At 38.6% G+C, this 144,179-nt stretch overlaps 2 protein-coding genes and 1 long non-coding RNA gene across 5 annotated transcripts; 1 reads left to right on the top strand and 2 right to left on the bottom strand.

Annotated features, from left to right (window-relative positions):
• Positions 1–64,089: 64,089 nt before the first annotated feature.
• LOC131039562 (uncharacterized) lies at positions 64,090–68,724 on the bottom strand. The gene is made up of 2 exons (XR_009104672.2): positions 64,783–68,724; positions 64,090–64,565 (listed from the first exon to the last, which is right to left on the bottom strand). It is a non-coding gene; the product is annotated as an uncharacterized LOC131039562 (long non-coding RNA).
• Positions 68,725–99,416: 30,692 nt separating this feature from the next.
• LOC131857036 (uncharacterized) lies at positions 99,417–100,028 on the top strand. Its single transcript, XM_059209025.1, has one exon. It carries the CDS (start codon positions 99,417–99,419, stop codon positions 100,026–100,028), a length of 612 nt encoding a protein of 203 aa, XP_059065008.1.
• Positions 100,029–116,133: 16,105 nt separating this feature from the next.
• Positions 116,134–135,686, bottom strand: LOC131039563 (uncharacterized). Of its 3 annotated transcripts, none has more exons than XM_057972351.2 (6): positions 134,674–135,686; positions 132,826–133,707; positions 130,743–132,005; positions 120,706–121,320; positions 116,682–120,582; positions 116,134–116,581 (listed from the first exon to the last, which is right to left on the bottom strand). In XM_057972351.2, the coding sequence occupies exons 1-5, from the start codon at positions 134,888–134,890 to the stop codon at positions 116,882–116,884; spliced, it is 6,678 nt and encodes a 2,225-aa protein (XP_057828334.2). In that variant the 5' UTR covers positions 134,891–135,686; the 3' UTR covers positions 116,134–116,581; positions 116,682–116,881. The 3 variants fall into 3 exon arrangements, with proteins under 3 accessions (XP_057828334.2, XP_057828335.2, XP_057828336.2); XM_057972352.2 differs by having other exon boundaries at positions 116,688–120,582; XM_057972353.2 differs by lacking the exon at positions 134,674–135,686 and adding an exon at positions 134,241–134,660.
• Positions 135,687–144,179: the final 8,493 nt, after the last annotated feature.

Here is a 144,179-nt window from a genome sequence, read left to right as displayed (position 1 = left end):
GAAAGCTCTGGTTGAGAATGAGACAGGAAAAAAGTTGAAGTGTCTCAGATCGGATAATGGAGGTGAGTATTGCAGCAAAGCATTTGAAGATTACTGTTCCTTAAATGGGATTCGAAAGCAGAAGACAGTTCCAGGAACTCCACAGGAAAATGGTGTGTCAGAGAGAATGAATAGGACCATCATGGAACGTGCGAGGAGCATGAGATTGCATGCTGGATTGCCCTTACATTTTTGGGCAGATGCTGTACATACTGCTGTCTATTTGATAAATAGAGGACCTTCAACCCCTTTGGATGGTGGTATTCCAGAGGAGGCATGGACTGGTAAAAAGGTAAATTATTCTTTTCTAAAAACTTTTGGTTGCGAAGTTTTTGTCCATGTTGATAAAGAAAACAGAACCAAGCTTGATGCTAAATCTCAGAAATGTACCTTCATTGGATATGGGATAGATGAATATGGCTATCGGTTATGGGATTTTGAAAATAAGAAAATAATTAGAAGTAGAGATGTTATATTCAATGAGAAGGTTATGTATAAAGAACAGATGCAGGAAAAGAAGCATGAACAAGACAAACAAGAATATGTGGTGTTGGATGAGATTCCTGAAAATGAAATGCCACAAGTACCTGATGCTCAGCAACAACAGATTGTCCCACAAACTCCTGCAAGTGTTAGACGTTCTACGAGGACAAGTAGACCCCCTGAAAGATTTTCTCCTTCTTTGTATTCTATTTTATTAACAGATTCTGGTGAACCAGAAGAATATGAAGAAGCAATGCAGGTGGATGCCAAACAACAATGGCAACTAGGCATGAAAGAGGAGATGGACTCCTTGATGAAAAATAAGACTTGGGACTTAGTCCGTTTACCTGCAGAAAAAAGAGTCTTGCCTAACAAATGGGTTTATCGGCTGAAGGAGGAGGAAGGAGGTCAGAAAAAATATAAGGCCAGACTTGTGGTAAAAGGTTTTGCACAGAAAAAGGGTATAGATTATGATGAAATATTTTCTCCAGTTGTAAAAATGACTTCAATTAGAACTGTACTTAGTCTTGTGGCTGCAGATGATTTACATCTTGAACAATTAGATGTCAAAACAGCTTTTCTCCATGGAGATTTGGAGGAGGAAATTTACATGTTGCAACCACAGGGATATGAGGTCAAAGGTAAGGAGAACTTGGTGTGCAGGTTGAAGAAAAGTCTGTATGGCCTAAAGCAAGCACCCCGACAATGGTATTTAAAATTTGATAGTTTCATGGCTGAACACGGTTATCATAGATGTCATTCTGATCATTGTGTATATTTTAAGAGATTTGATAATGGCAGTTATATTATCCTGTTGCTTTATGTTGATGACATGCTTGTTGCTGGGTCTAACATGCAACATATAAATGATCTTAAACAAAAATTAGCCAGGTCATTTGCTATGAAGGATTTGGGTGCAGCTAAGCAAATTCTCGGTATGAGGATTACACAGGACAGGAAAAATAGAACCTTGAATTTGTCCCAAAGTGAGTATATAAAGAAGGTGTTGAAAAGATTTAACATGCAGGATGCAAAAGCAGTTAGTACACCTTTGGCTAGTCATTTCAAATTGACTAAGGAGATGTGTCCAAAGGCACAGGAAGAGGTTAATAAAATGTCTAACATCCCGTATTCATCAGCTGTTGGCAGTCTGATGTATGCAATGGTATGCACAAGGCCAGATATTGCACATGCAGTGGGAGTTGTGAGCAGGTTTATGAGTAATCCGGGTATGGAACATTGGAATGCTGTGAAATGGATTCTTCGATATTTGAAAGGAACTACTATGAAGGCATTATGTTTCAAAGGATCTAATGCTGCTCTAAGTGGATTTGTTGACTCTGATCTGGCAGGTGATATTGATTCACGGAGGAGTACTACAGGGTATGTTTTTACTATAGGGGGAACTGCAGTCAGTTGGATTTCTAGGCTGCAAAAGGTTGTTGCACTTTCAACCACTGAAGCTGAGTATGTTGCTGCTACAGAAGCCAGCAAAGAGATGATTTGGTTGCAATGTTTTCTGAAGGAATTGGGTCAGACACAAGAGGATAGCCCATTGTATACTGATAGCCAGAGTGCCATTCATCTTGCGAAGAACTCTGCTTTTCATTCAAGGACAAAGCACATTCAGCTCAGGTACCACTTCATCCGGACTATTTTGGAGGAGGGTCAGTTACGGCTTGAGAAGATTCACACAAGTGAGAATCCTGCCGATATGTTCACAAAGGCAGTTCCACAGGAGAAGCTGATTTCTTCATCAGTTTCTATTGGTCTTCTTGATTAATAATTGTGAAATTTATACCAGTCAAGTCCTAGTGTTTTATCCAGCGGATGTTGCATGTCCAGTGGTGTCGTGTAGTATCAGTCTCCAAGTGGGAGATTGTTCGGTGTGGAGCCTGATCAGTCTCCAAGTGGGAGATTGTTGAAATGTGGCGACTGATCAGCAAAGTACTGTACACTCAGCACGTATCCTCGCCGGGGTCCTCGCCTGCAAAAGAGGAATTTTAATATTTTGCCGTTTTTGTTGATGAAAACCGACATTGTAATAAAACCCTAAAAAGGCCGACTTTGTTTGTTGCCCTAAAAATGCATGTTATAAGTGGCTGGGATGCTTAAGGCATTGTAAGGTTGATGTACTATTTTTGCTGGATAATAAGAAAGATTGGACGGCTGTGTATGGTGGACGTAACCCATTCTGGGTGAACCACGTTAAATCTCTGTGTTATCTGTGTCCTGTTTTATTTCTTTATCTTTTGTATTTAAATCTGCATATAATTGTTAGTTCATATTTGCTTCGGATCTGCTTGAAAACCTAACAGTATATACATAAAGAATAAAAGAATATGGATCCTTGGTAATGGTTCATGCTCATATGGTCGAGGTATACGCTATAGTCAGCAAGCCGTAGTGATCTATGATTGCATTTGGCATAAGATCACATAGCCTAGTGAACTTCCCACGTAGACACCATTAGTACATGTCCCAGAACTTCATCGGAAGTAATGCGCAAATGATACAAAACAATGCTGCAAGATCCTGATACAGATAAACAAACGATTGTACTCACAAATCAACCAAGTATTTGATAGCTTAACATAATTTTCTTTGTCAAAGAAAATGTCACTTTTGTCTTTGTTTTGGTAAGGAATGATGCATCCTTGTTGAAGACAGTTTGATTGTTGATGTTGAGTGTGTGGTTGATTGGTAAATGGTCATTGTGTGAGTAGTTTGTCAATGTTTGTTTTGGTATCTGCATGGATGGGTATGTACAAGGTGTTGCCATGTTTTTGTGTGATTTTTCAATGGTTTTGTCGATGTTTTTGGATTTTGAATTGTTTTGAATGTTTTTGGTATTTTTGCGAGATATTTTTGAATGTTTTTGGATTTTTGATGATTGTTTGAATGAAGAACTTAATGAATCATAAGACAATGTAGAATCCACTTCCATCAATAGGTTAAAGGCATTGCCCCCAGTTTTAGACATGACTATGAAAAAGCGGGATGCAAGATGTATGGAGTACTATCATAATTGCAGAGGAATAACAAGCCATGGTTGATGGATGGATGGATGTATGTATGAAGTAGATGTGATCGCCACAAGTCTGAAAGATAATGGAGCCATAGCCTTTACGAGTGGCGCCTGTTTGCCAGGTTTTCACCATCGTTTTTACCCAAGGTGCCACCGGAGTGGTTGTTCACCGTTTGGATGCATGATTTTTCTTTACTTTTTTGAATGTTTTTATATTTTCTTCAGGACATTTTTCTGAATGTTTTTTGGTATTTTCTGATAGGCAGGGGAGCCTGATGCTCTGTACAGCTTATGTGTAAAACCGTTTGAGGTGCATGCTGTTGATTGGATTTGCGAGCGGTTCTCCTTCTGATGTAGCCAACTGATATGCCCCGGACCCGAATACAGTAGTGACAACATATGGGCCCAACCAGTTTGATTCAAACTTGCCTTGATGTTCTCTGTTTGGTTGGTTGCGAGGATTTTCTCGAAGAACAAGATCACCTACCTCAAATGTACGAGATCTAACTCGGTGATTGTAGCTTCTACTCATGCGTTGTTGATAGGCTTTGAGGTGATTGTATGCAGCTTGTCGCTTCTCATCAAGTAACTCTAAGTCCTGAAGACGGGATACTCTGTAGGCTTCATCATCGATGAGATTATGCAATGAAACTTGTAAGGATGGTATCTCGACCTCAATAGGTAAGATAGCTTCAGCACCATAGACCAATGAATAAGGAGTTGCACCTGTAGGGGTCCGAATGCTAGTTCGATATGCCCATAGCGCTGGATTCAATTGAACATGCCAATCACGGCCGGCATCATTGACTGTCTTCTTTAGGATCCTCAATATGTTTTTATTGGATGCTTCGGCCTGACCATTGCCTTGTGGGTAATAGGGAGTGGAAAAGCGGTGTTGGATATGAAATTTCTCACAAAGCTCACGGACATCTTGATTTTTGAAAGGAAGACCGTTATCTGTGACAATGGACATGGGCACACCATACCGGCAGATGATGTAATTGAGGATGAATGAGGCGATCTGCTTGCCGGTCACTTGGGTAAGTGGAACAGCTTTGATCCACTTGGTGAAATATTCAGTGGCGGTAATAATGAATTTATGGCCATTGGATGAAGATGGATGGATTTTACCCACAAGATCAAGACCCCATTGACAAAAAGGCCATGGTGTTGTGATTGGTTGCAGTTCTTGAGCTGGTGCATGTATTAGGTCGCCATGAACTTGACATTTTTTGCACTTCCTGACAAAGTAGTAGGAATCCTTTTCCATAGATGGCCAATAGTATCCAGCTCGCATGATCTTCTTGGCTAGTGATGGACCGCTTGAGTGAGTCCCGCAAATTCCTTCATGTACCTCTTCCAAAGCCTTTGTTATCTCACCTTGTTCCAGACATCGAAGGAGAGTACCATCAAGACCGCGTCGGTATAGGGTTTCGGCAATAATGGTATATCGAGCAGTTTGGCGAATGAAGGTTTTACGTTGGTTATTTGATTGGTTGGGAGGAAGGGTGTGATCACGGAGATAGGTGTAGAACTCACCGTACCATGGGGATTCAGAACCGACAAGGTGACATATCATGTCGGATTCGGGGATATCATAAGCGGGAATCCAAAGCTGTTCTACCAAGAACTCGTAGCGTGTTGAATTCTGTGGAAGATCTAAGAGAGATGCGATGGTAGCCATGGCGTCAGCAGCTCGATTCTGATCTCTTGGTATCTGCTCAAAAGTGATAGTAGTAAATGATGTCTTTAGAGTGTCCACCATTTTCTTATATGGCATGAGTTTATCATCCTTGGTCTGATACTCATCTGTTGCTTGTCGAATGACTAGTTGGGAATCGCCATATACTTGCAATTCTTTTAATTTCCATTGTATGGCTAATCTGAGTCCTGTGATCAAGGCCTCATACTCTGCTATGTTGTTTGTGCATGGAAATGTGAGCCTGTAAGACTTCGGGATGCTATCACCTTGAGGTGTGATAAACAGAATGCCTGCCCCCGAGCCGTGCCTAGTGTATGAACCATCAAAATATAGTTTCCATGGCTGTGCTTCTGTGATCATGAATATCTCTTCATCTGAAAAATTGGAAATGAGAGGATGATCGCCTATGAGTGGTGCATCGGCCAACTGATCTGCAATAACTTGCCCTTTGATAGCCTTACGGTCCACATACTCAATGTCGAATTCACTTAGAATCATTACCCATTTGGCCAAACGACCTGTCAATGCTGCTTTGCTGAGTAAATACTTGAGTGGATCAATTTTTGCGATGAGTTGTACCTTGTGTGTTAACAGATAGTGCCGCAATTTAGTGGCTGCTAAGATTACTGCTAGGCAAGCTCGCTCAATAGGTGTGTAATTGAGTTCATAGCCAACCAGTGTGCGAGAGATGTAGTATATAGCACATTCTTTGCCTTCTGCATTATGTTGTGCCAGTAGTACACCCAATGATGTACTTGTTGCCGAGATATAGAGTAACAATGGTCTACTTGGATCTGGTGGCATCAGCAATGGTGGATTCATGAGATAGTCTTTAAGTGTCTGAAATGCTTGCTGGCATCGAGCATCCCACTGAAAGCGGATGTTCTTGTGTAGCAAATGTGTAAATGGGTGACACTTATCAGCCAATTGTGCAATGAATCTTCGGATGGATTGAAGCCGTCCTTGTAGTGTCCTTAGCTGACTGATATTCCTTGGTGGTGGCATGTCCATGATAGCTTTTACCTTTGCTGGGTCAACCTCAATGCCTTTGCTTGAGACAATGTATCCTAGAAGCTTCCCGGAGGTCACTCCAAAGACACATTTCTTTGGGTTGAGTCGAACATGGTATTGTTCCAGTCTATCAAAGATTTTATCTAAGATGTGGAGATGCCCATCTCTAGTGAGTGATTTTGCTAGTAAGTCATCCACATAATCTTCCATCATAGTATGCATCATGTCATGGAAGATGGTAGTCATTGCTCTTTGATAATTCGCTCCTGCATTTTTTAGACCAAAAGGCATTACATTCCAGCAATATGTGCCCCATGGACATGTGAAGGCTGTCTTATGTTGGTCCTCTGGTGCGATCTTTATTTGATTGTATCCTGAAAAGCCATCCATGAGTGAAAGCATGGCATGTCCTGCTGTCAAATCCACTATGATGTCGATATTTGGTAGGGGGAAGTCATCTTTAGGACATGCCTTATTCAGATCTCTGAAGTCTATACAAATGCGGATGCCCCCTTTTGGTTTGCCGACTGGCACAATGTTGGAGATCCATTCTGCATAATCAATTGGTCTAATGAAACCAACATCTAGGAGTTTCTTGAGTTCTGTTTTGACTAGTACGGCAATCTGAGGATGCATCTTACGAAGTTTTTGCTTGACAGGTTTGGCTCCTTTTGCTACTGTGAGATGATGCATAACTAAATCCGGATCAAGCCCAGGCATGTCTGCATATGACCATGCAAAGTTGATCTGACGCTGCTGGAAGAACTCTATAAATGCAGGTTGTTCCTCTGGAGTGAGAAGAGATGCCAGATGTATAATATGAGGGTTTTCAGGAGTCCCCACATTGTATTCTTTGGTCTCCTCAATGAGGATCGTTGATCGTTCCTGTTGTGCATTAGCAGGGAGAATGTCAAACCCTTCATCCTCAGGCGCCTCAGAGAGGTTTTCACCGTTGGATACGCTCTTTCTTTTTACTTTTATTGGATCAAACAGTGCCACAGTGTGGTTTTCACTAGAAGATCCATGTTTTAATGTTATATTTTTGCAGCTGAAGGGTTTGGCATCCGCCCCGAAGTATGCTGCGCTATTAAGTTCAATGGCGAATCCAGCTTTGTGATCCCCGCTTGGTAGATTATCCCTTAATTCCAAAAAGTCAATGATAGCCTCATCGTTTTGGAAGAGGTCAAGACATGGGGGATTTGATTGGTTCCATTCGATGAGTTCAGGGTGGATAATGGGCATTACTTCATCGATTAGGTTAAGTTCGTTAGAAGTATCAGTGAGGGTTAAGACAGTGTGGTGAAGGTCATTGATGGTACTCTCCCTGTCAGAATCAGGCGTAGGATGAGACGTAGGGTCTGTGGAAGATGTTTCCAGCTCAGGTACCCAAGTGGTCTTTACCTGTGCTTCTCCGTAAACAGGGATGTCTTTGCCTGGTGGAGGTGGTGACGTGTCTTCCTCATCTGAAGTGTTAAGTTGCACAGAATCAAATTCCCACTCATGTGAGTCGGTCTCTGAATCACTTTCCAGCATCCGATTGCTATACCATACTGGGATGTCGCTGGAGTTGAATACTGCAGGCGTAACTGGTTTATGTACCTTTGAGGTGATCGGTGCTGCAGGAACCGTGATGGGGATAAAAGAATTTGTCACTGGAAGTATTGGTAGTGTTGATTTAGTGGCTTCTATTGGAACGGCTGGTGCCATAGATGCTACTGCAGGTTCCAATATAGTTGCTGCTATGAATGGTTTTATTGATGTGATGACTGCTGTGGATGGGATTACTGGTTCGATTGGTGGGATGTTTGGTATTGTAGATGGTTGCGGTGGAGTTGTGAGCCTTGATGGGGCAGTGGCAATATTGCTTGATGGTGCTTTGATTATGAAAGGTGTCCTTTTTGCAGTAGGTGGGCAAAATGGTTTGCTGGGTTTACCTTTGAATCTGAGTTTAGGAAGGACTTCTTTTTCAAAGCCTAGGCCTGTATTACCTTTGGGTTTGAACTCTGGCAGCAGTGGTTCTTGTCGTCCTTGTTTGCAGGATCCCAAAGCACTCTGACCATCATACCCCATTCTTTGCATAATGAGGAGGCCTTTACCATACTGTTCCGTGGGAAGCATAACTTGTGGTTGAGCAGTGGTGATGGGATCTTTATAGATCCAGTCCGCTAGGTCCTCATCTTGTGTTTCTTCCTCTTGACTCTTTCCAAGGATGAAAGGCGTTAAGGCACATGCTGGCGTGATTAGTGGTTGCTGGAGCAACTGCTGTGGTTTACCATGTGTTCTAGGAGAAGTGGGCATTTGTCCCACACAAAAGAGCTGACTCAAGTTATATTCTCCAGGACCTTCCTCTGCTACTTTCATCTTTAGCTTTTCTTGCTTGGGCATAGGGGTGTTTGAACTGGCAAGAGAGGCGGGATTTATATATGATGTGGAGGAAATGGCTTCTCTATTATTAGGAACGGTAATCTCTGGTTGATGGCTGATATTATGGCAAAATGCAAAGGGATTTGCATCGCCCAGGATTGTGATCTCGACCCCGTTATGTGGGAACTTGATACATTGATGGTAGGTAGATGGAACAGCTTGCATGGCATGTATCCAAGGTCTCCCTAATAATAGATTATATGGTAGAGGAAGGTCCAGAACCTGACAAATTATGTGTTTTACCACAGGGCCCACTCGGATGGGTAGTACCACAGCTCCTTTGGATGAACGCTCTGCATCATCATAGGCCTTGATGGTGATCTTCTTGCGAGGATCCACTGATTCTAGTGCATATCCCAATGCTGTGACCAACTGTAGTGTACAAATATTTAGGCCTGCTCCATTATCTATCAAGACTCGCTTGATCCTGTGTTGGTTGACAAATCCTTCAATGTGTAGCGAAGCGTTATGAGGTTGTTGGAAGGAAGAGTTGTCACTTTCGGAAAAAGTGAGACAAGGTGATGACTTTAGAGTTCCAACCATGGCTTGAAATTGGTCCGTGTTTAGGTTTGCAGGGACTGACGCCTCTTGGAGTGCGTGATCCAAGATTGTTTTATGAGAGGGTGACAGACGCAAAAGCTCCAAAATGGATATAAGTGCAGGGGTTTTGTCTAATTGTTCCACAAGATTGTATTGCTTCGGGACAGAGGTGGTGCCCTGTGGACCTGCCTTTATGGTAACTTTGCCACGACGTGTAACAACATTGCAATTTGAGGTGGGATTTTTGAAGGTTATAGTTGCAATTTGTTCATTGGCATCATATAGGTGATTTACAGTGTAGTTATACGCAGCCTGCGTATAGTCAGTGGTATCGGTGCCTCGCCTGGAAGTGGAAGGACCCCTTTGATCTTGTGATGGAAGTGGATTCTTGAACATCAGGTGATCATTATTTGTCATTTTTGGATCATGTCCTTCAATCTCAATTTCTCCTCGATCAATAAGATCTTGAATGAGATCTTTCAATCGGTGACAATTACTTGTCTTGTGTCCTCTTCCTTGATGGAACTCACAGTGTTCAGTATCTTTCCACCATGCTGGTTTGACTTGAGGCTCATAGTTTGATAGCTTAGGTAGAGTGACCAAATTTTGAGAGAGGAGTTGTCGCAACACTGTTTCAATGGGTTCCCCTAAGGGAGTGTAAGTGCGTTTTTGTTTTTGTGGACGAGGTCTTGGTTCATCTTGAGATGTGATGCGACCTTGATTAGGAGGACCATGTGTATTATTTTGAGGTGGAGGATTTTGTCCTGCAAACCGAACCATAGGTTGTGCATTTTGGACAGTCCTGGCATCCACAACTCCATCATTGACAATATTCTTATTCTTGTTCCAGAAGTTCGGTTTATCGCTATTGAAACGCGGGCGAGGACCATCTTTTGGTTCATTAAAGATTTTGATGAGTCCTTTCTTGATGAGTGCCCTTTCACATTTTATACCCTTGGTGATCATATCGTTAAAGGAGTCTGTGTCTTTGACATCCAGGTGAAATTCCATTTCTTCATTTAAGTTGGAAATGAAAATTTCCACTAGTTCTTGTTCAGGTAACTGAAGAGAACGTCTGCTAGACATTTGGCGCCATCGTTGCAGGAATACTGAGAATAATTCACCTGGTTTTTGTTTGGTGTTGCATAGATCAACCATGGTGATGTCGCGTTCAATGTTATGAGAGTAATGAGATAGGAACTTCTGGATGAGTTCCTCAAATGTTCTAATGCCACCTGGTAGTCGGGAAAACCATGATGTGGTGGTTCCTCCCAAGCTTTGGGGAAAAAGGCGCATTAGGTATGTGTCCTCATAAGCCACTTCAAGACAAGCGAAATGAAATTCTCGGACATGATCACGGGGATCCCCCTTTCCTCTATATTTTTCAAATTTGGGTGTTTCAAACCTGCATGGAAAGGGTGGCATATAAAGATTCCTATCAAACGGATAGGGACAGATGTCGTTAAGTGAGAATTGATTGGTCTTAACACCACTATGAAGTTGTTGGGCGAGATTCTCGACTTGTTGCCGCAACATCTCCATTTCATTTGGAGGAGGAGGTGGTGGGTTACCTCGAGGAATGTTATATCTGATGTGATTTCTACCTCTTTCTTCCTCATGGTGACTTTGTCTTTCTGATGCTTGTCTTAATTGGGCAAGATCAAAGTCCGAGGGGAGTTTGGCTCCTTCTTGAGCGAGTTTTAAGAAGTGAGCATCCGCATTGCTCCTTAATATTTCATCAAATAATCTGTTGAAGTGAGGGTTATGCTGAGCCCTTTCGATTGTTGAAGGAGTGGGAGTACTTGGGTTTTCATCAGTTACAGTTCCTCCAAGTGCTTCTTGAAATTCATTGAGGTTGTCTTCTTCTTCCTCAATTTCTATTTCTCATTGCCTTGATCGCGATCGGGTTTGAGCCATTTTGTTTGTAAGTTTGTGTTGAAGTTGATTGAAGATGATGATGAGTTATTGATGAAAGATGGATGATTTAGTGTTTTGTGTTTGTATGGGGATCTCTAGCACTTTAAGGTAGATGTAACCGAAATTCCTTCTTTGAATTGCTTGTTTGTTTGAGGAGTTTGGATGTGATAAGGTGTAGAGAAATCTGAGATGTGTTACAGATTTTGACTACCTAGCAATGAGAGGATTCACTCATGAACTAGTTTTAACCTGCGTAGATGTGTCTCTTAGGATGAGCTTATCCTAGATGTAGAAACAATCTAAAAAAAGTGATGTGATGTGTTTGATTTCAAGCAATATCTAAAAGAGAACTTGGGACAAGAACCTCTTAATGTTTTGAGAGTTGGGACGGATTGATGATGAAGTGATGATGTATGAGTGAGATGATGGATGAAAAATGTTTTCAACTTCAATAAAAACTTTGTGTTACAAATGGGACAAACTCTATCTCTTCCCTTTCAGGCATTGGTGGCACTTCTCGAGCTGTGTTGTAGGTGATACAGATGTTTGGGAAGAAGTTGGGATTAATCTTTCCTCCTTGATTTTTGTGATAACTCAGAGCTCTATATTGCATAAAAGCTCTGCGGTTCAATGATTCGGAATCAAACTCGTTTGTTTTACCTTGAAGATAGAGACGCATGCGATGTAGAAAGACTCTATGTGAGACAAAGATTTGTCTATTGAGATAGAAGAATTTCCTCCTTTTGATCAAAGCCTTTGAGCTTAATGGTCTCCTTCTTAAGTTGATATTCTGATGACACTTCTTCTTTCGCAAGATGTGAAGAATGGTCATAAAATTTGACTCTTTGTTGTTTGTACTTTGTTCTTGGTATTTTTGTTTGTTTTTGAGAAATGTTGGATGAATACTTTGTTTTTGGGATTGATTTTTTGATTTTTCCTTGACAAGAAAACAAAGCAAGCACACAAACACAAGAATGTTGCCTCAAAGGCACAAATGAGTATGGGTCTAGATCAACCCAATTCTTTGGACTTGTATATGACCCTTCCTTTAGATTTATTTTAAAGTGTATTTCCAAAGCCTGAAGTCGGCTCAATTTGCACTAGGTCTGTAAAACGAACACACTTCAAACACTTTTTATCCCTAAGGTCAAATGGCCAGTTGTGATAAATTTAGCCCACATCTTGATATTTCTTCGACTTTGGTACTACATACCTTATGAATCCCGCCGTGGCAGGTAAGGATGTGATATACTAAGTCTTGCACGAGCATAACAAATAGATGATCCCTATGATGGGGGAGTCACCACTTTTATCAAGCCACAAGTGACTTTTCAAAAAGCTATGTTTCTACTCAAGGAAATATGTATGGTGAGTATCTTGGGAGCAAAACCATCTATGCTCTTGCACTAAATTATATCGCAAATATCCTCAATCAATAGAACGGGTGGGCTACTACTTAAAGGTGTTTAGTCATGTTCGATGTTTTTGGACATAAGTTCATTCTGCAGTGACTCACTTAAGAGCCTTGTAACTGGTGGTGGGGCCCATTTGTCCTTTCGGCCAGTTACACTGTAGGAACAGCTATACCCAAGGCTACAGCTTTCGCTCTCACCTGATTTCTATAGCGGCTCGAAGGATTTACCGCTCGAGGTCGTTCCCAAGAGTATCGATCCCTTGGCAGGCCTCTCTTAAAAAGATAAAATTTGAGCGTTACTAACACTTTTCTCTTGCACCTAGGACCACGAGAGCCAAGGGAGAGGATAGTGTGTGTTAGAGGTAGGACCACTCGATCAACTCTTTTGCACAAGTGTGCCAAACACAAAATTCACTTGTTCCTTTTAATTTGTCATCGCAATGATTTTCTATCTATTTGGAGATGTTGCTCCAACAATCATGGTGTTCTTTTTAATTTTCAAAGGCAATTGTTGGAGTAAACTAGAATTTGAAAATCCTGGTCAACTTAATGAAAAACACGTTTGCATGAAGTAAAATTGCTTTAAAAATGAGACAAGTTGATTGTGAATTTTATTTGCACCAAAAATGGAAGTGTGGATTGTGAGTTTTATCTTGATGCAAGAAATAAAATTTGCCTTGTTTATTTTAAGCACCAAAACGAAGTTTGTTTCCTAACTTGCAAAAAAAAATAAAGTTGTTTTTGTATAAGTTTGTGGTTATTTTTACCTTGGAACAATGAAATTCTTTTTAAGAGCCCCAAACAAATGTGTGATTCTTTTTTTTAAAAGCCCAAAGTTGAAATGTGAAGTTAATTTTAAACCAAAATAAAAAGTGAATTCATTTTTAAAACCAACTTCAAAAAACAAGTTAGTAAAAAAATACAAATCTACTTTTTAATCTAATTTAAATCTGCACAAAAGAGAAAAATAGTTAGTAAAATCGGCCTATTTGGTGGGCTTCTACAAGCCTAATTTTTTTTTTTTTGGTTTTTTTTTTTTTTTTTTTGTTACAAGGTGATTTGTACAACGTTTTGTTACAATAGCGCTAGTCTGCGTTTGAACAGAGGCACTATTTAACACAAACGCACTAAAAGAAAGGGAAAGACAGAGAAGGAAAAAGCACTGAAACAGGGTGAATAGCGCCAAAATAATGTCAAACGCACCAAAACAGTGTCAAAAGCGCAACCTGTGTGACATTTTCAACATTCAAACATGTTATTGGTTAAAAAAAAAAAAGTTGATCTTTTTGGTGTTTGGATTCACGTCGGGTTCACCAAATGATGTCATGGAAATGGGGACAAGGCAACAACAAAGTTCAATGTTAATAAGTTAGTTTCAACCATAAAAACAAAACAAAGAACTAAAAACCATTCCAAACATATCAAGAGAGATTTCAAAAAGCATGAAAGAAGTTTAACAAAATAAAAGAAAGGAGAAGAGCCTCCCTAAGATGCTTCCATGATGCCTTTTGATGCTTCTCCCTTGTTTCTCTCCTCTCCAAGTCCCAAATGAGTGTAGCTCTCAGCTTTTAGCACTAGCCATGGATGTCATATGGAGATTCAAGATGGTTGAATATGATAAGCAAATACTATGCAAGAGTAGATAGTGATGCTATGAAAAAGCTCTATGATAATGCCAGTATAACAACAATACTCTAAAATGCTTCCTTTTGCTTGAGGAGAAGGGTTCTATTTATAGAAGAAATGGGGAAATGAAGGGTTAAGATTGAGCAATCTTAACAAGGGTTAGGATTGAAAGTTGGGGATCCATGTGCACAATTGGCACCAATAAAATGGTGACAAGTTTCAACATAGGATTGGGTTGAGAGAAGAGGTTGGAGGCATTAAAGGCCTGAGAAGACCTCATGGTTATCTAGAAGGTAAGGGTCAAGTCTAAATTAAGATTACCCATTGGATTAAGAGTTAATCCAAGGATAAACCTTTGTGCAAATGTTTAAGAGATAATCATGGTCAAAGCATTAAAGGCTTGATGAGACCTTTGGGTTGGGTAGAGGTTGAGTCAAAACAAATGTTTTAACCATGTGGGAGGGTTTGAGGTAACCATTAATGGTTATTGGAGACTTTGGGGATTAAGTGGTTGAAGGTTGAAAGCCTTCAATGGTTATCAAAGACTTTGAGCCATTTAGTGGTTGAAGGTTGGAAGCTTTCAAAGGTTATCCAAGACTTTGAGGGTTAATTTGTTGAACACACAAAGCATTAATTGCTTTTCAAAGACTTTGGAGTCTTTGAGAAGTGACTCCAATTTGCTTAGGAATGTGACAATATTTAGGGGATGGATTAGGCTAATTAGGAAGGGTTTAGAAGAATCTAGAAGGGGTTTAGGCATACAAGTGGATTTTGTAGGAAAATGCAAGTGGGAGAAATTTTGGTATTTTCAATTAAAATAAAATCATTTATTTCAATTAAATGGTGTAATTTGCATTTGGATAAATATTCAAATAAATATTAATTTATTTAAATGAGAAAAATGAAGATAAAGCATTAAAATGCTTGAAGACTTTAAGGGAAACCATTAAAGGCTTGAAGACTTTAAGGAAAACCATTAAAGTCTTAAGAAGACTATAGAAGGAAGCCATCAAGTTTGAAGACTTTAAAGCCATCAAGTTTGACTACTTTAAGGGAAACCATTAAAGGTTTCAAGTGGGTGAGGATAAATAGGATTTTAAATAAATAATTTATTTAAAATAGTTGTGCAACTTGCTTTTGTAGGAAAATACAAGTGGGTGGAGGATAAAGGTGATTTAAATAAATGATTTATTTAAAATAATTGTGCAACTTGCATTTGTAGGAAAATGCAAGTGGGTGGAGGATAAAGGTGATTTAAATAAATGATTTATTTATTTAAATGTGAGAGGTGGGATTTTGGGGGTTTTAAATAAATATTAATTTATTTAAATGTGAGAGAAGATTTAATTAAATAAATATGATTTATTTATTTAATTAATGGTCTGAATTTGGTTAAGTGAATTAAATCAAATAAATTGAATAATTTATTTAATTAATAGGAGAAGAGGGTTAAGATGAATTAATTAAATATTAATTTAATTAATTATTAATTGATGGTTAAATAATCAAATAAATACTAAGTATTCATTTAATTAAGTGGACAGATTTATGTGACTACAGATGGATTCTCTGGTTATAATCAAATTAAGTAGTTTGATTAGTTATGATTGAACTTCTAGATAGGAGTGTCACGTAAGTTCCAAATAGTCGATGACCAACTACTGTGATTTACTAACTAATTCTGGATGCACTTATGATGACTAATAGATTTGAACCAAGAACAAGTAGTGAAAAGCAACGTTATAAGTGGAATTGTAGATCAAATAATGAGTAATAGGATACAAAGATGGAGATTTTTTGCATTGCTTTGTTTATTGCAGTTTTTTTCTTAATATATTGCTCCTTCAAGCAAATTAAAGAAAGTTGCTTCCGTACATACACATTTTTGTTGGAAATATTGAGTTGTATTGATCTATAACATAATTACAATGTACAGTTGCATGAATGGTTGGTTTGCTTCTGGTGTGTAACATGAGAAGATGCATAAAGTGAACCATTGCTGGAGACAAGTTTTATGAACTGGCAGAGATTTACACTTAATTGCATCAATTCACTTTTGATCCACTCTTCAAATTCAACAACTATCCATTTATATTCCCTATAATATGCACCTACAAGTGGTATTGCAAAATTAAATTTTTAATGACAAATAAAACCACATCAACTTCAATAACCAGTTTGTATGGGAAAAGGTTGAAGGATGAGCAAGTCGATCATTATTTGTAGCTCGCACTGCCGATCCTCAATATATAGTGGCCAGATCAAAATATCGCGTCTGAGGATCAACACAAAACATCATTCACTTGTCCTTGGGGAACTTTCTGTTGGAATGTCATGCCCTTTGGACTAAAAAATGCAGGCGCTACATATCAAAGAGTCATGACTACTATCTTTCATGATCTAATGCACGTAACTGTGGAAGATTATGTCGACGACCTCTTGGGCAAATCAATAGACAGAGATACACATTTGGACATACTTTCAGTCGTCTTTGATCGGTTGGAAAAATACAAAGTAAGATTAAACCCCAAGAAATGTGTCTTTGGAGTAACCTCCGGGAAGCTCCTAGAATTCATTGTATCAAAAAGAGGAATCGAAGACGATCCAACAAAAGTCAAGGCCATCCTAGAGATGCAACTACCAAGAAATATCAGTCAACTTCAGTCTTTACAAGGGAGACTTCAGTCCATACGAAGATTCATAGCACAACTTGCAGATAAGTGTAATCCTTTTCAGCACTTGCTACATAAAAACATCAAATTCAAATGGGATGATAATTGTGAATAGGCTTTCCAGATACTCAAAGATTATCTTCTGAATCTGCCAGTTTTGATGCCACCAGTTCCAGATCAGCCTCTATTACTATACATATCAGCTACCTCAACAGCACTGGGGGCACTCTTAGCACAACAAGTTGCTGAGGGCAAAGAAAAGGCAATGTACTATATCAGTCGCACATTGGTAGGATATGAGTTAAACTACACACCAATTGAGCGTGCATGTCTCGATGTGGTCTTTGCTTCGCAGAAATTACGACATTACATGCTAACTCATAAGACTAAGTTGGTTGCAAGGATCGATCATTTGAAATACCTTCTCAATAAAGCAACGCTTACTGGGCGACTAGCCAAATGGGTAATGATCCTGAGTGAATTCGACATCGAGTATGTGGACAGAAAAGCAATAAAAGAACAAGCCATCACAAATCAATTAGCAGATGCTCCCATGATAGATGATGTTCCTCTAATTTTAGAATTTCTAGATGAATCCATTTTAACAATGTCACATGCAAAACCATGGCAATTATACTTTGACGGCTCATACACACAGCATGGGGCAGGAGCTAGCATCCTCTTTATAACTCCTCAAGGGGATTCTATACCAAAATCATATCAATTATCATTTCCTTGCACTAATAACATAGCGGAATATGAGGCATTAACAACTAGATTACGGATTGCAGTTCAGTGGAAGATCCAGGAACTTCGTGTTTTTGGGGACTCTCAACTTGTAATCCGTCAAGCAACTGATGATTACCAAACAAAGGATGAGAAATTAATGCCTTATAAAAGAATGGTGGATGACCTGAAACAACATTTCACAAAGATAGACTTTGAGCAGATAGCAAGAGAGCAGAATCGAGCCGTAGATGCCATGGCTACAATTGCTTCACTGATCGATCTACCTCCGAATGAGACCCGCTATGAGTTCTTGGTGGATAACCTTTTGGTTCCTTCATATGAAATCACTCCTACTGAAATAATATGTGTCGTCGGTCTTGAGTCCCAGTTATATGGTTCCATTTTCACATACCTTCGTGATAATACCCTACCTCCTGATCTATCCAATAACCAACGTCACACTTTCAATCGCCAATCTTCTCGATACGTCATTTTAGCCGATGTCCTATATCGTCGAGGTCTAGATGGCACTCTTCTTAGATGTTTAGAAAGCGATGAAGCTCAGATTGCGTTATGTGAAGTACATGAAGGAATATGTGGTCCACATTCTAGTTATCCTACCTTAGCCAAGAAACTCATAAGGACTGGATATTACTAGCCCAATATGGAAAAAGACTCATATCAGTTTGTCAAAAAATGTAAGCAATGTCAACTTCATGGAGACCTCATCCATGCGCCAGCACAAGAACTTCAACCAATTGTGACTCCTTGGCCCTTTTGTCAATGGGGACTCGATCTCATAGGCAAGATTCACCCTCTATCCTCCAACGGTCATAAATTCATTATCACTACCATAGAGTATTTCACAAAATGGATTGAAGTCATGCCTCTCATGTAAGTCACTGGAAAACAGATTGCTACGTTCATTCTCAACTATATCATTTGTCGATACAGTATTCTTGTTTCCATTATCACCGATAACGGGCGTCCCTTCAAAAATCAGGATGTTCGTGAACTCTGTGACCACTTCCATATTTCCCATCGTTTCTCCACACCATATTACCCCCAAGGTAACGGTCAAGCTGAGGCGTCTAATAAAACAATCCTTAAAATCTTAAAAAAGGCAGTCGACGACGCTGGCCGTAATTGGCATATCCAACTTAATCCTGCACTTTGGGCCTACCGCACAAGTGTCCGCACACCTACAGGAGCGACACGCTATTCACTTGTCTATGGCGCTGAAGCCATCTTGCCTATTGAGGTCGAGCTACCTTCTTTACGAGTCTCTTTGCAAAACATTATCAATGATGAAGACTATAGGGTCTCTCGCTTACAAGAACTTGAACTATTGGATGAATGAAGACAAACTTCTTTTAATCATCTCAAGACTTATCAACAACGAATGAGTCGCAGCTACAATCACAAAGTCAAGCCTTGCACATTTGAGGTAGGTGATTTGGTTCTCAGAGTAAACCCCAAAAATCAGCAAGACAGAGAGAAGAAGGGCAAGTTCGAACCAAATTGGCTTGGTCCTTACATCATTACAACAGCTTATGGATCTGGGGCATATCAGCTTTCAACTACAGAAGGTGAACCTTTGGAGGATCCTATCAACAGCATGCACCTTCGCAAGTTTTACACATAGCTCTTCAGAGTATCCTAATTAAACAAAATACAAAAAAATCAAAAAATTCAAAAATACAAAAAAAAAAAATTCCAAAAAAAATCAAAAAAATAAAGAGAAATAATTTCGTCCAACGGTGAAAACCACTTCGGTGGCGCCCTGGGCAAGTACTATGGTGAAAACCGAGTCACCGGCGCCATGCGTAGAGACATTGCTCCTCCCTCCTTCAAGATTCACTTTCATCCTTTCACTTTGCACACACTCACATCCTATCAACCCATTCCCATCATGGCTTGTTATTGATCTACCCAAGATTGGTTAGCCATTCATAATAAACCTCCCTTTTCACCCCTTTCCATTCATAATAAATCAGCTCCTATCTATGGCTAAGGCAAATACTATGTCTAGTGATAGGTGTGGAAGTGAGAACATCACATGTTTCGAGGAGTACAGTTTCTTCCACTTTTCTTCAGTCTATTCGCGCACAATCCATAATAAAACAGCACTTGCATCGCCAATCCGCAATAAAGTTCCGTCTTCTCCACAATAACGTATCGGTTTCCTGGATTCAGTCAGTTTCAGGTGATACACAGCAGCAACAATGTGCTTCAACAAATCAAATCTTTTAACAGACTCAAACAACATATGGTTCAGTGCTATCTATCATTTTTGTGAAAGTAAACATTGTGACCACAATCAAATAAGACTTATACAAGTGACAAGAGACACTAAACTTGAGGACTACAGTGGATGTTGGTGTCGAGTCTTGGTTTTCTTTTGATTTTATCTTTTTGGTGACATGTCTTTTAGCTTTTCCAGGATGTCTCTGACTAGAGATTCTATCTCCAGGATGTCTTTGACTAGAAAGGTGAGGATGGGGTATCGTCACCTATTTTTATTTTGTTGTCTGTGGATTGTCTCTTATTAATGCTATGACTTGTCCAAGGATATGAGGACACTAAGAGTCTAGTATGAACTGGGGCATTCCTTGTTTGAGACTATCTTATCTCCATGCAAACAGGTACAATGACTTTCTGGGTCAAACATATGCCTCGATTGTCATAACCTACTTGCCATAATAAAGCTCAATGATGATAGCGCACAAGAAGCTCTTTCACTTTCATATCTTCTATCTTTCATCCCCCTTTCTTGATTGACTTCCATCATCCTTCTCGAGTCCGTGCAGCCTGCTATCACATGACTGAGTATAATGACATGCCAAAAACATTTGCATTTCATGTAGTTGCACCTGCATTACCACATATTAATCATTTCGTACATACATATAGATATCACAATTGCATCACATCCTGCACACAACACATATTAGCACATTTTATATTCTCATCATGTAAATAATCATTTGCATTATCATATTCATTTGCATTTCATACATTCACATTCACATTTGCATAACATATTAAAAACATAAAAGAACAAAAATATTGCATTTCATCATGTACATATTTGCATCCATATCATAACCATCACATAAAACATACATCATTAAACATCTCATCACATAGGTACACATGCATATAGCTACCGCAAAGATGAATCATCTCATATATATATATATATATATATATATATATATATATATATATATATATATATATATATATATATATATATATATATATATATATATATATATATATATAAAGTGTCATGATACAATGATGTCAAAATCATATGGCTACAATCACCCGCAGGTGTCTACATCATCATACAAAAATGGTGCAATACTGATACATAGGGAGCCCTCTACGGCTATGATGAACTCCCTCCCTCGGAGCCGCCTGCCCTCGACGGAATCTGAGCCCTAGAAGGACCTGCCCTAGGATCATCCCTCATGTCCCCTCTATCTGGTGGTGGCGGAGGGCCCATAACCCCACCGCTGGATGCCTGTCTCCTCTGGCTCCCTCCCATAGCTGTCGCTGTCCGCGATGGTCTACGGAAGCTCCTCGCCCGCTGCTCTGGTGGCACTGCCCCGTAGTATAGGTCACACCAGTAGCCTATCTCCTCCCCTGCCCATAGAACATAGGCATATCCAGCCCCTGTATCCTTTGTTGCCTACCTCCCAGCCCTCAGTGTTGTCTCAGCCTCAGTATAGCGCTGGATAGCCTGATCCCGCTCATGCTCTGTCTCTCTCAGTCACCTCTTGAGCCTAGCGATCTCCCTCTCTAGGTCCTGGATCGCATCTGCCTGTCCCTGACAGATCTCCCTCAACTCAACCAGCTCATCCTCCTCCACCTCGGCCCCTTGTGCCTCTACCTGCGGCTCCCCCTGTACTGGTGCATGTGCTTGTACCTGTACCTGCCTCTGTCCCTGTCCCTACACCTGTCTAGGACCCTGTGCTGCTGGCACCTGTAGTGGCAATCCACCCCGACCCCTCACCACCCGAGTCTGTCTCTCCTCCCCACCCTCTCTCCGTGGAATCACCCTCCTCTCTCCAATGGCACCCCGCCTCCTCCGTCGGCCTCTCCCCCCACCATCTCCATCATCATCCTCATCCCCACCACCATCTCCCTCTACTAGCTCCCCTAAGTCTGTCAGTCGTGGAATGGGATGCTCAGCCCAATACGCCGTGTACTCGACATCCATGCTTACATCCTCAATATCTGACCACATATCCCATGGCATCGGCACCATCTCTGCTAGCTACATCCTGGCCTGATCATATGACAACAGTGGCCCAAAGTGTACCTGATCCCGGACTGTCCGAGCATACATCCCAGAACCCTGGGGCATCCGCTGAATCCGGCCAAACTGCCTGCATACTCTGTCAAACAGATGTTTCTCCAAAACATAGGGCGTCCACCCAATCAGATATCTGCTTCGGAAGGTGTACGGGAGATCCACTGCGTCCTCCTCCCAATGCTCGCACCCAAGGTACGACCTCCATATAACAGTGTTGATCTCATCTAGGACCCGACGTCAATGCTCCAACCTGCCAATCTATGGCTGCAATGTAATCATGTCGTACAAAGTTGCGTCCATGCCCTCTGCCCCTGAAGTGTATAGGTCGTGTCACTGGCAGATGCTCATATGCCCACACCTGTAGCAATGTAACCCAGCAGCCCAATCCTACGGATCCATGCTAAACAAACTGATGTAGCTCGTAATACAAGTGTGTTAGCACACATGGTCCCTAGGCATATCTGGTGTGTTGTGTAATCAGCGGCTCCAAGGTGCTCTCTCAGCCCACAGCCAAACCTCGTGTCGCCCTATCGGGACACAAGAACCCACTGATCACTCCCCCTAGCACTGTTGGCAGCGCTAATCCTGTAGCTATCATGGTGTCCCAAGCCACATGTCTTGCCCTCATCTCCAGTCTTGCGTCCCGGAACACTCGTCTCAAGACATCCATATCTCTGTCTCGATCATAAGAAATCAACTCCCCATCGATCGATATCCGTAGAATCCTGTACACATCCTCCAAGGTGACTGTCAGCACACACGGTCCCTAGGCATATCTGGTGTGTTGTGTAACCAGCGTCTCCAAGGTGCTCTCCCAGCCCACAGCCAAACCTCGTGTCGCCCTATCGGGACACAGGAACCCACTGGTCACTCCCCCTAGCACTGTTGGCAGCGCTAATCCTGTAGCTGTCATGGTGTCCCAAGCCACATGTCTTGCCCTCATCTCCAGTCTTGCGTCTCGGAACACTCGTCTCAAGACATCCATATCTCTGTCTCGATCATAAGAAATCAACTCCCCATCGATCGGCATCCGTAGAATCCTGTACACATCCTCCAAGGTGACTGTCATCTCACCCATCGGCAAATGGAACGTGCACGTCTCAGAGTGCCACCTCTCAACTAGTGCAGTCAGCAAACCCATGTTCGCCCAAAACTCAGGCACATACATAATGTATCTCAGATCCATGCCCTCAATGGCAGCCCTGTCCTCGAATGTCAACTCTGGTCGCAACCTCTGAGTCGACAGGAATCTCTCTCGTGACTCCAACATAGGCAAATACTCTTGCAGTCAAGCAAATCAATCATATCAGTCCTAGTGGCATTCACTGTTCATCACAAAATGCTACTTTTTTCTAAGTGCATATGGTACTCTATCCTAGTGACACTCACTGTTCATCACAAAGTGTTGCTTCTATCCTAGTGACACTCACTGTTCATCACAAAGTGTTACTTCTATCCTACTGGTACTCCCTGTTCATCACAAAATACTACGTGTTTTGCACTCCTTGTTCATCACAAAATGTTGCTCACATTTGCACTCCCCGTTCATCACAAAGTGCTACTCCTATTAGTACTCCCTGTTCATCACAAAGTATTATGTCTTGGTACTCACTGTTCATCACAAAGTGTCTTGATTTATCCTATCCTAGGGCCTCTGCTTGAGTGAATCCTCTTGAGTAGTTTCCTAATTGGCAACGTATATTCTATCACAGAATTGTCAATCCTAGCCCTATCTGCTATCCTAGTCTTTCCTAGAGGACCTGCTTGAGTGTATCCTCTCAACAGCTTATCCAATCGACAGCGTATGTTCATCACAGAACTGTCGATTTGACCTAGAAGACACAAATGCACATTTTTGACACAAACGCGCTTTCATGACATAAACACGCTTAGAGACTACATAAACGCGTCTGCCTAGCACGGACACGCCTGAAACACACAGACGTGCCTATGCTCTGCATAGACGCGCCTAAAAGACACAAACGTGTCTGCCTAGCACAAACGTGCCTGCACAACGCAGACGCGATCACATCCTACACAGACGCCTTTTCCGGCATAGACGCGCCTGGCACAAATACAGATGCGCCTAGCCAGCATAGACGCGCCTGGCACCAGCACAGACGCGCCTACACGTTTTGGACATTTTTTGACATTTTGCTAAAAGCGCATTTATTGCACTACCTAAGATGCATTAATGACAACATTTATTGCAACAAAGTACAAGGAGGTTTTGTGGTACTCACCGACTCTCCTGCATCTGTTGGCCTCTGATATCGGCGAACGCGATCGAATCTGTGAACCAATGCCATCGCTGTTGACTGTTGCTGCTTTATCTCGCTCTGCACTCTGATCTCGTGGATGTGTGGGTGACAATGAGGATGTTTTCCCCTCGTGGTCTATTTTATAGACTGCCCTAGCCCTAGCCCTAGCCCTCATTTCCCAAGTCAGTCTTCTTTATCCCGTGACTGTCACTTTATCCGGTCAATCCTTTCTAGCCATTCTTTCTTATCGAGAAATTGTCTGCGATCTTTTCAGACATTTTCATCCAATCTCTCAAGGGGGCATATCATTCCCATCTTGGGGCAACTTTGTATCAGTTCATATTATCTTCTTTGAAACAACGCGACAAGCTACATTGTCTCAAAGAGGGGCAAAATGTAGACACCTAAAATTGTCATGTCTAATTAAATAAATATTTTATTTATTTAATTACTTTAGCCTAATTCTTCTATTAATTAAATAAATCTTTATTTATTTAATTAATTCATTTATCCTCTGCTAGTCTTATTTCTCATTTAAATAAATACATTTATTTATTTAAATTCTCATTTTTCCTAAATTAAATAAATATCTTATTTATTTAATTGATCCCACTTCTTCTATTAATTAAATAAATCTTTATTTATTTAATTAAGTCATTAGCCTTTTCTACCCATGACACATGTCATTCATCTCTTAATTCCTACACTACCTACCCTTTCATTATTTTATTATTTTCTTTACCTACCCTCTAATCATAGCCGACCTCCTTTTACACCTCTCAATCTTATCCCTCTATTTCATATAGTGTCTTCTATATAAGGAGATGCTTCCTTCATTATCAACCCTACCTGGCTAATCAATTGACGCACTCGACTACACTACGCTTTTTCATATGTGATCCTACTTGCAACCACATTCTGTTCTTTGTTGAGCTCGTGTGTACACATAAAATCTGAGAGCAAATATATCAAGCAAGATCAATGGAGATAGGAAGAATGGAGATTCAAACCCTATTGGACATGTGATGGTATAATCTTTGTGATTTCATTTGATTTGCATTGTCTTAGGTAATCTTCATATGTTATGGTAGATCTTTGTTGTTGTTAGGCTAGGGTTTTGTGGTTGAATTCATTTAGTGTTTCAATATTGTTGTTATCCATTTTCACCATAAACAGAAATGTTGTGAGGTATAGAAGCCCAGTTGGAAATCGTGGAGACAGCCCAAAGAAGAGGCTGACACATTGAAGATGTAAGTTAAGACGAAGGAAAAGAAGCCCCAACAAAACAAGTAATCCCACCAGCGGTTGATCCGGATGAGGAAGGGTTTTTGAGGGTTTTGAGTAGGGCGAATACTAAACCTGATTTCACCCCACCGGAATATGATGGGAAGTTAGATTCGGATGAATTGATGGATTGGATCTTAGAGATGGAGAAGTATTTTGATTTTGAAAACACTGCAGAAGAAAGGAAGGTGAAATATGTTTGTACCCGGTTGAAAGTTCATGCATCTCTTTGGTGGGAGCATTTGCAAGTTGATAGACAGAGAAGAGGTAAAGAGAAGATTAAGACATGGGATCAGATGATTGCTAAGTTGAAATCAAAATTTATGTCAGTTGATTATCAAGTGAATTTGTTCCAGAAGTTGTAAAATTTGAGACAGGAGGAATTTGGTGAGAAGGAATACACCGAAGCATTTTACAAGTTCAATATCAGATCCAAACATGTTGATGATGAAGTTGAACAAGTTGAAAGATACTTGAATGGATTGCAGATGTCTATACAAGATGAACTTAGTTTGATCAAATTGGAGAGTGTTGAAGAGGCTTACCAATATGCCCTAAAGGCATAAGAGAAGCTAAACAAAAGACATGAGCAGAAGCAGAGAGGCAAAGGTGAAAGATTTATCAGAGGAAGATTTCAAGGAGGAAGAGGATATACCAAAGGTATAGGAACTTATAAAGATCAGAACAAGGATAAGGAAGTGAACAAAGAAGGTAATTCAAATAGGAAAGGTGATAAAAATTTCTGCTTGAGGAGAGAATCGGATGGTTACCGAAATGAGAATTTTGAAAGACAAGACAAAAGAACATTTAGAGGAACTTTCTATAAGTGTGGAGGAGAAGGACATCATGCTTTTGAGTGTAAGAAGATAGAGAATACCGGAAGAGAAGCAGTAATGGAAGAAAACCCCATCGGATCAGACAATAAACCGGAAGATGGAGAACTATTGATGATTAGGAGAGTTTTGTGTCATACCAAAGGAGATGAAGAGCCCTTGCAGAGGAAGAATTTGTTCAAGACCAGATTTAACGTATCTGATAAATGTTGTAAAGTTGTTATTAATAGTGGTAGTTCAAATAATCTTGTTTTAGAAGAGATGGTGAATAAGTTGAATTTGAAGAGATTGAAACACCCTAAACCTTATCAGATAGCATGGATTCGGGATGAACATAAGTTGTTAGTAAGTGAGCAATGTTTGGTGAAATTGAAAATTGGGAATTATCATGATGAAGTCTTGTGCGATGTTATGCTTATGCATATTTGTCATCTTTTGTTGTGTAGACCTTAAAAGTTTGATAGACAGGCAGTACATGATGGGAGGAAGAATACATACACTATTGTGGCCAATGGGATGAAGCAAACCTTGTTGCCTGTGGAGGAACCTTTGAAGAATGAAGTCTGTACAAATGCTAAAATTTGTTTGGTAGATGGAAGGAAATTCTTGGATGGATTGAGGCATGAGAATGTGTGTTTTGCCTTAATTCCTAAGAAGACTGAGAATCTCGAGCATGAAGAGGAAAAACCATAAGAAATAAAAGATTTTCTGACAGAATATGAAGACATCATTTTAGATAATGTACCTGATGGATTGCCACCTGTGAGAAGTATTAGTCATTGCATGGACTTGGTCCCCAGAACTAGTTTACCTAACAAAGCTGCACACCGGATGACATCGACAGAGAATGAAGAACTGAATAGACAAGTGCAGGAGCTGTTGAAGAAAGGTTTGATCAGGAAGTGTACTTTCATGATGGATGAGCTAGTCTATTTGGGATTTGTGATATCTGAGGATGGTTTGAAGATGGACCCTGAGAAAGTGAAAGCAATTGTTGAGTGGCCTACACCAGAAAACATTGGAGAAGTAAGATCATTTCATGGATTGGCTAGTTTCTACTGGAAGTTCATCAGAAATTTCAATGCAATTTGTAACCCTATGACTAAGACCATGAGAGGAGATCGAAAGGAATTCAAATGGACCACCCGAGCAAACAAAAGTTTTGAACTATTAAAGCAGAAAATGACTGAGCAACCCGTGTTAGCTTTACCAGATTTCAATAAAGTATTTCAAGTGGATTGTGATGCAAGTGGAATAGAATTAGGAGCAGTCTTGAGTCAGGAAGGGAGAGCAATAGCTTATTTCAATGAGAAATTGAATGATGCTCGGAGGAGATATTCAATGTATGATCACGAGTTTTATGTCATAGTTCAAGCCTTGAAAAAGTGGAGACATTACCTGTTGCCTAAGGAGTTTGTGTTGTATACAGATCATCAATCTTGGCAGTATTTGAACAGTCAAAGTAAGTTGAATCAGAGACATGTGATATGGGTAGAATTCTTGGAGAGTTACACCTTTGTGTTGAAGCATAGAAGTGGGAAATCTAACAAAGTTGTTGATGCATTGAGTAGGAGAAGGAATTTGCTAACAGAGATGAGAGTGACAGTATTAGGATTCGAAGAATTGAAGACCTTGTATGATGATGACCCTGATTTTGCTTAACCTTGGAAAGCATGTAGAGAACCGGTTATGGTAGATAGAAACAAGTGGTTGGATTACTTCATTCAGGATGGGATGTTATTCAGAGGAGTTTAGTTGTTCATACCTAAGAGTTCTATGAGGGAGAATCTAATAAAGGAGAAACACAGTGGAGGATTAGCTGGACATTTCGGTATTGACAAAATAGTAGCATTGGTGAGTGAGCCGTAATTTTGGCCCCTGATTCATAAGGATGTTAATAAATATGTGCAAAGTTGTAGAGTTTGTCAAATTGCAAAGGGTAGTAGTCAGAATGTGGGATTGTATAAACCCTTGACAGTACCATTAAGACCTTGGGAGGATATAAGCATGGATTTTGTACTTGGATTGCCCAAAACACCAAGAGGGAATGAATCTATATTTGTGGTAGTGGATAGATTCCCGAAGATGGTTCATTTCATACCTTGTAGGAAGACATTAGATGCATTACATGTAGCAGACCTATTTTTCAAGTAAGTAGTGAAATTGGATGGATTACCTAAGAGCATAGTTTCATACAAAGACAGTAAGTTTGTTGGTTATTTTTGGGGAACACTTTGGAAGAAGATGAAGACAGATTTGAAGTTCAGTTCTAATTTTCATCAACGGACTGATGGACAAACATAAGTATTTAACCGGACCTTGGGAAATTTGTTGACATGTTTAGTTGGAGATAAAACCAGAAGTTGGGATTTGTTCCTTGCACAAGCAGAGTTTGCCTACAACAATTCAGTAAATAGGAGTATCGAAACAACACCTTTTGACATTTTTACCAGAGTGCATCCTAGAGGTATATCGGAATTAAGAGGCATATCAGAATTAAGAGATACTAGTAGTGAAGACCGGAGAAGTTCAAAAGTAGAAGACTTTGCAGATCATATAGCAACCTTGCATATTCAGGTTAAGCGGCATTTGGAGGACATGAACATCAAGTATAAATAGAAGGCAAATGAAAAGACGAGACATAAGGAATTTGAAGTTGGCGATGAAGTGATGGTATATCTAAGAAAAGAGAGATTCTCGGTTGGAACTTATAACAAGTTGCAGATGAAAAAATTTGGACCTTGCAAGATTTTGAGGAAGTTCAGTTCTGGAAATGCATATGAAGTGGAGTTACTGGATAGTCTGAGTATTTCACATGTGTTTAACATTACAGATCTTCATGAGTACCAAGAACCAGAATTCAGTGAGGACAGTATTGCAGACTTGGAGAAACAATTGCCCTGGAAGGAACCAGATCATATTGAAGAAATTTTTGACAGTAGGATTGGGCGTAGTACCTGTAGCAGTCAGTATAAGGAGTATCTTGTGAAGTGGAAGGACAGACCAGTTGAAGATTCATCTTGGATTTCTCAAGCAAAGGTAAACCGCCTTGGTTTTCCTCTGACCCCAGCAAAGTGAGAGGCTCACTTTTTCAATAACCCCTGATGTTTAATGCTGGAGCATCCCCGATTCACAACAATCTTGTATCAACCAAAAACATTTTCTTTTATGTTTTGCTTTATGTTTGCAGTTTCAGCATTTCTTTCTGTGTGTCCCGATTTTGGATCACCAGATCCTGTGGAGTTGGATTCTACTTGAAGAATCGATCATCTTTCTTATTTCCAGACCACATCGCATTTGGATCATTTTCCGCCAAGTTATCACTATCGGTTACCTTGATAGTTTCATGTTATCGGTTGACGGTTTCTTGTTACCGGTTGCCTGGACCTATTCTGGTGATCTACCAGAACCCTTTCTGAAGCTTGCGGACCCTGGGCGTTGATTCCAATGTTCCTTGGCCTGTGTCCGACCTTTTTCCGTGATCTACACTTCATCCTTTGGATTTTCCGAAGGCATCTCTTGGTAGAGACCAACCTTGTTGATTTTACATATTAGGTCTTGTTCTTCGGGGTTTTGATCCCTTTTGGGCCGACCGGATCCTTTGGATCGTATATATAATTGTAATTGTGCATTAGAATGTATCAATCGAATAATGAAGTAGCCAGACTAAGCCTAGAAGATAGATCTTAAGATTGAAAGTCCCAGTTGTGACCTATTCTGTATTTGGAGCATGTTTTAGCAGGCCTATGAGTCGAATTCTGTAACCCGGTTGTTACCAGTTGGTTGTAATTAATTTTCATGTTATAATACAATCTGTTATGCATTGCCTCCATCATATCTTTGTGTTTTCGTTGTGCTACTCTTGTTGACCGATCCGGATTGATCTCTTTGAGGTCCCTCCTCACTGGTGACTACTTCAACGCGTCCTTAGGGTTGCTCGATATTCGTCATATGCGGGCCTTTGCAAACCATTCACGAATAGAGTCTCCTTCGTGATGACATCGACTTTGCATGATGGGTCAACCATCACACTTTTGACAGTTTGATTGTTCAATTTAGCAAAGATGTATAGAGGAGCAAGCTCTCCATAATACGGGGCATCCAGAGGGGTGAATAGAAATGAGACGTCAGACACCTTCCCCTTCTAGCTAGGAGGCGAACAAATAGGAGTGATGGTGACCATGTTCACAAATGGACCATCATCCGAAGGAGGATCTGATGTAGAAATAAAATTTGTCGAATGTGAGGGGAACATATCGGTATAGATCTGCAAGTCATTGTCGGTCTTATCAACAGACTTGTTTGACTTATGCTTTTGTGAATCAAATTTAATCGCACCAGTGTTGATGTGGTCTTGGACAATATTCCAAAGACGATAACATCGCTCAGTGTCATGACCAAGTAGACAATGGTAATGATAAAATTTTGACCCATCGTACCAACACGGATAGGATTTGTTATCGGATAGCAATATAACCTTGGGAAGGGTAATCAGATTATCTTTTAGCAATCGTTGCATTATGCTTTAAGTATGAGTCATTCAATTTAGTGACTTGACTATTTTGTTGTGATCCCTGTGTAGCAGTCGTCGGAGGAACAACTACAACATTAGCTACAGATTTGTTCTTTCTAGACGCTTTCGTGGATGTGCCTACGAAAGACCCACCGCAAGAGTTCGAAGTAGAATCTCTAAACTGCGTCATGGTGTGCTAGTAGTCCATGAGTGCAGAACACATATTGGCAAAATTTTGATAACGATTAAGAGACATCTTCTCCCTCAATGTCAGATGCATCTTGCCAATGAACATCCTCTACAAATCGCTATTTGGTATGGCAAAAGGGATCATGGTAGAGATTGATTGATATCTCGAGATAAATTCTGTGTCTTTTTCGTTAGGTTTTTGCTTACAATGAACAAGGTCAGCAATGGTGATCCTATTGCCAATGTTAGTTTGAAATCATTTAAGTAACAGATCTATAAGTTGATCGAAAGTACAAATGGAATGATCTGGCAAGGATTTATACCACTCTAATACAATTCCCTTAAGGGACTCTGAGAATAGTTTAAGCAATATAATTTCTAGGTTGCGGTAATCGCTACACATGGTCATAAAAGAGTCAATGTGCACATTAGGGTCCCCATCACCGTTGAACCTGTCAAACTTCAATGTTTCAGTCGCAGGAGGAAGGATGGTGTTCAAGATAGTGATGTCATGGGGACTCTTCCTATAGTATGCAGGCACAGACAATTGACCAAAAGCAAAGGCCAGGTTTGTAAGTTGTAACTGTAACTACCCCATATTCAGTAAGATTGTGTTCAAGACAGGATTAGAGGGTGGAGGAGGCGGAGGTGTGCCATGTATGCCACCACCTCCACTGGTACCTCCAAGAGAACTAGTGCCACTAGAAGATGTACTACTAGTGTTGACCGTAGAGATATGAGCTACAAAAAAGGTACAGGCCGATCTACTAGACATATATGTGTAACCCAAGGGAGTGGATAAGGCATTGATGCCAGGAATAGTAGAATCCACCATATGCACATTCAACCCTTATATGTCAACATTGATCTAAGAACTAGAGGCATCAAACTAGTTATCTTGAGGGGGTGCATCTGCCAAGGGTACATGGTTTTTAACAATTATGGACAATGCCCTTAGCATCTCTAAACCTTTCTTATTTGAGATAAGCATGTCTCTTAGCGAGTTAACCACATTCCCAGCCTGAGGGAGGACATTCTCCCAATTAAGGAACCCTTTGAAATCTCTCAATTTCTCCTCTAGAGTCTGAATCCGGTCAAAGTCAATAATGACAACGGAATCCTAGTCAATGACAGGAGGAGAAGGTGGTGGAGAGTTCGTCGCGGAGTTAGTCTGATAGATAGTAGTTGACGAGCCTCCCATGAAGGGAATCTGGAGAGGACAAGAGGTGAAAAGCTCGCCTTGGTTAGACAAAGGATCTTTGGTCATTGTGTCAGTTAAAGGAGGATTGTAACAATCGAGAGGGAAACTTTGCCTAGATGTCCTCCTAACTACAAATCCTATGGAATTATGGGTCATAAAGCTCATACACAAGCCTCACGACGCTAAGACAATACTACAGGGACATGAAGGGTTTGGTCTTCCAATAAAGCTTGCTAAACAGAAAGATAAAGAAAAATGAATGCAAATGCTAAAATGGAGATGCAAACTATAATTTCTTTTTCATTTCTTTTTTAATTTTAGATTTCAGATTTTAAATGTATGGAATGAACTAAAAGATAGATACACAATACAAAAAGGAAACTGACTTCATATCAGGTTCACCAAAATGTAGTGAAAGAAATATGTTACCTCAAGGATGATGGATACTAGAGAACAAATTGACCATCCAGTACCTCTTCTATACTAGCGCTAAGGGTGATTCAGGGGATACTAACCAACAAAGTTGGGCTAATGCAAGACAAACAGGCCCCCCAAACAGCTCTGACAAGTCTTTGTGGACAGGACGAGCGCGTGTATTTGAGACTATAGTGCAGCGCGTTGTTGTCCTGTACGGAAAAAAATAGAGAGCCATACAGAAGGGACACTAAACGTCTGTACGAATGCACAAAAATAAAAATAATTGAGAACTATAAAAATAAAAATGCAAGTATCAGAAATAAAATGAAAGGACGGAGGATAAGGTAAGAAATAAATGCACAAGACGTCCAAGCTATGAAGCTTCTTGCTAAATGAGCTCCTCACGGACACGAACCTACACACATACAAAGGAGGAAAATGTTGTGGGTTGTGTTTTGGAGTCTTCCTCAATTAGACCCCTGTTTCGATGTTTCCACCTCTACGAACAAACTAGTAGATACAATGAGAAAAAGGAAGATAAAGAAGAAATAAGAGATGAATGAAATATAGATTCAAAGAGTGCATAAAATGATATGAGAAAAAGAGAACAAAAGAAATAACTCTCCTATGGAACTCCAAAGAGGACGTTTCAATATGTTGTGTGTTCTCCAAGATTGCAACAATGGTGGACCTATGAATAATGGTCAAGAAGATTGCCAAGAGCTTCATCCTGCAAGAAAATGATCCAAAATCCTCAAAAATACCTTCAAACGGGATAGATATAGGCTCTAGAAGGAAAAATCACGTCAGTGGGTGCATACAAAGGCGTTACGATTCCTTCTACGCAGAGGCATAGCGCTCAAATGGCCACCTGAGGATTATCATATTCGTGGGATGCTAGCGCATCACGTAGATGTCTTCCTTTCACGCTAGTGTCTTGAGGATGACAAGTTGACAAAGTTGGTAAGATTCTAGTCTAGAGCTAACAAAGCCATCTAGGTGAGCAAAAAGACAAAAGTTGTTGTACACGACCTTCAATGACATGGAGGAAGGGGCCATTTGTTGCGCTGAATTGTACAAGGTGTGATTTTTGATATTACAAATGTAATAAATTGCTCATTCTTTTGCTTCAAAATCATGTTGGGCTAATAGAGCTCCTAGTGATACTTCAGTAGCTAAGATGTATAACAAGAGTAGTTTTCCTTCTATTGTCGGCATCAGGATCGGTGGATTCATTACATATTCTTTTAATAACTTGGAGGGTTCTTCACATTTCTCATCCCATTTGAAAGGTACATTCTTGTGTAATAGATGAGCAAAAGGAAGACAACCATTTGTCAGTTCTGAGATGAACCTACGGATTGATTGCAACTTTCCTTGAAGTGATCTCAATTGTCTAATGTTCTTAGGTGGTAGCATTTCCATGATTGTCTTGACCTTTGTAGGATCCACTTTAATTCCATTCACTGAGACTATATATCCTAAAAGTTTGTCGAATGTGACTCCAAACACACAAATCTTCAGATTTAAATGGACATTGAACGTTTCCAGCCTTTAAAAAGATCTTATCCAGTATGTTTAAATGCTCTTCTCGTGTGAATGACTTCCCCAAAAGACAATCTACATAATCTTCTATAATTGTATGCATCATACCATGGAAGATAGTAGTCATTGCTCTTTGGTAAGTTGCTCCTGCATTCTTCAGACCAGGCGACATAACATTCTATTAGTATGTAGCCCATGGACAAGTGAAGTTTGTTTTATCTTGATCCTCTGGAGCTATCCTGATCTAGTTGTAACCAAAAAATCCCTCCATTAAAGATAGCATAGCATGTCTCGTCGTCAAATCCACAATGATATATATGTTAAGTAAAGGAAGGTCATCCTTTGGGCATGCTTTATTAAAATCTCAAAAATTTGTACACACTTTGATACTCTTGTCAGGTTTAGAAACAGAGACAATGTTGGATATTCATTCAACATAGTCAATGGATCTAATAAATCCTACATCCAACAGGTTCTTTAATTCTTCTTTGACCAAAAGGGCTATATGTGGATGCATCTTTCTCAAAAAAAAATTCATAGTTTAACTCCAAGAGCTATTGATAGATGATGCACAATGAGATCTAGATCCAAGCATAGCATATCCGCATAGGACCAAACAAAATTAATTTTTCTATCCTTAAAAGAACTTGATAAAGTTTTCCTTTTCTTGCTTTAACAAAGAAGCTGCTAGATGAATGATCTAAGCATTATCTTTGATTCCAATATTTACAATTTTTGTCGGTTCAATGACCATTGAAGATGTCTCCTAATATGATGGTTGGGGAAGAATGACAAGCCTTACATCCTTTCGCGCCTCAGAGAGTTTCTCACCATTGCATGTGTCCTTTATTTTGTCTTTTTCCTGATCTAAAATTGTCGCATTGCAGTTTTCACCATTAGATCCGTAGACACATAAATCTATCCACTTAATTAAATGAATATTTAATATTTATTTGGTTATTTAACCATCAATCAATAATTAACTAAATTAATATTTAATTAATTCATCTTAACCCTCTTCTCCTATTAATTAAATAAATTATTCAATTTATTGATTTAATTCACTTAACCAAATTTAGACCATTAATTAAATAAATAATTCATATTTGTTTAATTAAATCTTCTCTCACATTTAAATAAATTGATATTTATTTATTTAAATCCCCCAAAACCTCATCTCTCACATTTAAATAAATTAACATTTATTTAAATCACCTTTATCTTCCACCCACAAATGCAAGTTGCACAACTATTTTAAATAAATAAATTATTTATTTAAAATCTTATTTATCCTCACCCACTTGAAACCTTTAATGGCTCCCCTTAAAGTCTTCAAACTTAATGGCTTCTTTCTAGAGTCTTCTCAAGCATTTGATGGATTCTCTTAAAGTCTTCAAACTCAATCACTTCCTTCTAGAGTCTTCTTAAGCCTTTAATTGTTTCCCTTAAAGTCTTCAAACTTAATGACTTCTTTCTAGAGTCTTCTTAAGCCTTTAATGGTTTCCCTCAAAGTCTTCAAGCATTTAATGTTTTATCTTCCTTTTTCTCAGGTAAATAAATTAAGATTTATTTAAATAAAATTCAAAATTCACATTCACATTTAAATAAATTAATATTTATTTAAATATCTATCCAAATGCAAATTACACCATTTAATTGAAATAATTGATTTTATTTTAATTGAAAATCCCAAAATTCCTCCCACTTGCATTCTCCTACAAAATTCACTTGCATGCCTAAATCCCTTCTAGATTCTTCTAACTCCTTCTAATTAGCCTAATCATATCCTAATCATTGTCACATTCCTAAATAAAAAGAAGTCACTTCTCAAAAACCTCCAAAGTCTTCAATGACCATTAAAGGCTTTATCTCTTCAAATGGTTAACCTCTAAAGTCTTCCAAACCACTAAAGGCTCTTACATAACCATTTATGGTTAACTCACCTTTTACCTTTGGTTAGAGACTTTCCTCTAACTTAACCATCCTTTTGACTCATGGGTCTCTTCAAAGCATTTATTTATTTGACTGAGGTTACCATTTAACCCTTGCACATTCATTTATCCCTTGGATAAAAGGAATATCCATTAACCTAACCCTAACTCAACCCCTTAGGGTAACCATCATGTCCCCTCAAGCATTTAATGCTCCTTATCTCCTCTCTCAAGCCTCCTCATGGTGACACTTGTTAACATGGGATTGGGTTGAAAGTCTCACATGAATTGACTATCTTTCAATCCTAACCCTTGTTAAGATTGCTCAATCTTAACCCTTCAATTCCCCATTTCTTCTATAAATAGAACCCTTCTCCTCAAGCAAAGACGAAGCATTAGAGTATTGTTGCTATACTGGTATTAGCATAGAGCTTTTTCATAGCATCACTATCTACACTTCCATAGCATTTGTTTATCACATCCAGCCATCTTGAATCTCCATATGGCATCCATGGCTAGTGCTAAAGCTGAGAGCTACACTCATTTGGGACTTCGAGAGAGGAGAAACAAGGGAGAAGCATCAAAAGGCATCATGGAAGCATCTTAGGGAGGCTCCTCTCCTGTCTTTTATTTTGTTAAACTTATTTCATGCTTTTTAAAATCTCTTTTGATATGTTTGGAATGGTTTTTAGTTCTTTGTTTTGGTTTTATGGTTGAAATGAACTTATTAACATTGAACTTTGTTGTTGCCTTGTCCCCATTTCCATGACATCAAGATCTATCTTGTATTATCATAATTTTGCGACTGAAAGGCTTGGAATTTTCCCCAAAAGAAGCCGCATTATTCATTTCAAAAGTGAAGCTTGTCTCATGATCTCCTACAAATGAATGATCCTTGGGGTTCATATAATCAATGATAGCATTGTAGCTCCTGCATTCTTCAGACCAAACGACATAACATTCTAGTACTATGTAGCCCATCAACAAGTGAAGGTTGTTTTATCTTGATCCTCTAGAGCTATACTGATCTAGTTGCAACCAAAAAATCCATTCATTAAAGATAGCATAGCATGTCCCACCGTCAAATCCACAATGATATATATATTAGCTAAAGGAAGGTCATCCTTTGGGCATGCTTTTTTCGAATCTCAAAAATTTGTACACACTTTGATACTCTTGTCAGGGTTAGAAACAAAGACAATGTTGGATATCCATTCAACATAGTCAATTGATCTAATAAATCCTACATCCAATAGGTTCTTTAATTCTGCTTTGACCAAAAGGGCTATACGTGCATGCATCTTTCTCAAAAAAAAATCCTAGTTTAACTCCAGGAGCTATTGATAGATGATGCACGATGAGATCTAGATCCAAGCCTAGCATATTTGCATAGGACCAAGCAAAATTAATTTGTCTATCCTTAAAGAACTTGATAAAGTTTTCCTTTTCTTTCTTTGACAAAGAAGTTGCTAGATGAATGGCCTTAGGATTATTTTTTATTACAATATTTACAAGTTTTGTCGGTTCAATGACCATTGAAGATCTCTCTATTGGACACAATGCACCACTGAGAGGGGGGTGAATCAGTGGTTCTCAAACTTTTCCCTTTTTCTATCCTTATGAAAGTATACCGATTAACATATCTAGTTGAATGCAGACTTATCGGTTAGTATGGAGACTAGACATGCATTCATACAAAGGGACATCACATAACACCAATATGTACGAGAAAAACCCAAGATGGGAAAAACCTCGGTGAGCAATGTTGCTGGAGTCTACTGCTCCAATCCAGCCTCACAATGAATCTCTATTACAATGTTTAGGACACCAACCCAAGGAGAACCAACTCCTAATTTAGGGCACCAACCCCTGATTTAGGGCATCAACCCAAGGAGCACCAACCCCTAACTTGTATATGGGCTACAAACCCTGCACCGAGCTACAACTCAGTGATCACAGTAAACATTTTAAATACAAAAGTAATATCTTGATTACAAAAATGTATTGCAACCTCTACACATAATTTCCTTATGTCGGTGAGACTCCTTCTCTACTACATCGGTTCACTCTTTTGTTGCTCTCATTTGCTACTGCATTGTCGGTAACCTCTATCAGTTCACTTCTACTCTTCTTCTGCTCTATTGGATCTCCTCCTCACTGCTACGCTCTTCAGTACTCTCAACTATCTTCCTGCCACTATAAGAACCTACCGGTTATCTCCTCAGATGCACTCTAGCTGTTATAACGGTTGCACAAAACATACTGGTTAACCCTTTGTTAAATCCTATCACCGGTTTAACCTTCACCCACTCAATCACTATTCTCTTTTGGTATTTTTCCTCTAACTGATCTAACTCTCTCATGCAGCACTCAATCACTTCAGAGCAGCTCTATCTTATTTTCTTCAACAACAACCTTCAATGACTTTGACTTCCTTATTTATAACCTGGTTTTCCTGCCAAAAGCCAATTCAAAAACATGGACAGTTAGGATTTTCTCATCAACCTTGAGGCAAACCAAATCCAATCAGATCTTATCCGATCGGATCGCCCAGACAATTGTTTGCTCATCACTGCCATTGTCGTTCCTTCTTGATCACGCCTTCTATCTTTGGCAATCTACTTTTTACCCTGTCAGCTGATTCCTTGGTCAATCACCAAGATTGGTCTTGCGGTTTCCTTCATCTGCCTCGATCTCCTCAATCACTTTAAGTTGGCTCTCTTTTTTCCTCCAGACGTTGAGCTGCAAACCTCTGCAACGACTTTGCAACACATCCCATGATTTACAGGATCTTCCATTAATGTCGACCAACTCGGTGCACACTCCATCTACTACTGCATACAAGTATGCCACCTTGACTCCACGTGGCATCCATGTTGACCAAATAATAGCTTGGATTGGTGTGTCGGTTCATATAGGATCACTGACCAGACACTCAATCGGTTCTTTTTTCTATCGGTTTACTAATCCTACCGTTATCTTACACTTTACTGGTTAACCTTCATGTCTGCACATTGTTGAACTTCTGGTGGAATACCTTAATCGATCGCCAGACATGTCTATCCATAACATGCTCATTCTCATCAGGTGGAGTCACATCTCTTAGCCTCTATGCTTCCTTACTGGTTCTCATGTTTACAAGTAGCCATCCTGATGACATCATGTCATCAAATTTCAGTGGTTTCCATCTGAGGCATCTGCATGTCAGTTTCATTCTCTATTTTCAACTGCTCCACTTTGCCTTCTTCATCATCAGACTAAATATCATCTCAGCTGGTTTGTCAGGTTGACAAACTCATCACTCTTCATCTGCACCGGCATCCCAACAAGCCTTCTCTATCAGTTCAGTGCATAAGCATAATTTCACGCACTTGAGGCATTCCTTTGATTCACCGGTAGATCCGCTGTGAGCCTTAAGACACTTGCCTTAAACTCTTCTTCCTTATCTCTCAAAATTATAATGCACACTATGCATAATAGGAGATAAGCTCCACTTACCGATGGAGTGATACCTTGTCATCTGCATCCAGCAATGCACTCATGTGACTTCCATGTTTGTTCAACATATATTCAACCAAGCACGTGTGATCCGGTGTGGTCACATTCACTGTCAGTCATCTCTTCACATGGTAACTGCATCTTCATCTGGTGGGAGTCTTGTTGTTCTGCAACCTCATAGCATATCGGTGACCTGTTCGTTCTTCTCCTCCGGTGTTGATGTGATTTAGGTAACATTTTGCCTCTTCATCACAAACAACAGCTCAAGCACCTTGCCCATCCTGCTTGTACATTGGTCATGAGCTTGCCAGTTGGCAACTACACACTCTCAACAGAACACTTATCAGTTGACATCCTTTCCTTACCGATGATACACTGTACCGGTAACCTTGCCCTTTCATCCACACAAGTCAGGCACTAACTTGTGTACCGGTGACTCCAGTGATCGTTCCTCTGAATGACATTCTATTCCTTACTTTACCGGTGTTCTGCAACACCAGGTGATATCAAAGATATCTCATTTTGTACTCCTTCATGATAGTGGTCCACATACATCTCACATATCGGTAGTCATCCCATACCGGTTGACATCAATGACAACACAATGCCAACACTCTCCTAATATGATGGTTGGGGAAGAATGTCAAGCCTTCTTGCATCCTTTCGCGCCTCAGAGAGTTTCTCTCCATTGGATGTGTCCTTTATTTCGTCTTTTTCTTGATCTAAAATTGTCGCATTGCAGTTTTCACCATTAGATCTATCTTGTATTATCATAATTTTGTGACTGAAAGGATTGGAATTTTCCCAAGAAGTCGTCGCATTATCAATTTCAAAAGTGAAGCTTGTCTCATAATCTCCTACAAATGAATGAACATTGGGGTTCAAATAATCAATGATAGCATTGTAGCTCCTGCATTCTTCAAACCAAACGACATAACATTCTAGTTGTATGTAGCCCATGAACAAGTGAAGGTTGTTTTATCTTGATCCTCTGGAGCTATCCTGATCTAGTTGTAACCAAAAATATCCATCCATTAAAGATAGCATAGCATGTCCCGTCATCAAATCCACAATGGTATATATGTTAGGTAAAGGAAGGTCATCCTTTGGGCATGCTTTATTCAAATCTCAAAAAATTGTACACACTTTGATACTCTAGTCAGGTTTAGAAACAGAGACAATGTTGGATATCCACTCAACATAGTCAATTGATCTGATAAATCCTACATCCAACAGGTTCTTTAATTCCTCTTTGACCAAAAAGGCTATATGCGGATGCATCTTTCTCAAAAAAAAATTCCTAGTTTAACTCCAGGAGCTATTGATAGATGATGCATGATGAGATCTAGATCCAAGGTTGGCATATTTGCATAGGACCAAGTGAAATTAATTTGTCTATCCTTAAAGAACTTGATAAAGTTTTCCTTTTCTTACTTTGACAAAGAAGCTGCTAGATGAATGATCTTAGGATTATCTTTGATTCCAATATTTACAAGTTTTCTCGATTCAATGACCACTGAAGATCTCTCCTAATATGATGGTTGGGGAAGAATGTCAAGCCTTCCATCCTTTCGCGCCTCAGAGAGTTTCTCACCATTGAATGTGTCATTTATATTGTCTTTTTCCTAGATCTAAAATTGTCGCATTGCAGTTTTCACCATTAGATCTATCTTGTATTATCATAGTTTTGCGATTGAAAGGCTTGGAATTTTCCCCAAAAGAAGTCGCATTATTGATTTCAAAAGTGGAGCTTGTCTCATTGTAATATCCCTTGGTCAAATAGGAGTAGAAAATGATGTATTCCAACCCAAGGAATATTGTCGAACACTTCATATGCAATCTTCCAACTTGTTGGTCTTACAATTTCAGACTGTTACATCTTATTAAAGAGACTGTTTGATGGCTTCAATGCTTAGGAATGAACACTTTCATGCATTAATTGACACTTGGACCTTTAACCAATGCATAAGGATGACTTTACCATATAATATGTGCACTTACAGCTGACTGAAATTGTATCAAACAGCTGGCATTAGACTGATTAAAAACTTCAGACTTCAATGGACACCGAAAAATTCTTGTTTTCATAGTGAGATGACATGTAAGACATAATATGAATGATAAGGGATGACCAAACAATACTACTTTCCCAATGTAAGACCATATGGCATTTAAAGTGTTCACGAATTAATGGAACAATAGTCTTACATAATTACAAACAGTTGGCAAACATCTCCAGACCATGACACCAAGTGAGGCAACCTTCTAATTGTTTATTTATGAGACCAATGGGCCTTACAACTTAAGATGACTTACATCAATGCATTCATTATTGAGGCACAGACACTTTCAGATTTGTCTTAATACATATGACTGATATGAATCATTACAATCACTGAAAATTAACAATGTAAATTGGGTAATGAGAACCTGATGTATAACAGTGATGTCGGTAGCTATAACAGCAGTCAATGGACCTTGCAAATGTTGAAACGTGCCTCAAAGGATGTCGCCATGTCTGTTGTACGTGAATGTCTCATAACTGACATTATAGCTACATCAAATGTCTCTAGATCTGCTTCTAACTTGATCGGATCTCACACCACATATCGCGCCTAACTCCTTTGATGTCTTTGGGGCAATAACCAATGTCTTAAGGTGAAATCGATGGGGTTTGAGGGTGGTGGACCTGCCAAGGTTTGGGCCCTCCAAATAAATGATATGGGCTCCTAAGCCCCCAATAGTTAGCCTCAAAACTATCGCCTTGGTCTCCTATTCAATCTGCAATTATTAGCCAACAAGTTCGATGCACAAATGGAGAGATATGAGTCAAAATGTGGGTCTGCTGCTGTTCACAACTGTGTAGTGATGGCACTATTCATGACCGTTGTTCATGTCATCTTCAATCTGAAAATCCTACTAATCTGAAGCATCACCACCTGAAATCTTGCCAATAAGGTATTGCCAAAGTAGTCTTGCCCAAAATAGATGCATCAACAAGGTGATCTCCAAGTCTGAAAATCTGAAACACAATCACCCAAATCTAATATAAAACTTCAATGAGCTCAAGTGAGATGACTGAAATGTCACCTCCTCTATGCAACCCCTCGAGAGATCTTTCACCCTCCTAATTATGTGATCAATTGGGAGTTTTCGTTCCCAAAGACCCTTAGTCTACAGACACCAACTTGGTTCTACAAAACCAATTCAATCAACAATTCATAATCCAAGTATGCTTTCCTTCTCTTAACCTCTTCTATTTAACCTTTTCCATAACCCATCATGAGACACCTTCTAGAAGGGGGTAGGTACACTTTATTTATTTTTATTAAGTGACTATTAATTATTATTTTATTTTTATACTTTAGTCACTTTTAATTAAATTAATTAAATATAAAGTCACTTTTTAATAAATAATTTATTTTAATGACTTCATAAGAAATTAATTTAATTAATTTCTCCTTATAACGCCTATTAGCCTAAAGGTTAAAATTTGGTACATTACACTCATAATCTCCTGCAAATGAATGATCCTTGGGGTTTGTATAACCAATGATAGCACTGTCATTGTAAAATGTATCAAGCTCTAGTGTGGTTTGTTGCCCCATATCTATGAGTTCAAGATGTACAAGTGGAAGGGGGTCATCTGGTTGATTGGGTTCAAGAGATATAATGGTTAACATGCATAAGTTTTCAAGGTTTATGATAATATCTTCAAGGTCAAAATCAATACTCACCTCAAGATTATCTATCGCGTCAGATATCGAACCCTCCTTGTAGGAGTCACTCTCGATATTCTATGAATCTTGCTCTAGTAGTCTAGACCTTGAACTTTGTCCCTCATGATATGTTTTGGTAGAATGATAAGATTGAACCACATCAACATGTTTATCTTCGTAAGACACCTCAAAAAGTCCTTCCCATTCTTGAGAATTTGTCCATCTTCTTGCAGTTTATGAATCTGTTCCATTAAATTAGTAGTGGTTTTATCTATGATATCTCCTTTGTAACCTAATCCTTTTGTGTCTCTTACAAATGAAGAAGTAGGTTGTACTAGTTCAATGAGACCTTCCTTTCTTAATAATACAAGACTATGGCCATCATATCCCATCCTTTACATTATGGTAAAACTCTTGCCATATTGTTCAACAGGTAGTTCTATTTCTGATTTTGGGGTTTTCAAATCATTCTCTTCATCTTCATATAACCACGCTTGAATGTCTTTCTCTTCGCTTTCATCTGACAAAGTTCCCCATTTCATAAAAGGACCTTCAAGCTGATTCATAGGAACCAAGGATTGTTGTTTTCTATGGTTTGCCATAAGAGTTAGGTGAAGGTGGTAACTAAGAAATGAGGTTTGTTCAATAGAGTATTCTCCCACACCCTTGTCTTTGAGCTTGATTTTTGGTTCTGCAAATTTTAATGTAGAGGGTAATGCAATTGTGTCAATATGGAAAGTGGAGGATAAAGCTACATAGTTACTAGGTACACTGACTTCAAGTTTTGGCTTAGTGGTATTGCAATACTGAAAAAAATTAGGATCTCCTTGGATGGTTATTTCTTGACCATTATGGGGAAATTTCAAACATTGGTGATATGTAGATGGCACAACTTGCATTGTGTGAATCCAAGGACATCAAAGGAGTATATTGCATGCTAACTCAATATCAAGCACCTGGCAAACATCTTTTTCCACTAGTCCAACTCTTATGGGTAAAAGAATTGATCCTTTGGAAGCTCTTTCTTCTTCATCATAAGCCTTTATAGTGATTTTCTTCTTTAGATCTACGACATTTTCAAAAAACTTAAATGCAAGGACTAATTTGAAAGTGCAAATATTTAAACCAGCTCCTCCATTTATAAGGACTCGTTTGATTCTATGGCTATGGATAAGTACTTCAATATAGAGGGGTGCATTGTGAGGTTGATTAATGGCCATATCATTGTGTTCGGTGAAGGACGAGAAATGAGGTGTGGTGATATGCCCCACCATGGCTTGAAATTGTGGTTGATGGATGTCTAGGGATACGGTAGTTTCTCGTAGAGCCCTCTCTAGGATAGCATTATGAGATGGTGATAAATGTAAGAGATCTAAAATACATATATGTATTGGTGTCTTTTTAAGTTGATCTAGGGAATTATATTGATTGGATACAGAAGATGACTTAGGTGGCACTCCTTGAAGGGTAACCTTTCCTCAACGAGTGGTAAGATTACAATCAAGTTTGTTTTTAATTGTAATCACATTCAAATATGAGTCACATTCAAATATGTCATTAATGACGTAATCATATGATGCATTTGTGTAATTAACATTATTTTTGCCTGACTTTGAGGGGGTTCCCTTTTCATAGTTTGGAAGTTGATCCTTGAATGCCATATGTTTTCCATTAGATTTATGTCCATCGATTAATATATCTCCCCTATCTATCAAGTCTTGAATGGTATTTTTCAGCCTTTGACAGTTATTTGTTTTATTTCCTTTGCTCCTATGAAACTCTCAATAGTCAGAATCATTCCACCATGCTGGTTTAACTTTAGGTTCATAAACTCTTAGTTCAAGCAATATTATAAGATTATTTGAAATAAGCTTTGATAAAGTGGATTCAAGTAGTTCCCCTAATGATGCGAATCTTATGCGAGGAGCATTAGGAGCGTTTTGTTTAGATGTGTTGTTTTCATTGTTTATATTGCTTTGCAAACCTAATAGATTGAAGATGGGTTGTTTTGGTTTGGCATGTTGAGCATCTACAACACCATCATTCACAACATTCTTATTTTTAGCCCCAAACCTTGATTTATCATTGTTGTTGTTATTGTTTGAACTAGTGGCATCCTTATAGATTTTTATTTGTCCCTTAGCTGCTATCAATGCTTTATTTATAAGTCGTCCCTTCTCAATAACCTTGATAAAAGGAGGACATTGAAGTTGTAGTTGATAACACAATTCGGTGTTTAAATTATGGACAAACGTTTGTATCTTTTGTTGTTCTAGTATGTCATACTTGCAAGTTGTCTCCATCTTTGCAAGAATCTAGAGAAAGACTCTTCGCTCTTTTGTTTATTATTGCAAAGATCTAGCATTGAAACCTCATGTTCAATATTGAACGAGAAATGAGTCATAAACTTGTCCACTAGTTCACTGAATGTTCTAATTTCAAGTTGCAAATGGTAAAACCATTCTATAGCTTGGCCTCCCAAGCTCGTTGGAAAAAATTGCATTAGATATGTCTCACTGTGAGCGACTTCCAAGCAAGCGATGCAAAACTCTCTAATGTGGTCATGTGGATCACTTTTCCCCTTGTACTTATCAAATTTAGAATTTTGAAATTTGGAGGAAAAGGCAACATAACCAAACTTCTATCCAAAGGGTATGGAGATATATCCTCTAGTGAATTGTTTTAGTGAAGATCTTGTTTGTAGCTTTGCAAGTGGTTGTTGCAAATCTTGAATTTGTTGCAAAGTGTACCTAGAGGATTAACTAGAGGATTTTTTTGCTTCTTACTCCTCTTTGTATTTGTCTTAGTTTCATTAGTGTTTATGTTTGTGTTTGTTTCAATTTCAATTGATCCCTTCAATTGGGACACCTCAAAATCATGTGGGATTTTGACCCCTTGTGACATCAAAATCATGTGGGTGCCAAAAATGAGATGTTTTAAATGTGTAACCTGATGCAAACTATTAAATAGCCAAAAATCTATTCTCGAATGCTATCTAATATAAAACACACTAAATGAAACAATAGATAGAGACTGTAAATGATAATAAACAACAAAGTTTATACTTGCATGATGTCAACTGCTCCCATGGGTTCCATTTTGTCCGATCTTTTGTGACCTTGTTGTATGAATATTGCTCTCAGAATTATGCACTTATGATTTCAAAATGACAACACAAGAATGGACTTCTTTTGCAGTGCATGGAATGCAAGATGGATTTAAATTCCTATGAATGCAATGATAATGGATATGAGGAGATAGATATGCTAATGTGGTAAAATTGATGATGTTGGTAATGAAGCTAATGTTCAAATAATTATGCTATGATGCAATGAGGTGGAGCCAAAGGCATACTTTTAGAATTGCTTTGCTTGCTTGAAAACTAGGATGATTGAATGCTCTCACCCGTAACTAGTAACTAGCCTTAAATGCAAGATGAAGGTTTCCTTTTATAGACTTTTGAGGGCTTGATCTTAGATGTCATGAGATCAACCGTGGAGAAGTCCTCATTGGTGAAGCATATGGCTAGGATTGAATTGGTTAGGAGTTGAGAGAGAAAGGAAAAAAAAATTCTTCCTATATTGGCAAGGTGGAGGGATAGGTGGAAGAATGAGATGCGTCACAATTCTCACCTTGACCAAGGAATGAAGATGGATTAGGACTGGTTTGTTGAAGATTAGAGAAAGACTAGGATTTCATGAGACACTTGGCCCATGAGTCAACTTTGACCAAGGTGAGGTGGAAAGACAAATGGAGAGGAAATACGATGAGTGGAGAAAGAATAGGGTGTGAGATGCCACATGAGGTTCCACTTCCTTTTGACTAGGGAGGATGTTGAAGAAAGTTAGCTAATTAAATATGAATAATATTTAATTAGTTTAGCCACATGGTGATGAGGTGGCATGATGATGTGGGAGGGGACGTGTAAAGGTGATGGATTTTAGGATTTCAAGAGTTAGGTTAGATGTATAATTAAATAATTAGGATTATTTAATTAAGACTGACATTAGGAGAATTGTGATGAAATTGAATTAATTAATATTTAATTAATAATTTATTTTAGAGAAATGAAATAATTGAACAAAAAAAATATTCAATTTATTTATTAAATAAAAGAATTAAACCATTTAATAAATAATTAATATTTATTTGAATTCAAATTCTCCATTCGTCCATTGTCTGTAATCCTTTAGCTTGACCCCTACATTGTACTTTTTAGAGAATTCTCGCAACAACATATATCTGCTCCTTTGCTTAATAGAGGTCATCTTTTTATATGAAGAGGTACTGCTAGAATCAAAAGTGATTTTCATTCAGAGGGGTCTTTTTGTAATCCCCCCTCAATTTCATTTTGTCCCAAATGGCTAAATTTACTATACACCATACAGTGGCATGGATCCGTTATTCTCAATGGTAGTGGTCCGGAGATTTTGCATAATTCCTGTGCATAAAACTTGTTTGTCTTTTTCATCTCCCTCACACACAGATGTGTGCATGCACAATTACTAGAAACTGTAACAGTGATTACCTAAAGTATAATCACCTTAGAAGATAGGTTTCTACAAGATTCTGTTGGGTTTAAACTCAAATACTATAAACAGATTACAAATTCCAGGAAGACTACAGCAACCAATTTACAAACATCAAAATTATTTAAATGAAGAATCCATGGGGAGAAATAATTAATACATAGCTCTTCTTTGCACACAAAATACATAAGATTGTACCAGCCTCTAAGCATACACTCAAAAACATCGAGTAACAGAAAACTTGTCTCCATTCCAGAAAACAAACTACACAAGCAGGATGGCTTCTGAAAACAGTGTTAAGCCCTTGAATAAAGCTTGAGTGATAAACCTCGACAATGGTACATTTTTATTAAGATGCCTTCAAAAACTGAAATATTAATATATTTATTTATAAGAGGGGCAATCACAAAGAACCACAACCATAACAACAGTGATGCAAATAGCATTTTTGCTTAGGAAAAAGACAGGAGACCTCATGAATACTAAGCCTGTGAGTTGATCAAAATACAGGCAACCAAAAAGAACCACCACCATAATGAGAGCAATGCAAATAGTAAATCTCATTAGGAAAAGACACTAAAGATGCTTCATCAATTCTATGCCTGTAAGTTGATTCAACTAGTCCTAAGCATAGCAGCGAAAATCTTTTGAGGAAAAAATCAACGAATTTTTTTTTTAAAACATTGGAATTTAAATGAGAAAAAAATGAATTTAAATAAAAATAAAAAAATGTTGAATAAAAGACAAGCTACTTGTGTTTGAAATTTGAAGGCATTTTCATAGCATAGAGATATAGAGAGCAAAGAAAATAGAGTTTAGCCCACAAATTATTTAGAATAGAGAGTTTAGTCCATGAATTGTGCAAATGAAAAGTTTGTCTAAAATAGCAAAAAGCAGTGTAACATGTAATCTTTGCTACTAAATGATTCTTTGGTAAGTTATGTATGAAGTTATTACTAAATTAACAATAGAATAGTTCATTAAATCATACGCAAGTTAACCTCTAATCTTGTTGTATGATGCGAGTGGATAGTAAAATGTTACTAACACTGCATTCCATATATTATTAATATCAAACGAATGTTTAATCATAGAGATTGTGTTATCATAACAAACTCTGAAAACTTTGAAAACATAGTAGGACCTCAAAAACAACTACAATGAACGTGTTTGCAAAAAAAAGATTGAAGGAAAAAAAAAATATCACTGAAAAATTTTCAAGTAGGAAAAATATTCCGTCCAAATAAAATTCCAATCAATCAATAAAAGAGAAACTATTTCTCATAACAAATAGAGTCGAATGGGCATGAATTATGCATTTTCAAAGATTTAAAATACAAAACCAAGTCACATTCAAAAGCTTTGCTATTAAACCAAACCTTCAAATTTAGCTATATAAAGTAGACGTAGAAGATAGACACAAAACACATTTTAGAATACATGTGCATGATATCAAAATAAGCATACAAAATCACAATGATCTAGATTTTGATGTCACAAGGATTGGACATCTTGCTGCAATGCTGAGTTATGTATAAACATCAAGCTGGTTTTTTTATGTAGCCAAGGGTTTTTGTACAACAACTTGAGAGAATGATAACTGCTTTGAAGCAAAGATGACCTACAAATAGCGGTACCTCTTTACTGCTAGTAATGGGACTACAAAATTGAAACTATCGCATTGTCATATTCATGAACCAAAGCAAATGATATGATTAAGAGCTAAGATTAGCATTGAATTCAAGCCATATAGCCAGAAATATGGATTATTCCTTTCCTGAGAATTAATTTGTTGGTTTTTGGCCTTCTCTCACTGGCCTCCATCGTTGGGTAAGTGACTCTGGAAAACCTTTGGTTGTTGGTTGTATTAAGTTGCATCCTTGTGCTAAAGGCTTTTTCATTGCTTCCTTTGCCTCATCTCTCATTCGTCACTTAGTGTTGGGCAAGTAGTGGGCTTGGGGAGTTCACTCTCTCTTTGTCAAACCCTAGACAAATTCTTTTAACCCTCTTACCAAACCACACTCAATATGCATTCGATATGGGTTCGCCTCCCTAATCTCCCCCTTCATTTCTGGGAGCTTTCATGTTATGAGGCCATTGGTAACTCTATTGGTCGTTTCTTGAAGGTTGATGATTCTACGACTACCATGGGTCATTCTACCTTTGCCCACATTTTAATCGATATTGACATCTTTGTCCCTCTCCATGGGGATGTGGTTCTTATGGTTGGGGATAGGCCATGGACTCAATAGTTGGATTATGAGGGACTCCCCTTTCATTGTCGGAGATGCTTCTCTACAGATTGCTTAGCTTTGGATTGTTCTCTCTCATGCCACAAGGGTGTTGCTACTTGGTGGAAGGACACTACTACTGATCACTTGACATCCAATGCTTCTAATCCTTCTAATGACTCCTAGCAGGAGGATGATGTCTCCTCCTGAGATGAGGTCGTGCCTCTTACTGTTGTTGAAGCTTATGTTGACCCTCTCGAGATGAGGTTGTGGCCTCCTCTATCCCTGAGGCTCCTAAACCTGATGGTCCTATTTTGTAACATCGATCCGCTTCTAGTGAATCTGCTCCAGATGTTGTTTTGTTGTTGTTGTGTACAAAAACTCTACGGGGACCTCCCTGCTTGATTCTCTTATTAATGGTCAACAATAGTATTGTCTAGATTGTGGTTTGTCGCAAGCGGAAAGGGAGGTCCTCCCCCCTAGCCCAAACCCCTGTATGTCAAGATTCTGGTGTTCCTCCCCACTCGAGTTGGGTTTTAGGTTGTTGCTGGTTCGGTAGGTTTCTAACAGTGTTCTGGCTTGTTGTTAGAGGTTTGTCCGACCTTGTTTTGTTTTGGGTTTGTTCCCTTGTTTTGTTGCCTTTCTTTTGCCACCTACAGGTTGTTGTATAAAGGGTCAACACCCTTGTTTTGATGCTATTCTAATCAATTACATTAAAATACAATCTATTTGAATGGAACCCCAACCAAAATAAGATTGATTTAATATTTTTTTTCTTTTTAATTTAAATTGAAATATCCTTGTGATATGCACATTGAAGATTTTATTTAACAATTTATCATCTTTTTATGCACTGGTTGAATTTTGTGTAAATACTATTTATAAAGCGTGAAGTTATAGAATATATTTGAAACAATGTTACAACCAAAATTGCCAAGCTTTGATCTACTCTCGCCGAATCTACTCCAGATGTTGTTTTGTTGCAGCCGCTTGCTGTTGTTCTACTGCAATTGCCTATTGTTGTTGCTAATAGAAACTCTGTGGGGTCCCCCCCGCATGATCCTTCTTTTAGTGGCCCTAGTGACAGTGTTGCTTGGACTATGGTTTTTCGCAGGCGAAAAGGGAAGTCTTTCCCCCCTCCCCCAAAACCCTTCTTGCCATGGATTGGGTGTTTCTCCTCATCCTTGAGTTGGGTTTTGGGTTTTGATGGGTGTTTCTGTTTTGCCTATTTGACCTTGTTATGTTCAGGGTTTGTATCATTGTTTCGTTTTCTCTCCTTTTACCACCTACGGGCTATTGTATTAAGCATTAGCACCCTTGTTTTGTTGCTTTCTTAATCAAAAACATAAGCTACACAAAACAAATACAAAATTTAATAGTTTCTCCTAAATTTATTCTATCTTTTTAAATTTCATAGAATGAAACTAATCTGGAGTTGGGTGGTTTCAATCTAAATGATACATGTCATTGAAACCTACATGATTTTAAATTTAACCCTTATTTTGATAAGAAATGGTGAATTTCACTTAGATCCATATGCACAAAGAAGATGACAAATAAGTGCAAGAGTTCTAATACATATAATTCATCAACTTATCTTGTCAATTGTGTGACTAACGAAGTGCTTTAGGAATGTACGTTTTCTCTAACCATACAAAGTAGAATGGACAAACATGAACGAAGGAAACATAAGTGAAGGTCTAAGTTGTCGGTCCCAATTTGGATTCAGGTTCGCAGGTTCTTTCAATTTTTTTGGGGGGTGGGTTCGGGTTCGTTTTGGGTTTTGTCCATACAAAAACATATAAAAATATATGCAACAACAAATAAGTTCATAATACACCACTATCAACTATGCTAATAATAAAGAAGCATAGCAAAATACACCACCATATATATTAATGTTTTAAATTTTAGTCTAAACAGTGTAGAAAAATGCCCCCTCTGGCCTTGAGGCTTCTTCTAATGTGGCTCATGTTCTGCAACAATGGTTTGCTCTTGGTGAGTCTACTCCAGATGTTGTTCTCTAGAAACAATTTGCTCCTGCTGCAAGCAGATGCACTGAGGGGATCTCCCAGCTTGATCCTCCTTATGATGAATTACCAACCTATCGAGATTTTCAATTTTAAAATTAGAGAGTTAAGAGTTATGAATAAAAAATATCAATATAAATTCAATACTCATTAAAGAAATTAGAATCTTGAGAGTTAAGAACTTGTGATAAAACTTTGATGGCAACGGGTTGTAGGTGTTGGAATATTTCTCCATGGAAGTAGCCCCATTTATGAGCATCAGCCTTGTCTTCAAGAGCATCAAGACCACAATCATCAATGCTTGCGAAACTCATGAATTCAAAGCTCACCATAGGCCGTATGGGATCGAGAAAGAGTCTACAAAGGGCTTACCCACAAGCAACTTTAGGATCTCTATATGGGGCAACTCTAGTGCTACTCTCATTAAGGAACACCCAACTATAATACATAGGGCTCAATGCAAAGGCAAGGAGATGCAAAAGGGTCGTCATTTTGTTGCATCTCTCCACCATGATTTTTTTTAGTCCCTTGAAATGTTCTTCAAGATCTTGCTCTTTCTCAATTATGATTTTTTTCATATCCTCAATCATGGAGTCAATGCCATCATATACCTCACCCAAAAAAGGCCTATCCATGTCAGTGTATCGGATCATGCTCAATATAGGCTCAATAAATCTTAGGAGGTACTCAACACAATCCCACCAAGAGCCATCTAGTATCATTGCCTTAATGGCAGCTGCCCTTGTACTACTAGATTGCCTCAATATGCTCCAATTAGCACTGATTACCATTCTAGACAGTGCATCTTTAACATTCACAAGGCGTCTCAAAACAAAAGTGTTGGAGGCAAAATGAGTCTCAACGACCTATTTTAAAATCAAAACAATAATAAATTAAAATTAAAAACTTAGAAAGTTTACTGAAGTCTAAAACATATTTAAATTTTACATATTTTAACTTACCTTCAAGAGCTCCAATCTCGAGAATTGTCTAAATATTGCTTGCAACATATGGTGGTTCATGATGAACATTTGGATCTCCTACGCATCATCATACATTTTTTTGATACACACAACTTTCTTGCCAATTTTTAGCAGCATTAGGTTGAGTGAGTGGACAACACAAGGTGTCCAAAAAATGTGTTTATAGCGCTCCTCAACCAACAACCTTGCAGCCCTACAATTTTTGGCATTGTCTATTATCACCTGAACAACATTTTGAGGGCCAACTTGCACAATGGCTCGAAAAAGAATGTTTGCAATGAACGAACCATCCTTCACTTGTCCTTTTGCTATGACGTAATCACACATCGCCCCATTGCAAATGGGAACCCCCTTGCTTTCTCTTTTTAGGGTAGTTTTTTGGCATTTTAGGGTTCCTTCGCAAATGAATCAAGTTTTTCAAAATTTGGAGGAGTCACCAAATCATTAAGGAGAAAGAATTATCAAAGGAACGTTTTGATGCTACTGATGTGCTCAGTTCGATCAAAGGAGTAAAAATGCAATTATCCGGGACCAATTCTGATTAGTTACTATTTTGTAGGAAAGTTGCTTTTTTTCTTTTTTTCTTTTTCATTTTTGGCATTTTGGGGCCAATTTGAGAGCCTGCTTTTTCATTTAGCTTTTTTCTAAAAAAAGAAAAATTGATTTTTGCTTTTTTTGGGATCATAGGTAGTTTTTGAGTCAAAAGAAGTGCTAGGCCAGGAGAGTTCTTTGTCAAGAATTTTTATGGAAGATCACAAGAAAATGGCTAAGTATGGAGGAATTTCCTGTTCAACCATGAAGTTCACTTCAAAAATGGAGGAATTTCTTAAGAGTCTGCCTATCCATCAAAGAAATTCCTTGATTCCAAGCAAAGTCCACTCCAAGCATGAGGAAATTTCTTGTCTCCTAGTGAAGACCACCCAAGGTATGAACAAATTTCTTGTTTCAACACCAAATCCACCCCTAAGATGGAAGAAAAATCCTTGAACAAACACAAGTCCACCCTTGCATAGCATGGATTCCTTAAACAAGTGCCAAGTCCACCCTTCTAAGGTGAAAATTCCTTGTTCTATCACCAAGTCCGCCCTAGAAATAAGAGAATTCCTTGACTTGGATGAAATTCACCCTATGCATTAGGAATATCCTCAAACAAGTATGAAATCTACCCTTACAACATAATAAAATTCCTCAACCTAGTGTGAACTCCACCCATGGTAAGTATAAGGAGATTATTGGCTAAGTGTTGAGAAATTGAAATAAAATTCAAAACAAGATAAAGTTCGCCATGAAGGAAGCTTCTAGAAGAAAGTGGAAGATCGCCATTGAGGTCATGAAAGCAAAAAGAAAGGAAGGTTCTAATTGATGTTCAAAACAAGATTAGATTCATTTCCAGAACAAAAAATTAAACAAAGCAAAAGTTCTCCTTCTTTATAAGCATGAGCATTGGCATTTCATTTTCTCACAAGTCACTTCTCAAGGTTGAAAGTTGAAGCTTATGAAATAATTTCTTTCAAACTTCAAGACAAATTTCCAAGTAAATTGCTGATGCAAGTCAGTCTTTAGCAGAATTCTGGCTAATTTCTACATTTGGAGACAATGTTGAAAGTAATTCCTCAAAGCAATTTTAGGTTTACAAAATGATTTTCAGGCAGATTTCAGAATTTCCATTTCTTTCATTTTGAATTTCTAATTTTCCAGACTTGCACAAGAACTTTCATTGAGAACTTTCATTTCACATTCTTCGAATTTTATCTAGGATCATGTTGCTTTATGCTGGTTTGGAAGTGTTGGTGTAAGTTTTATCATATACCGAACATCACAATAAAATGTCCCATAACACTCTATCCTCTCTCAAAAAACCACCACTTATGTTAAGATTGCGAGAAGATCATATGGCAATTCCAAGTTTCTTTTGTCAAGTCTTGACATGTGGATAAGCTCAATGGGTGTTGTGATATGATGGTAATACACAGGGGGACTTACGCTTGGCCTGTTCAATTCACAATGGAGATTTATCATTTGGGTTCGAATCATAGACTTAAAGAAAACTAAAAAGGAGATAAGGTTTAGAAATTCTAATCTATTCCTAAGAATTCAAGAGACGGTATTGACTAGGTGATTTCAATAAACAACACTTTGCTTCACGACGCTTAGGACAACTACACAAAGAGAGTGCGATCTTCGAGGGATGTGCTTATGATTTTCATACTTATGAATAATACCAACAATTGAACAGTGTTACTCGAAGTAGAAGTTAAATCCTTCACAAAATAAGCTCAGACTAACTTTACACAATGAACAAAAATAATCTGTTCATCAAAAGTATGAGTGGAAATTCACCCTAAATTAATACTTATCAAATCTTGCATTCCTCTAACATACATGAAATAAAATCTAAACTATGATGAGGGATAAGAACCATGCCAACTCCAAAATAAAAAAGGTAATCACCATCAATTCGAAAAATGCATTACTTATTACTTTGGCGATTGTATGCAACAATTTACTTATCTCAACATGTTTTGCTACATGCTCCCATAATTTACAAATGAGGGGTGAGCTCAATTTATAGGCTCCCCAATTACAATTCAATGGCCAGGATTGATTTCCAATCAATAGCCAAGATTAAAACAACCTAACTCTAATCAAAGTTTCCCAAAATAGGTCAAATATTTGTCGGATGAGAGACAAGTGACACAAGATGCTATCTTTTTGGATTGCACCCCCTTCTCCTGCTGAGAGGCAGTGTGTTCAATGAACCTAGACATGTTGTCTTGGAACAAATGAATGTCCTCCTTGAATTCTCCAATTTGTGTCGAAAAATTGCCTAAGTATGGAAATTTGTAGTCTTCTTGCCACCATCTGATTCTGATTGGGAGCTTGCCTTTAATTCTTCAAGAGATGAAATCCTTCAAGAAGTCTGGAATTTCTTTGTATATTTTTGCCAAGCCTGAAGACTTCCTTTCCTGATGCCTGGAAACTCTTCCAAATGCCTAGGATTTTGGAGAAAAATTCTCCTGCACCTTCGCCACAATGAAGGAAATTGGAACTTTTTTGTGAAATATTTCCCATACATAGCCAAATTTTGGCTAGCCAAGATTTTGACCATTTCTATGCTCGGACACACTTTTCCTATAGATTTGCATCCTTCAATTCTGGATCTAGCTTGTGCTGAGTAGAACAAACTCTGCCTTTGGACAAGAATTTTATTCATCTCCTCTTTATTTTCCTATTTATTCTGCTTCTTTCTTCTTGTTTCCTCTCCAACACTTAGTCAAAATTTGATTCTTTTGGTTGTGGAAAATTTCTCACAGCCATTTTTCATGTGTCAAAGTTTTATTTTCCAACCCGTTCAATTAATTAATCCTTGACTTCATGTGCTACTTTGTCAAATTTGTTTTTCCTTTTAGCCATTTTCTCTCTTGGCATGGCAAGTTGATTGTCTTCATGTCTTATCCTTGAGCCATAGGCAATTTTTATGTTTTGCCTAGGCATCTTCACATATTCCATTTATGCTTAGGTAAACTTGGAATGTCTTGCCAACTTGTGTTTGATCAAACTTTCAAGGTGTTTGGACAATTTACCTTGGGAAATTTCAATTTTCCTTAGCCAAATTTTCATGTTTTCTAACTTTGTCTAGCTTTCTTCTTGTCACCTTGGGCTAGGCGGACTTGGATGAAGTCTAGCCATTTGTCTAAGGCGGACTTGGTGACTTCTTTGTCATCTACCTCTTGTGCCTAGCGGACTTCACACTTCATTGGATCTTCCTTGTGTTAAGGCGGACTTTCTCACACCATGGACATTCTTCTTATGCTTGGTGACTTGATGGTTTCCTTGCCAAGGCGGACTTGGCACATGCTTGGGCAGGGTGGTGTTTGGAGTAGCTTGGACATATTTCTTTATGTGCCTAGGTGGAGTTCAAGGAAGCTTGGACATGCTTCCACTTTGCATTACCTTGGCAAACTTTATGCTTTATCTGCCATCTTTTATCTTGGCTAGGCGGAGTTTGAGTCTTTCTAGACATGGCGGAGTTCACGAAGATTGTGACAATCCAAGGGCATACTTGATGTGTGTCTAGCCAAGGCGGACTTGGTATCCCTTTAGGCATGGCAGACTTTGAAAGTTCTTTGCCAGCTTTGTTTGCACATAGGTGGAGTTTGAAGAGTCTTAGCCATCCTTCCAACATACTTAGGCGAATTTGAATGTTTCCATGCCATGGGCGGACTTGAGGATGGCTTGGCCATTCCAGTTGATGTACAATCTTCCAAACTTCTGGACAACCTTTGTCTGCCATCTTCCATGCTTTAGATAAGGCAAAAAAACACATGAAAATTCCATATTATTTTCAGGTTTTAATTCTGGTTTTTAATCCTCTTTTCTGAAAATTTCACTTTCAACCTGTCAAAAGGTTAAGTTTCTGCGAAAAAGCAAACTGAAGGTGAAGGGTTTGGTCAAGAAATTGATAAAAATTAAGAAAAATAAGACAGAGAGGTAAGGAAATTCAGTCAGATTGATTTTTTGAATCCTCTTTATAACTGAAATTTACCTTTGATTCTGAAAATTTGTCTTATTTTTAATCCTCTTTTCTGAAAATTTCACTTTCAACCTGTCAAAAGGTTAAGTTTCTGCGAAAAAGCAAACTGAAGGTGAAGGGTTTGGTCAAGAAATTGATAAAAATTAAGAAAATAAGACAGAAAGGTACGGAAATTCGGTCAGATTGAGTTTTTGAATCCTCTTTATAACTGAAATTTACCTCTGATTCTGAAAATTTGTCTTAAAATCATAAATAAGTGCTTAATTTCTAGACCTCCAACACTTAGAAGAATCTCTGAAAAATTCTTCTTCAAAAATCCAAAATTCACAAAATTTGAGAGAAAACTTCTCTTCAATGCTCTCCAAATTCTCAACATGATTAATGAATTGGTTGCAAAAAAAAAAAATTTTGGAAATAATTCAAGTGTTGAAAAATAATCCTTGAAAATAATTTAAATTTATTTTCCAACTTACATTATTTATTATTTTATTCTTTATTTTTTTCTTCCAACATGGTCTAATATCAAGTAGGAGTTTAACTAACTTTGGTAGGAGTTTACCATCTATCGGACAATTTTACTTGATCATAAGGCAAGCCCGACTGAGTCTTGGACAACTTTCTTATGCTTTGGCGCGCATTGATCCTGCCTAAACATCTTCCCTACTTGACATACTTGACATCCTTGGGTGAATTTGACTGATCATTTGTCATTCCATTTGTCTGACTTAGAGCCTTGACGAGTTTGTCTAGGCATCTGCCATTTTTACTTCTCCAACTAATGCAAAATTTTCAATGTGCCATACCCAAACTCTTCCTCTCTGCTTGATCAATAGCGTTCATGCTATGTTGATACCATGTTGGTTCATTTGGAACAAAACCCTAATTAGGGTTTCCACTCTGCTTTTTGCACTTGGAGACCTTATTTTTGAAATCTGAGAACATGGGCACTGATAATATGGTTGATCTTTTGGAACAAAACCCTAATTAGGGTTTGCATTTTGCTTTTTACCCTTAAAGACATAATTTTCAAAATCTGAGAACATGGGTAGTAATAATATGGCATGAAGATCAAAACCCTAATCTCGAAAAAAGCAAAAATTTCAAACCCTTGCTTTTTACACTTAGAAGCAAAAAAATTCAAATCTGAAGACATGGGCAGGATCAATATGACCTAAAGAACAAAACCCTAATCTCAGAAAAAAGCAAAAAATTTGAAGCCCTTTTTATGTCTAGAGGCAAGATTTTCAAATTCTAACAACATGGGTAGGATCAATATGACCTAAAGAACAAAACCCTGTTCTCAGAAAAAAGCGAAAATTTTGAAGCCCTTCTTTTTATGTCTGATTTTTTTTTATGATTTCCAAAACTCCATAAGATTAATTAGAATTAACTTTCAAAATTCCTTCAAAGTTCGCTTTCAAAGCTAGAAACAAGCATCAACTATTTTTCTAACTTAGAAATTTTTCATGTTCTTCAGGTGGTAGATGTCAACTCGAGAAGGGATTTCCAAAAAGGCGCAGATGAAGTTCAAAAATAAAGGACCACAACTGGAGTCCAAGATTGCGACAAAATGGAAGAAGGTTGGAGATACCGACGTTGACCATGTGGACTTCGATGACTTCACGAAAAGAATGTACGGTCTCAACGATTGCTTTCCTTCACCATTAGCATGCAAAATGATGAGAAATGGAATTGTCCAAGCAACTGGATTTCCTCTAGCTATGCAATGCAACGAACTGATAGTAGAATGAGTCAAACATTACAACATCCAGGAGAGAAATTGTGGCACCTATTGGCAGAGCGCTGGCCTACCTTGGAAAAATGGCCATCAAGGAAGCATTCGACATTCCAAATTACCATTCCACCATATACAAGACCAAAGAGGAAACCTTGAGACTTTTTGAATTCAAACCTATCTCATGTAATGAAGTAATTAACAAGTAATGGTTGCATAAGTTCCTAAGAAACTTTTCCAAACGTATTCATAAGGGTGTATGGAGGCCTCATCCTATTGCTAATGTCACTACCAATGTCAAGATGATAAATTGGGCAAAAATAATCAGTAATAACATTGATGAGTAGCTAAGAAACTTGGAACACACAAAGTATTTTTACATGAGTTCCCACGTCATTTACATGCTGGCAAGATGTTACAAATATAAGGGATTGATTTGCAAAGGCATTGTGGGAAACAAGGATGGCCAATTCAAAGCATATGACAGCTATCCGCAATTGCAGGAGAAATCTCAGTTCAAAAGAGTCAATGATGCTTTCCTAATGTACATCACCAGGATATTTTAGGGAGGCACTCATCAACGGTTGACACAGGATGCCAACGATTTGATAGACAGGTTTGGATCTTGGTATACTCGATTTCCTCGATTCACATACTTGAGCGTCCAAGGATTTACAAGATGCCCATGCAAACTTCCAAGATATCCTACAAATAAAATGGTATTGTTGGAGGTCATCAGACCTCTGGACAAATATAAGAGAATCCAAAGAGGCAAGAAAAAGGTTTCCCCTTTTCATTGGAAAAACGTTAGAATCGTGTCCATCAGCACAGGCATCTTCTTACACACAAAGTCCAACTTTGTGTGGTTATTTCCTCTAAGATAGTACCATTCTTCTGTAGTTTTTGCATTTGGCAAAACAAAGATTGGTTTAAAATCCACTTTGCAATTTTTGTCTCCAAAGTTCATAGGATTAACTTAGGATTAGAATTATCCTCGAAAACCCTCATCCTTTTTCCTTTTTTTTCAATCTTAGTAGAAGTAGGATTGAAAAGAGTTTATTAAAAAATCATTCCAAAAAAAGACGAAAGTTACAAGTGTCGACAATCAATAAAATCCTTACATTGATTTACTCCTTGAACATGTAAGTCCCCCTTGAGATCACCAGCAAATCACAACGAACCAATTGAGACTATCTGTATGCATTTAGGAACCTTGGAGTCATCTTTGTGACCACACAGTTCAGCTATTTAGCACATAGAAGATTTTGATCAAGAGAGAAAAGGATATCTCTGGGTATTTTATTCTATGTTGAACGTGAATAAAAACACCACTAACACCTTCACAATCCATTGATCTCAACATTGCACCTCTCATGGACATTGCAATAACATTGACCAAAGGGTGATTTCTTGCACCTTTCCATCCATCAAATACTATGGAAACACCTATTTCAATCCATGAATCCTTGATGGACTTCAAGGAATCTTCTAAATGTTTCACCTCTTTGTCCAATAAAGTGTTGAGCACCTTCTCATAACTTGGGCCCTTGAACCCCCTCGGGGCCTCATTCATTGATCTCGCCATTTTTTGCCAATACAGTGAGCGAACAACATTAAATGCCAACCCATTTGCATAGATGCATCTAGCTATGTCTTGCTCAGCAATGTCTCTAGCTTCATTGTGAAATGACATTTCCAAGGGCCCCTTTGCTCTCTTATTTGTCATTGGTTCTTGAGGAACACGCAAGAATGGATGGCCCTCTTTGAGTTGTTCATTGGAAACTGAAGCAATAAAGGCCTTTGATGAATTTTTACTTGTAGACTTTTCCAAAGGATGAACAATTGCATTCCCAATTGCTTCATCTGCTCGTCTTTGCTCTTCAATATATTTTAGTACAAAAGCATTTGCAATAAGAGTTTTAAGTGGAGGCTGCCCTGCAATTCTTGGCTTGCCTGTACAAGACAATGTCTTTCTCAAGAATAAAACACAAATGTGCTTTCACTGTACTATAAGAACTTTTATATTTCTCTTTGCAATGGCTGCAAATCCAAAGGAAACCTCCTCCACCTAGTAGTTGTTGAACCATTACCACATATTTCCATAGTGGTGAGCTTGAGTCCGTTTTGAACCAGGAGTTCCCAGTGCTAGAAGCACTTGCCATTCTATGAATCTATAAGCAACATACAAAGCCACAAACCAAAAAGAAACTAGAGAGTTCATTTCTTATTGTAAAAAAAATGCAGAGGAAAATTAAAAAAACAAACAAAATCAACAAAAATCTGCCTCTTTTGTTGAAATCTTCCTCTTCAATGTCTTTGAGGAGTTCTCAACACTTGCAACCACATAGGAATAGCTCACAAACCAGCTTAGAGCATGCAGCAATCACCCCTCAACACTCCTTGAGCAATGGCAAGCAAACAAGAAAGTTTAGCAATGGAGGCAAGAAGTTTTATTTTTCATTCACAAATGCACAAATGAGAAATATTTTGCCTTTTTAGTGGCCTATTTTAGGGTTGGAGGGTTGAGTTCACCAAAATAGACCAAAAAAGAACTTTAAAAATCACAAAAGATGTCAAAAACCAGTCAAATTCTGCTCAAGTTTTGCAACTCAAGTCAAAATTCCCTGCAAATTCATCCAAATTCTCCACAGGGCCTTCACAGCGAACCCACAATCCAAAATTACGACCCTAGATGTATTTATGTCGGACCGCATCGGAACTAGTATTTGGGTTGGACCAGACTGCGACCCTCCTAGGGCCCACACTAGGTAAAGGCTTAGTGATGATCCGACATCCTAGGGCCAACACTAGGTAAAGGCTTATTGATGATCCGACATCCTAGGGCCCACACCACTTGAATACTTGCCATAGTGAAGAGTTCAGCTAGGTACCAAAGCATACAAGACGTTCATCTTGAGACAAACTCACAACATAAGATGGGGACATACAAACCAGATTTAGCTTGGTAACAATTTGCTCCCTAAGAGAAAAAGTAGCATCACCGAGCAACCATAGGGAAGTAAAATTAATTTTTTTTTGTCTCATTGGGTGAGAGACATTTGAAATCCTCTGTACAATTCAATTGCTCACTTGTAAGCATATAAATATACGCCTTGGAGATCATGTAGAAGCATTGAAGAATTAATTCAAAGTTCTTGAGGTAGAAAATGACTGTTTGATGAGAGCAGTAGTCAAGCATGTTAAATAAGCTACTTACCAAGCAAATGCAGCATTGTAGAAGTGCTAAAAAACAATCTGATGATATTCTATGAGCATTGCACAAGTGCTAACGAAGACCCATGATGCATTTAAGGCTCAAACAAACAAATGGCCTGTAAATCTTGCAAGAAAGTGTGAAAATGGGATGAGGTGTAGCCTTCATTTTCTAAAGTTTTCCAACATTGAGTTTCTTCATGGTAAACTCTTATGTTAATCTCCCTTTTCACATTTGTTTGAATCATTTACCTGATTGCTTTCATTCCATGCAACAACTTCACATACTCAAGTGCTTAAGCAAGCATTCAATTAAAATTAACCTCTGATTACAAGCAGTATAGTTCATTGCAGCAAATAGATTTCACTTGCATTGTTATTTTCTACATCATCGTGTTGTGGATTGAAACAATCACTTGTTGGTAGTAACATATAACAGGTGTGAAATCTGATCTATAAGCTTTGAAGACATTTATGCCACAACTACACAATTGCATAATAAACATTGGATATAGCTGGCAGCATATAGACAAACATTAATTTTCGACCTTGTAAATGTTTTGTTTCAATAGCTTATTGTATCGGATGAGCACATAAGTAAGAGTGTACCTGCACATAAGTAAGAGTGTACCTAAGTTGATTATGGATCAAATGCTATTAAAGTAGGCTTTCCTTCTGACTCCTACAAAGGTGTCGCTAACACATTTCAGACTTGTTTGTGTACTTACTTATAAATTCAAGAAGCATGCTATTTGCAAATTTGGTTACATAGCTCATGGGTAAGGCTTCAAAAAATGACTATGTAAGTCAGCAAATTCAAGTGCAAAACTGAGAATTGAGAAATATACATTGATAAACCACAGTTAATTAATAGAAGAAGCACAACAAGAGTAGTTTGGAAAAGGATATGGTTGCAAAGATAAAAAATGCTGGTGAAAAAGAGGAGAGGAGAGAAGAATATTCTGAACAAAAGAGAATACCATCTACTAAGGATGCACAAACCAGTATTGAAGTATGCATACTACACATTTAACAGTATTTTTTTCCTTCCAATAAGGCATTGAGTGAATCCTCCAAGTAGCTTTTCAAGAGAGGTCTCATAAACAAAAAGCTTAACAAACAATGATCAAAGAATGAGAATCATACATAAGTTAAAGAAAGGCTTCATTATGTACGATTGGAGTCTATTGATGGCAAACAAAAAGTTGCAGAATGTTCCAAGGCAACTTAAGAAAGGTAAAGAATCTAAGATATTATCACAAAAACAAACAATCATAAGAAAGTAATGGCGTAACCATGAGAAGTGTAATGTCTCCAAAAAAAAAGGCAGATTGCGAATAGAAAGAAGCATCATTCAAAAGTGTCAAAGTAGCAACTCCTGAGAGAAGCCAGAAGCTCAACAAAGAAGGAAAGTGTCACCGTATCAACCTTGTAGAATCAAACATTAAGACAGCCTAAATAGCTAGCACATGAATGTTGAATCTCTATCCATGTTTAATTTGTATACAAGTAACCACCGTATGGCCAAGTATTTGAAAAAGTAATACATTACCAAGTAACCCAAAGATAAAAGCAAGCTATTGAAATACAAAAGAAAGTTGTGCTCACTGCTGACATAAATATGACAAGCAAAGCAAGTAGAAGTTGTCTGAGAGTATGCACGGGAATTAACGTACTCGTTGCAGAAACATATTACATGCAAAAATGTTGCAAACTTCAGCATCAACTTGACCTAAGGAATAATAAGGACAATTGTCAATATATAAAACAAGGAATCCATGCACCTATAATCCAAGAGGTAGCAACTAAAGAAGAAATATCATGGAAGCCCTTGCAGTTCAGTTTTTTCTCCCTGTGAAGTTGTCAATGATTTTAGAAAATCAAAACATTGAGGAGTTGGAGTTCTCGAGGCCAAATCTGTTTTGTCTCTTGAAAATCACTCCCAAGGTCTTTGTTTGGATACTCAAGACGCTTTGTTCTGAATCTGGGGTTATATTTCTGACTGACCTATAGTTAGGCAAGATACTTTAAGTTCTAAAATGTCCTATGAAGGAAATTGTGAAATATATATTGCTGTAACTTGTAAACAAGGTTTATTAAAAATTTAAATATAGAACTGAAGTGCCATAAAATGCTGTGAATGAAACTAGCAATTGTAAAAAGATGTAAACAAGCAAGCAAATCAATAACAACAATCATAAAAAGGAAAATGAAGTGAATTTACCATGGCGAAGCCCAATGTAGAACATTCCAGATACTTGGGACTCTGCATCCTCGCCTCAACCAAAATAAGCAAGATGGACCAGCTACTCGCTCCCATGGAAACCAAAAGAACGCGGTAGTCCGTAACTGAATCAGCTCTTCCTCCATGCTCTCACAAGCTTACTTCGCTCTGCAACTCACTCAAACAACATAATTATGTACTACACTCAGCTGTACAAATATAGCCCAATCCTTGATACCTCTTACATGCTACCGACTGCCTTATTTACACAAATCAGGTTACCTAATTGACGAAAATCGATCCAACTATTGTCCCATGGAACCTCAAAAACACTGTAGGATTGAATCAGACTTCTACTGTGCTACCACAGCTTTCCTTGCTCTGAAACCTCAAACAACATAATGAACTGCTACATTCAGCTTTATGGACAAACTCAAATACTAGTGTTCACTACAAGTGCCCAAGGAGCTTTGTTACACAAATCAGGTCACAATCAAATGCTGAGAGATATAAATGATGTTTTATCTGAAAGTTGAAATGGGTTAACTCCAAGTCCTCTGATATATAAGTGGTAGGTGAAAACATCCTCACATTCATGCAAATTCATATCCATTCAATCTGCCTGTTTGTCCATGTCTATAAGTGATGGATCATTCAATATGCAAATTCATCCTGGAGATTCATCAGCCCTAAAGTCCACCAAATTCAGCCTACTGACAAAGTAGAAACCTGCTTGCTGCCTAATAAACCATATTATTCTGTTTTTCAGGATAGTGAAAGTGAATGAATCCATGATAATCAAGAACTTTCCAGAGCCTTCATGTCTCTTCTACTCGCACCTGCAACAACTTGTTTCTTGCTTTTCTCAAGTGTTCATTATTTTGAAGTGTGTGTTAGTTAATGTTATTAAGTGACAATTATGGTCATATAAACCATTAAAATTGATTAAAATAAATCAAATCAAATTACATTTAATTATCAATAATGTGATTCCAATTGCTGCATGTCTTTTATTTTTCTTTCCTAATTCTGTTTTCAGTCTGTAAAAGCTGGAGTTCGGGGTTTACCGTAAGGCTCTGCTCCTGTTGGAGTTTGTGAGATAATTCTTTCATGAGGACTGCCCTTCAGGGTTCTCCACAAATTATATAAAAGCATCTTGGAAGCAGTCGATGTGGATCGAAAACCATGCTCAAGAAGTTCATTAAACCCCTCTATTCTTCTAGTACGTTTTTGCACGGCTCAGGTGACCCAAGAACAGGTATCACAATTATTATTACTTTAGAAATGAAGGGAAAGCCATTTGTATTTCCTCTGGATCTTAGAAATTGAAAAAATTACACAAAAAGGGGGTTCACCCCGCAGCGTGACAGTAATGTCACGAGCCCCGGAATGGTGAGGTCGAAGGTTCGACTCACTCTGCAGGCTGTTGCGATGTTGGCACACTTGCCGTGATTTTGAAGGGTGTTGACACCAAGGTAAATGCTCAGCGGATGATTGGCGGACAACAGGCTGGTCTCCCTGCACAGCACACGGGCGATCCTGCAGACCATTGGGGTTAGAAGAAGACAGGGGCCACGTACATGAGATTGATTCGACATAGCCCTGTCATAGGGCAGCGGACTGATAAGGGGGCCAATGATATGGAGCGATAAGGAGATGTGGAGATGCAGTGGAGTGATAAGGAGACGAAGTGGAGCGATAAGGAGATGGATTGGAGTGATAAGGAGATTAAAGTGGAGCGATAAAGAGAGATAGATGGAGGATAAGGAGTTTCAAGGAACAATGCAGCTAAAATTGGAGGTGTTAATACCTCGCAATTGTAACCACCAGGAAGGGGGTCCCCAAAATGTGGCCCTCGCTGGTTAGAAACTCCAGTATAAAAAAGACATTACCGATCCAAAAAAAAAATTACACAGGAAATTCAAAGGAAAGATGCAGATGGGGATACTCTGCCAAACAAGGAATAAATGAATTGAAGATGGAAGGAATTTTGTCCAGGCTCATAAATCTGAAGATTCATGAGTGGGTTACAAACACTAAAGATATGTTTGCAAATGCATGTGAAAGAAAGAGCTGCCACTTCAAACATTGATGTCTTCATATGACTCAGAATTAACCAGTACCCGCCAAAATGTAATATAGTGACTAAAATGTTGACCACTGCAGTACTAGTGGATAGTCATTCAGGCTTGAATGGACAAGTAGGCAATCAGTGAGATGAAAACAGACATAATTTCTCATCTTCAAATCTAGGAATACATCCTCCTCACTTGCAATCCAAGTTGAATGAGACTAAAACCTTAAAAAGGCATTTACAGACATGAACAAGTCTGATAATTAGCTGGCATATATAAATGTAGAATTCACTTTTTTGTGTCTTCAATTTATGAGCATAATCCTTATTTAAATGAGGTATTGTTATGCTGTTTCTTGAATTGTATCTCATTCTGATTTTTTATTATGAATTCTAAAACCTATAACGAACTCATTGAAGATATTACCAATCATAAAACCATTTTATACGGATTCCAGTTCATTATAAAAATTTAAATTGAATCATATACCTTACTTACCAAGGAATTTGTACAGCTTCTCTAAATAAACAATCCAAGTATTCAGGAAAAAATTCATTTCAAAACAAATTAAATCAAACTAAAACTCATAATTTTTGAGGCATTTGACCGAGAATACAACTGATCTGTTCAGTATAAAAGCAAATGAACTTGACTAAAAACTTCTCTCTGAAAATATCAAACACTAAATTCTAGATTATTGGTACCTTCTCAAGATATTAGAGATAAAAAATCCAACAATTAACATCTATAATATTTGCCTCACAAAGACTTGTTGAACTCGAGACAATTCCATTTTCCTTCCCGTGTTTGCCTATTCATGAGGTTTTTGTTTACTCACTGAGTCTTCTTGATATTATATGTCACATTAATGTAAATCCTATGTTACACGGGGACACATCCCCACCCCTCAAACCACCACCCCCGTCCTCGAGGCATTTCGGGGACAGGGTGACTCTAGGGGACATCCCCTGGTTGTCCCCCCAACAGAGAAAATGCGAAGAAACATCCCCAAAATCGGGGACACCAGGCCATCCCCAAGGTGGCCAGGGACGTCTCGGACATCCCTTGACTGTCCCAGGAATGGCAAGGCATCCCCTACTGAAAACCAATTTTAAATAATGTTTTATAACAAAATGTTCATAACATTCAAAAGAGACTGTTATATATATATATATATCATGACAGCATTATAGCAGCAGCAATAAATATATCATGACAGCACTACAGCAGCAATTAAATTAATCATGACAGTGGTGACAGCACCAAACTTCAAAATTCTTGAATTGTCGTGTTATATCACTGCTCTCTCTCTTTCTACCACCAGTTCGATCGATCCCGGATTCAGTTCGGCAAGGGATACGAACAAAGTTCTTGAATCTCTCTGTGGGTTCACCCGGGATGAAACCCCACGAAACTGTGATGAGTTTCAGAGTTTTTTTCTAGACAAATTTTGTCACTTTTTCTTGCTAACGCAACAAATCCACCATGTCTTCCATAAATCTTCCAATTTCTGGAATGGCACAGATGCCATGGTTTCCTTCATGTTTGATTATGGTATGCACATCTTGTTTTGTATGTCATGCCAGGGTATGATCGCTTTTGTGCCAGAGTCGACTTTGAAGGTAACTCTAGTGGAAAAACGAATGCGAGTTGTTATGTGCTAATGGAAGACACTAAGCTTGTTGTAGCTCATGTCCCTAATGCTCCACGGAATTTCTTTCAAAGGATAAAAGTTCCTGCTTGTGTCCAGCATAATTCCAACATGTAGGAATAGCAGGTAGTCCACGCTCATCAAAGGGCCATTAATAGTTATGTTAATGTATGTTAATTCAGTTTTTAAATTAATTAGATATTATATTGATTATTCATTAATATCATTTTTATAATTTTATTAACTTATTTATTCATTAATATTAATTTTATTTTATAATATTATAAATTATTAATATTGTAACACTTATGTTATCAATATAATGGGAGCTGGTAACTTAACAAAAAAAAAATATTGTAACATTTATAAATATTATTTACATTAAAAATATGTATATTACATCTAATATTTTTTTTAGGTTATAAATATATAATTTATATGTTTTTGTACCAACAAACAACCCAAAAAAAAATTTTGGTCGAATCCACGAACCAAACCAAGGAACCCAAACCCAATCCAAGATCGGTAACTTAATGTGTATGTGTATGTGTATGTGAGTATAGTCATTCCCTGGCCGTCACCAAAAAGTGGCTCTTGGTCTGTCGTCCTGCCACCCCGTCACAGAAACACAGTGGAAGACTCTGTAAATTTAACAACATTTGAATTTCAGGCCACAAATTGCGGCAAAAAGGCTAAATAATGTTCAGGATTAAACTCATTAATTGCAACAAAAAATATATACAACGATGAAAACTATTGGCATGGTAATTTGAATAAGTTAAAACTTCAAAAAAAAATTGTTACAAGTGGATAAATGCTTAAAGCCAAAATCCAACACCTTATATGAATATCAGTATGAAAATTGGCCATAAAATTGAATTCCACCCTCTTGAATATAGAGAAATGCTAATAAATTGGAACATCCTTGGTAATGTGACAACTTGCACAGAAATAAGAGGATGACATATAAATAATGCTTCCTTTTAATTTCTCTCACAAAATTTGCATCTGTTATACACCAAGCCAAACGAACATGTTCCACTTCTGCTGCTGGCCTTTTAGCTCTTGCTGCTGACTCTTTTTAAATAGTGAAATGTATTCAGTAGTTGATTCTTTAAACCACCTGTGCTTTTATTTGGGCTGATTGCTTTCCTAGGCTTGGCCTAGTTTGTAAGACTTTGGGGTTATGAGTAGTCTATAAATTATTTCTACAAGTAATTCTTTGAGCTATTTTTTTTTTTTTTAAAACACAACAGATATAACAAAAAAATCACTTGGATTAATACAATGTTTACAAAAAGTTACATATAGCAGACTTCATCTTATTATCTCTGCAATTTAATTTTAGCATTTGCATACTACAACACTAGAATTAAGGTCATAATGTTAATGATAAGTTGGTACCTAATTCTTATATGACGTTTATGATTGTCATTTATGAAATGATGAATCCAGGAAAGAGGAAAGGGGCAGTGTTAATGTGTAAGGCATGGAAAGGAATTTAATTTCAAGAAAAATAGCCTATACTAATCGATTGTCTACCGAAAGAACATGCTGTCTAGTTTTTATATGACATTAATCATCTATGAAAATGATGAATCCAGAAAAGAGGAATCAGACTGTGTTGATGTGTAAAGCATAGAGAGGAATTTAAGTTCAAGAAAAAGAGCTTACACTAATTTATTGTCTACCAAAAGCAAAGGATCTCTAATTTTAAAGGAGGGATCCAGAAGAACCTATCCTTTGCACACAACCTAAAAGAGGCTCAACAAAGAAAATTTTCCACTGTCCAATTCTGCATCCTTAGTTGAAAGGAAAAAAATTGAAAAACACAGTTCCACATTGCCTCATAGCTTAGTTATTGTGGGTATTACCAAAAAAAGAATCATACAACCTCTAGGCTGCCCAAATGATGTCTTGTAAATAGTTTTTCAATAACAAAGTATATTCATCAGCCTTAGAGACGGAAGAGTTAATCCACTGGCTCTACCACCCATATTTATAACCAACAAAAAAGCAAGAAACCATATATTTTCAGAAAATTATCTACAACAGACTTTGGCAAGCTTTCTAGTGCAGCTTGGGGATGATGAGCAGATCTGTAGCTCAACAACTTAAATATTTTAAACATATTTTCAAGTTTAACTCACACTGCTCCTTTACTTCTTGCATTTTTATATATTATCCTGTGTTGCAGGGTTCGCCATCCCAGATCAAAGTTCCCTGGGGGTCTGCCCCAGGCACACCTGGATGTGCTGCCAGGCCATACCCACACAGAGAAAAAAAAAAATTAAATTAAGTTCTTTTTGCACAGCTAAGGTCTTACATTTTCCTGAATTAAACCTAAAACCAAGAAGAGTTATAAAACATACAGCAACTTTCAACCAAAGTTGAATATTTCAATATAAATTTTAATAAATTATATCTGCAAACATTGTGATCAAGTCAATAGACTTTCTCCTCTGATTCGCACTTGAGTGAATTTTTTATCAAATCAGACAACATGCCACCCTCAGGATTCCTCAGGTCATAGTCTTGGCTTTAGATAGACTGGTAGAAACAGACCCACCACTGACAACAGAAATATGGCTATGCAAGGACACTCCTGATAAAACAATATTAATCCTTTGAACAGGCACAAACAATTAAACTGATCAAACGCCATCAGATCATCCTCCATTTTGTGTTGCTCTTCACATTATGCAACCACCCAACACCTTACTTTACTTTTTTATAAGTTTGTAAGATATTATATATATAAATTATTATTTAATAATTATTTTACAAATTCATAATGCAATAAATTTATTTATTGATTAATTTATTATCTAATTATTTTTTAAACATGAAATGAGGGACTAGGGGCCCTCACCCCTTTAATATAATATAATATCCAAAAAACTGAACCACCACCAAAATTCACCATTCACTACCCTTACCAGGAGATATAAAAGCCAAACCGTCTCATATATCAGTCTGGAAGCTTTTATCGCTACATAAAACTATACCATGATTTCAGATCTGAACATAAATATACCCTAATCAACATAAACTGTATTTTCATCATTTCTCTGGGCCCCTAAATCAAAAGTTCTACCCAAAGCATAAACCACGCCTGTAGTCCAGATGAGAAACCTGATTGCTTGTTTTGCACTCTCTGCCCAATTGCTGTCCACATGTAGAGGCTTGCAGAGAGGAATTTTTCAACACAGCGAGTCAGCATCTGACTCAAAGCCTCCCCTGCCTTCCATGATACATTTCTTCATTTTCTCAACTTCACCCACCAGAAATAGGAATCCAGCCTACAGCTCAACCAAATTCTTATCATTCACATAATCTTGTGAGGGAAAGCATCATACACTTCCAGGGCAATAGCAAACAGTTGAACCAAATTCTTATCATTCACAGAATCTAACAAATTGGACACATATAATGAAAAAAGTCTGAATTGACTATATTCCTCGTGTTTTCTTCAAAATAATCAGAGCCTATTACAACTTTGATCACACTTTCTGCTTAGCCCAATCGCAAAATAAAATGTTCCCCATATCCTGATCAGATACACGACTACAGATGCCATTCCCCATTTTCGAACAAACAAGTGACACTTGGGAAACATCTCAGACATAAGGAAAAAAGGAATGGTAACCAAAGAGGCCAAAAAGTTCAGAATAAATGAAAAACGAAAACACCAAATCCCATATCATTCATGTGTGCCTAGCGAGGAAGCTGTCTTCGCAAGACAAAACAACATAATGAGAAGGTGGCTGCTAGATAGAGATATCTTGACAATTATTGCTTAAAATGTTTATGGATGTAAATGTGTCCAGATTTTTTGAATCAACATTTCAGATCACACTCTGATCAATCGTCAAGAAGAAGAAAACTTTAGGATAGACTGCAGACAATGATCCTTCTTTAAAAGATAAGGTAGATCATGGATTGAACAAGAAGAGAGAAAGGATAAAAAAGATATAAGAAAAAACTGGGTACAACAACAATACATATAAATTAGAATTCCATAGAATAATATTGCAATGCTACTAAAATTATACGGACATAATCACCTGAGCTTGATGGGAATGCCGTAGCAAGTAATTGATTCTCATGAAAATAAAAGAGAAACATCACTTTGAATTACACATCGTCTTAATGGATTACCTCTATCATACATTTTGAAACAAGGTGTCACAAATCTATTTGGTGAACTATAAGCCAAAATGTCATATGCCAAAGAGTCCTATATTTTAGTCTATAATTTAATAGCACTGTAATATACCATGTGATTCTATTTCATATATATTGTTGTTGTGTACATTTTTTTGCCCTTTATGTCTTTGATCTCCCACTCTCTCATTGTCAAATGCATGCTCTCCCTCCTCATCTTTTTAAAGACCTGTTTTTGAAAATTAGCCATACCAGTATCGGTACCAGTCTCCAAGTACCTGTCTCCCGGCAACCTTGCAAACACTCAACAAATAATTATTTTTATATCTATAATAGCTATGTGACTTGTGTGTTAATAATGTGAGTTGTTAACATAGCTATTATAGATGTGCAAATAATTATTTGTTGAGTGTTTGCAAGGTACTAGGCCACGAGGGTACTTGGAGACTGCAGACACTGGTACCAGAACCGATACAACTAATTTTCAAATATAGGAGATAGGGCTACTCGGAGATGCAAAAAAAATTTAATATAATTTAATAATTTCCAGAAAATATCATGACAGAGAACTTTAAAAACATGAACAGTGGTAAACTTTAACATTAACTTTAAAGTTTAAATACACAAATGTCAAATGTCATTGTGTCAAAAAGTCAAGGAGTTCAAAACTCGCACAATATATTTCATACTAGATTATCATTACATATTGAAATTCAAAAATGTTGATAGTTTAATGCTGATACACATGCCAAAAAATATGAGATGCCTATTTATGAGAAATTTTGTACTGTTCTTATGAGAATGGAGAAGGTTTACATGGATGTGTCCCTATAAGATATTTGAGAAAGTTGAAGATACTCAGTGGTTTCTATTATTTCCAACAATTGAATTGATGTTACGCAGAGATCTCTTATTACCATTCTGGTGACCTTTTTAAAAGAATAGCAGTTAGTAAATCATGACACTACAAGAAAATTGAATTTGTACAGCATTGATAAGTCTTTCTAGAAAGGCAATTGAGAAGATTGATAAAAAGACTACAGTGGTTATCATTATCATTACTAACATATAAGTAGTAATGATTCTGCAAGGGTGATGATAGAGGATAAGAATTGGAGTTTTTTATAACACCTTACGGCCTAAGTTTTCTGGCGGGAGACGTAAATTTTTAGTAAGCAGACTTTGGAGACAGTAGGAGACAATGGTCAGAAGAACCCTATGTGTCAAGACATTTATGGGGGTGTCTCTAGTTTTAGAGACGAGTCTCCGTCTCCGAGATGCGTCTTAGGGGGGTGGAGACGAGTCTCCTGGTAACTATGAGTGTTTTCTGTTTTATGAGTGGTTAATCAACTTAAAACAACTCATAAAATTAGGGAGTGGTTCTTATAATGTAGAAACTGAAACTCCTATAAGTGTGTAATGTGTTGAATGATGGAAGTGAGGAGTGAAATAACAAGTAATATTATTATTGTTTTGCTCTCTAAAAACCAACAGGATATTAGAGCTGGTAATAGTAATGGTTGTTAATGTGTGAAGGGGCAATTCTATAATTTCATGCTCGCCTCAAGCTATGCAATCCTGTGAGAGCCATATTTCAAGAATAGCAATTAGTATTGTGTTTTCTAGTTTTATAAAAGCATGATAAGTTTTATCATAAGAGAACCTAGCCGAAGTGGAATGCACTTGAAGGTGGAGAGATGTCAACTCTAATCTCAAAGGGATCAGGTTACATAGATCTAAAATTCTTCTCAAGCTCGTACCATTTCTCCTCTATTGTTAGTATAGTTGCCCCACATCTTTGTGCATTCATCCATTCAACCTGTACTTCAAGTTTTAAAATAGGACATCAATGCTCAATTTGTTGCAAATTAAAATCCATTTTTAAGCTGTTGCCTCCTCTACAAAGAGAAACATGCCAAACAAAAATCAGGTGCCCTATCTCGTTGAGCCTTAAAAAATTTATATGCATTTTGTGTACTTTTTACCTACACATAGCTCCTTTTTGTGGTGCATTGATGCGCAATATTGCCCTCCTCTGATTGCTCATTCACTTTGATAAAGTCAAGAGATTCATATTTGAGTCATGGGATGATACAACTACACCTCCCAATAAATATGTCAGCATGTAAACTGGTACAAGCACGACTACAAGAAAGTGTTCAATTAAATTGAATGGCAGAATGATTGCTACAATCTAACAAAAAAGTTAATGAAGCCTGCACAGAACGTACATTTGTCGATTATTTAGCATACAATTAAGAGCTTAAAATGCACTCTCCAATGCCCCATTGTTGAGTAGAGCAGAATCAATGGGAGTGCTATCATGGAATGCTATTGCTTTCCTTTCTACAACAATAATGCCCAATCAATGTCATTGTCATAACCATGTGGTCACATGTGAAAGCAACTTAAAGGCTACTAATCTTGTAAAGAGAAGTCGTTTGCACTTTGCAAATGGAACATGCCCGACAGATGGACTCTACTGCTCGATTTGCATCCTCTGGCCATGATTCTCAATCCAATCTCAGTTGTGGAACCAACAGCAGTGGAGATGGAAGGAAAAGCAAATGCACAAGGAATTAGAAGTGAAGTTTTAGTGGAAGTATCCCGAATGAGAGATGCACTTGGAAAGGTTCCTAGTTCAACTATGGTGCTAATTGGATCAGTAAAGAATTCTTACAAATGTTATGTGCTACATGCATCTTATGCAAGATGTTCTCAAATTCTAAGGTACCTCATCATTTATCAACAATGTTGGAGAGTGTTTGATGAATGTTTGATGAGTGTTTGATGTAGAAGAGGTTCATAGTAGTACATTGATTTATTCTCTAGTTAAGTGTCTTAAAATGTATTATTAGTTAATAAGAAGATAGTTTGTGGCATAGTATCAAAGTCTAGTAAAAATATGTATATTAAAGTAAATAAATAAAGTGTCAAAAAAGTATTATATCAATTCTAATTGTACACATTAACGGTTGTACACAACGTTCGTCTATGAGGGGGGCCCTTATAAAATTGAGCCTCCAAGTTAAATATGATGAGGAGCAAATTTACTAGAGGATGGAAACACAAGAATTTAGAGGATATTCAACGACCTCTTATCAATCACTAGCGACAAGGTTGCAGAAGTGTTTTAGTGACAAAACTACTTGCTCCAAATGGCAGTGGCAGTTTCCTATGTTGTTAGAGATCGAGTGGTGACGGTCAGCAATAGTGGCTACAACTAACAACATTGTATGCATTCCCTTGCTAAGTTTGAAAGGGGAAGAAAATGGACATCATTGATGTTGTAAACAGTTGTATAGGAGAGAAGCTAGCCATAGAGATCCTGTGATTGCTAGACTTCTTGGAAGTGTGGTCGGCTGATGATAAGTTCATTGGAAGTGAAAGCAAGATAAATTCTTGTATATAGGTGATCATGTGCAGAAAGATCCAAATAGCAATATGCAAACCTAAAAGTATGCATATGCACATGATTTTGTTCCCAATTCATGTCATGTGCTTCCCTCCTAGTAAAAAGTACTATAGTGAACAAAAGCACTAGTGTAATGTCATTCATGGATCTTGAAACGATTAGTGGTGATCCCAAAAACCGTATGAGGTGAAAAAATGAGTGTAGTCAGCACATAATGCCTATTGTTATGTTTGAGAATATTGGTTATCTGACAATGTAGTAATTGTCTAAATTAAGTTTGTTGTCAGTCAAGTAGTTATGTGTCGATTGGTTGACAGTTGTGTTCCTCTTGGAAACCGTTGAGTCCTTTAAATATGTTGTGTGCCATCAAGGAAGGTACGATGTCATAATCGAATCAATTAAAAATTTAAAAATCCTTGGCCAACCGTCTCTAGTCTTCTCATCTGTAATAATTTCGTGTGCGAATAACTATGTATTTTACTCTTGTATCTGGTATGCATTGTCATCTTTACTGTTACTTCCTATATCTAATTTACCAGATATACCAGTAAACATTTGGCGTCATTGCCTTAAAGAAATCGGGTCAGCTTTGAGTGATTCATGCCCTTAGATCCTAATAAAGGCAAGAAGAGGCCACAGGGTCGTCCAAACCAAGCGATCTTTAAGGATTGTAGAAAAAAGAGAACGAAAAAGAAGATTATGAGAAACATTTGAGGAAAATCCAATCGAACAATCAGACCATCTGCCTGTATAGTCAAAATCGGATGAGAAGTACGAAGAGGGAAATCCTGAACTCATAGACATATTTCGTCGACTATCCATCTCAAGGGAACCGAGATTTGGAGGATCCGAACCTCAGATCCTCGAACAAAGGGAGCATGGAGACAATTGAAAGTCTAGAAGTACCTTGAGTGTTGGGGACACTAGAGGCAGAAGTGTAGAGGACGTGCGCATGGCTGAGAGTCTCGAGAAAGCGTCAGAATGTAACGATCAGAACAGTCTGTTGGCAACAATGCAGCAAACTGAGAGGGGGGGTGAATCAGTTTGCACAAAAACCCACTACAACTTAAACCACAAATCAGATCTGATAATTAACAGTTAAAGCATGAAACAACACCACATCAATAACACACATGACACCAAGATTTTTGACGTAGCAAACCCGGTTAGGGAAAAACCATGGTGGGAACCTACCCACAATGAGATAATACCCATGAAATATTACTATGGGGAATGCAAATGCATTCAGGCACACTACCTAGAGCTCACTGCTCAAAATAAGAAACCCAGAAAGGCTACAACCTTTAGGGAAGGCCCACTGACTTATAAGAAGTCTCACTGACTTACAAAAACATTCAGACAACAATCTGGATTACATGAACTGTGAAAATAGCATCTCCATATGCCTGAGTATAGTTCCAATTAAGCACACGGTCTGCTCTGCAACACTTCTCTTCTCTCCTTCACATTTTTGAAAGATCAAATCACTTGTTTGCACATACAACTCGATCATACACTCTCAAAAGATCGCAGGCATACATCTTACATGGTTATTACATTCATTTATACATGACAAAAACCTATATTACAAGGTCGGCTAAACCCTCAATACAAATTACAAATTAATAACCTTACAAGCTACAACAATGCATGCGGACCAAAACGATGTCGGTTAAGACATAGTCTAGACCCAAATCAATACCGCAAGCACGCAATACCTCCAACAATTACGCCTCGATCATCCGCAGCATGCTACAACCACCAAGAATGTCACATAACACGAAAAACATCACCGAACAAAGAAAATCTTCAATAATGTGCACAATAATCAATGCGGACCACCAATACGCATAGAACACGATCTAAAGATATTCACAAGCAACGTGAATTGCACCACAATAACCACAGTAACTCAAATTACAAGAATCATCATCATCTTTCTATCGGAGCTCAAGAACACCATGAACCACTCGAACTGAGGACACACATCAATGTCCATAACACATCCCACACATCCGCAACTAAGGATATTACAATTCCGGAGCAATACAGAGCATAAACCAGAATACCGAATAACACGAACAACTAAATATCATCCTCAATACTAGACCTCATAACTCGATCAAAACATCATGCGGACCTCTGCAAACAGCAATGAACCATCTACAGACAATATACCAGAAACCCTTTAAACTGCATCAACGCATCTGCAAAACAAACTCATCCAACCAAACTGCAACACTGGAATACAAAAGAATATGTTGACATCAATGACAAGACATCATTCCAACAAACTTCTCAGCAACATCCAACACAGTCCACCCCAATTTGGCACACAAGCGAGTAAGTAAACTAGAAAGATGGTGACTCCTCTGACAAGTTCGAATGTGGATTGGCAGAAATTGTTGAAGTTCATTAGAAAATGGATCAGAAGATCCTACACCACACTGCAAGACGTACAAAACCATTTGGTTGGCAAGCGGTCAGTTAGATAAAGACTACTGGTTGAGGGCATTTCCTATAACTATACGAGGAAGAGCCATTGACTGGTTTTCAGAACTAGAAGAGAAACACACGGAATCATGGGATAGCTTGAAGAAGGCATTCCAAGAGGAATTTAAACTCCTAAGGGACAGTAATGAAATTGTTGCTGAAATCTACAATACCAAACAAGGGAAGCATGAGAAAATATGAGCATACAATCGTAGGCTCAAGCAATTGCTAAGTAAGATGGATAACCCGCCAGCCGACGGGTTGAAGAAGAGGTGGTTCATCCAAAACGGTCTAGGCCCTACGACAAGATATGATGAGAATGATGAAAGAATTAAAAGCTGAAAAATGAACTAGTAAAGAAACTAACAAACTATGGTGTATTGAGTGCAAAACTGAGGGGCACACAAAAGGTAATTGTCCTAGAAACATGTTTAATGAGATTTGCCAAGCAATGGGTCATTCAATAAAGGAGTGCCCAAAAAATTTGAAGACTAGAAGTACACAAGTACTCTTCACACAAGGAGAGTCCACTCTATCGAAACCACAAAATGCAATCGCCAGGCAGTTATCATAGCCAATGGGTTGCTAGGTAATATGGATAACTAGCCAAAAAAAGGGTTGAAGAAGAGGTGGTTCATTGAAAACGGTCCAGGCCCTACAACAGGATATGATGAGAATGATGTTATAGGTAGAAAAATGAACCAATAAAGAACCTAACGAACTATGGTGTATTAAGTGCAAAACTAAGGGGCACACGAAAGGTAATTGTCCTAAAAACATGTTTTATGAGATTCGCCAAGCGATGGGTCATTCAATAAAGGAGTCCCCAAAAAATTTGAAGACTATGTACACAAGTACTCTTCACACAAGGAGAGTCCACTCTATCGAAACCACAAAATACAATCACCAGGCAGTTATCAAAACCAATGAGGGCGAAATCATATATAGTATGACTCCAAAGGACATCCTACCATACAATGCAAACAATGAAGCAAATGGGGACACATTGTGAGAGATTGTGTGAGAATTTGCCTATAGCAACCCAAGATTTAGAAGCCAATGAATAGCACAAAAGCAAGAGAGAACAAAATAGACAAGAACAAACTGTATTCTCATCAAGATGCAATAAGATGGATTAAATGAATTGGATTACAATGTAAATGAGCCTGCTTATAAAGGCAAAGCTATGAGAGCACACAATCATGACATGTGGTTCAATAAAATACAAGGTTAGGTATGGGTAGGTAGGAGAAGTAATAAAATATTCCACTAAAGGTGGATCACCCACCGAAGGTGGAATGTGATAAAAACATACCACAAAAGGTGGAATTTCTCCTACAACCATCTTCCCTAGATGCACAATTCCTTAAGTGTCTCATATGCAAACTACAATGAATGCATTATCCTAAGACAACTTAAGTAAAGTGTAATTATGAGACATAATTTACACCAACACCCCCCCTTAAGTGGAACTTAAGGGAATGTAGACTCAAGCTAACAATGCAAGATGGGTCCCAGCTATGAGGCCATGTTAGGTACCCATGTACAAATGCAATGCAATCTCTCACAAATGAAGAAAGAGAGAAAAACCCAATGGGAAAAAACTCCCCCCCAAAAGAGAGATGAACAAAACCTCATGTGAGGAAAAAGTCCCCCCCATAAGAGAGAAGAAGAGAGACCATGAAGCCCCCCCTCAATGTAGAATCTCCTGCAAAAATGGTCCAAGGATGTTGACCAAAATTTCTTCCCATGAGGAAGAAATAGAGCCAATGTTTCACCAATAATGTCAAAGTGTGACAAAACCAGGTACCAATGTCGATGAAGAATGATCGATGAATCACTCACTGCAACAAAATGAAGATCAAGCATGGAGACACCTTCTTTGAGCATCAGCTGGATGCTCATCAATGGCAAATTTGGACAATCCAAGTCTCACTAAAGCCATGCACAATTTATACAATCTAAAGTCTCACAAGATATTTCTTAATTTTCTGAATACAAGAGGATTACATCAAATATGTCATCAATGAAAAAATACAAAGAGGTGTAGCACATTATTTTAGTGCATTACAACATAGCACATGCAAGAGAATACAACATGATAATGCAAATCTAGAAACATGAAGATGATGCCACCAAAAAGATGCCCTGTAGAAGACTGCAAATGAAGATGCCTCTGATTGGGATGTCGCCAAGAAAAATGTAGGAGCAAACTGACTCCCCTAACTGTCGGTTGGAGAACACTACAGACAGGTATGGTAGAAAAGAAAATTATTTTTGAATTCTGAAAAAAAACTTAATCAAATAAATAAAGGAAAAGAAACACATACATTTTTTTAATTTTTGTTTTTAAAACTTTATTAAAAATTAATAAAGAAAACAATTATTTTTTAACTTTAACATTAAAAATAATAATATTAAAAGTTTTATTAAAAACTTAATAAAAAATATGAATTTATAAACAACTTTAATTAAAAAAGTTTTAAATTTTAAAAAAATTTGAAAAATCTACATCCCCTATGAGGCCCACAGGGACACCTGAGGAGCCCGCAACCTGCGGGCCGCAAGCGCACCTATACCCACAGGTACTACGGAACCACTATTAGAATATTTAATTCTATGTTAGTCACCTATTTTTAGTTCCTTGGTAAATGGTCATTTACTTTTTTTTATGTATTTAGCTTTTTAGTTAATTAGCTTTAAAGCTTAATTTAGCTTTCACGCTTAATTTAGCATTTAGCTCTTTAATCTTTTACTTTAACGTTATGTTCTAATTATAGAACATCGTCTTGTAACCTCTATATATACGTGTGTATATCATTCAATGTAATCATCCGATTATTGAATCATTCATTCAATTTATTTTTCATGGTATCAGAGCATGGAAATTAAAAATTTCGAAATTTTTTGTTATAAAAATTTCGAAATTTTTTGTTATTAAAATTTTTCGAAGTTTTTATTGAACTGATTTTTTTTTTTTTTAAAGAGCAGATTTTTTTTTTGCAGGTAAGAAAATTTTCCTAGGGTTTCTGCAATTTTCAACTAGGGTTTTGACCCTTCAGTTCAAGTTGGAATTTTATTCTGGTTGCAGATTCTCGGTGGGTTTTTTGAAACCTCCACTGGGTCATCAACAGATTTTTATGGGTGTGTCGTTTTTCGTGCCTTGATATTTGAGATGTTGGATCGACATTCTATTTTCAGATTCTTGGTGGGTTGGTCTCATATTTTTCAAGGTGCCTCGTTTTCCGCACCTCAAATTTTGTGCCACCAAATTTGCCTTGGAATTTGAATTCACAATTTCTGCTATTCATGTGGACGTTGGGATTTTTGTTGTTTTTTGGGCACCATTTATGTTGTTTTAAGTGCATAGAAAATTTTAAATTTTGGGTTTCTTCCAAACCTTGGAATTTGTGCCTTGGAATTTGTGCCAGAATTCTCCTATAGGGTTTTAGTTTTTTCAGCAGCTGCTTCTATCTGATTTTTTTTTTTAAATCAGATTATTTTGTCTCTTGCTTTCACTGAGTTCTCAGTATTGAGGGTCATGGTCTTTATCGACTTGTTGATTCTACTAGTTCTCAGGAGCTCGCGATGGTAGCTAGGAGTACTTCCATCAGCACTCTTTGGCATCAGCGATATGGGCATCTCAATGTCCACTATCTCTCTCAGTTGGTTCGAGAGGATCTAGTCATAGGATTACCTGAGATTCAAACTCAAAATCATGGAGTTTGTCGAGCGTGTCAAGCTGGAAAGCAGCATAGGACTCCGTTTTCAGATGGAGACGCTTGGAGAGCATCCAAGGTCTTGCAGCTCGTTCATGCAGACATTTGTGGTCCCATGAACACTCCATCAGTCACTAGATGCAGGGATTTTCTATTATTTGTTAATGATTTCAACAGACGCATGTGGGTTTATTTTCTTAAGCAGAAATCAGAGGTGTTCACCATGTTTCAAACGTTTAAGGCCTTAGTGGAAAAAGAGTCTAGCTGTCAGATAGTCACTCTTCGGTCCGACAATGGAGGGGAATTTTGTTCTAAAAAGTTAACCAACTTTTGTGCATCACATGGCGTTAAGCATCAACTTACCACACCTTACACCCCACAGCAAAACGGTGTTGTTGAGCACAGGAACCGTACAGTCACTGAGATGGCTCGGTCTATGTTAGAGCATAGAAATGTTCCAAAACACTTTTGGGCGGAAACGGTCTTCACTGCAGTCTACCTTCTGAACTGGTCTCCCACAAAGGTCGTTAAGAAGACTGACTCCAGAGGAAGCTTGGTCTAGCAGGAAGCCCAGAATCAATCATTTGAAAGTTTTTGGCTCTACAGCTTATGTTTGGATTCCAAATGTCACGCACACCAAACTAGATCCAAAGAGTCAGAAATTGATGTTCATTGGCTACGGTAACAACCACAAGGCATATCGACTAGTTGATATAGACACTAATCACCTCGTATTCAGTCGAGATGTAGTATTTGATGAAGAAAGAGGGCCTTTTCAGCCTTCCTCTCCTGATTTGAGCACTGAGGATCACCCTCCAAAGGCTGTAAGTATGGGTGTTCGTCTTCCCTTAGCTCCACCTAATGGGAGGGATTTAGTTGACTCTGAAGTTGTGGGGTCTCCCAGGCATGACATTGAACCCCCTGACTTTCCTCGAGATCTTCTCGATCCACATTCAAAGGAGCTTGCTCCAGATATTCCAGACACTCTTCATCGTGCAGCAGATGTTGGTACTTCTACTCTCCGGCCTAAGTGGTGGGCCAAGACCATTGGTGATCTTCATGATGATGAGCTCATTGAGGGTAGATCGGTTAGAGGTAAGAGCAAGCAACACATGGTTAATTTTGCTCTTATGGCCAACATTCACAATATTTATGAGCCTCAAACATATACAGAGGCTAAAGGTGTACCTGAATGGGAAAAGGCTATGGCAGCGGAGCAACATAGTCTTCTGAAAAACAACACTTGGGTATTGTTTGATCTTCCTCCAGGAAAGAAGCCCATTGGCTGCAAATGGGTGTTTAAAGTCAAGTATAAAGTTGATGGGAGCCTTGATAAGTACAAGGCTCGGTTGGTGGCAAAAGGGTTTTCAAAGAAGGAGGGCATCGACTATGAGGAGACATTTGCTCACACGGCCAAGATGAGTACCATTAGGCTTGTCCTCGCTCTCCTAGCTCAATTTGGATGGAAAGTCCATCAAATGGACGTCAAGAGTGCCTTTCTCAATGGTGATTTGCAGGAAGAAGTCTACATGACGCAGCCTCCAGGTTTCAAGGTTGTCGGTAAGGAACACCAAGTATGTAGACTAGTCAAAGCACTCTATGGCCTCAAACAGGCTCCTCGTGCATGGTACATCAAAAATGATAAGTACTTGATTGATCAAGGCTTTAGGAGGAGTCCTTCCAATCCCAATTTGAATGTCAAACATACTAGTGATCTCATTCCTAATAGTCTATGTTGATGATCTCATCATTACTGGCAATGCAGCACATCTGATCATGCAGGTCAAACAGAATTTGTGTCAGCATTTTGATATGACAGATTTGGGACTTCTCCATTATAGTCTCGGTGTAGAGGTTTGGCAGACTGACAGCCACATATTCATTTCTCAATCAATGTATGCCAAGAGCCTACTAGATAAGTTTCGAATGCAAGATTGTAAACTTACATCTACACCTATGGAGATAGGGCTCAAATTATCAGCCAAATCAGATTCACCTGTAGTGTACGAGTCTTCATTCAGGCAACTAGTGGGTAGCCTCATCTATCTCACCACCACTAGACCTGACATCAATTATGCTGTGAGATATATTTCTCGCTTCATGTCAACCCCAAAAGTTGAACATTGGGTTGCAACAAAGCATGTGCTTAGATATGTGAATGGCACTCCTGATTTTGGCATTCTATACAGCAAAAGCAAAGATCCTAGGCTGGTTGGTTTCACAGACTCAGATTGGGCAAGTTGTGTTGATGACAGAAAGTCAACTTTTGGGTATGTTTTCAGCTTGGGTACAAGTGCAGTCCCATGGACTAACAAGAAGCAACAGGCAATAGCTCTTTCCTCGACCGAAGCAGAGTATCGAGGAACTGTTAAGGCAGCATGTGAGGTAATTTGGCTACATAGGATGCTTGCAGACATGCAAATGTCTCAACCAGGACCTACTCCCTTGTTTTGTGATGATCAAGGGGTTCTAAAATTAGCCAAAAATCCAATCTTCCATGAGCGGACAAAGCATGTGGAGCTTCATTGTCATTTCATCCGCCAACATGTTGAAGATGGATCAGTGATACTGCAGTACATTCCTACAGAAGATCAGACTGCAGATATCCTCACCAAGTCCTTGAGCCCGGCAAAGTTTGTCAAATTTAGAGGGCAGCTTGGTGTGATAGCTAGCATGACCATTAAGGGAGGGTATTAGAATATTCAATTCTATGTTAGGCACCTATTTTTAGTTCCTTGGTTAATGGTCATTTACTTTTTTTATGTATTTAGTTTTTTAGTTAATTAGCTTTTAAGCTTAATTTAGCTTTCACGCTTAATTTAGCGTTTAGCTCTTTAATCTTTTACTTTAACGTTATGTTCTAATTATAGAACATTGTCTTGTAACTTCTATATATACGTGCATATATCGTTCAATGTAATCATCCGATTATTGAATCATTCATTCAATTTATTTTTCAACCACAAGCTAACCTACAGTAACCCACAAGTACACTACGAGTGCACGGTTACCTGCAGTTCGCAGGCCCTTGCGGGGCCACAAGGTATACCTTGCCAAAAAATAAATTTTATTTCAATTTTTCAAAACAATCAAAAAATAACACCCAACGAAAGTTTTAAAGAAAAACTTTTAAAAATGTACGCCCCCACAAAAAAAATAAAAATTCTGAAAAAATTTAAAAAATAAAAAAATATCCAACCTGCAAACAAATGGCGATTCTAACTTTCTCAAACCTTCTCAATCCAATTAGATTTGACCCAACAAGCTCTAATATTGACCTACAATAGAAAGCTCCAAATTGCATCAAATTTCTCTCAAATGACTATCCATGGCACGCTATAGGCTTCGATACCATGTGAGAATTTGCCAATAGCAACCCAAGATCTAGAGACCAATGAATAGCACAAAAGCAAGAGAGGACAAAATAGAAAATCGCAATTTCTAATATACTCAAGGAGGGCATAAACAGCAAGAAACAAGATAAGCCACAAGAGGAACCGACGGCAAAACCATCACAGGAAGGTAACCAAGCCATCAATCCTATGTTGTTGACGGTGAGCATCACGAAGTCGACCATCATTGAGATGGAGATTATGGGGAGGAAGCTAACAAATACCATCCTCAACGATGGCTCAAGAGTCAATGTGGTGCCAAAGGGAATTTGGAAATGCCTTTGAAGACCATCACTCTGCCTGTCCACCTTCGCTTGGTAGGTGCAAACCAGCAAGGAATCAAGTCAAATGGTACGCTGATGGCGCAAAAAGTAACAATTGGGACACAACAATTTCTCTTGGACTTTGTTGCAATCTGCTTGTAGGTGTACAACACACTCTCCTCAAGAGGGGATGGCTGATTGCTGCCAAGATGGATCACAATTAGAAGTGGAACACACTCTCGATCAAGAGTAAAGGAAGGACGTACGCCATCAACCTAAGAAATCAGGTGGTGTGTGAGGAGTTGGCATCCTTTGAATCAAAGTGTAAAGATGAAGAGTTAGGTATGGACGAAGCAAGGAAAGGCTTGGAACCAAACGATGAAGGAGTGCTCGAGTTGGAAATATATTCTGAGGATGAAATAAATTCTCTTTGTGGCCTATTTCACTAGCAAATGGAGGACTGTGAGGAATTTCAATCAATGTGTAATTTTCTTGAAGCTTCTACAACACTCAGTGAAGAGCAATCAATGAAAAATGATTTTACAAAGTTGGACAATTCATGTGTGTGGGATTGTGGGTTGCAAAAGACAACAATAACAACATAGGCATCCAATTGTGTAGACAAATACAAAATGATAGATGGGACATCTCGAAGTACTAAGAGAAAAATATCTAACATGGGCTATACAAATACTTGTCAAGGAAAATCAACTTCACAAAAAATTTATCGAATAGGAATTTGTGATAAATTGGATATTAAAGAAAAATTCAAAATGAATGAGTAAATTATTAAAATTATCAAGGTGCCAAGAGGTATTGGTAAAAGTATGAATGGAAGAATACAAAAAAGCATTTATAAGCCAAGAGGGATTATTAAAGTATCAAAAGTGAGAAATATTAAAGTTTGTTATATAAAGAGCAATATTACAAACTCAAGCAAGAGAAAGGTTTGGCATTATATAAGTTGGCAAAAGCTGCATTCATTTCACACCAAACCTAGTGTACGGACCCTCACAAGGCTTTTGCAAATTTGTAAATGGCAAAATCTGGAGATTTTTGGACAACCTTGGCATATTCATCACCAATCACTTTTCGTACCACTCGGCAAGCAAGCTTGGGCATTGGTACGAAGTATTGTACGAATGGTACCTCTTCACACCATAAATCATTGAACCTTATGGCATCCAAATCTTCAACCTGTACAGTTGTTGGACATCTTGGCACCTTGGCATCTACACATACGACATCCCCTTGGAGTCTATCAAGTGCGACATAACTATCCCATATGACATTCATCGTGTACACCATCCATATATCTTATACGGATGGTAGCCACTCATCAAGTACAACGTCATCACACTGCACTACATTCACCGAGTATGGCATCTCCATATCCCGTACTCCCATACGAACCTTGCAGGGACTATCTCATAAGGTCAATAGTCACCCCATATGTACGGCATTCTATGCATTGTGGTCTATGACTACCCTTGGTACATACTTCACATTGTCCTGTACGACTGGCAAATCGACTCTTGGTATGATTGGTATCCATATGGCTTCACAACTCACTGACTGCATAGTGTACAACTTCCTAAATGGGTTCTTTTAGTACGACCTCAACAGTTTAGGTACTCTACTACCATACGGCTATTAGTCCCCTTCATATGATTCTTGTGCAATGTGCATAGGGTACCAATGACATCCTACAACAAAGTACGACGATTAATTTTGAAGTGTAAAGTACAATTTGATCAGAATTTTGACATCATACGTTGGTTAAACACTACGAAATTTCTATTTTTTTGCTCCATTAGCATTGTTTTTGGCATCTTCAAAAATCAGAAAATTGATGAACTGTCCCAGAACCCATCGAGGAGAACTTCCCATCAACCCTGCCAAGGGCGCTTCCCAGCAATCCCCATTTGATTTGTTCAGTACACTACAAGTTTGGGGTTGCCTGTACATGTCATTGTCTACGCTCTTGTCATTAGTCTTCCCAAATATTACTTGATGTTTACTTGTTGTCTAGGAGAGGACTTTTTATTTTGGGTGGATGATGTAGTCAGTGTATAATGCCTATTGTTATGTTTGATAATATTGGTTATCCAACAATGTAGTAATTGTCCAAATTAAGTTTGTTGTCACTCTAAAGTAGTTATGTGTCAGTTGGTTGAGGGTTGTCTTCCTCTTGGCAACCATCAAGCCCTTTAAATATGTTGTGTATCATCAAAGAAGGTAGGATGTCATAGTCGAATCAATTGTAATCCTTGGCCCACCGACTCTAGTCTTCTTCTCTATAATAATTTCATGTGCGGATAAAGATATATTTTACTCATGTATCTAGTATGCATTGTCATCTTTATTGTTACTTCCTATATCTAATTTATTTGATATAGTAGCAAACAATAGCATTCCTATTCATATCCAAGTTTGTGGCAAACCTGTATGAAAACCATGAAAGGTTGATGAGAAGTGCCTTTTGTTTTAATCAAGATCATGAGCCATAAGATTTGGCTTATTGCAGTTGAAAGCGTTGAGTTTTTACCATGTTCACAGTAAGGGGAGTTGAGAAATTTATTGTGAGTGTTCACATAAGTTAATAATGTGAGTTGGTAGCTATTATACATATGAAAAAAATTATTTGTTGTGTTTGATTATTTTAAGAGCTGTTAAAACAACTCATAAAATTATGAAGTGGTTCCTATAATGTAGGAACCGAAACTCCCGTAAATGTGTAATAAATTGAATGATGGCAGATAGAAGCAAAATAACAAGTAATATTATTATTGTTTTGCTCTATAAAAACCAACAAGAGCATTGTCTACAATTTGCTCTAAGTTTTTCTTCTTCTAGTGGATGGTTCATGGAGTGTGATCTGAAACATTAATTCTAAAAATCTTGACATAGTTACATCTAGATACATTTTAAGCATTACTATGGACTATGTAAATCTGATGGCAGTTGTTGATAATTATTGCTTAGAAAATAGAGAACCATATTAAATATTTGTCAAACCTTTCCATCTTGCCAACTCCTCAATTTTACAATCCCCAATAGAACCAATCCAAGAATTGGCAAGTAAGTCTACCACTCTATTGGCTTCCCTATTGTTGGGACTCAATCCTAAAATGCCAAATTTTGCTCGATTCCAATCCCTTCTATGTATTTTGACCTTGTTAACCTGCCATTTACACCCAATCTTAGAGAGTCAAGTAAGTTTTTCATGACTCAAAATTTTGTCCAAATACTGCTGCCCTATTTCACCCCTGTGTGTGCTCATTGTGTGTTGAAGTTAGCAAAAAAATCCTCTGCCCTATTTCACCCCTTGTGTGTGCTCACTATGTGTTAAAGTTGGCAAAACAAACCTAAAGTGTTGGGTTTGCTAGGTCATTTCCTTAAGTTTTTGAATGATGTTGAAGTTTTGGACTTCGGGGTTGTCAATCCCGATATGTCATCCCATCTATTTCCACCTTCTCCTTTGTTCTTATTGGGTTGTTGAAATTCATCCTATTGGCATATCATTCCACTCAATACCGACATGCCATTAATGATTCAATAAAGCTCTACTACCACATGATCATATCTGATTGTGCTTAGAAAACATTAAGGTGCAGTTTCAAAGGAAGAAAAAGATAATGGCAGCCTATATTATATTTAATGCAGCTAACCCAATGAGAAGTTTGATAACCCATCAACTTACACTAATTATGGCACCAAGGAAGAAAGAGTACCTAAATTGAAATAGCTTCAAGTATTCCTCTTTTGTAAGAGGTGTCAACTCTGTTGTCCAAATAACAAATTTTATTACTACTATGCCTTTCTGCTATTAATATTTCAAGAACACATCTAATATCTACAGTAGCTGGCTATTAAGGTACTTGTTTTCTTCCAAAATAATTTGTAACATCAGTTTATAATAACTGTGTTTTCTGCTCTGCATTGTGGTGTGTGATCAATCAAGACTGACTGGTATAGTTTTAATACTCCTTTGGATGTTCCTTCAATTAAGGCCCTTAAGAATTATTTTCAAGCAGCTGCCCATGTTATTCAGATAGTCCTACATCATATAAAAACCCATAATCAGATTTACACATATCCATCCAAGAGAGCAAGCAAAAAACCAGTCAGCTTGCTAGAATGAAATGAGAATGTGAAAAACAATCAAGGCAATACAATCCAATGCTTACCATGCTGTTACAGAAAATCATGTCAATCGATCCCTTACACCTCCCCTAGACCCAATTTATAAACAGCTAGACCTCTCTTGGGTTGATTATGAAGGGCAAACCATGAATTCCAAGATTTACAACCAAATGCCTCAATTTGATGGATTTGATATTCATGGAGTGGATGCACATATTTCTACATTTTCTGAATTTATGGATGAGTTTCAGGTTTGAAGATGAGGATGTGAATGAGATTCTGTGTTAGGTCTCTCTATGGAAAGGTACATGAATGATATCAAAGTTTCCCACAACATACCTTTGCTTCTTACAATGATCTTGTTCCTGCATTTTAAACAAGTTTCCACTTAATGCTGACCCCGCTACTTTTGTCCAAAACTTACTAATATCAAAAGATATGATAGAGAGTCAAGCATGGACCTTGGCCACAAGTTTGTTGTTGCTCTTTTCAAAGTTCCAAATAATACAAAACCTAACACAATTTCTCACATTGACATAATTTCTACAGAGTGAGTGTGCAGACGGGTATGAGGTGACATAGATGCAACATCACATAACAGTGATACTGGTCACAATGGCAGTATATGCATGTAACTTCAACTGGATAGGTCATCCGTGAGTGATTGCAACAAGGAAATGAATAATGACCTACAATTTGATAATGAGGTAAATGGGCATGATGCTTCTAAAACCAATATGGACAAAGAGGAAGCTATGCATACAAATGAACAATCAAATGAATCACCTCTTGGGGGTGATTATATAGAGTGTATACGTGTACATGATGTATGTTGCCTTAAATTTCACCCCTTTATCGAAATTTAAGTCCTAGTCTTCAATTTTGGGTTTGTGTAATGTCCCCACTTTGGAATAGAATTTAATAATAAATAGTAGTATTAAAATAGAAAAGAATAAAAATAAAATGTAAATTAAAATATAAAAAAAATATAATTAAATATAATTAAAACTTAATTAAGTTAATGAATTGTCAAAAGACATGGAAGGAAAAGTCGTGACTCCCTCAAACATGGGATATAAAATGGAGAAGAGAATCTCATTTTGAGAAGGGGTAATTTGGGAATCAGAAGTGCAAATCTGATTTAAATAAGAAGTGCAGATCTGATTGTAAAAGGTTGAGTCCTTTTCAAAGGGCAGAAATAATGAAGAGTTGCACTCTTTCAAAGGGTGCTAATGGTGAAAGGGTGTGTCTCTTGCTAAAGGGTATAAATGATGGAAGAGGTACGACCTCTCCCTCGCATCGAGAGAAATAAAGGAAAGGAGTCAAAAGCATCAGTGACATGATCATCGATCAGATCAGATCAGAACTATTATTAAGTTACAGGAATTGGCAGCCTAAGGGACATTACAGTTTGACGCTAGCAAGTCATTTTTATGTGTGTGTCGGGGTTTTGTCTTGCTTAGAAACCCTTGTCAGAGTCCAACAAGCATGTTCCTACGGGCTCAAGCCTCCGCGACTCTCCCCTTAAGTGCTTTTAAAATGTTTGTCAGCCTTCGTCATTTGTTTTAAAAGTCTTGCCGGAGCCCGACATTCATTCCAGTACTTAATCCTCAAAGCTTTACCATTGTCTCGGTCTCAAAAGTCTTCAAGTGTTCGAGTTTCAAATGCCTTGTCGAAGACCAACACTCCGTCATGTCCCCTCGATCGTTATATATATCCTAAACAAAGTAATTATTATTAATTAATATAATAATTACCAATGAATGATTATTTAAAATTTATTAAATGTTATTATTTAATTAATATATATTTATTAATATTTATTACTAATAATACTCTTGAAATATTCAAATAAAAAAATAATAAATTAATATTATATTATATACATAATTTATATTATAAATTATAAACATGATTTACATATAATAAAGAGAGTGATTTTGGTTATCAGCAATATTCCCAACTTCATACCATTAATATACACGCAGCAATATATATTAAAGAAAACATAAATACCAGTGATTGACTTCAATGCATAGCAAATTTACTAAGTTTGCAGAAGGTTTCGTATATGAAGTCCAATAATAAACAAGTCCAATTCATATTAAGTAATGAATGATTGCCAAAACCGATAATCTGAACAAACCGATTCATTAACATTGATTGGATTATATAAACATAGATCGGGTTACAGATTAGTTCATAGACTTAATTAACTGTGATTTGTCAAAGATATAACTAAACCGATTGGGGTGCAATTAACATTTGTTAAGACAAACCAGGTGATTAGCAATTTTTGAGATGTGTTTGAAACATGACTCTTAGTGAAGGTTCACGTAAGGAATTAAAATCAGTTTGAGTAGGGAAAAATATAGAATATCTGGCAGCCATCGATCAGATCAGATCAGATTTATTATTAAGTTACAGGCAAACATCCTTGTTCTTGGTAGTATGCATGGGGATGTGCTTAATACGTATGCTTAATATATGAAATCTGAAATGTTTTTATGCAGAATTTAATAGTAATATCAATATAGACTGCAATACATATGACAGTCATTCTTAATTTCATATACAGTGGCAGACCAGATCTGATGCATGTCACATCTGTCTGCCCTTACAGCCACTAAAGATAATTAATGCTTTTAGGCAATGGGGTATTAATAATTTATATAATAGGTAATTAGAAAATACATAAATATTTGATAATATAATTTAACTCATTTATTTATTTATATTCAAATCAGAAAAGGATAATAGATTTATATATGATATTGATGTTAGCAGGATTTATGTTGGCTTGATATACATATATAAATATATATACTTGAAATAATATCAGTACGATTATATTTATATATTTATAAAAAATGAATTATAAAAATACATATTATTATGAATATAATGGATAAATTACTTTAATTATATTTTCTTAGATTATTTATATGTGTCTTATCTCATAACCAACCAAAGGAATGAATGGAGGAAGTAAGTTAGGGAATGGCAGTTTACCAGTTCTCCCAAGCTAAGTAGGCCACCCCAAGGGATGGAATTGTCGTACTGGGACGTTCCTGCCTCTTGTGGGCCAAGAGTTGAGATGTCATAGTGTGACACTGCACGCTCTTGGGCTTAGTTGGGTTGAGCAGTTTACAGGCACCCTCGTGAAGCTTTCCTACCAAACTAAACTATGATTGGTTATGCGTAGAAAGACATGTCTATCATTTTATATTTGCTACTAATCCATGTATTTATTTGTCTATTCCTAAGCTTATCGAATGACTAGATAAAGTCACTCTTATATATTAAAAAAATGATAAACTATATCGTGGAATTACTAATTTAGGGCAAAATTCAGGTAATCACTAGTAGGGGACATTAAACACTCGAACTCAAACTTACTTCAATATCGAATCTAACTTATTTAAATCTTAAGTCTTCGTCGGCTATGTTCGCAAAGTTTTTAAATGTGCATCAAACTCTTACACAGTTTCCTAACCATTTCGCAGCCCAATCACTTAATTCACAATGAAACACTTAATTCACAATGAAATTTTAGAAGGCAGAAAAAGTTCACGTAACTTGACCCGATGCAAAGAAATACATTGAAGTTAAAGATAAGAATCGGGTCACGAGGAGGTTAGAAAACCTTGTCAGACTCTGACATCATACCTCAAACTATAAAATGAAAAAGAGAGAAGTATAGCCCATAGCAAAGTAACTAAGTGGAAACAGAGCAAAGTTTTTAAACAATTGTTGGAGTCCAATGAATCGTCCTCACTAATTCAGAGATGAAGTAATGATGCTGCTTCCAGGGTAATAGGGTATTGAACATTAATTACAAGGAGCCAAAGGCAGTGGGCATTTAATGCAGCTCTGAGCGGGATAATTTATCCTTAATTCCTCATTCCAAAACCACAATTCAAGGGATTAGCCAAACATTAAGTAAAAGTAAGAGCTTGTGGCCCACAAAAGCAAGATTGAAGCATATTGAGCTGACACCCGCCACCATTACTACAAAGAAAGTAAGCCATTAAAAAGCTCATCTTTCACAATGTTAGGACTTTCAAATTTCATAATCAATGATGGTTGAAATAAGGGGAGACCCTGAGAAAAGTATTTGGGATTTTGAAGTATAATGTACAATGAAGTACAAATATTTGGGATATGAGCATTTAAAAGGACTCGAGAGCTCATTACCAGAGGTTAAGGATACCAGGCTGGACATATAAAGAGCCTTAATCGACATCCAATTATTTGGGATATGAGCATTTAAAAGGACTCGAGAGCTCATTACCAGAGGTTAAGGATACCAGGCTAGCACATATTGACTTGAAAGAATTCTAGGAACATATAAAGAGCCTTAATCGACATCCAATCACATAGAAATTAGTAGAAAGCGTATTGCTAGAGGCAACAGCATTTCCTATGACAATTCAATGTATAGACTTGGTGATTGAGTGCATCCACAGATATGATCCTAATACCCAAGAGATTAGGACAAATGATAACAAGGTTCTTATAACCCTAGACCAAGCCACAATTCAAAGTTGTTTTCGTCTTCCAAACAGGGTGGGGTACTCACATTGAAACTTCGCATTTCACAAACGCAATTCAATGAGAAGAAGGGTTTCTAAAGGAATGTCGTTGCTAAAATTCGGTTCGCTGTGCCAAAGAGAGGACAATGGCAAATACCAAAAACAATTCATTAGTCATACCTAAAAGGAGATATAGCAGACATAATTATCATGTTTCATAGGCTATGAAGGGAGGATGATGCTTTTAATCTGGATGAATGGATGTATTTCTTTGTGAAAGTAATTTGTGCCAGTGGAACGTATTTGAAATGGGCTAGCTTAATCAATGATAGGCTGCATAGCATGATTACTCATTTTCACCTCAACAAGTTCTTTTACATGTCATCTTACTTATTCTATGCCTGAGCCTGCAAACAATACTAGTACACTCTTAATCATGTAGAGCACTATGATGATAATATCCAATTTTATGATTTCTACCCAAATTTATAGTTGCAGAAGAGTTACTTCAATTTCAAGACAGTCAATGATGTGTGCAACATAAGATTGGTATGAGAGTTACAAGGCAACTTGCAAAAACAAAAATCACCAAGAAGCAACTCATCTGATCACTCAGTATGGAAGCTATTTCATACAATTCCAAAGGTCCACATATATTAGGGTAGGAGGATATGCCGGTTTTCATCAGAAGCTTCCCAAGTACCCAAAGGATAAATTTATCCTAACTGAACTGTGTTGGCAAATTTGCAAAGTTAATAAAAGGTGCTCCGAAAGGAGGAAAATTGGTATCCAATTTCCAATTAGTTTGGGTTTTTATACTTGTAAAACATAGTTAGATGCATTGAATATTGAGAGAGATGTTGTCAAATATTCTATTTATGATCACCCGAGGTTGCATTTCAACAGTGAAAATTTTGTCAAGAAAAATTTGCACCTCAATCCTACATACAATCACATTCCTCATCTGGAGGATTACTGAGCAAACGGTGCAGATGATTATGAAGGTAGGAGAAGAAATTGGATGAGGTTGAGCTTAAAACAAATAATTGAGTATAGATTGGGTTGGGATGTAGAAGGTGTTGTTGAAGATGAATCTGACTTGATTGATCTCATTTATACGACCAACATCCAAATGCAACCTTTGGTCCCCATTGATTGGAGCCTACCAAAACATGGAGACTTGGACACAAGAATTGCAGTGGGTCTAAGGAGAACTCATATTTGGCTTGCGAAAAAGAAAGCGGAGACTTCAAAGGCCGCTCTAAAGAAGTCATAAGGAACAAGAAGCCAACCAAATCCACATTCTATAAGTGTTACTTCTTCTAGTACATCTATGCAGGCAAAGTCAATAGCTGCTCCAAGTGGAAATGGAGGTGATGAAGAACCACCCAAGAAACAGGAGAAGGAAACTTGAGAAGGTGGCTCAACAAGTCGCCAAAGAAAATTTGCGGAGGTGGCTCATTACCAAACACAGGAGAAGGAAAAGAGAATAAGGGAACAGAAGAGAAAGAAGAAGAAGATGACAGAGATAAAAGCAAGGGGCAAAATGTAGTTGAAGAAAAAGAGCAAATAGATGAGGCTATAGATACCAGTCTGAGCGTTGGTCCCATAGGTGGTGAGTCTAACACACCTTTTCCCTTTAATTTTTAGACTATAGAAAGAGCTCCTCTCGTGAAGAGAACTTTATTATTTACCCCTGATTACATGCAAAGTGCCATGAAAACATTGTCTTCCCCATCTTTCTTTGGATACTTCCTTGTCTAAAAAGAGGAAAATTGAATCCATGAAGAAGTCTTCTAGAGATACTGTGACACAGTTACTACAAACGACTTCCTCTCCCAAAGCTAGAATAGTGGAGGATGAGAATTCAAATCATTTGTTCATAGAAATTGTCCATCCTACCACTTAGAAAGATCCCAGTCAAGCTACAGTAGCTGACTTCAACATGACTCAAATTGACATGGGCCCACCTAGTCAAGATGCAGATTTGCATAATTTTTAGGTCACTGCGACTAAGCTTACGGAGAGGACAGAAAGAAAGAAATTTGATAAAGAAGAATTGAAAGCACTGGTTAACATACTTTCTAATTGTTTGAAGTCATTGTTGGGCCCCTCTTCACAATTGTCCAACTCTTCGAGAATTTATCTTGTATCCTAAATCTGATACAAATAAAGAGTTGGTCACTAAAGTTCAGATGGATATCTATTTCAGCAAGGTCACTCAAGAGTGGATTAAATGGATCAAAGCCAAGGGACCACCTTTCATCATCAGCATGTGCAAAGCATATTGTTAGTTAATCTTAGCAAGGAATGGTGTCAACCCATAAATCGAGTCCACCAAACAAGAAGAAGCCTGTTAGGGGTAAATAACTTATGTTAGTAAGAATGATAGTTATAATTGTGTTTATGTTGTGATTATGGTTATGTTGCATCGCCGAGAGGTTCCCGTCGGGTAGTTGGGAGTTGGTGACGGTTGGCAACGGTTGGCAACTTGGCCAACCGTCGGGTCTATATATTGTTTGGATGGAACCTCGGCATGGGAGATTATGTATGGATATATTCTGGATAATGCAATAAAGATATAACTCTTCCAATCTAGTTGTTTATCATTATTACTTATGCTGTGATATATGAATGTTCTGTTATATGAATAACTGGTACGTGTGGAAAACACTGTGTTATCTGTTAGTGTTACCAACCTTACATAAAGGACAAAACATTTTGGCATCATTGCCTGAACGAACCTAGAGATAACTATGGTGGCAGGCGGAAGGAATTAATGGGCCGGCCATTCAACCAGCAATTAATTGTCGTGGACAGCGACATGCACGAAGAGAGAACCGCGGAAGAGGCACGAGAGGATCAGTTGACGGCAAACTTGGTAGAGTTGTGGGACGTGTCGGTCAAGCAGTAAGTGCAGAGAGAGGCTCAGGAGAGAGCCATCTCGGAAGGCACGGTACGTGGTGAACTCACCGTCAGCACTCCCGTCTTTGAACTGCTCGGAAGTATTCCAAGGTTACTCGCCAGAAATCTGATTACACTTCAAGACCGAAGGGAGGAAACTGCATGAGAACTTCGTAGGCAACAAGTACTCCGAAGGTACGAGGAGCAAAGCCGTAGGGAGGAAGAGGAGAGGGAGGCTAGTCGACGTCGTACCTCTAGCACTTGATGCCCCTACGGCCAAACAAGGACAAACGTACCACTGCCACCGAAGGAGTAGACGAGGGAACTATACAGAGATCTCTCCGCATAAAAAAAACAAGCTGAACGGAGACGGCGGCTAAGGGAGGTTGCTGACTCGAAGAGCCTGGAGAAACACAGCAGAAGTCGGAGTGTGAGTCGAAGTCGTAGTCGAGAGAGACAAAAGCCGTGTACGTGGAAGGAGTTGGTCGAGGTCGCCAAGAACCTGCCACTTCCAGATGTAGCGGAAGAAGATCTCCCCGACCAAGCCCCACACTAGATGTCAAGTGAAGAGGACTCCGGAGCCGACTCGCACAGCAACCCGTCAGAATATTCTGAACAAGGAGAGGAGGCGGTACGGGACCTACACGAAGAGATCGCCACCATTTTTGAAGCAACATCATCTGGCATCGGGAATTTGTCCTTGTCAGAGGGCATCAAAATAAGAGGGTCAGATCTAGAAACCCCGGGAAGGAGGGACTATAGGAGCAAGGGTGACCCCAGACACATAATACCTTTCCAGCATATAGTCACTTCCAAGCACTACATAAAACCCTCCAAGCAAGAACAATGGCACACACCCCGAAGAAACAAAAGCTTCAAAAATTCATGGGCAACGAGTCAGAGGACCCTGTACGGCATTGTAAGACATGCGTGACCATTTGGGAGGCAAATGGCTAGGATGACCGGGATTACTGGTTAAAGGCATTTCCAGCCACTCTGCGAGGAATAGCCATTGACTGGTATACAAACTTGGATGCCCAGTATAAAACGTCCTGGAACAATCTGAAGAAGGCTTTCGAAGAGGAGTTTAAACTCAAAATTCATGGGCGACAAGTCAGAGGACCCTGTACGGCATTGTAAGACATGCGTGACCATTTGGGAGGCAAATGGCCAGGATGACCGGGATTACTGGTTGAAGCCATTTCCAGCCACTCTGCGAGGAATAGCCATTGACTAGTATACAGACTTGGATGCCCAGTATAAAACGTCCTGGAACAATCTGAAGAAGGCTTTCGAAGAGGAGTTCAAACTCAAAATTCATGGGCGACGAGTCGAAGGACCCTGTACGGCATTGTAAGACATGCGTGACCATTTGGGAGGCAAATGGCCAGGACGACCGGGATTACTGGTTGAAGGCATTTCCAGCCACTCTGCGAGGAATAGCCATTGACTAGTATACGGACTTGGATGGCCAATATAAAACGTCCTGGAACAATCTGAAGAAGGCTTTCGAAGAGGAGTTCAAACTCCTACGGGACGACAATGAAATTGTGGCGGAGATTTACAATACCAAGCAGGGAAAAAGTGAAAGCGTGCGGGCATATAGTAGAAGGCTGAGGGAACTACTCAATAAAATGGAAAACCAACCGGCTATTGGCCTCAAGAAGAAATGGTTTGTTGAAGGATTGGTACCATCCCTTAGACGGAAGATGAAGGTGGTCCCCCCGCCCTTGTATGATGAAGCATACACTCGGGCGATGGATATTCAAAGCGAAGATAAGACATCCCGAGGGAAGCGTCGGGTGAGCGATGGTGATAGTACGAATGAAGACAGTGATGGGGAGTCCAAAACCGTGCAAGCACTCTGACGGGATATGATGAGTATGATGAAAGAACTAAAGGCTGACAAAGAAGGTGGCAGGGAAGGAAAGGAGCTATGGTGCACCGACTGCAAGACGAAAGGACACACTAAGGGGAGTTGTCCCCACAAGGCCTTTTGTGACACCTGCCAAGTAATGGGACATTCCATTAAGGAATGCACGTACAACTTGAAAACACTGAGCACACAAGTGCTCTTCGCCCAACCCGACCAAGTCACACCGCCAGCGACACTTCCGAAGCCGGCAGCAAACTCTAACGCCTCTCCTGGAGGGTATAGAAACAATCGGCAAGGTAACAACAGATCCAATAATAACACACCAAGGAGTAGAATTCAATACAACGCAAAGGGACGACCCATGATTCAATGCAGAAAGTGCAACGAATGGAGTCACTTTGCGCGGGAATGTCAAAACGGGGGTGACGCAGAAAGTTTGTTGTGCAAATGGTGCGTTCCAAGGAATCATGAGGACATAGACTGTCCAAGGCAAAAAGGGGTGAATATGCTGGAGGTGGAAGGACCGAGGGAAGGCGTATTAGCAATCACAAGATTGCAAAACAAAACAGCCATGTATCCTGACCCTTGCACGGAGAAGGAAAGACTCTAGGAAGCCAAGGCGGATATCGAGCGAGCGATGGTAGAAGAACGGAGGGCCTCGCACCCGGCCGTTAGTACACCACTTCGGTCAAGACTGGAGAAAACTATCATTAAGCAGATGTTACAGACCACAATACCCGTACGAGTATCCGACCTTCTACAAACCATGCCACAGTTGAGGATGGCCCTAATGATTGCAGTCGGTGACACCACCGTCAACCAGGAACATCGGAGGATGACAGAATCACATAGTACGACTCCTGACAAGGAACCTGGTACGGACGCCATGGACCCTATGCTGCTCACGATAAGCATTGGACGAAAACCTGTCGTGGTGGAAGATGGACATAATGGGACAAAAGCTCACAAACACCATTGTGGATGGTGGGTCTGGAGTCAACGTACTACCGGAGGAAACATGGAGAAGCCTTGGCAAGCCTACTCTCTAGCCACCAACATTCCATCTCGTCTGTGCAGACCAACACGGTATCAAACCTCTCGGTACTCTCATGGCACAAAAGGTAGTGATCGAGACACAACAATTCATTCTAGATTTCGTAGTCATCCAACTGGAGAGAAAAGCGTACGACGCCCTCTTGGGAAGGGGGTGGCTGATCATGGCTAGAGCCAAACATAACTAGAAGAAGAATACACTCTCAATCGAGAGTGAAGGCCATAAGTATGTGATTGACCTGAGGAATCAGTCCGTCAGTGAAGAGCTTGCATCGTCTGACTCCGACTCGGAGGACTCGAATAGATGGGAGTGGGGTTCCGAAGGAGACAGAGGAGGAAGGGAACCCAACGAAGGAGTATTGGAACTGGACGGATGCTTCGAGGATGGAACTAGTTCGCTGGTCGAGCTCTTCCATTGGCAGATGGAGGACTACGAGGTCTTCCACCTAGAGTGTCACATGTTGCAAGTATGCGAGATTGGGGAATCCAGTGGCAGGATGGACGAACTGTCATTTCCACCGGAGATCGGTAGATACCAGAAGGGAATGGCACGAGTGGATGACACGCCAGCCCACCAGTTTGAACGAGACAAACCCATCAAGTACGAGGAAATGGGGGTGGAAAAAGTTAATCTAGGCAAGGATGAGGACCCGCAAGTAATACTCCTAGGAGATGACTGGAACCCCGTACTAAAGGCGGCGGCTTTCAGAATATTTTTGGAATACAAGGACGTCTTTGCCTGGACATACAAGGACTTGAAGGGGGTACCGTCGGAACTGTGCGTACATCGCATAACCCTTGTACCAGGAGCCCAACCGATACGGAGGAGACTGTACAGGATGAACAAGAACTACACAGCCAAAGTAAACAAGGAAATCAACAAAATGTTGGAAGCATGGATCATATTCAAAGTGGAAACTAGTGACTAGGTTTCCCCAATAGTCATCTCTCTTAAGAAGGAAACTACTAAGATAAGGATATGCGTAGACTTCGGGTACCTAAACGCAGTAACCATCAAAGATCCATTCCCAATTCCATTCACTGACAGCATCTTGGAGGAAGTAGTCAGGCACGAGATATACACATTCCTAGATGGGTTCTCGGGATACAACCATATAAGTATTACGGAAGAAGACAAATTGAAGACCACATTCGTGGTGGAGGAAGGGGTGTACGCCTATAATCGCATGCCCTTCGGACTATGTAATGCACCTGCAACTTTCCAGAGAATAAATCTACACATCTTTGACAAAATGTCCATAGGAAACTTAAAGGCATTCCTGGATGTTTGGTCGATTTTTAGCGACTAGGACACCCATTTGAAGGCTCTCGGAGAATGTATGGAGAGGTGTCGAAAAGCTAGGCTGGCTCTAAACCCAAGAAAATGCAGGTTTATGGTACCACGAGGGAAGCTTCTTGGCCACATTGTTTGTAAGGAAGGTCTGAAGACAGACCCGGATAAGATAGGAGTGATTGTCAACATGGAGAGCCCAATGAATGTGACAGGGGTGAAATCATTCCTGGGCCACGTCTCCTCGCTCCTAGATAAGCTGACAAGGAAGGGAGAACCGTTTGTGTGGGGTACGGAGCAGGAAGAAGCCTTCAAGGAATTGAAAGATCGGCTGGTGAGTGCACCAATACTGGTATACCCGGATTGGAATAAGGAGTTTCATGTACACGTCGATGCCTCCAACTTTGCAATTGGTGCTACCCTCACGCAAGTAGGGACACAAGGGCTAGACCATTCTGTATTCTTCGCCAGCCAACTCCTGTCAAGGGCTGAACGGAACTACAGCACAACAGAGCAAGAGGCACTAGGGATGGTGTACGCCATACAAAAGTTTCGGACCATCAGGCACTAATGTACCTGGTAAATAAACCAATCATCCAAGGTAGGGTAAGTAGATGGCTACTGCTCCTGCAGCTGTTTACCTTCACCATTATTGTACGACGAGGAAAGTCCCATGTAATAGCTGACCAACTATCAAGGATTAGATCGGGGGAACCAGCCGAAGGGGTGAACAAGGACTTTCCAGATGCACACTTATTCCAGATTGCAATACTACCATCCTGGTACGAAAAGAGTGGTCGGTACCTCTCTACCTCCACATTTCCAAGGGAGATGCCGCTAGGGGAGCGGAGGAAGCTGGCACTGAAGAGTAAGACCTTCCATCTAATCAATGGGCTGCTATACAAAATGGGTCCTGACCAAATCTTGAGGAGATGTGTTATGGAGGAGGAAATTCCCGGTGTGTTGAAGGAAGCACGCGACGGGTTAGCAGGCGGACATATGGGACCAGATGCGACTGCCAGGAAAGTACTTTTAGCTGGCCTATGGTGGCCAACTCTACACACCGACGCTTGAGAATGGGTGATCGGGTGTGATACTTGCCACAGTGCAAGAAAACCACTCGAGAGATTTCATGCCCCTCTTTCTTTCATAGCTGCAGGAGTTATTCGAACGTTGGGGTCTGGATTTTGTGGGACCGTTGAAGCCGAGTAGCATGCATAGGTGCAAATATATTGTAGTAGCTACGGAATACCTCACCAAGTGGGCAGAAGCGAGAGCCTTGCTGGATAACACGGCTTTGAGTACGGCACAGTTCTTGTATGAACAGATTGTCACAAGGTACGAGATACCCCTTCAAATCACGAGTGACAAGGGAGTGCACTTTGTCAACCAAGTAATTTGTACCATGACCATAGAATTCAAAATCTTTCACAATCTCTCTAGTCCGTACTACCCCCGAGCTAATGGGCAGGCAGAAGCAACCAACAAGGTGTTGGTGTCAATAATTTACAAATCATGTGGAGTGGAACAGGAAGACTGGGAGGAAAGGCTACCAGTCGTACTATGGGCTTACTGAACAACGTACAAAGTCACTACAGGGCATACCCCGTTCCAGCTCATGTATGTGCAGGAGGCAGTGGTACCAGCCCAATACACCGTACCTAGACTACGAGTGGCGGTGGATAATAGACTTGGCGATGAAGAGAGCTTGAGTGCAAGGCTTGGCAGCCTGATAAAATTGGACGAACGGAGAATAATGGCACAATGGGCAACAGAGGTGGCGCAACGCCAATGGAAGTGTTGGCATGACCAGCACCTACGGCTGGTCAACTTCCGACCGGGGCAGTTAGTTTTGAAGTATAACGGCCCGAACAAACTTTGACCAGGGAAATTTAAAGTTCGATGGCTCGGACCCTATAAGATCAGAGAGGTCGGAGAAAACGGGGCGGTGAAGCTCTAGACTCTGAACAACAATCCAATCAGGGACCCAGTGAATGGTTCCAAGCTGAAAATCTATAGAGAACGAAACAAACATGTAATTGAGATTAACATGCTAGCATACGCTACCAAAGGGCACTAGACCATTGGCCAGAGCAAGAAAGTCGAAGAAGACCCAGTGGTAAAAGAACAACCCTACCGGAGAGATGAAGACTGGGCGAAGCCTTTTGCGGCCATGGAAGAATGACTTGTACTGAAATGGGTGGAAGGTGCAACGATTCCCAGGATCCACAAGCTCCTCACAAATGTGTATTTTGGAGACCCAACTGTGTGGGTGCGGGTTTCAAGACATTGGAAGAAGTGGGCCCCATACGAAGGACTTCAGGAATGGTACATAGCATATGATATTGATGAAGAAGCGGAAGCCCAAAGGAGAGCGAAGAACGCAAATAAAGAGGAGGAACCGGTAGACATGGAGAAGGAGCTTGACTTAGAGGTATATGGGGCAACCCTAGGTCCCTGTTTAAAAATGGTGGTGAAAACAGAAGATCTATTCGTCATCGCCTCCCAGCCAAGCGAAGCAAAAGCCGGACCCAATTCATTGTATCGGGTGATCCCTAACCCAACGAGACCACCAGAGGTTGACGGAGAGAAAGTAAAATGGTACCAATAGTACGAGGGTTGCTACATTAACGGCTGATATAAGGGGGTGGGACCAGCTCTGTTAGTTGACAAGATATGGGCGCTGGAATACATAGGGACATATTGAACGCAAGAATGTTATAGGAGACTCCCACAAGTTTGTATGTGGTTGCACGATTCAGAGATAAGAATGAAGATTCAGAACGATCCCTCAGAAATGAAGAGGAACAACAGGGGGGGATGAGGATGCCGATGAGGGATCAAACAAAAAATGGAAGGGAGACAGGACATGTGACAAGGGAAGAGTGGAGAAGAAGTACAGCACACGACCAACAAAGAGAAAACGAAGGGGGCGGAAAGATCATTCAGCAGCAATGATAGAAACAAAAAATTGGCCAGTGGACCCCAAAAGGCCGTCTAAACGGCACAACCTGACCAAGGGATACCTTGGTAAACTGAAGGTACGGGGAATTACATTTAAAAAGCATTGTAATTTCCTCCTCCATAACTTTTAATACCCCCTGTCTTAACAGTAAACAGTAAAACAATTGTTAAGACAGGGGGTATTAAAAGTTAGGGAAGGGAGATATATGGAGAGGAGACAAAGGTCAGGGTCAGCAAGTATTAAAAAATTAAAATGCCAAGCAAAAATAAAGGAAATAAGGGAAAAATACGACGGATAAAAAGGCATTTATTTTATATTAAATTAATAAAGCATTTATGCCTAACTCTAACCCTAGCTAAAGCAAGCAATTATAAAGACCCCCAAGAGGCCCATTCGGATACAGAGCAGAGAAGAAAGCGAAGCAAACCTGGCAGCAAGGCGAAATGGAGAGGACGAAGACAGGTAACGTATGGTCGAGCATAGTAGGTGAATTAAGTCTGTACACCGTACGAACAGATCGTACGAATGTGGAGGCGTGTGACGAAGCATTGGCAAATCCATACGGCGTACAAATTGCACAAACTGGGAAGCAAGAGAGTCAAATGCCTAAACCGTGTGGCGTATGGCCGACACGTACGGACGTGACAGAAGAAAACAAAGGGCAACTGAATAACCCGTACGGTGTACGGAAAGCATAGCACATGAAAGTGTGCGGCGTACGGTAGTCATATCTGACTGGTACGATTGGCACCGAATTCAACAAAATACTCAGTACGTACGACCATCTCAGCATCATATTCCGTACGGAGTTCAATGCAGACCATACAGTAAGCTAAGAAGCCGGTACAGCAGTGTACGGCCGCTAACGCGGAGAAGGAGGAAGTCATACGGACATGGAAACAAGTACTGTATGGTACCGTACGAAGACCAGCACACAATAGTCCGTACACGCAGGCAGCAAGCAAGTATAAGAAGTAAGAGGGCCGTTTGGCAAATCAAACTACGGAATCTGTACGATGAGAAGGCAGTGGATAGTGCAATGGGCCATACAAATTGGCAAAACACACTTTACGATGGTTATAATAACGACCAAGGACGGGACAAAGGAAAGAGAACAGAACAAGGCAATTACAATGCAGCCATGACTGCCACAGAGCCAGCCAACAGCAAGAAAGCCAGGAACAGGCCAAAAGTACAAAAGGATTCAGAGGGAATCACGACGGAGAATGTAGCATTTGAGAGTGACCGGCAACAAATGTCGTACCTAGTGGGAAGAAACTCCTCTAGACCATGTGATAAAGAACTCCCTCAAGAAGGCTCAGGTAGACCATGCCATCCAAATGCCCACATTCAGCATCAAGGATTTTGAACCAGTATTGCAAACTATGTTGTCCGGATATAACCCGCAGGAACGAACCTCCATCATTTAGTTTCAGGGATGCACGATGCGAGTTTCTTTTAAACCAGAGGATTTCAAGAGGGTATTTTGTATACCCAAGAAGGGGGCATCTATGGCCAAACCAACCAAAAAGCTCACCAAGGAAAAAAAGAAATGGTTGATGGATTTGGTATGCAGGGACAACCTCACAGAGGAACAGTGGAAGAGTGCCTAGTCTGACGATAGGGGGTGAAGTGTGCGTTTATTGCACCAGGGGAATGGAGAATGCTAATGGACCTGGTAAAAAGTCGCCTTACAGGAGCCAGTCGCGCATCCGACATAGCTATTTGAATGATAGGGTTAACGAATGGGATTAAGTGTGGGAAAGTATACAACTGGGGGCAACTGCTGGCGAAAAGAATCCATGAATTTCTCAAACTGGAACACAAGACATTCTACATGTGCCATCATGCCATCAGCCTGTTCCTGGACGTCGTACGCCTCCAAGTGCCACCAAAAATGTGGGGAACCTTCGAACCGCGTGAACGGGTGGAACCAAATAAACCTACCATGTACTACTATACCCACCTGGACACACTAGGTGACACCAAGCAGCCAACCAAAAAGAGAAGAAAACTGGACGCATCTATAGAGGTCGAAGATGTCAGCAACACAAAGGATTCGGAGGAGGAAGTGGAAGAGACTGAGGAGCAGGAAAGTGGTGAAGAGGGGTTCCATATGGCAAGATACACAGCTGAAGAGGATGAAGGGGAAGTCGAGTCGCAACAACAGGAAGAGGAGGAAGAGGAGGATCAACACGGAGGGTTACGAGCACACTGGAGGAGTACGAGTGTAAAGTTCACACCTCCGAAATTATCCTCGACACACTTGGTACCGCAGGAAGCGCTTACGATGGCCAGCCCGGTGGGAGACGTACGACCAGTAAGGGTGCCGTTCCGAAAAATCAATTAAGTGGAACCACCAGCACAGTGGCGGGTATCATTACCACAAATCAGCTTGGTTGTACTTGCAGCAGAAGCCACGGAGGGTACCAATACAGAGACCAGACAGTGGCAGTAGAGGCCATACCAGGAAAAGACATATTGTGACACAATTACTACAAACGACTCCCTCTCCCAAAGCTAGAATAGTGGAGGATGAGAATTCAAATCATTTGTTCATAGAAATTGCCCATCCTACCACTTAGAAGATCCCAGTCAAGCTACAGTAACTGACTTCAAAATGGCTCGAATTGACATGGGCCCACCTAGTCAAGATGCAGATTTGCATAATTTTTAGGTCACTACGACTAAGCTTATGGAGAGGAAAGAAAGAAAGAAATTTGATAAAGAAGAATTACAAGCACTGGTTAATGTACTTTCTAATTGTTTTAAGTCAATGTTGGGCCCCTCTTCACAATTGTCCAACTCTTCGAGAATTTATCCTGTATCCTAAATCTAATACATATAAAGTGTTGGTCACTAAAGTTCAGATGGATATATATTTCAGCAAGGTCACTCAAGAGTGGATTAAGGGGATCAAAGCCAAGGGACCACCTTTCTATTAGAATATTTAATTATATTTTAGTCACCTATATTTAGTTCCTTGTTTAATGGTCATTTAGCTTTTTAGTTAATTAGCTTTTAAGCTTTATTTAGCATTTAGCTTTTTCTTTTTAATTGATTAGCTTTTAAGCTTAATTTAGCTTTTAGCTCTTTAATCTTTTACTTTAACGTTATATTCTAATTATAGAACATCGTCTTGTAACCTCTATATATACGTGTGTATATCGTTCAATGTGATCATCCGATTATTGAATCATTCATTCAATTTATTTTTCACGGTATCAGAGCATGGAAATTAAAAATTTCGAAAAATTTTTGTTATTAAAATTTTTCGAAGTTTTTATTGAAGAGATTTTTTTTTAAAACTGTTTCTTTTTAAAAAGCAGATTTTTTTCTCTTCCTGGGCAGTTTTTTTTTTGCAGGTTGAAAATTTTCCTAGGGTTTCTGCAATTTTCGACTAGGGTTTTGACCCTTCTGTTCAAGTCGAAATTTTATTTTGGTTGCAGATTCTAGGTGGGTTTTTCAAGAGCTCAACTGGGTCGTCGTCAAATTTTTCTTGGTGCATCGTTTTCCGTGCCTCAATTTTTGAGCCGTCAGATTTGCATTCTGTTTTTAGATTCTTGGTGGGTTTTTCGAGAGCTTTTTTGGGTTGGTCTCAGATTTTTATGGGTGCCTCGATTTTTGTGCCAGCAAATTTGCCTTGTTATTTAAAAACAGCTCACAATTTCTGTTGGACGTTGGGATTTTTGCTGTTTTTTTTTGGCACCATTTATGCTGTTTTAAGTGTGCAGAAAATTTTAATTTTTGGGTTTCTTCCAAACCTCGAAATTCGTGCCTTGGAATTTGTGCCAGAATTCTCCTATAGGGTTTCAATTTTTTCAGCAGCTGTTTCTATTCTGATTTTTTTTAAATCATATTCTTTTGTCTCTTGCTTTCACTTAGTTGACCTCGATCAACCTCGATTTCCGTGATGGCATCATTAACCAACATCATGTTGGAACACAGTCAGAAGTTCAACAGCCGCAACTACAACACCTGGAAACAGCGTATGCTTACCATCTTTGAGTATCGTTGCCTTGATCAGCTTGTTTTGGGCAAAGAATCTTGTCCTACAACAGCAGGTGATGATCAAGACAAACATGATGTGAAGAATCGAGAGGCTGTCATGCTTATCAAACTCTCTGTCACAGATGATCAACTCCCACAGGTGCCTTCAGGTAAAACAGCAAAAGAGATCTGGGACCTTTTGAAGGATCTTCATGAAATGTCCGACAAGAGCTGAGCTTTCTTTCTGAAGAATATGTTGTTTTCTATCATGATGGATGAGAAGTCATCTATCCAGGCACATCTTACGAAGATCAAGGACATCCGTGATCAGTTAGAAGCTATAGGCCAAACCATGGTGGAAGAGGATATGGTAGTGATAAAGCTGAAAAGCCTTCCCAGATCCCACGAGCATTTCATTGATACGCTCAATATCTCCTCTACTAGTGTTGATTTGAAGTTTCCTGATCTTTGCAACAAGCTGCTCCAACAGGATCGATGGAAGCAGCAGTTTGGAAGCAGCGCTAGTTCATCCACTGAACAGGCTTTCACAGCCTCAGCTTCGCATAAGTACAAGGGTAAAGCTTCGTCCTTCCAGCATAAAGGACAAGGTCAAGGTCAACCTCAGCAGTCTTCCAAAAAGAAGAACTTACAGTGTTCCTACTGTCATATATATGGTCATTTGGTGAAAGAGTGTCGGAAATTGATAGCATCCCAATAATCCAAACAGGGAGGGTCCAAGCAAAAAGTCAATTCTACCACGCATCCTGATCAGAAGGAATCTGCCTTCTATGCGTTCATGGCCCAAACCTCCTCTGATGATGTTCAATCATCAGCCTAGTACATTGACTCTGGAGCCTCTCGACATTTCACACATCGTCGGGATTGGTTTACAGAGTCCATGCCTTTCACTGATTCAATGATCTTTGGTGGAGGTGAAGAGTATATTGTTGTCAGCAAGGGCAACGTTCAGATTTCATCTGGTGGGAGGGATTTAATATTCCTCAATGTATACTTTGTACCTAGTATGAAGCTCAATCTACAGTCAATCAGTCAAATTATGCAGCATTCACCACAACTGGATGTTGGCTTTGTGTTGCACAAGTGCAAAATTGTTGACAGGGAGACTCAAACTACAGTTGCAGTTGGTATTGAGGATCATGGTCTTTATAGACTTGTTGATTCTATTGGTTCTCAGGAGCTCGCCATGGCAGCTAGGAGTACTTCCATCAGCACTCTTTGGCATCAGCGATATGGGCATCTCAATGTCCACTATCTCTCTCAGTTGGTTCGAGAGGATCTAGTCGTAGGATTACCTGAGATTCAAACTCAGAATCATGGAGTTTGTGGAGCGTGTCAAGCTGGAAAGCAACATAGGACTCCATTTTCAGATGCAGACGCTTGGAGAGCATCCAAGGTCTTGCAACTCGTTCATGCAGACATCTGTGGTCCCATGAACACTCCATCAGTCACTGGATGCGGGTATTTTCTACTATTTGTTGATGATTTCAGCAAACGCATGTGGGTTTTTTTTCTTAAGCAGAAATCAAACATGTTCACCATGTTTCAAACGTTTAAGGCCTTAGTGGAAAAAGAGTCTAGCTGTCAAATAGTCTCTCTTCGGTGCAACAATGGACGGGAATTTTGTTCTACAGAGTTCACCAACTTTTGTGCATCACATGGCATTAAGCATCAGCTTACCACACCTTACACCCCACAGCAAAACGGTGTTGTTGAGCGCAGGAACCATACAGTCACTGAGATGGCTCGGTCTATGTTGGAGCATAGAAATGTTCCAAAACACTTTTGGGCGGAAGCGGTCTTCACTGCAGTCTACCTTCTGAACCGGTCTCCCACAAAGGCCGTTACGAAGATGACTCCAGAGGAAGCTTGGTCTGGTAGGAAGCCCAAAATCAGTCATTTGAAAGTTTTTGGCTCTACAGCATATGTTTGGATTCCAGATGCCACGCACACCAAACTGGATCCAAAGAGTCAAAAATTGATGTTCATTGGCTACAGTGACAACCACAAGGCATATCGGCTGGTTGATATAGACACTAATCACCTCATATTCAGTCGAGATGTAGTATTTGATGAAGAAAGAGGTCCTTTTCCGCCTTCCTCTCCTGATTTGAGCACTGAGGATCACCCTCCAAAGGCTGTAAGTATGGGTGTTCGTTTTCCTTAGCTCCACTTGATGGGAGGGATTTAGTTGACTCTGAAGTTGTGGGGTCTCCCAGGCATGACATTGCACCCCCTGACTTTCCTCAAGATCTTCTCGATCCACATCGAGAGGAGCTTGGTCTAGATATTCCTCCAGGCACTCTTCATCCTGCAGCAGATGTTGGTACTTCTACTCTCCGGCCTAAGTGGTGGGCCAAGACCATTGGTGATCTTCATGATGATGAGCTCATTGAGGGTAGATCCGTTAGAGGTAAGAGCCAACAACATAGTTAATTTTGCTCTTGTGGCCAACATTCACAGTATTTATGAGCCTCAAACATATACAGAGGCTAAAGGTGTACCTGAATGGGAAAAGGCTATGGCAGCGGAGCAACATAGTCTTCTGAAAAACAACACTTGGGTATTGTCTGATCTTCCTCCAGGAAAGAAGCCCATTGGCTGCAAATGGGTGTTTAAAGTCAAGTATAAAGCTGATGGAAGTCTTGATAAGTACAAGGCTTGATTGGTGGCAAAAGGGTTTTCACAAAAGGAGGGCATCAACTATGAAGAGACATTTGCTCCCACAGCCAAGATGAGTACCATTAGGCTTGTCCTCGCTCTCTCAGCTCAATTTGGATGGAAAGTCCATCAAATGGACGTCAAGAGTGCCTTTCTCAATGGTGATTTGCAGGAAGAAGTCTACATGACGCAACCTCCAGGTTTCAAGGTTGCCGATAAGGAACAGCAGGTATGTAGACTAGTCAAAGCACTCTATGGCCTCAAACAGGCTCCTCGTGCATGGTACATCAAAATTGATAAGTAATTGATTGATCAAGGCTTTCAGAGGAGTCCTTCAGATCCCAATTTGTATGTCAAACATACTAGTGATGATATTCTATTTCTAGTAGTCTATGTTGATGATCTCATCATTACTGGCAATGTAACACATCTGATCATGCAGGTCAAACAGAATTTGTGTCAGCATTTTGATATGACAGATTTGGGACTTCTCCATTATAGTCTCGGTGTAGAGGTTTGGCAGACTGATAACCACATATTCATTTCTCAGTCAAAGTATGCCAAGAGCCTACTAGATAAGTTTTGTATGCAAGATTGTAAACTTGCATCTACACCTATGGAGATAGGGCTCAAATTATCAGCCAAATCAGATTCACCTGTAGTGGATGAGTCTTCATTCAGGCAACTAGTGGGCAGCCTCATCTATCTCACCGCCACTAGACCTGACATTAGTTATGCTGTGAGCTATATTTCAGCAAGGTCACTCAAGAGTGGGTTAAAGGGATCAAAGCCAAGGGACCACCTTTCATCATCAGCATGTGCAAAGCTTATTGTTAGTTAATCTTAGCAAGGAATGGTGTCAACCCGTAAATCTAGTCCACCAAACAAGAAGAAGCTTGTTAGGGGTAAATAACTTATGTTAGTAAGAAGGATAGTTATAATTGTGTTTATGTTGTGTTTATGGTTATGTTGCGTCGCCGAGAGGTTCCCGTCAAGTAGTTGGGAGTTGGTGACGGTTGGCAACTTGGCCAACCGTCGGGTCTACATATTGTTTGGATGGAACCTCGGCAGGGAAGATTATGTATGGATATATTCTGGATAATGCAATAAAGATATAACTCTTCCGATCTAGTTGTTTATCATTATTACTTATGCTGTGATATATGAATGTTCTGTTACATGAATAACTGGTACGTGTGGAAAACACTGTATTATCTGTGAGTGTTACCAACCTTACATAAAGGACTAAACGAAGCCATACACACACAAACAATCAAAGAGCTTCAAGAGATTGTAGCTTTGGGCATGAACGTTGCAGTGGCTGAAAAGATAATCCCTAATGCTTAAGATAACCAATGCGTCATGTGGACAGAGAGCCTCAAATGGAAGTGCAGTTTTCTGCAACAAAAAGTTCGAAAGCAAAGCAAGCTGCTAAAGGATGAAAACAAAATGATTGAGCTGGTGTGCAAATCATGCAATGGCTTTCATCACTAAGAATGAAGTAATCAGGTATAATAGAACTCTGTGAGGATTGAGGACAAGGAATGTTTTCATCCCACATGAACAAGAGATCTCGGATATTGTTAAATCTCTCCCAGATTGTAAGGCCTGCTAAGCACAACAGGGGAATACCAACGTGAATCAGACAAGAGCGCCACCTCATGTTTAATTATGTTATATTCTCTTTTCTTATGTTTTAAAAAGACTTTTAAGTGTGATTTTTAATGATAATCAGTTTCAGGAAGACTTTGGCAGTTACCAATTTGGATGTTATAAATAAATGTTTTATAGTCTATGGAGAGGTCCAAAATTTTGATTCCCATTAAACTTTGGTGTAAGAGTGAGGCACAGTCTAATTGAGGATCAATGAAGTTATTGTTGTTTTCTAAGATTTCCTTGTCTGTGTGCATAGAGCTTGAATAGTTACTTATGCTTTGTTCTAAATCTGTGAGTTTGAGGAATCTGAATATCATGTTCATTGAAATATTGATGTTTGCATAAGTGATTTTCATTATCTTGGGGATTCAGTAAATGTTTAAAGCTACAACTTCTCTATTCATTTGTTGGTTATCAATCATGCGTTGATGCTAATGGAAAAAATTCTCTTAAAATTAAATAGCGTTTGAGCTTGAAGCTAAAGTTTGGAAGTTATCTTTTCTTTTAAAGCATTTTCTTTCGCATTTGTTACATGGTGATGAACAAATGTTAAGCACCTTTACTACTTTCTGGTTAAAAGTATACCCAAGTTTTAAAACCTTAAAAATCAAAATTGTGATCATACAAGGGGAGCTGTACTTTTTCTTAAAAAAATCAGAGGGAAACTAGTTAATAGTTTAGCTAAGTGTTGACTGACAATTTGGTCTCAATTTTTTGGGGGCAAAAAGTCTTATTTTTATAGAATTCAAAGAAACCAAATCTGTTAACCAACAATGTAAAAGATGAACAAGAGACTAGTCTCATGTTTGATATAATGCCTTTTTTGGCCCTGTTTCTAACAGCTACCAATGTTTGTTTGTCTATGGAAGAAGAAATGTGTCACAAGTCTGATACCAGCAGTACATGTGACAAAGCAAATTGCTAAAGAGAAATGTAATAGAGAGACTATTTGAAGGACATGGTTCTTTGCTTGAAGTATCTCATGATGGTGACTTTTATGCATCAGTACATATGAAGGTGATGTACGTTAGCCACCTATTGTCCAAGCACATGTAAAAAAATTTAGAGCTTGGTTTGGAACAGCTTTCTTTTGTTGATGAAGATTGTGTTGAGGATGTATTTTTTAGCTCACTAGTTTAGCATGATAGTGCTAGTGTTGTGTGTCCTCAAGTAGGTGAGATTGTTAGTAGGTGAGGCTGATTTTTCTATCAAAAACCAAGCAAAAACCTTCAGCAACAACTGGTACAAACTTCAAAAAAATCTGATTTTCAAGTCAATATCAGTCAAACCAATCTAACACGAATCCCAAGACAAACTGCTAGGAATACAAACCTTCGGTAAAACTCTAGACGCAACTCTGCACAAAACCAAAATAATTCGCTGGAAACCCACCAAAAAAATCTGAAAATGAAACCCTAGGCACTGGTCAGCAACAAAAAAAAAACCTTAGTGCAAACCCGCGGATTCAAAACCGCAATATAGACTCACGGGTAAAAACAGGCGTGGGCAGGAATAACACTTCTTGCAGAGGAAAACTCGCAACCAGGTAATTGCGAGCCGGAAAAAAACAAAAAAGGCACAAGAATCGCTAACTATCTGCAGAAGAAAATGCAGCAAAAAATGTCGTGAAAATCACTCAAAACACACACAAACCAGGGCATAGAAAAACGTGGGCCAAATAAACCATTGCACAACAAACACAGAGACTCCGACGGGTGGAAAAATTGTGTGCATAGAAACACAAAGACATTGCATGGCTTGGAGCCGACGAAAAAAACAAGTCGTGATGTTTTAAAAACCACAAAACCTTTAACAAAGCCGCGAAAAGTCTAATGTAGGCAAGAAAAATCTGCCAAAAAAAAAAAAAACTTCACGAACACGTCAAACCAGAAACATCATGAACCCTAACGCAAATTTCAGCTTGAAAAACATGAATTACAAAGGACAAAAAAAATCCACCCATAAACTTGTCTAACAAAAAAAGGCGACCCAGAAAAAAATATGATCACAAACCCTTAGAAAATTTCTGCTCTGATTTTTTCATTAAAAAATCGAAAAAAAATTCCAAGTAGCTAGGGCATGAAAAAAAAATTAAAAGCTCATCACCCGCTCTACTACCATGAAACCAAAAAACAGCGTACTTTATTGAAAGAATAACAAGCCCTTTATAGGCAATTACAAGGTGGTTGTCCAAATTGGGACTAACCGTTAAACTGACTCTAAAAATAGAAACTCCCAGTTACTCACAATTCTATCACAAAGTCACTAAAAAATTAAAAATATAACTGAATGACCATTAATAAAAACACAACTAAAAATAACAATTAAATACTCAATATTCCCTATCCCTCCAAAAGAGAATTCAAGCACAAGCACCTACACTCTGTTGAATTGCATACACAACCACAATATGTTCCATATTGAGGTCTTGTGCACACAAAATCTAAGAGCAACCATAACACATCAAGCAAAATCAATGGAGATAGGAAAACAATGGAGGTCAAACCCTAAGAGCATGTGAAGGTATAACATAATCTTTCTATTTGTTGTTTGCATGATTCTAGGTTCTTCATTGGTGTATGTTCGATTCCATTGTATAACTAGGTTTTATGTGGTTGAATCGTTTAGGTTTTACAATGTTTTAAGTTTCCAATTCCAGCATATACAATTATACATTTTGTTGATTCTATCTACAATTTTTAAATTTTGTTAATTCTTTTTATTAGTTTTTGTATGGACATACACAAGCCATAGCATATACTTAGGGCCCAAAAATAAAGGTAAGACCCATATCTGAAGCCCATAAAAGTAAATTGGATTTTATCCATCTAAGAATAGATTTAAGCTGGAATGGCATTTATTTCTAATATGTGACAATGTGACACTGCTAAAGAAATCCAAATATATATAATTTTCGGCGACATTTATTTGAGGTATCAACAGATTGGAAATAGCATAATAGATCTCGAAGTCAGTTTACAGTGATAGAACGCTATTTTTCAAGCCCCTGCATGTTGGATTTCAGATATGCTACTTTCAATGTGATGTTGTAACGTAGCAAAATAAATGTAAGAATGCTCATCATTAAGATTCTCCTCTGTCAATATTGGATCATTAAAATGCTTGAAAAAGCAACTGCATTAAAGATGTATAAGGCATTTGTGCCTCATTACAAATTAGGATTTACTTAAATGTGAGAACCAATAAAAATGACATTCTGGAAGCAAGGATTTTCCCACCAAATTGCTCTTCAGATATCACTGAATGCAATTCTTGCAAATAAATTTTGAATCAACTCTAACTTAAAAAGGTGTTATTACACATTATCAACATGTTTACAAGGATAATGTAAACCCAATTACAACTTGCTATGGGTTGCATTGCACATTACAGGTACCTTTTATGCAGGATTGCCTGATAGAAGTTCTTTATATACCACAGCAAATACTTCTTTGGAACAACAGAGCTTTCAAAGGTTAAAATGAGTTTTTCAAATCCACGTGCATCTCAACATCCTTCAAAGCTGATCCTGTAGAACAAGAGCATAGTAATCTTTTAATTGGTGAAACTGGTAAGAAAAGAATACATGGTCTTTGTGTTCATATAAGAGCTTTGCAAGAGGCATGTACCTGTACCTTTACCAAATATTGAATGCCCAAAGATCATTATCAGTTGAAAGAGCTGCACAGGCTTGCACTACCAGGAAAATTAAGCTCAGACAAATCAAAAGCAGCAAAGGCTCAACAAAGATTGAATCCTTCTATGTCCCAGCTTTTCCTTGGAAGTGATATCATACAGAAAAGTTCCAGTGAGACTTTAAGCCCCAATTTTATGTAGGCTGCCTCTTGTTTTCTTCTGCACTTTTAGAATCATCTGCCCTTGATTGGCCTTCAACTATCACAGGGCCATGAGGCCAAACAGAAGAGACTGTCGGTACCAAACCTCCACTTCCAGAACCATATAAAATACCTTGCTGACCCAAAAATGAATTGTCTCTTGTAATTTTTGATGTCTCAACTCCAACTGCAAAGGATTGTCCCAGTGGTGCCATTTGAGTATGAGTATTTGTGACAATGCTTTTGCTCGCACTAACTGCATGGCAAACATTATTCCCAGGCGAATCTCTACTTCTGTGCAATTCTTCACTGGAATGACCACCAGCATAACGAAGATCACGAGAACCCTGCCTTCGAGTGGAAGCCAAATATTTTACTTCTACATCCCTTAGAGTCTGTGAAGATATAGCTCCCATTGCTGCGCTCAAATCTACATCCTTCCTTCTAACCATCAAATTGGCAATGTCAATACTGGATATGCATGGTACATTAGATCTCAAATCAGAATTTGTAGCAGTAAGGTCTACAGAAGAGGGTACTAGACTGTTGCCCTGATCTCCTTGTCTTTTGGGTCCAAAACCCATAACTGGAATTTGGCCATCTAGCACTCTCTTTGATTGCTCACCCACATCAAATTTTAGAAAGGGAGAGGCACCTTCAAGATGAGCATTATTAAATTCTTTTCCTTCACACAGAAAACGTTGAATCGCATGTGTAAACGAAGTTTGGCTACTCTGTGTATCATTTCCTGACTCTGTTGCTTGTGCCAAGCAGGCATGTTCTCTACCATCCAATAAATTGTTCCTTAAACCAGGGTTCACAGCAGATGTACTCTGACCTGGAAGATTGTGACATTGACTTTGAGAGAAGGAGAGCCCAATCCGTCCAAAGCCGGATGGGAGACAAGGTGTACCATCAGGGTAGGTATAAGGCAACCCCTCTGAAATGCAAGCTTCCACATGACTAACTGGTGTGGAAGATAATGAAAACATTGGCTTTGAATAGCCTCCTTCAGAAGCTGAAGCTGTAGAGTTCAGAGATGACGCCGGCTGTGAGAGAAGAAACTGACCAAAAAGTTTGACATCTCCAGCTCTTGTCTGATGACTCTCAGATGTAGACCCAGGTTTTAATTGAGGGGAAGCACGAACTTGCAAGTTAACTTGGGACTCTAGCAAATGTCCAGTCTCATGCGACTGTGACATTAGCACATTTTTCATCTCAATGGAGTCATGTAAATTAGTAGAATCATTAATAGTTGATTGGTTTGCTCCTTTATGTAGCATTATGGATTGGCAATTATGTAGATCCTGCCATTGCTTTTGTTCCTTTCCTGATATGATATCAGGAGCTTGTCCTTGGTGATGATGAGAAACCTCCGAAATTTCATTTGTGCGGATTGGTAAAATCATGCGCAAAGGCTCTGGTTGCTTTTCCGATTGCAACTGATGTTGGTGATAAAGGAGCTGACGTGCCAGCTGCTCCTGCAAAGATCCTAATATGGAATGTTGCTCTTGCTGAGAAACATGACTACTTTGTAGTGAGTGGTACTTGTTTTGTTGATCATCATAATGTAACTGAAATTGGTTCATCAACTGCTGCTGATTTGGTAATTGCTGTTGATTAATTACCTTAAGATGGTTTGAGGACAACTGTTGACTAGCTACAGCTGCCAGTTGACCAAGTGACTGAATAGATGACTGTTGTTGCAAATAATGAAGATTCTTATTCATAGCATGTTGAATAAGATGAGGGCTTTGAGTTAAATGTTGCTGTTGATTCTGCTGATGATGTATCACTTGAGGCTGGGGTGATTGTTGCTGTTGAAGAACTGATGTCGATATGTTCTGCTGAAAGCTCTGCACTGCCTGTTGTTGCATAATCAATTGCAATTTTTGAATACTTTGAGTCTGATAATCTTGCTGACTGTGAGGATGAACTTGGGAAGCTATTTGCTGCTGCTTTATTTGGTTTAATATTTGTGACTGAAGATCACATGATGCAGAAGATGACTGCAATTGGGGCAGACCTGCAATTTGTTGAGTTTGTTGAGGATTTATAGGCTGTGAATTTGAAGCTGAAAGTGAAAGTGACTGCTGCATGCTGTTGTTCTGAGGTTGATGGAAGCCCGAGCCCATTATTACTGACGATTGAAGAACTGGAAACTGCCCATTGCTAACTGCTGACTGCTGAGTATAGCCATTTGGGCACATTTGCTGCAATACATTGAAAAGTGTGTGATCTTCTGCCTGCCATCCCCCTTTTGCATAGAATGCAAATGGCAAACCATCAGAACCACCATTTACAGTCTGGTCAGATTTCAGACCAACTTCCTCGGATAGTTGTGCCGCCTTGTGATGTGCAACACGATACGAACCGTTCATTGAATCAGAATCATCCATTTTAGGTTTTCTGTTTGGTGCACTCCTTGATTGGATTCCTTCTGTTGCCGTTAACCCTAACTTAGCTTTGGAATTCTGAAAGTACGTCTTAATCTGAGTCAAAGATTTTGAAGGAAGATTTTCTTGTAGAAGACTCCAATCCCTACCATGCTTTTTATATATTTCCACAAATTTTTCCTTCTCATCTTGTGTCCAGGATGTAGCTTCTCTCCGTGGTTTTGATTCCCCACCATTCGGGTTTCCTTTGGACCTAGGCTGAGTGGTACAAGTAACTGTTGATATATTTGAAACCACAGGCTCAAGATACGTCTGACTAGAACTACTGTGTGATGTTTGAGTAACATCGGGGCAGTCTTGTAAGGTGTGATTGGTAGAATCAGCCTGTAAATCCATCTCCTCAACAACTGGCTTTTCTAATGTGTTCACTCTAGTCGCAGACACCTGAGCCTCATTCTCTTCCACAGTTTTTGAAGAGATAGTGTTAGAAAGCTTCTCATCCCTGTGAGCCTCCTGCTGTAAGGTAGCATCGCTCACATGTACCACCTCAGTTCCTGGCTCAGAACTTGGGTCTGTTAATATACCAAGAGGATCTATTTTTTCTTCCTTTGGTGTAACTGTAGATAAAGTATCCGGTAATGCTACAGGACCATTTTGTTCCATACCTTCAGTTTGCCCCTCCATATCATTAGATGGAACCATTTCCTCTCTATTTTCTCGCAAACAATCCGTGATTTCTGGGACTGAAGCTGCCACTGGCCTTTCATCTTTCATATTCTGTATTTCTTCACCATTTCCGCTGCTAATAAACATGGTTGATGGTTCCTCTGTAGATTTAAGACTAACCGCTCCTAAACCAGCAGCAGAATACAATGGCAAACAATGAAAAACAGAATCACCATTTGCATCATCATTATCAGTTAAAACGTGTTCAATTTCCACACATTTTAAATGTTCCACAGAAGCTCCAGAATTAAGACCTTCCCTATGCCCTTCGGCTTGTACTAAATTCTCATGTGTATTCATTTCAAAGGTCTCCAGTACTTGATCAAGTCCAAGTCGTTTGCGGGTTTTACTGAAGAAAGCTTTGCACTGCCCCTCACTTTTTGTTGCAACATGTTGAGAGATGTTCTTGAAATCTTTACCAAACATTCCCAGAGCAATCACAAAAAGCTGCCTCTCATCGTCCGTCCACTGAGAATCAAATTCCTCAATGATTGATCTTGGAGATTGTGAGTTTTCAACTGTTTTTAATTTATCAGACTCTTCTGTAGTAATATTTCTCCCAGAGACTGAACCTGGAATAAAACAAACTCTTAGATGCCTTTTAACTACTAAGTTAAAAAAAAGCAATAAGCACACATCATTAAGGAATGAAAAGAGAAAAAACTCTAATAAAGAGCGTTGTCTATTACAAAAACCTGAATTTACTGGAGGATTTTCCAAGCTGTTTGAATCAATAGAGGCAATGTGACTGCTCTGAACATTTTTACTTAAATCTCTAAAAAAAGCCCTGCCATCCTCATTGCACAATGTCGTGGTTGATGGAATAGGCAACTTGTCAACACAGATAGTTGACACTTCCCTGCGCCGACTGTTTGGAGGAGTTGTATTAGCTAGATATGAAAATGGTCGTGAATAATCTCTACGATTCTTGAGCTGCTGCCTGCGTCGCATCATCTCAAACTCTTCAGATTTCTGGTTCCTGTAGTAAAACTCAATACAATCTGCAACAGTTTTATGTTCTATTAAGGATGCAATTTTCTGAAAATTCTTGTTAGACGAGAAAAAATTCTCCAGAAATATCTTCTTTTCCTCTGGGGTCCATGGATTTATAGTCTTCCGCTCCTGCTCAAAGGCAACAGGGTCTTCAATTAGAGCATTATTACTTAGGAATCTTTGTTTGTTTCTTTCTTTTTCGTCCAAAATTTGAGATGGCATTTTTAGGTGTGGTCTCTGATAACCACCAAAAGGCTCTGCCAACAGTTTTTGTATTGTCTGCAATTCATCTGAAACAGCATCAACCTTTGCAATACCTGCTCAAATCATAAAACAAGCCTAATTAATATTTCAACTCTTCATGCATTCTAGTTTTACCTGAAACTAGATATGCTTATCAGTCCTATTGATGCTTACAGTGCAAGGTTACCAAGCAATATTACCCTATTAGAAGATGCAATGTATTTCTAAGAAACTGCAGATTAGCTTATTTGCTTGTCTTGCATAACATATTTACTACCAAAAACAAAATACATATACAATTCTAATCATGGCCATTACTACTCCAATTCTATTCACACTGTTAAAGGCAAGTTCCCAGCTTCACAACATTCTGAAGAGCACTCGGTTATACTGAGCGGGGGAATGAATCAATATAACAATAAATTTTACCAATTTAAACTTTATTAATCCTAATAGCATTATTCATTATCCTTCAACAATCATGCACATAGTAAGAAAACAATAACAAAATGTTTTTACGTGGGAACCCAAATGGGAGAAAACCACGGCAAATTATTACTTTTGTATAAATATAAAATATTCTTTTTTACAATATTCATAGGCACCAACCCCTTAAATTTGTGAGCACCAACTCCCACAACAAAATTTGTGAGCACCAACCCACTGGAAGCACCAACTCCCACTTCTGAATTTGTTTCCACCTTCTGAATGTTGCTACTACAACTGATGATGGACGATTCAAACTTTTCAAATCTGCATATATTTCTTCATATAAATCTGTCTTTATGATTTCTTCATATAAATATACCTTGAATGCACTTAATCCCTTTCTCAAATCTGCACCTTTTATCCTCTCAAATCTGCACTTATTTCTCTTTATAATTCTTCCATAGACTTTTGTAAATCAGCATAAATATATGCTTATATATCTGCTACATTGTACTCATAAATCTGTCTTTGACAATCTTTTCTTCATTTTCTACAGGTCTGCTGATCCATATATGATATCCCTTTTCACACACAATACTCACTTTATGCAATCCTTCTGGATAGATATTTTATATCTTCATTATTCACCACTCATATTCTTCTCCACACTACATACACACCACACATACATACATTCTATTAGTAATCCAACTTTCATACTGGGTTTTATATCTCACCTTTTGGGAACTTCTTCGAAGAGTTACCTTCTGTTAATTATTACTTAGCAAATGAAATCGTGGCTCTTTAATACAATCGAACCTGTTTGTTTGACTCGCTGAACATGTAATCCGTCTTCTTTGACAACTTGCACCTTTTGGATATTAACAAAATATGTTTTGTTTATCATAATAAGTCGCTAGCCTTGAATATGCAAAGTTCTTTATTCATTCTTTAGCCACATACCATATCATTATGGGATCAAATGCCACCTCTCTTTCTTTGATATCAAATCCCATTACTTGATTAAGTGACTACTATTATTGATCATTGTTTATGATCAACATAACCACTTTAAATGATACTTCATAAAATAAACACCGTAGCAGTTCACTGACTTATCATTATCGTTGAGGTATTCTTTTTAAGATCGCAGCACTTTTAATTCATATGCCATTGTTTTGACAAGTATTAATCATTTTAATCGACCAACATATTTGATCTTCTTTCTAAGCGTATGCTGACTTGTCTTGACAACTTTATCTTTTATGAATCACACCATCATATGGATTTACATTAACGATGGTCACTGTCCAAGGAAAACAAAGTCAATGCTTTTGTATAACCAGTCATCATTATGAATCATAATCGCTGCCTTAGCAAATATAATTGCTGCCGTGTAATCTTGTCTGATCCGTCATACTCATCATACCGGTAATTATGTTTGCTTGCCGATCTCTGCCATTTTGTTGTTTAATACGAGTTTGCTGCCATACTTTATAATGATTTACTGTAATTGCTATCACAATCATATATGCACAGTTTCCATCTTGATCGCTGTTTATTAGTATCGTCTTCGTATTTAAAATCTCACTGCCTTTGTTTGCCAAAATAATTTCTCCAAGTTTGTGTAGATCTCCTGTGTCTATGAATGTGATCTGTCTTCCACGCAAAAAGCATGGCCTTCAATCGATCTGCATCAAGAAAACTGATAAATTTTCTTCTGTCTTCCTTTTCTATGATTCATTTCATTTCAGTCCATCAATAATATCTCTGTTGAATAAACTTATTATGTTTGTGTATCGTCTACATTTGCAAACAATATCATTTCATTTATGTGGTGGGATCTTTATATCAATATTGTTCTAGTTGAATAACTTTAACCAGCTCCTTTCTCATGCTTCTCCTCCTTTTATTGACTATCACATTTCTTCTGTTTTCCTGATTGAAGAATATAAAAGGACTTGAATACATCAACCATGTCCAGCTTTGCATTAGAATCTTGGCTGCAAGTTTGTCCTTCATAGATTATTTCTGCTTTCATATGCATCCATGATATCTTCCTTGACATCAATAACAACATCTCAACAAAGTACTTCAACATCTTACCTTCGACATCAAAGACTACTATTCCAACACATTCACTATATCACATTAAATAAAAGATGCAAGAGCATCTATCCATAAGAATTACCTTCACTTTTGTGCCTTTTCCCTCTTATGTCGATTAACCTACCTTAGGCATGGTTTCCATTCCTCTGTGCCATTCTCTGTGTGATACTTAAATACATGGGAGAAAGTAAATAAGAAAGTTTAAATAAGTCAGTCCACAATAAAAGTCACACTTGTTAATAATATGCCATGCCTATTCAGTAAAGAGGTAAACTTTGACTATAAACATACACTTTTGTAAGAGTTCCTCAAATCCTATTACATATTATTATTTGCTGTAATGTTTATCTTTCCCCTTTGACAATTGGCTTCAAATAGCATAGGAACTCTATTTTTTGTTACCATGAACCAGAGTTCCTCACATTCTATTACATATTTACTGAAAGTTTATCTTTCCCCTTTGACAGTTGGCTTGAAATGGTATTAAAGCTTTCTTTCTTGTGACCATGAACCATATACCCATTATATACTCTTTTATTGCTAGATTATAATTTCAATTTATCATGTAACCAAATATAGTTTCAATTTATTATGTAACATTTGCCAAAAACATGTATGTAGCACATAGATATTGACAATGATTATTTATCTCTCGAGTTAGTCATCTTGATTTATAGATAATCTGTGAATGATTAATATTGTCTTCGCAACTGTCTAGAAAAAAAGCTTTAAAACTTGCTTTTTAGTATGCTTCATATGGGATGTTAAATGTTCTAATTAACCACTAAGAAAATCAATAAATCTTAAAAAGAGTATTCATCCACTTCAGGTCTGGATGCAGTTTGTCCCTTTTTAGCTATTTATGCTACTGGCTTAGAACTGGCTATTTATGGGTTTGATAGCATCTTCTTATTCATTTTTTTTTGTTTTAGATGGATGCAGTACCCTAGACCACAATTCACCGACCAAAATAAGAGATGGGCATGCCTTCTACTTACTTGATCTTATTGTTAGATTATCTAGCTTGTCAAGGTTGAACTTATCATGTGCATGTTCTTGATTGATATTCTTCTACCTCCCAATCTGTCCATCCATAAACAACTTGGCCTTGACCTCTGATCAATTAAACAATTGTAGACTCAGTGAGCATGTAAACTCTTGATTGGTGAATACATGAATCTAGAGGCTAGCATGGCATGAATGGCAGCTAAATTTGAAGGACAAGTAACCACCAGTCCATACTTACCAAATCTGGTCAGATTCAGTTCAAATCCAGTTCAATCAGGAATTTTTCAACCAGACAGATTTATCTAGTTCAGTCCAGATTATTCAATATCTATAGAAATTTTTCCAATTCAAAATCTTCTTATAAATCATATATTTCCAACAAAATTTGACTTCCCAAACAAATCACATTTTTTGAAACTGGTAACTATGATAATAATTGGGGATGACCCCACAACGCAGCGGTTAGCTGCGAGCCTCCTACATGGGAGGTCTTGAGTCGACTTTGCTCGAGCCCCATATGTCCCACACACAGGCAATGGAGAGATAAGGTGATGCCTGGGCATGGAAGAGAGGACGGCACAAAGGAGATATAAGGGTGATAATGCCGAACAAATATGAGGATGAGGCCCCTTAAAAATGTGGTCTCAGTTCATAGCTCCAGTCAAAAAGCAATTCCGCTTCAGCCCATTACCAAACAGAAAAAAACTATGATAAATAATTAAGATGTTTAAAAAACAAAAATTTCCACACACTCCAAGTAAATGTTTTATCAACATTATGTATGGAGATGGTTAAAGTTTAATAATCCTTGCATACGTATATAGGAAACCTGAACATGACAGAAGAATACATATTTCAGATTTAAGTTAACTACAAGCAAAAAGATGCATCAATTGCATTTTTATTTGAGAAAAACAATTCCTTAGCCATAATTTTTGTTTTACAAAGATTAAAATTGATCTTATAAGACACAAAACCATGAGAACTTAATGTTATATTTGATAAATATTATAAATAATATTTAATGTTCTCAACCAGAAGGATTCAAGATTAAAATTGATCTTTTAAGACACAAAACTATGAGAACTTAATGTTATATTTGATAAAAATTGAAAATAATATTTAAATGTTATCAACCAGAAAATAAGACCCTATAAATCAACCACAAGCTTTCATCCCTAAATGTAAAGGGATTCCCAATAAAATACCTAGTGTTCTTAAGTGCCACAATATAACAGATGACATGTGTTTCTCTAATCAAACTCAGGAGCACCATCAAATCAGTTAAATATGAGTTGGAGTCCAAATAAGGTACCAAAGTCTACTGGATTAAATATTCTTGTGCAATCGGCCCATTCATGGGCCTTCTCGGGTTGATCCGATGAACTCTGTGGGGGGTAAGGTGACTTGGGAAGCACCTCAAGAAGGGTGGCTCAAGGTGAATTTTGATGGTGCCTCTAAAGGCAAACCGGGCTTATCAGGTGCAGGAGTGGTGATTTGGGATTGGCATGGGAACACACTTTGATGTTGGGAGCTCAAAGGCTTGGCAATGGACCTAACAATGAGGCCGAAGCTCAAGCAGCTTTATTGGCAGTGCAGGGAGGATGGAAATTTGGGGTTTGAAATTTGCACTTGGAAGGTGATTCACAAATAATCACCAATGCCATCACTAAAGGGGAGGCCAATTCATGGCATTTAAACAAATACATTTCCAAGATCAGAAATGATTTAAATGCTTTTAACAACTATAAAATCACACATGTGAGAAGGACTGCAAATGAGGTGGCGGATGTGCTATCCAAGTGGGCCACATCATTTGATGAAGTGCTCGAAACACATTTTGAAAATTTTCAAAATCTGGAGATGGATGAGGTGGAAGACGGAGGACAAAGGCATGATCAAATCTAATCATTTGAGGTGATGGGAGAAAGTAGGGTTGGGTTCGCATTTTTTTATTTATAGGGCTTCTGGCCCACTTTGGCTGCATTGTATGGTGGCGAAGAGTGAGGGTGACAGGTATAAAGGCCACTTTTACTCTATACACCTCTCGCCAACAGTTGGCCTTTGTTGGAGATGTTTCTGAGAAACACTTGAAATGCATTTTCAAGCATGATGAGGAGTTCATCCAGATTATTACGATGCTGCTGGGGGATCGCTTTCTCAAAACCATGCACAAAAACAGAACCAATGTTGGTGGGGCCTGGAAATGGGTGAGCAGAAAGACGTGTTGGTGGAGGTTTTGAGACTGTGTGTGGAGGATGATTGGCTGGGAGGTTTGATGGAGCTGCTGCAAATCACAATGCGAGCCGGGTTTGATGCTGGTGAAGGTCTGGACATTGACAGGATACATAAATTGCGTGAGTTGGTCCCGTACATGCGATGGCCATTTGGTTTGGACCGAGATGAGAGGCGAGCTGAAGCAACTATTGCGTGGGACTCCCTCAAACCGTTACTGAAGGAAAAGATTGTAGCAGCTCGTGGAGACTCAGCTCATGGCTGCGGAAAGACGTGTTGGTGGAAGTTTTGAGACTGTGTGTGGAGGATGATTGGCTGGGAGGTTTGATGGAGCTGCTGCAAATGGCAATGTCGGGAGCGGGGTTTGATGCTGGCAAAGGTCTGGACATTGACGGGATACATGAATTGCGTAGGTTGGTCCCGTACATGCAATGGTCATTTGGTTTGGACCGAGATGAGAGGAGGGCTGAAGCAACTATTGCGTGGGACTCCCTCAAACTGTTCCTGAAGGAAAAGATGGTAGCGGCTCGTGGAGACTCGGCTCATGGCTCAGGGACGAGTGGCACTGCGAAGGTGGGAATTCGAGGCAAAGGCAAACAAAAAGTTTGGGGGAAACGTTGGAAGCGAGCTCGAACAGATCCGTGTGAGCCCGCAGGGGTTGAACTAGGTGGATGTGATGGTACTGGTACTGAAGCAAGGCCGAGTGGTAATGCCCTAAACATGCCCTAGTTGAATGTTGAAAGAGTTGGGTTTTTTTGGCCTCAGTGTTTATACAATGTAATGGTCGTTTGGTTTTTTTTGTCATGAAACTCTTAGTTTTTTGGGCCTAATTTTGTTTCTCAGGTCTCTTTGTTCTGAAGACCTGTTGTAGTTATGGAGGTTGATGGTCCAGGGTGTAGGGTAATGGTGTAGTAGTAGTATGGTTCTCTGTTTGCTCTCTTTCTGTACTAAAGATGTAATTTGGCAATTTTCTGATAATGCCGATATGGGTAGATGGGTAGTTGCGGGGATGATGGTAATGCAGTGGTGTTGGAAGTTGGGGTCTGGTTTATCAAACCATTTTGATATATGCAATGAATCTATGTACCAAATATTTAAAATTATATCAATAAAATTACAATTATTACCTTACATGGGAGAAACAAGCAGGAACTATACAAAAGAATTAGAGAGCACTCTGAGACGTTACACTCAATAAATTGGATATCTCAACTTCAGCAGAGCATTGAGATGGAAAAACACCATATTTGCATTGAAGATACAAAAATTACTGACAAGAATGACCATTTCTTTAAACATTATTTATAGAGATTAGGAAGCATCGAAAGTTCGAAACAAATTGAATAGAGATGGAGGTTTAAGCTCGAGGAAGTCTAGGAGATCTCTCATACTCGTAATTGATGGGAGTCTATAAACAAAGAGTGATTAATTGATTCATTTTTAAATTAGTGTTTGATTAATTAATAATTTAAAATTTTCAGGAACAATTAATTAATTAGCTAGGAGTGAACATAAATGCCTAGTTAGGCATAATGGTAAGTTTAAAAGAGTGTTCCATGATGATGTAAACAATTGATTAATTAGCTAGGAGTAGACATAAATGCCTAATTAGTCATAGTGGCAAGTTTAAAAGTATCACATCCTCAAGACACAAGGACATCAAAGCGCCGCATTTATATATTTGGGGAAATAATTAATTAATTAAATATGGAGTAGATATAAATGCCTACTTATGCATAATGGTTAGTTTAAAATATAGTCCCATGGTGACCACCAATATATTTGTGGAACAATTAAATAATAAATTAGGGATGGACATATATACCTAGTTATGCATAATGGTTAGTTTGCAATGGTGTTCCATGCTAGCTCAACCCCAACCAACCAAAAAATGGGTGCATTTCCAAGATGGAGGGGTGTCAAGGAGCTGCCCACACCATTGGCATCCAGCGAAAGAAGAAACATCCAAAAGGGATATTTTTGGGAAATCCCCCATGTGGATACATTGGGGGTATATTGGGTACATTAAGTCCCTTGACTATCTCAAAAACTCCAAGATATCCCCATTGCCAGGGGAAGCAAAAAGAGAAGTTTTATTTTCTTTAAAGCATTTATTGATAATCTGATTCCCCAACCTCTAACCTCAAAATGCTAATAAGCCCCACCAACACCCTAAACCCTCTGAAAAAACTCCAAATATTCACGTCCACCCTCAATACAAATCACCATCAATATTATCATTGCATTGAGCAAAAGAAAGAGGAAGACTTCAATCGTCTTCATTGATCAACCATTCATATCTTTCATCAAGCCTTCAAGGTAAGACTTCATCAATTTTGAGATTGCTATTTTGTTTTTAGCATTTGCATTCTCAATGTTGAATCTAAAACCAACACTCATGTTTTTTTGTTTTCAGTTTAAATTATTCAATATATTGTTTATATATGAATATTATTAAATGCTGTAAATGTTGTTTTTAGGGTTTATTTATTGCTGTTTTTACAATTTAAGGGTTTTATAGCATCCCTATTTAGGATTGTTTTAGATATTTGTAATTCAAATGTTTATTTATTAAATTACTTTTAGATGTTCCTATGCAAATTTGCAAAATGATTTGCCAATGGCATTCCATTCCATGTTGCTCACTATAATTATTATGAGGAGTTTCTATCTAAGATTATAAGGGTGAGATCTTCATATATGCCACCAAGGGAGACAAAACTGAGGATCACAATCTTGGATAAGATCTATTACAAGATTAACAATCCTATGAAAAAAAATGAAAGCGACTTGCATCACAAGTGAATGCAGTACTGTCATGGATGGGATGAACAGACATTAGGCATCATACAGTCACCAATCTCATGGCAACATGTATAAAGAGCCCTTAATTTATTAGGAGGGTTGTTTGTTTAGGGGCATGCAAGGATGTTAATTATCTGTTTCAAATCCTCAAAGAGGCTATTGAGGAGGTTGCCACTAAGAATGAGCTGTGGGTTGTGACAGTAGCAACCTATGTGTGCTGAACATCAGGGAAGATGGTTGACACAGCCTACAGATATGCATGGTGGACTACTTACAGTCAGGTGGTTCTTGATGTAACAGATGTGAAGATGTTCATCTACAACCACCATATATCACATGCAGCATTCCGGACCTTCCAAGAAGGAAATTCTGAAACCTATAGAGGACCAAATATGCATCACACATCATTTTCTTGAAGAAAATACTGGATTTGCAAGAAACATTGCAACTAATGATCATAACACAAGAGTGGAATAAATGGCCCAATTTTATGTAAATGCAAAGGATGAGTGTGAAGGAAGTGGTGAGACATTGCAACTAATGATCATAACACAATAGTGGAATTGAAAGCCCAATTTTATGTCAATGCGAAGGATGAGTGTGAAGGAAGTTATGAGGGCAGAGACAACATTTTAGTGTCAATATAACCTAAATATGTATCACCATATAAAGGAAAAGTTAAAGAACTTCCTACAGCAGAATCGACTAAATAAGCATCACCATATAGGAAAAGTTCAAAGAGCTCCTGACACCAGAATCAAACAATGTGTCAGCAATGTCCTTGACACACTGCACCATCATCTTGTAATTTTCAAAAGCACATAATTTGAAGTCTTGCTCCATACACTGAGGGTACCTCGTGAAAAATAAGAATTTAAATTAAGGCATAAAGTATCATTTGGAATCATACCAGAAACTGAGAGGCGTAATCGATGAGATGTGCGTTGGGAAAGCACCTGTGTCCCATTCTTGCGCTCAATGTCCAACTTCTTTAAACCCTCTGTACGATCATTCCACTGACAGATACCAGCCTGCTCACGTTTCCATGTCTCCCTTAATGCACGATACTTGAGGGCAAGGACGAGCTCCATGAATGTATGAGACATTTTTTTCTGTAATAGCATGTCCTCCAGCTGCTGCTTGATTTTCAATTTGCCTTCTGTACTATCCTCCTCAGATTGCACTTGTTTGCACTTGCCAAAAGAGACCATACCAGCTTCAAATTTAGAATCAGGAAGAAGGCTAGCTAACGCTTGGGAGGCACACTTCGCTTGTTCCTTATTTTGATCATACAAATCTCTCCAGCATTTATTGTTATCCTCTTTACTTAGAGCTCCATAGATGCTTCCCAGTTGGACTTCACCATTCATTAGAAAGCTCTCAGAATTAATACTGGAATGGTTAACTCCTGTTGTCCGGTCTAGCTCAGAAAATGATGCTGCTGATAGTGACCTCTCATTAAGGCCGCTGCCTTGCAAATTACATTGATTAGCTTCCACTGGCCCATCATCTTCTTTAGAGGTAACCAAAGCTGTATGCAAAGAATAACAAGATGGATGCCAAGCTTCAGACGATGTATGCATCTTGGAATCCGATGCAGCTGCAACTTCACACAAAGAAGTTTCACAAATTCCTGAAAACGGCCTTTCTCTCTGTTCATCCATCTCTTCATTTTCTTGCACCCCCTCCTCGGAGGCATGCAGAACTTCTCCTTCGCCTTCCTTATGTTCTATGGTATGTGGTAGATGTCGAACTTGAACAGCTTCTGAGTCTCTGGTGTCAGAAATTTTACAGTCATTTTCAAATGATAGGTGATCTTCAGAGTGAACCTCAAACTTTGCTAGCTCCTTTTCCGTAAAATCCAGATCTAACTCAAGCTTTTCCAATCTTTGTAGTATGTTTGACTTTGACCAAGTTGAAAGACTGGAACACTGATCTAGAACCATACCCTGAGGCTCCACCTGTAACGGAGTCTCAGTGCTTTCTAATTCCTTAGACTCAATGGGGGTATCCAAACTTTGACAAGATTCCAACCTGCCTATCTCAGAGGCAGGCATGCTTCCGAACTCCTTATTTTTTTCAATTATATTGTCTATACCAGGAGCTTCAGTTTTTTGCTCCATCTGCATCGCATGAATATCCTTGTCTGCTTCAGAACATGGATTGCTAATTCCTGCATAGTTTATTGATAAGAAATAATATGATCATGTAAGAAAGCAATATAGTTTATAAGTGATCATAAACAAGAAACTACCCAAACAAAAGCATCCAACACATTCGGCAGTTGATAAATATCAGATTGGTTCTAAACAATAATAGAAACTAGAATTTATAATGTTAATACGATATATATTTTAAAAGGAAGAAGGTAAGCACCCCACATTATGAAGTGAATTTCACCCTACCCTGAGGGACTATATTTTTCTAAACAAGGAATGCAGAGCAAATTCAGCACCTGCAGCAGCATAGTATGTTGATTAAGACTGATTCAACACCAGTCAACCAGTTCAAAACAATTTTATCTACTATTCCAGCTTCTAAGTACGAATGTACTACCTAAAAATCAATAAACACTTTTTAAGAATGATGTCATTCCTAGAAGGATCTTTTTCTTCTTCAATAGTAGAGAAGGATTTTCAAATAAGCTATCATTGCCATGACAGCAATAGTTTATGTGTGTCACACTTCAGTGATGAATTACATTAAACATTAATCCAGAAAATAAAAACAATGAAACAGATCTATAAATAAAGTAGGGTCCAAGATATATAAAATAAAACTATGGTCATAATACTGCATGAACATACTGCTATATAAAGATTCTTCCTCAAATTCAGATCAAAATGGCTTCCGCAATATTAAATACATCAGGCACAAACACATTTACAAGTGTAATACTTGCAAGAAATGCAGCAATTTAATGATCCCAAGAGCAGTTATAAACTAGTGATTGTTAATCATTAAACAAATCTTTACAGTTAAATAGAACTTACCATCAGATACAGCCTTTGCCAATGAAACTGTTTGCACTTGCCCTGTACCTTGATGAGGACTCTCAATACAACTAGAAACCTCCTCTGGACAGCTGATCCCTCGTCCCTTTGTCCCAAGGCTATCGTCAGCACCTCCAGTTATCTTCTTCTCATACTTAGCTAGGCCTTGGCCCCACCCTAACCTGGGTCTCTTGCGAGGTGACATCTGACTTCCATCATCTCGACCTCCATCAACAATATAATTGACAGGCGACGAAAGAGGAGAATGCCAAGATCCCAAAACATCAGAAAGGCCTTGTACACGAGTAGTTGATTCTTTCAGATATCCATTGGCAGAACCATGTGAAGATGCCATTCTATCACCTTGCCTCCATTCTTGATAAGATCTTATATGATAACTGCTGCCGCCAGTTGAATCTCCACTCCCACCAGTACCTTCTTGCTCTCGCCTTGGTTCACCATCCTTGTGAGTGCTTGGAGTGGTTGCAGGGTCATAACTTATACCTGTTCTCTTGTGTAAGTCAGACCTCCCCCAGATCTTGTCCCTATAGTCCATATCAACTTTATATGGATAGTCCCATTCACTACATCTTGAGTGTTCTCGTCCTAAAATACCTTTTCCTGAAAAGCCATGATGAGAAACCTGTGCCAACGAGGAGATTCTTGATTGCATAAACAAAGGAGAGCCCGGTTTAGAAAATCGATATCCATCCAGATCTTTGGGCGAAGGTGAACCATCTGCACCACTGAACTCATGCCTTGGACTCGGAGGACCAACTCTGCCTGTTGAATTCCCAGTATGTGATCCAGGCTCTGGAAAGCTTTTACTTCTATGAACAACATCATCGTGCCACCCATTGCTCAATATTCCACCCGATCTTCCTGAAATTATGTACACAGATATTTACAAAAAAAATAAAGTAATTAATCCCCTCTCTTCACCATGCCTCAAATCCAAAGCAAGAACAAAGACAATATATTAAGATTCTTTCCTTAAAGGCAGAACTCAGAGCTTCATCCCGAAAGGGAAAATATCATCCGCTTTGCTCAAAGGGAATAATATTATCCACTTCATCTCTAAAGGGATAATATCATTAGCTTAGAGATCAAGACAGATTAATTCCTACAATGGCAGAACTCGCCCCTTCATCCAAAAAGGAATAATACAATCTGGTTTGACTCAAAAGGAATAATATTATCTGTTCTGTCTCGAATGGGTAATAGCATTGGCTTAAAAGTTAAAGACCGTATACAAAGATTATTTCCTCAAATAACAGAAATCAATAGCTTCATCCCAAAAGGTATAATATCTTGCGCCTCAGCTCAAAAGGGATAAATATTATTTGTGTTGTCTCAAAAGAGGTAATAATATTGTCCTAAAAAATTAAAGACCATATACAGAGATGATTTCCTACAATAGCAGAAATCACAGCTTCATCCCAAATGAGATAATATTGTCAGCTTCAGCTCCAGAACGTGCCAGCAATACCCACAGCCCCCGCTTAAGAGTAATGTTGTCATAAAGCCTCTGCTCCCGAGGGATACTGTCATGGAGCGTCGTCATATTGTCATGGTTTCCTCCACATATTGTCATTGAGCCTCCCGCTCGGACGGAATATTGTCATGGAGCCCCCGCCAAGAAAAGATATTAGCATAGAGCTCCCGCTCACAATATATAAACAAAAACTAACAGATCCGCAGTTTTTATAGAATTAAACTACGAATTTTGAACACAAAGACTGAAATCCAACCACAGAAGAAAGAAACCCTAGATTGTCACAAGCATAAAAGCGCGAATGCGCAACACCCTTGGCAGCAATTCAAACACAGATCAGAAAAACGGCATACCAGAGTACAATAATTCACCGCCCCCGCCCCGCCGCTTGGTGGGAGGACCCCCGACAGCCGCTCCGTCTAAAGATATCGTGCCGGAGAGCCTCCTCGCGAAAACATCCCTATCCCTGCGTTTTTCTTTACCGCTTTCGAATGACGAATAATCTCTAGGCATCGAGAATGCTTCACGCGGGGCTCCTGTCTGACCATCTGCCCTGTCCGAGCCAGACATCTATCTGCCTGAACCCCTAAAATTCAAAACAAACGAAAACAACAAATCCTCTTAATCCTAAAAGCATCAAACTACCAATACATTTACGGCCATTGTTTCCTCAAACCCTGAACATAATCACAGCCGTTTCTCCACTTCTTCGCCATTTTCACAGCCGTTTTCTTTTAATTCTCCAGTAATAGCACCTACTATTTCAACGCCCTATCCAAAATCCGGCGAGTCTTCCGCCGTTTTAACAAAGCCTGGAACGTTTTACCCATTTTAACCAAGCACGCAAAAGTCTCCGCCATTCAAACCGGCAGCCGAGCATTTTACTCCCCCCGCTACTCCTCTTCTCCTCTCACCAAACCTCATCCTGAAACCCTAGCCAAAACAAATAAACAACCTCCCTTCCACAGATCGTGCCCTAGAAACCAAATCCGGAGCCCATACGACCTCACCCCAAAAACTCCACATAATCCACTCCTCTTCCGCCCTCTGTCGCCATCATGTGACCAGCCGCAAAGAAAATAATTATCACCTCTCTGCAACTTCGTCTGTGAAATACAAGCTCCAATGTTTAATGGAAAAGGAAAAACCTGTGAAAATGCCGCTCCCAACTCCTCCGCAGAAACGCCTAAAACTTTCGCGTAACAACATAACAACAGAAGCCTTTGCCTTTGTCTTTGCCTTTGGTCTTTGCCTTCACTTTTGGTTTTCTCTTGCAGCCTACCACCACACATATCGTCGCAAAATCTCTTCTTATTTTATTTATTTTCCCTCTTCCCTTGCCTTCTTTTTCTTTTCCTTGCAACCAACCAAACATATGAGATAAAAAAATCACGACATTATTAAAAAAGTTATGCTCTACTTTTTTATCTTTTACCAATAGTGCATCTCCATGTCCATTGCCATGCCCATCCATTATCACATGTAGATGGTCATGCATCATGCTAATCTCTGTACAGTATGTAGATTTGGACTCCTTTTGTAAGAATATGGCTCTATTTCATACGCAGACTATTTTCATAAAGATAATGTTTTTTTTTTCCGTGTCTACTGTGAAGACTTATCGGCGGAAATAAATAGTTTATTTTTCGTTGAATTGTATGATTTTTATCAAATGAAAAGTCAGGAAGAGCAAGCAGGTCAATGAAAGCGGTTGTTTTTATTAATGAAATGTTTAAAGAAGATGAAACTGAGATTAGGGATCTTTTAAGGCAAAGTTCAAGGTGGATCTATCAATTGATTTATTTATTTATTGTATTATAAGTTATTTAATATCTTTCTTGTATTGTTTTGGTTTTAGTGTCATTATATAATATATAATTGTATTGTAAAAGTCACCATTGATATAATATGGGCTCATGAAATAAATAGAACAATAAATTAATGAGTTAGGGTTAAATGTGATATTTTGTTGGATTCTCATTATGAGATAGTGATTTGAAAATTTTATTATTTAATTTGTTAATAAAAATTATAACTCAAGTTTATTTAAATGTTGCCTTAGAATATGTTAGTGGATTGTGTCTTCTTCAAATTTACCTTCAGAAGTGTGTGAAGTGTGTGAAAATGATTTTTACCAGTATAAACTCAAAACCAATGCCAAGATAAAAAAATTTAGTTACAAGAAAATGTTTTTACTAGTATAAACCTAAAACTAGTGTGAAGATTTAAATTAAAAGTTACAAAAATGACTTAGCAAAAAATGATCATCAAAAGGTGTAGCACCCCCAAGATGGGGTCAAGGGGCAGTGCGGGCAGCAAAGTCTTTTATTAGTTTATAAAGGCATCGGGTGTTATTTTACTATTGGCTAACATGTCCTAACCCTAATTTTGTAACTAACATAAGTTTTGATAAAAAGACTAAGGGTTAAGGTTTTTTGTAGAGAAATTTGTAGCATTTTGCAGCTGTATTGAGTTGCAAGGGATTGTTGGTTGTAATCGGTTCAATTTACTAGAAATAATATTGGATTCTCTGTTTGGTGGATGTAGCCCGGATTTGGGTGAACCATGTTAAAATTGTCTCATCTCTGTTATTATTTATGTGTTTTTCATTCCTCTATTTAATCTTTATTTGCATATAATTGATATTTTTTGCATGCAATTCCTAACAATAGTGTTAAAGGTCGTCTTTTAGATCACGAGGATTAAATTCTCCTTGATCAACACCCTAGCAAACTAGTTTTACAATTCTAAATGGAATATCGAAGATAAAATAATAGGCATGCAATGATGCCTACAATGATGTCACAAGCAAACAATGTAAAATACTTTTGTTATGACACTAATATCATATATTCTAAAAATTTATATTATATATTCCTAAGTATAATAAGGATAAGCACTTGTGGCGTGTTTAACTTTAACATTTTTTTTATTCCACTAGCTCTCTATCATCCTAATGATGGATCACGGAGAAAAAGCTTGAACACGATTTAATCTAGAAACAACATTATCTATATTATGGATTATGGAAATCTCTTATTAATTTTAAATCCTCTTAATTATGGTGAAGACGTGTATTCCTATATAGATATTCCTATAAATAAGAAAGAGAACTCTCTCTCGTATCATATATCATCAAATTGTTGAATTAATATATTATTATTTTATAATTGGAGGTCACCACCTCGAAGTTGTTTGTTATTCTTATATGTTTACATTTATTTCTAAGAAATATCATAAGCTACAATTATTTCGGCTAGTATTTTTGTTTCCAAATACAATTTGGACCATTATTAGTGTTTTCACAATAACTTATAAAACCATTAAAATTTTCAATTTGATTTGTTTGGGTTTATAAGGATACATTAGAAAAAGTCTCAAAAAAAAAATGCTCTATAAGGGCTACGATTTTTTTTAATGACATTTTTAGACAACTAATCAAAAATTACATGGTGTTGGTTCTTTCTAATTTATCGTTAGACACAAAATTAATTGTTTAATTTAGTGCTCAAAATTTAGTCAAAACATAAACATTAAAATCTATCATGGACCATGTTCTAAAATTTTATGGCTACTGTAGACACTCAAAATTGTCATGTCTAATTAAATAAATATTTTATTTATTTAATTATCTAAACCTAATTCTTCTATTAATTAAATAAATCCTTATTTATTTAATTAATTCATTTATCCTCTTCTAGCCTTATTTCTTATTTAAATAAATACATTTATTTATTTAAATTATCCTTTTCCTAAATTAAATAAATATTTTTATTTATTTAATTGATCCCACTTCTACTATTAATTAAATAAATCCTTATTTATTTAATTAATTCATTAGCTTCTTCTACACATGACACATGTCATTCATCTCTTAATTCCTACACTACCTACCCCTTTCATTATTTTACTCTTTCTTCTACCTACCCTCTAATCCTAGCCGACCTCCTTTTACACCTCTCAATCTTAACCCTCCATTTCATATTGTGTCTTCTATTTAAGGAGATGCTTTCTTCATTATCAAACCCTAATGACTAAAGTCTTGATCAATTGGCTACACTACGATCCTACTTGCAACCACATTTCGTTCTTTGTTGAGCTCTTGTGCATATAAAAATCTGAGAGCAAGTATATCAAGCAAGATCAATGGAGGTATGAAGAATGGAGATCAAAGCCCTATTGGACATGTGATGGTATAATCTTTGTGATTTTGAGTTATTTGCATTGTCTTAGGTAATCTTCATATGTTATGGTGGATCTTTGTTCATTGTTAGGCTAGGGTTTAGTGGTTGGATTCATTTAGCCTTTCAATATTGTTGTTATTGTTATCCATTTTCACCATAAACATTTTTGGCACGCCCGGTGGGACACTTGTCCCTTTGCATTTAACATTTTTGTTGCAGATCGGACTATTTTCGACAACATTTTAGGTTTTTCCGCATCTGCGAGCGTTCGGATCACGTTTTTGTGTTTCAGAAGCGTCTGTAATATCGTGAATCGCGTCTGTGTTTTTGTCAAAATTTATTTTGCAGGTTTTTGGAGCCGCGTCTGTGAATTGAAAACGTGTCTGTGTCGAATCTGCCCGCGTCTGTGTTCGGAAAAAAACGTCTGCATTCTATGAGCGCGTCTGTGCATCACAGAACCGCGTCTGTGTCATACAGACGCGTTTGTGTCTGGTATAACTGCGTCTGTGCTTTCTGTTTTGCAATTTTCAAATTTTTCTTTGATTCGGGTTTTCGGATTTTGTACTTAGGGTTTCAGATCTGGTTTATTTTCGGCTAACCCTTGCAGATCTAGCTAACTAAGTTTGTGCAGCTTGCTTTGGAGGCAAAAAAAAAAAAAAAAAACGTTTTTTTGTTGAAGGCCCCTTTTTCACAAAGTCTTTTGGGTTTTCTAAAATTTACCTAACTTGTGTTCTTGCAGGAAGGGGTTATCATTTGAAACAACCCAAACTACTAACAATTTTGTTGCAGGGCCTTTGCTAGGGTTTTGTAATTTTGTTGTGTGCCTTGTTTTCATAGATTAGCAAACACTTCCATTGGTGCACTAAAATTGAATCATTGTCTTTTATGTCTTGAGCAATAGGCTCTTTTTGTTTAATCTTTAGAGGGTCTGTCTTCCCGTGTGGTTATTAGGACTACTAGTGAGAAGAGAACGACCCAAGTGGTAGCGAGGAAAACCCACCTCATCCGAACCACTATAATCAAATGTATTCATGGTGAAAACTATGAATAACGTGTGCTGATTAATTCATACCGACACTATGTCTCCCCATAAACCCGTTTGATCAAATTTATTTGATCATTTGTAGGGTGTAACCCCTACCGGCTGGGAGCCTTCTGTATTTACAGAGCTGAAAGTGCCGCATGTATGGCCACACGAGCGGATGCCCTTACTAGCACCTTTTTGTTTTAGAAGCCCAAATCCTTCTAGTTGTTGAGGCAGGAGGTCGGACCTCTGGTAGCGGCCCACACACATACGGTTCTTAGTAGAGATACAAAGTTCGCCATGGGGAGTTTTCATGGGGACTGATGCTTGGCTGACCCGAGAAGTGAGTGCCGAGGGTGGAGCCAGTGAGGTCAAGCATCTAAGTATCCGCTCTGAATAGCGTAGCCTCGGGGGTAAAACCCCATGTGGGATCAACAACTATTGTCTTGGCCAGCCATAAGAATTGTGCTTGACTTATGTTAAACATTCAAACAATCAAGACCAAACAACAAAACATTGTGTCTTTTGTGTCTTCAAGTGTATGCAAAACTTTTTACATCAAACAACACACTTTTGGAGTCTAGACAGTTTGCAAACATTGAGTCATCAACATTGTGTCCTCTTGTCACGAAAAACAGTCAAACAGTTGGATTTGGTCACAACAAAATAACTTCACAGATTGAAAAAATTGCACGAAGTTTACAGAAACGCGTCTGTGTCTGTTTTAACCGCGTATGCGTAATCTAAGCGCGTCTGTGAAGGGCAGAATAGCGTCTGTGTTTTTAGAGGCGTCTGTGTCGAACAGAGACACGTATGTGTCTGGGAATCGCGTCTATGAAGAATACAGTCGCGTCTGTGTTCAGAAGGTAAAAAAATTTACAGTCCAGCAAACATCAACAAGAAAATCTCAGAATCACGTCTGTGTTTAACAGAGTAGCGTCTGTGTCAGGAAATCGCGTCTGTGAAGAATACAGTCGCGTCTGTGTTCAAAATTGCAAATTTCAGAGTCCAACAAACACAAGAAATCAGTTTCGGAATACTTGAGCTTCCTAGGTTGTTTCTTCAGGTTTCATCTAGCATTCAACCTGTCCTAAGGTCTCATACAGTCCATCATTGCTTTACATCTCATTTTACATTCATACTTGTCTAAAAACTTAAGTCAAAAAGGTCACTTGCTTGTCCTCACTATACTCTTTCAACACACTACATACAACTACACTTTGCTAAGTGGTCCCTCATCAAGGTTTCTTACCTTTGGGTCTCATTTGGTCTTACTTAGAGTCAAGGTCAGCTTACCTCATCAAGAGAAACGATCCTCTCTTTGGAAGTCACACCTACTCTACTACTTACATACTTGGTCTTACACTTTGGACATTGCAAGTACACCTCAGATTCATTTACATTCCATACAACTCTTGGTCTTCCATACTCTTTTCACTTTTCATCTAGTCTCTCACATCTTGGTCAAATACCTAGTTCATGGTTGAAACCCGTCTTCAAAAATCTAGGAGAATAGCTAAAGAAGCTCAAGAATCCGCAAACATGAGTTCTTATGAGTATGACAATGATTTATTCTACAATCCTGAGCACACTACATTACCAGACATGAATGTTTATAGAAACAATCCAAATGTGGAAAGCGCAAATACTATAAACAACAATGCTACACACAATGACAATGTTGACAACTCTTCAATACTATCAGCAGACATAGAAGAATCCATAATGAATCCTCATTTCAATAGATTGGTTGAAGAGATAATGAGGAGAGATCGTCAGTACTTTTTACACATGATGGCACAAAGTGGAGCTAAAATACCGCATGATTTTGACTTATCTCAACTTATGGAAAGTCGACCCTCGCAACAAACTCAATCCAACATGGATCAAAGGAGACCAAATAGTGGAGGAAATAGAGGACCAAATATGATGCCTGAGTCACCATCAGTTTTGCTTCAAAAACCAGCAATCCCATATACACAAGCTCAAACGTATGATACTTACACTCAAAGACCATCATGGAGGCCTTATGCAGACAAATATGCACAATTACATGCTCAAGGTATGGATCAATCAAAACAAGTGGATACTCAAAGACATCCTCAAAATTTTGACACAAGGAGACCTCATGTCAAAATTGGGGGCAACACAATGGAAAATGAAATGCCTATTGAGTATGGTATATATGCACAAAACAGATATGGGGTCCCTCAACATGAAGTTATGCCAAGTGCTCCATATATGCCGCAACAATATAGACCTCCATATGGACACGTCTACGATCAGTATCATCCATACATGCAACAAGCTCCTCCTCAAATGGGTGTTTCAAACATGGGGTATGCTACAAGAAATCAATCTCCTCCCAAGAATAATTTGGAACAACAAATTAGAGATCTACAAAAGAAGATGGAGGACATGAGTACATCAAAACCAACATACACTATGAGAGATATATGTCCTTATCCCTTTGATAAGAGCATTCCAATGCCCCCATTTCCTGCACACTTTGTGACGCCAAAATTTGATAAATATAGAGGGAGAGGAGACCCCAAGGCACACATAAGACAATTCTTCACAGCCTGCATTGAGGTAGAGGCAGAAGAAACATACTTGATGAGGTTGTTTCCACAAAGCTTAGGCGATCAAGCTATGGAATGGTTTTCTCAATTACCTCTCGGTATTAAGTCATGGGGTGACTTGGCATAGGCATTCATTCAGCATTTCTCCTACAACATAGAAATAGATGTCTCAGTTACTACCTTGTGCAATACTAAACAAAAGGAAGGAGAATCTTTTGCAACATTTTTACAAAGATGGAGAAACTTAGCTAGCAGATGCTCTTGCGAAATCCCGCAGAAACAAATGGTGGAAATGTTCACACAAAATGTTAACAAGGCTATGGGCTATGATCTCAGAAAAGCTTGTTTGTCTACATTCAAGGATGTTATTGAAAAAGGCCTAGCAACAGAAAAGGTCTTAATTGAACAAGGAGTTATCAAGATATTTAAAGAAAACAAAGATGACTTTAAAGGAAAGGACAAACCAAAATTTTGGAACAAGAACAAGAATACAGTTAATGATGGCGTGGTTGATGCCAATACAGTGAGACCAAAGTTTATCTTTTCTGGATCAAGTTCTACAAACAATCAAGTGAACAATCAAACGACTTCTAAACCACGAAGGAAGTACACCCCATTGGGAGAACCACTTGAATCAGTATTCAAAAAGCTTGTGGCGAACAAGGTGATCACAGTTCCAGATTTTCCTCCATATGAACCAAAGGTTAAACCAAATTGGTGGAATGATGAGGAGTATTGTGAATTTCATAAGAGCAAGGGTCATAAGACAAGTAATTGCCATCGATTGAAGAACATTGTGCAAGATCTCATTGATGGAGGCGACATTGAGATTGAGGGACATTCGTCTAATCAAGAACATGAGATGTTTAAGGAACCGTTCCCAAAACACGACAAAGGAAAAGGCAAAGTCACAGATGATCAAGCCAATTACACTAGGGCACCTTACAATTATGATTCTACTATCAATCACATCTCGATGGACAATCATATTTCTACTATTACTATCAAGAACAAAAACCCTGAGAATCCTTCTCAGAAACCCAAGATTGTCCTAAAGGGTGTGGGATCTTCCTCCGAGTCTACTTCTGAATGTCATGTTACAACTCGTCGAGGTAAGATTACGTTGCCAGGTGCCTCAACTAAGAATACCAATTCTTCATCAGTCAAGCTTGAGTATGACCTTGTAGAACAGTTAGGGAAGACACCCGCGCTCATCTCCATTCTTGAGCTTCTACGCATATCCCCTGCTCATAAAGCTATCCTTGACCAAATCTTGAGAGACACTGCCATCCCTACTGATCTGAATGTGGACCAGTTCCAAGCCATGGTGGGATACCTATCCGTTCCGCACTCCCTCACATTCACAGAAGCTGATGACGCCTCCGTAAGTCAGCCACATAATGCACCATTACATATTGAAGCCTTCATACACAAACATCGAATAAAGCGAGTCCTGATAGATGGAGGAGCAGGTCTAAACATTTGTACATTGAGCACCATTAAACAATTGGGATATTCCGACAAAGCTGTGAATTCAAAAAATCAAATCACCATCAAGGCATATGATGATGAAGAACGCTCATCCAAGGGCACGGTCACCTTACCTTTAAGAATTGGGCCAGTTACAAAGGATGTGGTTTGTCAGGTCCTGGATTTAGATCTCACTTATAATATATTGCTAGGACGTCCTTGGATTCATGAAATGAGGGCAGTCCCATCGACTTATCACCAATGCATTAAGTTTCCTCATAATGGAGTCGAGGTAACAGTCAACGGTGATCCAAATCCGTTCATATATTGCAATAACTTGAGATCACATACTGAGACTATCATTCCCAGTAATCGTGAAGCTATTCCTTCTTCGGCATACATCGACCCTGAGTCATTAAAACCTTCGACATCCAAACAAGGTGAACTTAGAAGCAAGTTTCAAGACAAAGGCATGGGAGAATACACTTTAAATCAGACCATGTATTTACGACAAGTCATGAGCTCTCCAAAGGAATTTGGAAGGCCACATCCTAACAAGCAAACATTCATCATGACGCTCAAATGGGATCCTACTACCT

Source organism: Cryptomeria japonica, chromosome 7 (assembly GCF_030272615.1).
Source record: "Cryptomeria japonica chromosome 7, Sugi_1.0, whole genome shotgun sequence".
Lineage (NCBI taxonomy): Eukaryota > Viridiplantae > Streptophyta > Pinopsida > Cupressales > Cupressaceae > Cryptomeria > Cryptomeria japonica.
This window is presented reverse-complemented; position numbering and strand designations above follow the sequence as displayed.

Bases quoted from the DNA above. Each gene is read 5' to 3' on its own strand.
- LOC131857036 (XM_059209025.1), top strand. From the start codon at position 99,417: ATGATGAGTATGATGAAAGAACTAAAGGCTGACAAAGAAGGTGGCAGG.
- LOC131039563 (XM_057972351.2), bottom strand. From the start codon at position 134,890: ATGTCTGGCTCGGACAGGGCAGATGGTCAGACAGGAGCCCCGCGTGAA. The intron at 133,708-134,673 runs GTATGCCGTTTT...ACATAATTTCAG, and splicing joins CGGTGAATTATTGTACTCTG to GAAGATCGGGTGGAATATTG. The intron at 121,321-130,742 runs GTATGATTCCAA...TGATTTGAGCAG, and splicing joins ATTACGCCTCTCAGTTTCTG to GTATTGCAAAGGTTGATGCT.